This window comes from Rana temporaria, chromosome 8 (genome assembly GCF_905171775.1).
Source record: "Rana temporaria chromosome 8, aRanTem1.1, whole genome shotgun sequence".
Taxonomy (NCBI): Eukaryota; Metazoa; Chordata; class Amphibia; order Anura; family Ranidae; genus Rana; species Rana temporaria.
This window is the reverse complement of record NC_053496.1, coordinates 158,813,622-158,954,590: the sequence shown is the minus strand read 5'-3', so window position 1 is coordinate 158,954,590 and position 140,969 is coordinate 158,813,622. Positions and strand designations below refer to the sequence as shown.

The window sequence follows — 140,969 nt, the reverse complement described above, 5'->3', positions numbered from 1 at the left end:
AAGGTTCATTGTTATAGTTACACTTGCTGTTTAGATCCGGTCTGGTAGTCCGGTCTGGTAGCTTGTAGCGGAGGCTGTTGGTGGATCCGCTGTGCCAGAAAGCTCATGAAGCTTTACTCAGCATGGAGGCAGCAGCAGGAGTATTAAAATATAATATAACTAGACAATGCATTTCCTGAGGAAAATGCGAGTGGGAATGCTGAATAGCTTAATTGGTGAGCCCCTTGCCAAAGACATTCACCATAACCACTACACTATCTTTAGGACACACAGCTTCTTTCTCTATCTGCAAAGTATAGAGTATGCTGACTTCCTGGTCGCCCCTCCCCCCTCAATAGGTTTCCCCTCCCCCCCAGGTCAGTGAGGAGGAATATTGCACTGAGGTCAGGAAAGTTATTTATGGAAAGAAATAACATTACAAACGCTTTTAATTCACAGATCTAATACATGATTTAAGCCTCCAAACAAAGCTTAATAAATCCTCAAACGTACATGCAATTGATACAACGACTACACCGTTTGAAATACACGGCCCTTGTAAACGCATCGATATGAAATTTATGTAGATAAACTTAAAAATGTGTCCATTTCTGCGATTTAGAAAAGAGCGTCTTTGTGAGTTCTGCAGCAACATTTTTTAGATAATTTCACATGAGAGTCTATGAGACATAATTTCTGGCTGTTGCTCCAATAATTAAAACTAAAATACGTATCGCAGAATTGGTCACATTGCCATAAACCAGACAAGCATAGCTACGTTTTGATCTAAAAATTGTGTATGAAAAGTAGATCTTGTGGGCGTGAGACCAATTTGTTTCCCCTTTTTGTAAAGATATTTTTAATTACAAAGATCTCCAATGTTAAGGTCACCTGACAGACTCTAAATCCCCTCCATAGGATTACATTATAACCTATTGCATTTTTGTGAAAAATTCGCAAAACGTAAATTGCGTTTTCACCAAAAAATTGTAAACGATAACGATTTGAAAAGTCATAGCCGGATAGCTAAATATTTTGTGACCGCTTTAAAGTTTTTTCAGTGTCTGTAAGTGAAAGTATGAAGTAGCTGAAACTTTTGGCATGGCATGTGAATTCAAAGGGGAAAAGGATGTTCTCATTGACTTCAATGTTTAAAAAAAGGGTCTAAAAGCTTAAAATTTATAAAAGTGTAAAAAGTAGAAAAAAACTTGAAGAAGTCCCATCATTAGCTGAACGAGACGAACATTTTTACAGTTGAATGGTCTCAATAGTTGAAAGTATGCCGAAGTTACGCAGAACCAAAAAACTTAAGGAATAATAAGATTACTAAATTTACGGATATCAATACTGGAAATGTTTATTAAAGCATTCACACTAATTAAGATTAATACATTTACGGGTATCCATACTAGGAATGCTTATTAAAGCATTCCCACTAAGTATCACACAGGCATGATTTACAAGCAGTAGTGGTAATAGTAATACATAGCATAAAAACACTTGGGGAATACTTTACAGCATCAGTAGTGGTCATAGTAGTCAATAGTGTACCAAAAAATTGGGACACAGGTGTCTTGACTGAGCTGTAATAGTAGTAGTAGACATTGACAATACAGTGTCAAATCACTCGGGCAAGAGGTGCCATGATGAACAGCAGTCTTAATAAGAGTATATAGGGTGTGAAATAACTGCTGACATAGGTGTCTTGACTGGGCAGCAGAAGCAGCAGTAGTAGTATTAACAGTAGTAGTTGATACAGAGTCATATCACATGGGCAGGAGGTGCCATCATGAACAGCAGTAGGAATAGGAGTATATAGAGTGTCAAATAACTGCTGACATAGGTGTATTGACTGGGCAGCAGCAGCAGAAGCAGCAGTAGTATTAACAGTAGTAGTTGATACAGAGTCATATCACATGGGCAGGAGGTGCCATGATGAACAGCAGTAGGAATAGGAGTATATAGAGTGTCAAATAACTGCTGACATAGGTGTCTTGACTGGGCAGCAGCAGCAGAAGCAGCAGTAGTATTAACAGTAGTAGTTGATACAGAGTCATATCACATGGGCAGGAGGTGCCATCATGAACAGCAGTAGGAATAGGAGTATATAGAGTGTCAAATAACTGCTGACATAGGTGTATTGACTGGGCAGCAGCAGCAGAAGCAGCAGTAGTATTAACAGTAGTAGTTGATACAGAGTCATATCACATGGGCAGGAGGTGCCATGATGAACAGCAGTAGGAATAGGAGTATATAGAGTGTCAAATAACTGCTGACATAGGTGTCTTGACTGGGCAGCAGCAGCAGAAGCAGCAGTAGTATTAACAGTAGTAGTTGATACAGAGTCATATCACATGGGCAGGAGGTGCCATCATGAACAGCAGTAGGAATAGGAGTATATAGAGTGTCAAATAACTGCTGACATAGGTGTATTGACTGGGCAGCAGCAGCAGAAGCAGCAGTAGTATTAACAGTAGTAGTTGATACAGAGTCATATCACATGGGCAGGAGGTGCCATCATGAACAGCAGTAGGAATAGGAGTATATAGAGTGTCAAATAACTGCTGACATAGGTGTCTTGACTGGGCAGCAGCAGCAGCAGAAGCAGCAGCAGTAGTATTAACAGTAGTAGTTGATACAGAGTCATATCACATGGGCAGGAGGTGCCATGATGAACAGCAGTAGGAATAGGAGTATATAGAGTGTCAAATAACTGCTGACATAGGTGTCTTGACTGGGCAGCAGCAGCAGCAGAAGCAGCAGCAGTAGTATTAACAGTAGTAGTTGATACAGAGTCATATCACATGGGCAGGAGGTGCCATGATGAACAGCAGTAGGAATAGGAGTATATAGAGTGTCAAATAACTGCTGACATAGGTGTCTTGACTGGGCAGCAGCAGCAGAAGCAGCAGTAGTATTAACAGTAGTAGTTGATACAGAGTCATATCACATGGGCAGGAGGTGCCATCATGAACAGCAGTAGGAATAGGAGTATATAGAGTGTCAAATAACTGCTGACATAGGTGTATTGACTGGGCAGCAGCAGCAGAAGCAGCAGTAGTATTAACAGTAGTAGTTGATACAGAGTCATATCACATGGGCAGGAGGTGCCATGATGAACAGCAGTAGGAATAGGAGTATATAGAGTGTCAAATAACTGCTGACATAGGTGTCTTGACTGGGCAGCAGCAGCAGAAGCAGCAGTAGTATTAACAGTAGTAGTTGATACAGAGTCATATCACATGGGCAGGAGGTGCCATCATGAACAGCAGTAGGAATAGGAGTATATAGAGTGTCAAATAACTGCTGACATAGGTGTATTGACTGGGCAGAAGCAGCAGTAGTATTAACAGTAGTAGTTGATACAGAGTCATATCACATGGGCAGGAGGTGCCATCATGAACAGCAGTAGGAATAGGAGTATATAGAGTGTCAAATAACTGCTGACATAGGTGTCTTGACTGGGCAGCAGCAGCAGAAGCAGCAGTAGTATTAACAGTAGTAGTTGATACAGAGTCATATCACATGGGCAGGAGGTGCCATCATGAACAGCAGTAGGAATAGGAGTATATAGAGTGTCAAATAACTGCTGACATAGGTGTCTTGACTGGGCAGCAGCGGCAGCAGAAGCAGCAGCAGTAGTATTAACAGTAGTAGTTGATACAGAGTCATATCACATGGGCAGGAGGTGCCATGATGAACAGCAGTAGGAATAGGAGTATATAGAGTGTCAAATAACTGCTGACATAGGTGTCTTGACTGGGCAGCAGCAGCAGAAGCAGCAGTAGTATTAACAGTAGTAGTTGATACAGAGTCATATCACATGGGCAGGAGGTGCCATGATGAACAGCAGTAGGAATAGGAGTATATAGAGTGTCAAATAACTGCTGACATAGGTGTCTTGACTGGGCAGCAGCAGCAGCAGAAGCAGCAGCAGTAGTATTAACAGTAGTAGTTGATACAGAGTCATATCACATGGGCAGGAGGTGCCATGATGAACAGCAGTAGGAATAGGAGTATATAGAGTGTCAAATAACTGCTGACATAGGTGTCTTGACTGGGCAGCAGCAGCAGAAGCAGCAGTAGTATTAACAGTAGTAGTTGATACAGAGTCATATCACATGGGCAGGAGGTGCCATCATGAACAGCAGTAGGAATAGGAGTATATAGAGTGTCAAATAACTGCTGACATAGGTGTATTGACTGGGCAGCAGCAGCAGAAGCAGCAGTAGTATTAACAGTAGTAGTTGATACAGAGTCATATCACATGGGCAGGAGGTGCCATGATGAACAGCAGTAGGAATAGGAGTATATAGAGTGTCAAATAACTGCTGACATAGGTGTCTTGACTGGGCAGCAGCAGCAGAAGCAGCAGTAGTATTAACAGTAGTAGTTGATACAGAGTCATATCACATGGGCAGGAGGTGCCATCATGAACAGCAGTAGGAATAGGAGTATATAGAGTGTCAAATAACTGCTGACATAGGTGTATTGACTGGGCAGCAGCAGCAGAAGCAGCAGTAGTATTAACAGTAGTAGTTGATACAGAGTCATATCACATGGGCAGGAGGTGCCATGATGAACAGCAGTAGGAATAGGAGTATATAGAGTGTCAAATAACTGCTGACATAGGTGTCTTGACTGGGCAGCAGCAGCAGAAGCAGCAGTAGTATTAACAGTAGTAGTTGATACAGAGTCATATCACATGGGCAGGAGGTGCCATCATGAACAGCAGTAGGAATAGGAGTATATAGAGTGTCAAATAACTGCTGACATAGGTGTCTTGACTGGGCAGCAGCGGCAGCAGAAGCAGCAGCAGTAGTATTAACAGTAGTAGTTGATACAGAGTCATATCACATGGGCAGGAGGTGCCATGATGAACAGCAGTAGGAATAGGAGTATATAGAGTGTCAAATAACTGCTGACATAGGTGTCTTGACTGGGCAGCAGCAGCAGCAGAAGCAGCAGCAGTAGTATTAACAGTAGTAGTTGATACAGAGTCATATCACATGGGCAGGAGGTGCCATGATGAACAGCAGTAGGAATAGGAGTATATAGAGTGTCAAATAACTGCTGACATAGGTGTCTTGACTGGGCAGCAGCAGCAGAAGCAGCAGTAGTATTAACAGTAGTAGTTGATACAGAGTCATATCACATGGGCAGGAGGTGCCATCATGAACAGCAGTAGGAATAGGAGTATATAGAGTGTCACATAACTGCTGACATAGGTGTCTTGACTGGGCAGCAGCAGCAGAAGCAGCAGTAGTATTAACAGTAGTAGTTGATACAGAGTCATATCACATGGGCAGGAGGTGCCATGATGAACAGCAGTAGGAATAGGAGTATATAGAGTGTCAAATAACTGCTGACATAGGTGTCTTGACTGGGCAGCAGCAGCAGAAGCAGCAGTAGTATTAACAGTAGTAGTTGATACAGAGTCATATCACATGGGCAGGAGGTGCCATCATGAACAGCAGTAGGAATAGGAGTATATAGAGTGTCAAATAACTGCTGACATAGGTGTATTGACTGGGCAGCAGCAGCAGAAGCAGCAGTAGTATTAACAGTAGTAGTTGATACAGAGTCATATCACATGGGCAGGAGGTGCCATGATGAACAGCAGTAGGAATAGGAGTATATAGAGTGTCAAATAACTGCTGACATAGGTGTCTTGACTGGGCAGCAGCAGCAGAAGCAGCAGTAGTATTAACAGTAGTAGTTGATACAGAGTCATATCACATGGGCAGGAGGTGCCATCATGAACAGCAGTAGGAATAGGAGTATATAGAGTGTCAAATAACTGCTGACATAGGTGTCTTGACTGGGCAGCAGCGGCAGCAGAAGCAGCAGCAGTAGTATTAACAGTAGTAGTTGATACAGAGTCATATCACATGGGCAGGAGGTGCCATGATGAACAGCAGTAGGAATAGGAGTATATAGAGTGTCAAATAACTGCTGACATAGGTGTCTTGACTGGGCAGCAGCAGCAGCAGAAGCAGCAGCAGTAGTATTAACAGTAGTAGTTGATACAGAGTCATATCACATGGGCAGGAGGTGCCATGATGAACAGCAGTAGGAATAGGAGTATATAGAGTGTCAAATAACTGCTGACATAGGTGTCTTGACTGGGCAGCAGCAGCAGAAGCAGCAGTAGTATTAACAGTAGTAGTTGATACAGAGTCATATCACATGGGCAGGAGGTGCCATCATGAACAGCAGTAGGAATAGGAGTATATAGAGTGTCAAATAACTGCTGACATAGGTGTCTTGACTGGGCAGCAGCAGCAGAAGCAGCAGTAGTATTAACAGTAGTAGTTGATACAGAGTCATATCACATGGGCAGGAGGTGCCATCATGAACAGCAGTAGGAATAGGAGTATATAGAGTGTCAAATAACTGCTGACATAGGTGTATTGACTGGGCAGCAGCAGCAGAAGCAGCAGTAGTATTAACAGTAGTAGTTGATACAGAGTCATATCACATGGGCAGGAGGTGCCATGATGAACAGCAGTAGGAATAGGAGTATATAGAGTGTGAAATAACTGCTGACATAGGTGTCTTGACTGGGCAGCAGCAGCAGCAGAAGCAGCAGTAGTAGTATTAACAGTAGTAGTTGATACAGAGTCATATCACATGGGCAGGAGTTGCCATGATGTACAGCAGTCTTAATAAGAGTATATAGGGTGTGAAATAACTGCTGACATAATTGTCTTGACTGATCCAAAGGAGTCATGGGAGAAAATCATGTGGTCAGATGAGACTATAATATAATTTTTTGATCATAATTTCACTAACCGTGTTCGGAGGAAGAATAATGATGAGTACCATGCCAAGAACGCCATCCCTAATGTGAAGCATGGGGGTGGTAGCATCATGCTTTGGTGGTGTTTTTCTGCACATGGGACAGGGTGACTGCACTGTATTAAGGAGAGGATGACCGGGGCCATGTATTGCAAGATTTTGGGCAACAACCTCCTTCCCTGAGTTAGAGCTTTGAAGATGGGTCGAGGCTGGGTCTTCCAACATGAGAATGACCCAAAGCACACAGCCAGGATAACCAAGGATTGGCTCTGTAAGGAGCATATCAAGGTTCTGGCGTGGCCTAGCCAGTCTCCAGACCTAAACCCAATAGAGAATCTTTGGAGGGAGCTCAAACTCCGTGTTTCTCAGCGATAGCCCAGAAACATGACTGATGTAGAGAAGATCTGTGTGGAGGAGTGGGCCAAAATCCCTCCTCCAGTGTGTGCAAAGCTGGTGTAAAACTACAAGAAATTTTTGACCGCTGTAATTGCAAAGAAAGCCTACTGTACCAAATATTAACATTGATTTTCTCTGATGTTGAAATAGTTATATTCAGCACTGTAAATACATCAGGTCCGGGGCTTCATCAGGGAATGCATGGCAAGGGACCCTTCAGCGCCCTGAACCGACGACGGGTGCCAGAAAGTCACCGCCGATCCAGGACTCATTCATCTTTATGAATGTGAGTCTGTCCACGGACTCTGTGGACAGACGGGTCCTCTTGTCCGTGACCACCCCACCTGCCGCGCTGAATGTCCGCTCAGATAGTACGCTGGAGGGGGGGCAAGACAATAACTCCAGCGCATACTGAGCGAGCTCGCGGCAGGTGTCCAATCTGGCAACCCAGTACTCCATGGGGTCGTCGGTGCTCATACTGTCAGAAGCACCGACGGACGCCATGTAGTCTGCCACCATGTGGGCCAGCCGCTGGTGGTGACTGCTGCTGCTGCTGCTGGTGGTGGTACTGGGTCGCTCGGTTTGGAAGAACATCCTCATCTCTTCCATTAGGTCCCCTGCTCGGCTGCAGCTGGGTGCAGCCACCTGCTGGGTGAGATGAGGGGGGACAACTGGAGGCCGGGGAGTTGCCTGCTCCAACCGTCTGACAATGGCTGCCTGCAGTTCCTCCATCCGGTGCTGCCTCCGGCTGGCTGGGATGAACTGCTCCAGTTTCCCCTTGCACCTGGGATCCAAAAGGGTGGCCATCCAGAAATCATCCCTCGTCTTGATGGTCTTAACCCGGGGGTCCCTCCTGAGGCATCTGAGCATGTGGGCAGCCATGGGGAAGAGCACAGCCCGCTGTGACTCCTCAATGCTGGCCAGGTGAATGAGGTGCGACTCTTCTTCCCTGAGGCGCTGCTGGTCAAACTCAGACATGCCCAACCCCCGGACTATCGGTGCCCCCAACACCGGCTCTCCCTCCTGACCAGGCCCTGACTCCGGGACGACACCAGCAACCACCTCCTCCTCCTCTTCATCATCATCCTCCTCCTCCTCCTCCTCCTCCTGGTCCTGGCCCTGGTCTCGGTGGAGCATTGCTGACTCCTCCTGCTCCACCAAGGCACTCTCCCCAGCCTCGAGCAGGCGATCTAGTGTCCTCTCCAGCATGAACAGTATTGGCAGCACGCTATTGAGGCCAATTTGCTCACTGCTGACCATCTTGGTCGCCTGCTCGAAGGAGGACAACACTTGGCAGACCTGGTTTATCTGCCCCCACTGCGCACAGGCGATGAAAGGGAGTTGTGGTGAAGCCCTCTGAGTGCCTAGTTCCATCAGGTACTCCCTCACCGCCCTTTGCTGCTCCCACAACCTCTTCAGCATGTGGAGGGTGGAGTTCCACCGCGTCACACTGTCCACAATCAGCCTGTGAAGGGGCAGATTGTACTTCCGCTGCAATTTGGACAGGGACGCGGTAGCGGTTGGGGAGCGCCTGAAGTGGCTGGCAATCCTACGCGCCTTTGCCACAATGTCACTCAACCCTGGATAAGTGCGCAGGAACTTCTGCACCACCAGGTTGAGGACATGTGCCAGACAGGGCACGTGCGTCAGACTGCCAGCATGGAGGGCGGCGAGTAGGTTGCTGCCGTTATCGCAGACAACCATACCTGGCTGGAGCCTTCGGGGTGTCAGCCACTTCTGGACCTGAGCTTGAAGTGCTTTCAGCACTTCTTCTGCAGTGTGTCTCCGGTCCCCTAAACTAACAAGCTGGAGCACGGCCTGACAGCGCACGTGCCCCACACTTGAGTAGCTACGGGGGCGCTTGCTGGGAGGCTCAGCAGCTGCGGAGACAGTGGCTTGAGGGAGACCAGCAGTTCTCCCCTGGACACCCCGGGGCGGCACCACAAGATCGGTTGCCGACGATCCCTCACCGACGCCTCGGAGGGAAACCCAATGGGCCGTGAAGCTGATGTAGCGTCCCTGCCCATGCCTGCTGGTCCAGCCATCCATTGTCAGATGAACCCTGTCGCTGACAGCGTGATCCAGCGACAGGGTTACATTCTGAACAATGTGCTGGTGTAGGGCAGGGACACCAGTCCTGGCAAAGAAATGGCGGCTGGGGACACGCCATTGGGGTTGGGCCTGCTCCAACATCTGCCTGAAGGGGTTGCTGTCAACTATGTTGAAGGGCAGCAGATGTTGGGCAATAACCCTTGCCAGGAGCCCATTGAGGGAACGCACACGTCGGTCTCCAGGGGGGAAGGGAGTGGTGCGGTCAAAGGCGTCTGAAATCGACGCCTGGCGCCGGACGGCAGTGCGGGACACAGACGTGGAGGGTGCTGTGGAAGTAGAGGTCTGGCTGCCGGTACCAGTACCTCTACTAGAGGGAGCGGGGGGGCATGACCTGCTGGAAACAGATGAAGATGTGGCAGGGGCTGCTGTACCCTGCTCACTTGTGGTGGTGGCGCTGCTACCACCACCACGCTTCATCTCCTCATACAACGCCCAGTGGTTTATCCTGAGGTGCTGGTTCAGGGCTGTGGTACCCACCCGAGCCAAACACTTCCCTCTCTTCACCCTCACTTTACAAATCCGGCAGATGGCCACGGTAGGGTTGTCTGCCACCAGGGTAAAGAAATTCCAGACAGGTGACTTCAGCACCGCCCTCCTGTCAGATGGGGTGACGCTTACTTGCACCTGCTGGGATTCGGTGCGCACAGGTGGAGCTGCCTGCTGCTGCTGCTGCTGCTGCTGCTCCTCCTCCTGACACCTCCTGCTGCCATCACCAGTGGAGACCCTGACGATGGTCTCCCTGGTGGTGACCTGGCGCACCGTTTCACCAGGGTGCCTACCTTCCCCGTCGTCACTGACGTAGTGAGCCGACGCGTCAGATGGCAACCATGATGGGTCACCCTCTTCGCCCCCAGAGATGTCAGACCAAGGGCTGAGATGTGTTGGTCTGAGGGAACCACGTGACATGGAGCCTCTAGCCTGGCTCCGCTGTCCCCTCACCCACGCCTGGGTCTGACTAGGTGCTGCTGTTTCCTGCACCAAAACAGCAGCACCAGTTTGAAGGGATGTCTCTGGGATACTGCCAGCAGGTATCCCATCCTCCTCATCCATCCCTTCAAAAAGGTCCTGACCATCAGGACAGAGCTGGAGGTCTGCCTGATGCATGGCCTCCCCCAAGAGATCCCTATCACTGTCGCTGTCGAACAGTAAGATGCTGGACTCTTGGGGGCTGGGGGGGGGTAGTACAGGCAACGGTGTAATGGTGGTACTACTGTGAGTCGGGACCGACGACTCAGTGGCACTGCTGTGCCCCATGTAGTCCACCACTACTTGAGCCTGAGATGGCAATATCGGGCGGCTGCCCGATGGGAAGAACTCCCGGATCAGGCGTACTCCCCTTGCACCCGATCCTCTACCACTAGTAGGGGCACGAGAGGTACCCCGTGCTGGCAGCGATCCAGCACTGGGAGTAACTCCCCTACCCCTACTGCCACGGCCACGGATGCCGCTCATAATTGCTGATATGTGTGTGGGGGGGTTAAACTTTATTGGGGGGGAAAATGTGAACAAAATGTGTTTTTGTGTTTTTTTTACAAGACAGGCACGCAGACAAAGACGTACACAGACAGCTACTAAACTATAAGAAAAGTAGTACACCAGACAAGGACTAAAAAATTAAAGAAAAAAAAAAAAAGCACTAAACAAACACTAACTTTTTTTTTTTTTTTTTTTTTAAACACAAAACACAGACACTAAACACACACTAAGCTAAGCTAGATGAAATAAATGTACACTAACAGTGTGTACACTTACTACACAAAATTTAACTAAACTGAACACAAAACTTAGCTTTTATAAAAGCTCTTTAGGGAAAACTAAACAAAATTTGAACTGAGATGCCTATCAAATATCACTGAACAGTGAACCTGCAAGATCTGACAGTAACACAAGATGAACAAAACTTAGCTTTTAGAAAAGCTCTTTTATAAAGCTCAGATCAATATGTGTTCTGAAATCTCTTGCAAATATAACTGAACAGGGAGGATTGCAGGATCAAACAGTAACACAAATGAAAAAAACAGCACAAAACAGCACAAAACGTAGCTTTGAAAAAAGCTCTTGGGTCTATTGCTTTGAAAAAAGCAGTTGATATACTGGAAAAGATCCACTGGAATCACTAAATAGCAATGCTGGTGATGATCTAAATCAATCAAGAACAAAGACACAGGAAACCAGGAACACAGAAACAGCCTCCACACTCTATAGCCAGCTTCTGAATCTGCAATGAAATGGTGCTGGGAGTGAGCTTATATAATGTCCATGCAGGCAGGTTCCTATTGGTTGCTAACCTGTGACGAGTGTGGAAGGAGAACTCTGATTGGCTCTGATGCAAAAGGGCGGAGCAAATAATCGCGCAATATTCCTATTGCCGAATATTCGCATTGCGAATATTCGGCAATATAAAATGATCGCTTCAGCTACTCGGCCCAATGGCTCTAATCATACCAGCAATGCTTTCAGACGTCTATGGAGATCACTAGGATGTGATCTGTTTTAAAAATGAAACTGTAAAAATCGCTCTGATGCGGAAGATCGGGGCGAGGAAAATAATCGCGCGATATTGCGTTTGCCGAATAATCGCATTGCGATCTTTCTGGAAAATTCAATGAACGCTTCAGCTACTCGGCCCAGGGTCTCTAATGATACCAGCAATGCTTTTAGACGTCGATGGAGATATCTAGGATGTGATCTGATTCAAAAAAAAAATTGTAAAAAATCGAATATTCGGAATTGCGAATATTCACCGCGAATTTCGAAATATAGCGCGATTTCTCGAATATGCTATATTCGAGTCGAATATTCGCAATGCGAATATTCGTGAGCAACACTAGTACCCATATAGTATTTGGATTAACCACTTCATTACCATGTTGTAGCTGAAAGATGGCTACAGTGCGGCTTGGTCCTGTGGGAGGATGTCCATTAACGTTCTCCCGGAACCATGCCCCTGCACGCTCTGTGATCATTGTGTTCTTTGGACACAGCTGAGCACAGATCATGGTAAAGGGACAATCACAGCAGCCCTTTACCATGTGATCAATTGTGTCCAATCACAGCTAATCACAATGTAAACAGACTTGCCGGTTATCGCCTATACTTTCTGTGCGGAGAGGAGAGCCAGTAACCGCAAAGTGTGACAGGGGGCATGCACACAGATAATCAGGGCACTGCTCATCAGTGCAGCCCCATCAGTGCCGCCTCATCTGTGCCCAACAGTGCAGCCTATCAGTGCCGCCTCATCTGTGCCCAACAGTGCAGCCTATCAGTGCCCATCAGTGCCGCCTCATCTGTGCCCAACAGTGCAGCCTATCCGTGCCACCTCATCTGTGCCCATCAGTGCAGCCTCATCAGCACACACCAGTGAAAGAAAAAATTTACTTTTCTCTTACCCATTGACCGACACAGCGTTCACAAGTCTTGACATATGGGTTATGTTCCTGTTCATAGGAGAGGACTAGGCAGAACATGTTAGATATTAAAATACATGTTACTTTAACAGAGTTGAACATCCCCGTCCAGGGGGCGGTCCCTCCGGACATAACCCTCCTCCCTGCAGCATGCAACCTCCGTTTTTTTCTGCCTAGCAGAGGATAAGGACATTGGCTCCCTTTGGGCCCAGCGCCCTGAAGAATTTTTTTATTTTATTTTATTTTGTTTTAAGGTTCTTCTATCAACACTGCGAGGGAGGATACACACGGCCAGGATTCCCGGCCAAAGCTCTCCCCGCAGTTTTCAAGACGGGAAAACCTCTTGTGTGTACACGGGGAAAGTTACCGAGCAGGTTCTCGGTTTTCCCGGCGGACTTTTGCTTGGTGCTTCGTGGGGCTTCGATGAGCCTTTGGTGGGGCTTCGATGAGCCTTTGGTGGGGCTTCGATGAGCCTTTAGTGGGGCTTCGATGAGCCTTTAGTGGGGCTTCGATGAGCCTTTAGTGGGGCTTCGATGAGCCTTTAGTGGGGCTTCGATGAGCCTTAGGTGGGGCTTCGATAAACCTTCAGTGGGGCTTCAAGCGAACTTTGTCATAGACTTCTATGGAGGCTTTAAAGACGCTTTGAAGCACCACCAAATCTACATGGGGTATCATTTTTGAAGCAAAGCAATGCAAAAGCAAAGCAATGCAAAATATAGGTGTAAACAGGACTGTAAGCTAATCATTTTATTTAGTGACAGGAGCTTTGACTGGTTTTCAGAGAGCTTTAACAAAGCCTGTCCGAAGCCTTGTTTTGAAGCAAGTGTAAACTAGCCGTTAATGTGTGTTGAAGTTGAAGCAAGTGTAAAAGAGCCCTAACAGGTAGGAATCTCTTATTAAACTCCTTGGAGTTTTCCAGTCAGGCTTTATGAGGAACGTAAACAGCCTACACAGCAGGAGTCCGGTGCGTCTCCATTCACTGTTTCAGGTCTGACTTCAGCCTGAATTGGGACCTGAAACCGACCAAAAGACAGACAGGACCTCTGTGTACCTCCATAGAGAGCCGGTCACAATCTTCTGCTATGCAAATTGGATGCGGCCAAGTCACACTGCAATGTCTGTTGAATCGCAGAGCAGCCGGAGCCATCCAGTGCTCCAGCCGCTCTGCGTTGCCAGCTGGCTAGCGGATACTGTGGTGCTAGGGTTGCCACCTGTCTGGGATTCACCTGGACAGTCTGTCAGGTGGACTGAAACCCAGACACATTATTCAGACTGGGCTGTGGCTTCCCAAGCAACCAAGATAATCACACACAAATCTGTTGCCAACTGGGAACTGTAGGCGACTGTCTAGGGGTACGTTTGGCAATTTGTTCACGCCCACTGTTTACTCTCCTTGGGGGCACCCAAAGGCATTCCAGGCGCTAAAGTGTTCGGGTTTGGCTTGAAGAAAAGGTGGCAACCCTATGTGGTTTATGATTTAATGCATGCACAGTCTCTTTTTTTTTGATTGTGCCAGCTTTATTTGAAGTGTACAAACTTACATTTTATTCAATGCAATGTCGGGTGGCACGGTGCACTGCCCGACATTGCAGTGCGATTTTAGCTGGTGCGCTTTTGTTCCCAGCATGCTGACATGGAAAAATAGTTTGTATGCAGAGCACAAAGCCATTTTGCCTTCATCTTCATGCAATAATGCTTCTTAACCACTTAAGACCCGGACCAAAATGCAGCTAAAGGACCCGGCCAGGTTTTGCGATTCGGCACTGTCACTTTAACAGACAATTGCGTGGTCGTGCGACGTGGCTCCCAAACAAAATTGGCGTCCTTTTTTTCCCACAAATAGAGCTTTCTTTTGGTGGTATTTGATCACCTCTGCTGTTTTTATTTTTTGTGCTATAAACAAAAATAGAGCGACAATTTTGAAAATTTGAAAAATTCAATATTTTTTACTTTTTGCTATAATAAATATCCCCCAAAAATATATAAAAAAAAATAGTTTTCCTCATTTTAGGCCGATACGTATTCTTCTACCTATTTTTGGTAAAAAAAATCGCAATAAGCGTTTATCATTTGGTTTGCGCAAAATTTATAGCGTTTACAAAATAGGGGATAGTTTTATTGCATTTTTATAAAAAATATTTTTTTACTACTTATGGCGGCGATCATCGATTTTTTTCGTGACTGCGACATTACGGCGGACACTTCGGACAATTTTGACACATTTTTGGGACCATTGTAATTTTCACAGCATTGTTTATTGTGAAAATGACTGTTGCAGTTTGGGAGTTAACCACAGGGGGCGCTGATGGGGTTATGTGTGTTTACAACTGTAGGGGGGGTGTGGCTGTAGCTGTGACGTCATCGATTGTGTCCCCCTATAAAAGGGATGACACGATCGATGACAGCGCCACAGTGAAGAACGGGGAAGCTGTGTTTACACACGGCTCTCCCCGTTCTTCAGCTCCGGGGACCGATCGCGGGTCCAGCAGCTTCGGACCGGGTCGCGGGAGCACGCCCGCGACCCACGGCTGGGTACTAGTACAGGACGTACCTGTACGTACATGTGCCCAGCCGTGCCATTCTGCTGACATATATGTGCAGGAGGCGGTCCCTAAGTGGTTAAGCTAAAATTTCACTTACCTTCCATTCGATTCCCATTCATTCAAGCATCACCACACTGCTATGTTCTCATCTCAGCATCCCAGCATCCTTTTTATTATATTGAAAGATCTCACCAACAGGAGGTGATTGGCTGCAGCAGATAATCACCTCCCCCATGGGAGTGGTCATAACAGGCTGTCCTCACACAGGAAATGTCCATATAAGGGCATCACTCTAACAGGATGTCCAATACAATACATGAATGCAATACAATGATGGATAAAGTCTTAGGCTGCATTCACACCTCGGCGTACAAAATCGCGGCTTTTTGTCCTGCGAATTGCGGCGACAAATAGCGGCGTTTTGTATCGCGATTTGCGGCGACAAAACGCCGCAATTGTGAATGCAGCCTTCACCCCCTCTATGGAGATGGTTCACATCTCCTATGCCGAACGCCAAAAGCCGCCTGAAAAAAAGGTCCGGGACTTTTTTTCAGGTGGCAGGCGTACGGCGTTCGGTGTGGAGATGTGAACCATCTCCATAGAGGTGCATGTTAAATCATCCCTCTGGCGTCTCGGGGCTGCAGCGGCGTCGCACTACAGGCGTATATACGCCTAGGTGTGAACGGGGGCTAATGGGCATGTCTGGGCAGGGAAAGCATGCATGCTCCTAGCAAACGAAGCAGTATTGCTTTAAAACATGGACGCCTTCCCTAACTCTGAAAACGCTCATAAGCTCTCATATTACCGCTGATAGGAATCCTTATTTTGCGCTATTCCATAGAAAAACGCATATTCAGATTATACTATTATTGCTTGTGGAAGGGAGGCTATCTGCAGGCGTGCGCTACGAATCCCGACCATGCTGATCAGACACAGCAGAGACGAGCGCACATCCGCCTATAACCACTAATGTCCTTGCGGAGCGAGCATATCCCCTCCTCAACGATCGTCTGTGCTAATGCACAGAGGGCCCCTCGTTGGCGGACATACCCCCACGCTGCAAACATCACACTCCAACCTCTAGACGTTTTCCACTACCAGACGAGATTCAACCAGCCTCAGACTGCCCCAGTGAGCTCTTTAGAGCGGGTTGTGAAAGTACTAACACTGGGTGACACTATTAGGTAGATTCAGGTACCTATGCCTAACTTTGCGGCGGTGTAGCTTAAGGCATTTAAGCTACGCCGCCGTAAGTTAGCTAGGCAAGTACATGATTCACAATCGGCGGGCGTAAGGGTGCCTAATTCAAATGTGTTTGAGGGGGGCGTGTTGTATGTTAATGGGGCTTGACCTTACGTTTTTTGCGAACTGCGCATGCGCTGGGCGCCTACATTTTCCAGTGTGCATTGCGGCTAAGTACGCCGCACGGGCCTATTGATTTTGACGTGGACGTAAACTACGTAAATCCCGATTCACGGAAGACTTACGCAAACGACGTAAAAAATTTGATTTTCGACGCGGGAACGGCGGCCATACTTGACATTACTATTCCAATATGCTTAAACATAAGTCGGCATAGATTCTGAGTTAGGTCGGCTTATCTACTGATAAGCCGGCCTAACTCTTACTGAATCTACCTATATGACAATACATATTAACCACTTCATTACTGGGCACTTAAACCCCCTTCCTGCCCAGACCAATTTTCAGCTTTCAGCGCTGACGCATTTTGAATGACAATTGCGCGGTCATACAACACTGTACCCAAATTATATTTTTATCATTTTTTTCCCCACAAATAGAGCTTTCTTTTGGAGGTATTTGCTCATCTCTGCGTTTTTTATTTTTTGCGCTATAAACAAAAAAGACAGAAAATTTCGAAAAAAAAACACAATATTTTTTACTTTTTGTTATAATAATATCCCAATTTTTTTTTTTTTTAAATATTTTTTTCCTCAGTTTAGGCCGATTCTGGGCCGTATTCTTCTACATATTTTTGGTAAAAAAAAAAAATAATCGCAATAAGCGTTTATTGATTGGTTTGCACAAAAGTTATAGCGCCTACAAAATAAGGGATAGATTTATGATGATTTTTTTACTTTTTTCTAGTAATGGTGGTGATCTGCAATTTTTGTCAGGCCAGCGATATTGCGGCGGACACATGAGACACTTTTGACACAATTTTGGGACCCTTCACATTTAGTGCTATAAAAATGCATTGATTACTGTATAAATGTGACTGGTAGGGAAGGGGTTAACACTAGGGTAGGGTGACCATACATCCCCGGTTTCAGGGGACAGTCCCTGGATTGAGGACACTGTCCCCGGACCAAGTCTGTCCCCGGATTGGATTTGAAAAGGGGCTGGGGCAATTTCAAAGACAGCCAGTCTCAGAATACATTTTTTTTTAATTACACCCCCGCTCCTACTAGCTTAGGGGGGTGTATGTTTTTCCATTATCTGTGCCCCTGATGATCATGTGCTGGTCTATGGGAATATTTTTTCAGTTTCGGATGCATGCCCATTCAACTCCACTCGCATGTTCTTCTGTCTTGGCTCAAGTCCCAGTCAGCTGACTGCCTGTTTATCTCCTTGCCTTCCCTGGCAGAGTGATCTTCCTCCGCTCCCCACCCAGTAGTAGCCGGGACCCGGAGAGTACAGTAAGTCTTGACAGGCTGTGAGGTGGGCGGCAGCGACGTCGCTGATTGCCGCCATTATTAGTAAAAAAAAAAATGTCCCCGGATTTCATTTAAAAAATCTGGTCACTTTACACTAGGGGGTGAGGAAGGGGTTAAATGTATTCCCTGGGAGTGATTCTTACTGTGTGTGGAGGGGGACTGACTGGGGGAGGTGAACGATGCTTAGGGTGACCACATTTCCAAACTGCCATTCAGGGACACACCCCCTCTCTCACCTTCCCCCCCAAAAAATGAGGGGGGGCGGGGGAAATGTAGTCTCGGGGGATTGATGGGGAATTTGGCAGCGGGTTATTTGTCAGGTGAATGTTCCACTTGCCACCAGATGCAGTGCTGCTGTCACTCCCTCTTCATGAGCCTAGGGTTGCCACCTCATCCCTTTAAACCCGAACACATATGAATTACACAGGTTATGAGGCTAATTTAATGCAGGAAAGGCACCAAGTGAGTTTAATTACCTCCTTAATCAGCCACAGAACCTGTGTAATTAATACGTGTTTGGGTTTAAAGGGATGAGGTGGCAACCCTACATGAGCCGCGTGCGTAGAAGGAAAGGAGTGGCGTCACTATCTGGAGAGTGAGGATCACACCAGTCCCTGCGGCTTTCCGCTGGGTGCCAGGGATGGAGGAGGTGCCGAGGTGGGTGGGGACAGCAGTGCTGCACTAGGCGCAGGCCTCGCTCCCAGTCTCACTGACAGAGTAAATTGTCACTGATTGCAAGACGCCAGGCAGCGCCGGCCCTAGCAACCAGTTACGGAAATTTAGTTATTAGTTAGTAGGGGGTGGCTGTGTCCTCTATTTCATTCTGGGACATTGTATTGTCCCAGAATGAAGCTGCCCGGGACCAGGGACAGACATGTCTATTGCGGGACAGTCCCGGGCAATCCGGGACACGTGGGCACCCTACCGATGCTGTGTCCCTATGTACAAGGGACACAGCATCTGTCTCCTCTCTCCCTGACAGGACGTGGAGCTCTGTGTTTACACACAGAGCTCCACGTTCCTGCCGATCACGGGTACCCGGCGGACAACACGGCCGCCAGGCACTCGCATCGCGATGCCCTGGGCACAGTTTTTTTCCCACTGCGCGCCCCCCAGCGGCGCGCGCGGGGAATGCAAAGCAAAGGACATCCACCCGGCAGTTGAGAGCCGCGCTGTGGACGTCTTTCGTCTACAGCGCAGGTCTCAAGTGTATAAATACATCTTCATAACATTTTCACAACAATGCTGCAGGAGAGCGCTGGGCTAAGGTGACCAGATTTATAATATGAAATCCGGGGACATATTTTTTTTTTTTTACTAGTAATGGCGGCAATCAGTGACTCTCTGCCTGTCGCCGCCACAGCCCGCCTCAGAGCCTCTCAAGTCTTACTCTCCGGGCCCCAGCTACTACTCGTGGGGAGCAGAGGAAGATCACTCTGCCAGGGAAGGCAAGGAGATAAGCAGGCAGGTGACTGGCCAGGATTTGAGCCAAGGCAGAAGAACATGCGAGCGAAGCTGAATGGGCATGCACCCGAAACAGAAGAATATTCCCTCCGCTCCGACCAGCACATGATCTTCAGAAAGGGGCTCAGATAATGAAAAAAAAAAATAGACCCCCCTAAGCTAGTAGGAGCGGCAGAGCGGGGGGTGTAATTCAGATTTTTTTTATTAATTGTGCACTGACTGTCTTTGAAATTGCCCCAGCCCCTGTTCAAATCCAATCTGGGGACAGACTTGGTCCGGGGACAGTGTCCTCAATCCAGGGACTGTCCCCTGAAGTCGGGGATGTCTGGTCACCCTAGCTTATCGGAATCTGGAACTATATAATGGACTTTAGTTTTATAGACAACTGCTTAGAATAAGGTGACCAGATTTTTAAAATAAAATCCTGGGACATATTTTTTCTTTACTAGTAATGGCAACAATCAGTGACTCTCTACCCGTCACCGCCCGCCTCACAGCCTCTCAAGTCTTACTCTCCGGGCCCCGGCTACTACTGGATTGGGAGCAGAGGAAGATCACTCGGCCAGGGAAGGCAAGGAGACAGGCAGGTGGCTGGCCAGGATTTGAGCCAAGGCAGAAGAACATGCGAGTGAAGCTAAATGGGCATGCACCCGAAACTAAAGAAATATTCCCTCCGCTCCGACCAGCACATGATTATCAGAAAGGGGCACAGATAATGGGAAAAATACAACCCCCCCTATGCTAGTAGGCACGGCGGAGCCCGCGGGGGGGTGTAATTCTAATTTTTTTATTTTATTTTGCACTGATTGTCTTTGAAATTGCCCCTGCCCCTATTAAATCCAATCTGGGGACAAAACCAGGGACAGACTTGGTCCGGGGACAGTGTCCTCAATCAGGGGATTGTCCCCTTAAAATCGGGGATGTCTGGTCACCCTACGTTGGGCTAAGTTGCAGTGTGAATGGGATACATAGGAAACAATTGTTTCCTGTATATCCCTGCAGTGACAGACATTTTATCATACAGTAAAATATCTGTCACCACAAATAGAGTAAACTGGTCCTTATGGAAGGATAGCAATAAAGGAAACTGCCCTAAAATAAAGAAATCAATGCTTAGGCTGAGCTAATGCACAGGGATAACCAATAGCACAGCTATTTTCCCTGTATGCCCCCCTTGCCTCCTTTATGTGCTACTCAAACTCAGGCTCAATACAGCCTTGTAGGCCCAGGTTGCCTTGACGACGCCAGTCGCCGCACGTGACCGGTGACGCGCCGACAGGACGCAGGCAGGCGCTATGGGCGTGTACACCGACTTCCGGTTACGTCACAAGATTCTCCTCCAGGACCGGGGCGCACCGGGGGTAGCGGAATGAACCGAAGAGAAAGGCCGAGGGAGGCGGGGAGCCGCGAGTGATTGGGGAACGACAGCGAACCGGGCTTAGCAGCAGCTTAACGGACGGCGGGGGGAGGAGCCGGACAGAGAGAAGAGGGGGGAGCCGCCCTGCCGGGTGCTGGAGACAGGTGAGAGGGGGAGGGGCGCTGACACACAATGAGGGGGGATGGGGGGGACCCCTATGTATGTGTATTGTGTGCTGGCCTGATGACTGTATACAGCCCTGTCCTTCTATATACAATGGCTGCCTGTTTACATGACTGTCATCTATGGCAGGATCACTCCACACCTTCATGGCCTCTGTGTGTGTATAATGGGAATGACTACAATTGGTCACACAAGATCCACCTATCATCAAATGTTTAGAATAATCTAATTATATCTAATCCATTATCCTTTCTTTGTTGTTGAAATCACAACCCATCAGACAGAAAATAGAAATCCTATAATTGGGGGCGCATGGATAGATCGCGATTGAAAAGATCCGATCGCGTTTCGAAGATTTTTTTTCTTTCGGTACGACAAATTGAGGTGCCAATTTAATGCCCAATTTTGACTTCTAAGCGACCAAATTCTGGGGGGTTGATCAGACTTGTGGCGATCGCTTCATTCCCGACAATCGCATCTGGGGGGGTTCCTGGAGGATGGAAGGTATTTGGAATGGCCTATAAATTGGTGCGTGTATCTGGTATAGAATAACCTGTATACACTAGAGGTAGACCCATATGGGTTTTTCTCTGGCCGATGGCGATATTTAGAAATCGGGGCGGCCGATATATGTTGCCGATATTTTGGGCCGATTTTTTTTTTTCCTTTCATCCCAGAAAATCTAGGGTGGAGAGGTGGGGTGCAGCCTATTAGTGCCCACCAGCGCCGTTCGTCAGTGCCCACCAGTATCGTTCGTCAGTGCCCACCAGTGTCGTTCGTCAGTGCCCACCAGCGTCGTTCGTCAGTGGCCACCAGCGCCGTTCGTCAGTGGCCACCAGCGCCGTTCGTCAGTGGCCACCAGCGCCGTTCGTCAGTGGCCACCAGCGCCGTTCGTCAGTGGCCACCAGCGCCGTTCGTCAGTGGCCACCTGCGCCGTTCGTCAGTGGCCACCTGCGCCGTTCGTCAGTGGCCACCTGCGCCGTTCGTCAGTGGCCACCTGCGCCGTTCGTCAGTGGCCACCAGCGCCGTTCGTCAGTGGCCACCAGCGCCGTTCGTCAGTGGCCACCAGCGCCGTTCGTCAGTGGCCACCAGCGCCGTTCGTCAGTGGCCACCTGCGCCGTTCGTCAGTGGCCACCTGCGCCGTTCGTCAGTGGCCACCTGCGCCGTTCGTCAGTGGCCACCTGCGCCGTTCGTCAGTGGCCACCTGCGCCGTTTGTCAGCGCCCACCAGTACAGCTCTTAAAGCGGAGTTTCACCTAAAAATGGAACTTCCGCTTAACCCACTTCTCGCCCCCTTACATGCCACATTTGGCATGTAATTTTTTTTGGGGGGGGGGGAGTGGGGGCTTCAAGAGAAGGGGACTTCCTGTCCCACTTCCTCCTTCCGCCGAGGGGCTGGAAAGGCGATTAGCTTAAAGTGGCGTTCCACCCATAAATATAACATTACATCAGTAGTTTTAAAAAAAAATTCATTAGTCCTTTACGAATTTTTTTTATTTTTTTTAGATGGCTTCAAAGTGTTGTTGCTAGGCAGAATAGTTAATCTTCCCACTTCCTGCACCTAGGTGCTTAAAGGGGAGGTTCACCCGAAAAACGACTTTTTCTTATTACACTGGCCCCCCACATTACAATACGATTATGCCTGTTTTTTTTTTTTTTTGATGCAGTACATTGATGCAGCATATTCACCCGTGGCTTCTGGGTTGCGAGTCCCGCGGGAGTGGGCGTTCCTATCATGCTGGTGATTGACATTTTGACAAAAAATGAAAGGAGCCGAACGGCGAGTCGGCGCTATACTGCGCATCGCCGTTCGGCTCCTTTCGGCAATCGTGACGCGGCTTACGCGACGGGGGGAGCTCGTTTTTTTGACAAAACGTCAATCACCAGCATGATAGGAACGCCCACTCCCGCGGGACTCGCAACCCGGAAGCCACGGGTGAATATGCTGTATCAAGGTATGTACAGCATCAAAAAAACAAAACAGGCATAATCGTATTGTTATGTGGGGGGCAAGTGTAATAAGGGAAAGTCGTTTTTAGGGTGAACCTCCCCTTTAATGCTTCCTAACCTACACCGCACAGACTCCTGGGAATGTAGTGGGTGTAACTTTCCAGGAGTCTGTGCACTCCCCAGTCTCTAAGAATCATGTGATACAGGTGCTGAAACCTGATCTGACACTGCTTGTGCAGCACTGAGCATGTGCGAGATCTGCAAGGCTGAAATCCAGGAAGTCATACAGTCTGGCTTCATGATGCCCACACTTAAGATGGCCCCAGTCAATTTCTATTTTATAAAGTGTCTAAATGCTGTAACAACCTAACAAAACGGACCTTGGTTTACAGACTAACTTTACTAGAATACATTAAGCTTGTGTATTACAGGGGTATTTATATTTAAAAAGTGAAATTGTGGCCGGAACTCCGCTTTAATCGCCTTTTCACAGCCCCTCCCTGTAGGCGAGCGCCTGTCCAATCGGACGGCGCCGCTCGCGCATGCGCAGTGGGTGCCCGGCAATGAAGCCGAAAGCTGTCACTGCCGGGTGCCCACACTAAGAATGAAGATGCCGGCCAGGGAGGGGGGGCAAGGAGCGGAGCCCCGGCCGGCGCGTCGCTGGAGCCGTGAAGCAGGTAAGTGTCTGTTTAATAAAAGCCAGCAGCTACACTTTTTGTAGCTGCTGACTTTTAATAAACTTAAAAAAATAAGGTGGAAAACCCCTTTAATGCAATTAACTGCCACCTCATCAGCTCCCACCAGCGGAGCGCTCCCGGCTCCGTTCCCTCGCCTGGCCAAAGGCAGCTCCATTCGTCCCCTGCCTCTGCCGCAAGACTACAAACCCCAGAATGCAGCGCGGACAGTAACAACCAATCGGCGGCCGCCGCTGCCGACTTCCTCCACTGGGGGGAAAAAGAAAAAGTCAGCAGGCAGCGGCTGTTTAGAATAGACGGTGGGCGGCCGGGGGGAGGGGGATTTCCGCCCAGCACGCCCCTGCCTCAGATCCCTTTTCTATTGGCCTTTTTTACATAATTATCGGCCGATGCCGATTTCTTAAAGGCAAAATATTGGCCTGTATATCGGCCGGCCGAAATATCGGCCGACCTCTAGTATACACACTGCTTTCATGTCCACGGTTCTTATCTGTATAGGGTAGTCAGAAGACTGATGTGGGCATCTTCCATGTGATGGGCAGCATAAAACAAATGTTTTTTGTTTTTGTGCAGTATAAGAGTAGGAAAGCACCCTGAGTGCCGCACACCATCAGGATCCAACAGAAACTATAGTAGAAGCAGCCATAGCCCAGCTCCGTCCAGGCCATGTCGCTGACGCGATTCGCCATCCATGACTAAGCCCTACGGCTGAGGTAATACACAGGGGGCGTGGCCTGGACAAAACTTGACTGAGGCTGCTTCTACTATATTGTCTGTTGGGTCCTGATGGTGTGCGGCACTCGAAGGTTGTTTTCTTCCCTTATACTGCAGAAATCGAGCCAGGATGAGCTCTGCCCAGCCTGCACCCTCAGTGTGCGACAGACTGGGGAGACACAGGAACCTCGAGCGGCACCCCTAGTTTTTTCATTTATGTTTATTTGTGGCTTCTGTTGTTCTCCTAGCTCTCATTCATAGTCCCAGCACACGTGTAGGGGTGAATTGTAAAGGCACATTCTATGCATGAGGGTAAACAGCATTCTCTGTGCAACAGCCCCTGAGCCTTTTCTTGATCCAGCAATGTCCACAAGAGCCTTGGCTCTCCAGGGACTTGGTCTCCTGATTTGACAGAAGTAGGATCCATTGGCTCTCGCTGCTGTCAATCACAGCCAGTGAGCCAATCAGCAGATGGAGGGGAGGAGCCAAGCCGCATGCTCTACATGTAAATTATAAAAAAAGCAGTGCAAACAAAAATTAACAATACTAAAAATAACACTAGAAAAAAGATGATCGGAATCAATCCACAATCTCTACGTGTGAATGAACACGCACAGCCAGGGCTCGGCAGCGTGCCTGCTTGGGTGCCCCCCACAGCAAGCTGCTTGCTGTAGGGGCACCTTGCAGGGGGGAGGGACCAGTAGCACCGGCAAGGGACTCGAGAAGAGGAGGATCCAGGCTGCTCTGTGGAAAACCAACTGCACAGAGCAGGTAAGCATGACAAAAAAAAAGACTAATTTAAAGTGGAGCTCCATCCAAAAGGGCAAACTCGGCTCCCTACTGCCACATTTGGGTACCTGCTTGGTAAGCCCCCTTGGTGGGCCATTCACAAAGCACAGCGCACTTGGCGCATGCACAGTAGGGAAATGGCTGTGAAGTGGCAAGGCTTCACCTACAAGGAATAGCGGCAGCAGGAGCTGCCGAGAGCCGATTAAAAAAATATTGGCCCAGATTCAGGTAGGGGCGCACACTGGTACGGCGGCGCAGCGTCCCGTTTTTACGATATGCCTCCGTAAATTACTGGAGCTACGCTTCATTCACGAAGCATTTGCTCCATAATTTGCGGCGGCGTTTCGTAAAAGGGGCCGGCGTAAGCACGCGTAATTTAAATGATCCCGTAGGGGGCGTGGATCATTTAAATTAGGCACGTTCCCGCGCCGAACGTAGTGCGCATGCTCCGTCGGGAAACTTTCCCGACGTGCATTGCGGTAAATGACGTCGCAAGGACGTCATTTGCTTCTACGTGAACGTAAATGGCGTCCAGCGCCATTCACGATTCACTTACGCAAACGACGTAAATTTAAAAAATCGCAACGCGGGAATGACGTCTATACTTGGCTGCGCCTCTTAATAGCAGGAGCAGCCTTACGACGGAAGCGACGTACGCAAACGATGTAAAACTTGAACGCTGGCCGCGCGTACGTACGTTTGTGAATCGGCGTTAGTATGTAATTTGCATACTCTACGCTGACCACTACGGGAACGCCACCTAGCGGCCAGCTTCAGAATGCAGCCTAAGATACGACGGCATAAGAGCCTTATGCCAGTCATATCTTAGGCTGCAGTCGGCGTATCGAGCTTTCTGAATACAGTAGTCGATGCGCCGGCGCTACTTAGCAATTACGCTGCGTATCTATGGATACGCAGGCGTAATTGCTACCTGAATCTACCCCATTGTCTTGGGTGCTGGCATTGCGGGATCCATGGACAGGTAAGTGTCCTAATATTACAAATACTGTATCTGCTGACTTTTCATTTTTTATGGTGGGGGGGCTGGATCTCCGCTTTAACATCACACAGAATCTGGTGTAGCTGTGTGCGTGGGAACCAATCAGCTTATTTAATTTAGCTTTGAAAATAAGCTCTGGCTCTCACCAGTGCCGCTTTGAAATCTTGCTACTTCAGTGTGATTTCAAAGCTGACCGATTAGTGCGATTTTTTTTTTTTTTTTTTTTTTTTTTGATGTGTGACTGCATTTAACCAAAGTCAATGCAAGTCACAATGAAATGGAAACGATTTGAATGGTTCCATTGCTGGCAATGAGGTGCAACTTGTCATGCGATTTTCAAACTCAAATTGCATGGCAAATTGCAGGGTAGGCAACCTCGGCCCTCCAGCTGTGGTGAAACTACAATTCCCATGAGACATTGCAAGACCCTGACAATCACAGGCATGACTACTAGAGGCTGAGGCATGATGGGATTTGTAGTTTCACCACAGCTGGGGGGGGGGGGGGCAAGGTTGCCTACCCCTGCACTAGTGAACTAGGGCTGGAAGCTGATGCACTCATTTTACTAAATCTCCCCCCATAGTGTTTAGGTGGCCTCTGCCATATATGCTAATCCCTGTATGTCTATCTACAATGGAGAAAGCTTGTCACCCTATTGTTGGCCTGGCTTTCTGCATGAATGGCAACTAATACAATGTTGGGCTTATTCAATATACCTTAAAGTGATTGCAAACCTTCATTTCTTTTAAAAATGTTTTTAACCACTTCCCGACCGCCTCATGTAGATATACGTCGGCAGAATGGCACGGACAGGCACATCAACGTGCCTGCCTAGACGTGGATCGGGGGTCCGATCGGGACCCCCCCCCCCCCCGCTACATGCGGCGGTCGGATCCCCTCGGGGAGCGATCCGGGACGACGGCGCGGCTATTCATTTATAGCCGCTCCGTCGCGATCGCTCCCCGGAGCTGAAGAACGGGGAGAGCCGTATGTAAACACGGCTTCCCCGTGCTTCACTGTGGCGGCGTATCGATTGAGTGATCCCCTTTATAGGGAGACTCGATCGATGATGTCAGACCTACAGCCACACCCCCCTACAGGTGTAAACACACACTAGGTGAACCCTAACTCCTACAGCGCCCCCTGTGGTTAACTCCCAAACTGCAACTGTCATTTTCACAATAAACAATGCAATTTAAATGCATTTTTGCTGTGAAAATGACAATGGTCCCAAAAATGTGTCAAAATTGTCCGAAGTGTCCGCCATAATGTCGCAGTCACGGAAAAAAATCGCTGATCGCCGCCATTAGTAGTAAAAAAAAAAAAATTAATAAAAATGCAATAAAACTATCCCCTATTTTGTAAACGCTATAAATTTTGCGCAAACCAATCGATAAACGCTTATTGCGATTTTTTTTTTTTTTTACCAAAAATAGGTTAAACGAATACGTATCGGTCTAAACTGAGATATGTTTTTGGGGGATATTTATTATAGCAAAAAGTAAAAAATATTGCATTTTTTTCAAAATTGTCGCTCTATTTTTGTTTATAGCGCAAAAAATAAAAACCGCAGAGGTGATCAAATACCACCAAAAGAAAGCTCTATTTGTGGGGGAAAAAAGGACGCCAATTTTGTTTGGGAGCCACGTCGCACGACCGCGCAATTGTCTGTTAAAGCGACGCAGTGCCGAATTGTAAAAACCCCTTGGGTCATTTAGCTGCATATTGGTCCGGTCCTTAAGTGGTTAAAGTGGAGTTCCACCCAGGAAAAAAACATTTGCCCAAAAATCATAAAAAAAAATGTGAAAAAAAAATTTATACTCGCCCGAAATACCTGTTGCTATGCGGAAGTTCGTAATCTGCCTCTTCCGTAGCCGCGGTCCGTCTTCTTCTTCTCCTAGTGAATGGGGTGCGCTGCTTTCTGGGAACTGTGTGTGTTCTCAGAAAGCAGCCGCCCATTCGCAAGTCGGCGCGAGACTCGCGCATGCGCAGTAGGAAATGGGCAGTGAAGCCGTAAGGCTTTACTGCCTGTTTCCCCTAGTGTGAATGGCGGCGCGGGACCTGCATCGATCGTGGGATCGGCATTGGGGGGGCCATCAGCGCGGGCAAGTAGGACAGGTAAGTGTCCTTATTAAAAGTCAGCAGCTACAAAAAAAAATTTGCGGGTGGAATCCCGCTTTAATAAAAAACATGCTATAGTAAAGTTACTTGCTCTGTGAAATAGTTTTGCTCAGAGAAGCCCCAATCCTCCTCTTCTAGGGCTCTCCCGCCATGTTCCCTTCATGAGGGCACTTGTGTAGGGTCGATCCCGAGCCAGGCTTCCTGTGTCTATAGACTGCGAGCAGGAAGTCTATTATCACAGAAGGTTCCATTGATGAAGTGCTTATCCCTTGCTGGCCTCTGTCATTTTGTCCCTGGCTATTTGTTGTTGCCAAGTTTTCAGGCTATTGATTGGCCGGTGGCAGAAAAAGTCACCCAGCACATGCGCCCGGGAGTCTGTTATTTCAGCAAAGCCCAAGTGCCTTGGGAATGGATGATGAGCTGCGAAGGTGCAGCTCAGCATGCATTCAATAGAAGATTGCGTGCAGGCAGGTAAGTACTTTTTCTGCAATAAAGACTTACCTGTTTTTCAGTATTTAACTTTAGTTTTGTTTTAAAGACCCCTTGATTTAAGTTTCCCTAAACATTTACGGTCAAGACATACCATGGTACCCCCCACCCGCTACATGCGGCGGTCGGGTTCGCTCGGGGAGCGATCCAGGACCACGGCGCGGCTATTTGTTTATAGCCGCTCTGTCGCGATCGCTTCCCGGAGCTGAAGAACGGGGAGAGCCGTATGTAAACACGGCTTCCCCGTGCTTCACTGTGGCGGCTGCATCGATCGAGTGATCCCTTTTATAGGGAGACTCGATCGATGACGTCAGTCCTACAGCCACACCCCCCTACAGTTGTAAACACACACTAGGTGAACCCTAACTCCTACAGCGCCCCTTGTGGTTCACTCCCAAACTGCAACTGTCATTTTCACAATAAAGAATGCAATTTAAATGCATTTTTTGCTGTGAAAATGACAATGGTCCCAAAAATGTGTCAAAATTGGCAAGGACGTACATTAACGCCCATGTGCCTGTACGTGCCATATTGTGGACGTGCATTTACATGCGGAGGTCGGGAAGTGGTTAAAAACAAAACAAAAAACAGCTCTGGCTGCAATTCTCCCCTCCCCTCTGGAGCTGTCCCCTGCAGTACCTCTTCTCTGTCACAAGACATTCTCAGTCTTCCAGTCTGAATTATGGTACTACCTAGGCCAGGGCTCGACAAATCCTGGGCGCCAGGTGGCCATGGCGACTAGAAATGGTGTCCTGGCGACTTGGCTTGGAAGGTGGGCAAAAAAAAAATATATATATTTTTTTTGTGAATGGCGCCATCTGGTGGTGAGCCGTTGGTATTACAAGTTATTACCACCAGATGTGTGAGCTGGCGCAATCTGGTGGTGGCTGTTGGTATTACAAGTTAAACAGCAATTCTAATGTCATTTTTCACTATTTTCACTGCCATCTTCTTCCCTCTAATTAGAACCCCCAAACATTATATATATTTTTTTATCCTAACACCCTAGAGAATAAAATGGCGATCGTTGCAATACTTTCTGTCACTCCGTATTTGCGCAGCGGTCTTACAAGCGCACTTTTTTGGGGGAAAATTACACTTTTTTTAATAAAAAAATAAGACAACAGTAAAGTTATCCCCATTTATTTTTAATAATATGAAAGATAATGTTACGCTGAGTAAATTCATACCCAACATGTCACGCTTCAAAATTGTGTCCGCTCGTGGAATGCCGACAAACTTTTACCCTTTAAAATCTTCATAGGCGACGTTTAAAAAAAAATCTACAGGTTGCATGTTTTGAGTTAAAGAGGAGGTCTAGGGCTAGAATTATTGCTCTCGCTCTACCAATCGCAGCGATACCTCACGTGTGTGGTTTGAACACCGTTTACATATGCAGGCGCTGCTCACGTATGTGTTGGCTTCTGCGCGCAAGCTCGTCGGGACGGGGTGCGTTTTCTGGCTCCTAACTTTTTTAGCTGGCTCCTAGATTCCAAGCAAATTTATCAACCCCTGTCCTAGGCCACATTTTATACTTGTGGCCACGGGATGGTAAAAAGGGTGGTTGATCCACGTTTATAAGCACCCCCCCCCCCCCCCCATCCTCTTGAAGCCTAACTCTATCTTTACATAAAATGTTGCATTTTTGAGGGGGCAAATCTAGCCTAAACAAATGATTGTCTTGACTAACAACCGCTGTCAGCGCTGAGCATCAGCTACATACAATATACAGCATTGTGGTCTGGGGACTTCCCACTGGAACTGCATGTAATGTAGGTGGGTGCAGTGCTGTCCTGTGGCCTTTCAAGGGTTAAAGCAGAAATCCCAGAAGTTACATGTCGCCTGCCTCTGAAAAGGATTCACTGCAGATTGCTTCGCAGGGGAGCGTCAGTCACAAGTGTAAAAAAAAAGTCCTTAAAGATGAACCCCCCCCCCCCCCCCCCACACACACAATTCACACACTCGCCCACCCGGAGACCTCTGTGCATGGGATCCCACACCGAGTTATTCATTTCTGGCATCATTGGGAGCCGACTCTCTCTCTCGCCAGCTGCCTAATGATACGCCACTCCTGCCACCCTCCTTTCCACCCTTCTGCAGCCTGAAGCATCCTGGGAAATGTGATGTTCTTTTCTCAGAGAGGAAGAGATGTCATTCTCTCTTGGGACGAATGGCAGCTTGGACTGTAAATAAGAAGAAAAAGGGGGGGAGTGGTGAGTGCATCGTTGCTTAACCACTTGCTTACAGGGCACATATACCCCCCTCCTGCCCAGGTGAAATTTCAGCTTCCGGCACTGCGTCGCTTTAACTGACAATTGCGCGGTCGTGTGACATGGCTCCCAAACAAAATTGACGTCCTTTTTTTCACCACAAGTAGAGCTTTCTTTCGGTGGTATTTGATCGCCTGTGCGGTTTTTATTTTTTGCGCTATGAACAAAAAAGTGCGACAATTTTGAAAAAAAATACAATATTTTTTACTTGTTGCTATAATAAATAGCCTAATAAAAAAAAAAAAAAATTCTCAGTTTAGGCCGATACGTATTATTCTACATATTTTTGGTCAAAAAAAAAAAAAAAAAAATCACAATAAGCGACTGGTTTGCGCAAAAGTTATAGCGCCTACAAAATAGGGGACAGAATTGTTTTATTTTTTATTTTTATTTTTTTACTAGTAATGGCGGCGATCTGCGATTTTGATTGTGACGGCGTCATTTTGGCGGACACATCGGACACATTTTTGGCGCTATTCACATTTATACTGCGATCAGTGCTATAAATATGCACTAATTACTGTATAAATGTGACTGGCATTGAAGGGGTTAACACTAGGGGGTGAGGAAGGGGTTAAATATGTTTCATATAAAGTGTTCTATCTGTAGGTGGAGGGGGGGTGACTGGGGGGGTGACCGATCTGTGTCTCTATGTACAAGGGACACAGATCGGTCTCCTCTCCAGAGACAGGACGCTGTCTCTGTGTGAGCCGGCAATGAGAGATGATCTCATATATTTACATATGAGATCATCTCTCATTGGCCGCACAGATCGCATGGCAAACGGCCACTCTGATTGGGACACGGCCAATACAGTGTTTCCCCGCTGCGCGCTCGGGAGAGCCAAAAGGGGCGGACGTCAATTGACGTCCACTTGGATTTTCAGGTCCACGCTGTAGGTGTCATTTGGCTATAGCGTGGGCCCCAGGTGGTTAATGTATTTAGTGAGTGAAGGTCTGCTATAAAATGTTATTGACCCAATTGATAACAGTTGGGGGGGTCAATGGTGGGGAAGGTTTGGGGGGTTCTGGTAGATCATAGACGTAGTGTTACTAAACCCAGGACTCTGCAATCACTAAATCTGCTCTCCCACAGTACACAGAACATGGAAATGCAATCATTTTAGTGAATATAAACTGATAAATACCTTTTTCATCAGCAGCTAGAGCAGTCATGTGACCTCTTCGATAAGTGCCGGTTCACACTACTGCGACTTGTCGCGCGACATGAGAAATTCCATTGAAGTGAATGAGAGCCGTCTAAGACCCCTTTCACACTGGGGCTGTTTTCAGGCGCTATTGCGCTAAAAATAGCGCCTACAAACCGACCCTAAACAGTGGCTGCTGGGGCTTTCATACTGGAGCCGTGCGCTAGCAGGACTGCTCCAAAAGTCCTGCTAGCAGCATCTTCGGCACGGTGTGTTTACCGCTCATTCCCATTAAAAGCAAAGCTCCACCGCTCATTCCCATTCCCACCCCAGTGTGAAAGGGGCCTTAATGTACACTACTGAAGTCGCTCCGACTTCAAAAAAGGTTCCTGTACTACTTCAAGGCGACTTCTGGACAACTTGTACCCATTGATTTCAATGGAAGTCGCCTCCGAAGTCGGATCACTATCTTAACTGACGCAACTTTACAGGAAAAGAAAAGTTTACTCAGGCAAACCCCTCCCTCCCACAGCTGATTATTCTGTGATTGGCCACAGCCAAAGTCGTCTGTCCTGGAGGCAACTTTAACCACTTAACAACCAAGGACGTCATGTGACGTCCTCGACTTTGTGCGGTGATATCTGAATGATGGGTGCAGCTACAGACATCATTCAGATATCACCGTCTTCAGCCGCCAATTCTGTGCACGATAAGAACGATCAACTCGGCACTTCCGCTGCTTGATCGTTCTTATAGGCAGCGGGAGGGGATGTCCCGCCCCCCCCCCCCTCCCGCCGCCATCCGATGCTTCTCCGGGGCTCTCCCGTGCCATCAGGGGTCCGGAGAGCGAATCGGTCGACGCTGGCTGGGAAGCATAGAGATGACTGGTGACCAGATATTCACATCTCTATGACCGTCGGAGGCCCGGGCGCAACATTATGATGTCACACCCGGTACCTCAAAGTAAACAAAGGCGCAATCGCGGCTGTCGGCATGAGATTGGTTAATTTTTTTTTCACGATTTCATGCTTCTAAGCCTGGAGGAGAGATGTGGGGTCTTATTGACACCACATCTCTCCATAAAGAGGACCTGTCACACTGATTCCTATTACAAGGGATGTTTACATTCCTTGTAATAGGAATAAAAGTGATTTAAAAAAAATTTGTAAAAATCAAATAAAAAAAAATGTTTTTTTTTTTTTTTTTTTTAAACGCCCCTGTCCCCGGTAGCTCTGCGCAGAAGCGAACACGCATGCAAGTCCCGCCCACATATGTAAACGCCGTTCAAACCCCACATGTGAGGTATCGTCGCGTGCGTTAGAGCATGTGCAACAATTCTAGACCTCCTCTGTAACTCAAATAGTAACCTGTAAAAAACTTAAAAGCGTCGCCTATGGAGATTTTTAACCACTTCCATACCGGGCCTATTTTGGCACTTCTCTCCTACATGCAAAAATCATAATTTTTTTGCTAGAAAATTACTCGGAACCCCCAAACATTATATATATATTTTTAGCAGACACCCTAGGGAATAAAATGGCGGTCATCTCGCACGGTATTTGCGCAATAATTTTTCAAACGCCTTTTTTGGGGGGGGAAACGGTTTCATTAATTAAAAAATAACAAAACAGTAAAGTTAGCCCAATTTTTTTGTTTAATTTGAAATATGAAGTTAAGCCGAGTAAATAGATACCTAACATGTCACGCTTTAAAATTGCGCACACTCCTGGAATGGCGCCAAACTTCAGTACTTAAAAATCTCCATAGGCGTCGCCTATTTTTTTTAAAAAAGTTACCAATTTTAGAGTTACAGAGGAGGTCTAGTGCTAGAATTATTGCTGGCACTCTAATGCACGCTGCGATACCTCGCATTGGTGGTTTGAACGGCGTTTACATATGTGGGCGGGACTTGCGCGTGTGTTCGATTCTGAGCGCGAGCTACCGGGGATAGGGGCGTTGGGGGGGGGGGGGGGAAACATTTTTTTTTTTTTTACACTTTTTTTATTTATTTTTTTGATCACTTTTATTCCTATTACAAGAATGTAAACATCCCTTGTAATAGGAATGGTTTGTGACAGGTCCTCTTTATGGAGAGATGCGGGGTCAATAAGACCTCCCCCTCCCCCCACATCTCTCCTCCAGGCTGGAAAGCATGAGATCGTGAAAAAAAAATCATTCCCTGTTCTGGGGACATTTGTATGAGAGGGGAAATCCTCCCACTTACTGGTGTGTCTTGGAGACCGGAAGTAAAGGGAAATCTCCCTAGCTGGGCACAAATGTAAAAAAATAAACAGAGGGTTTTGGACACTTGCCCACACTGGCCCAGATTCAGTAAGATTTGCGCATATATTACGGAGGCACAGGGCAACGATTTTGCCCTGCGCCCCCGCAAATTTGCGCCGCTGCCCTCGATTCAAATTGCGAGGGCGCGCCGTCAAAATTGCCCGGCGTAAGCGCGCGCAATTTAAATGATCCTGCAGGGGGCAGGAATCATTTAAATTAGTCGCGTTCCCGCGCCGATCGTAAAGCGCATGTGCCGTCGGGAAACTTTCCCGACGTGCATTGCGGCAAATGACGTCGCAAGGACGTCATTTGCTTCAAAGTGAACGTGAATGGCGTCCAGCGCCATTCACGAATCACTTACGCAAACAACGTGAAATTCAAATTTCGCAACGCGGGAACGACGGGTATACTTTAGCATTGGCTGCCCCTACTATTAGAAGTGTCAGCCTTACGCTAAACACGCCGTATGGAAACGACGTAACTTGCGTACGCAGGGCTCGCGCAACATTGTGAATCGGTGTTAGTATGCAATTTGCATACTATACACTGAGCACAATGGGAGCGCCCCCTAGTGGTCATCGCAAGAATGCAGCCTAAAATCTGCATTGCATAAGAGCCTTATGCCACGCAGATTTTAGGCTGCAGTTGGCGTTACGATGTTCCTGAATCGGGAGCATTCGTAACGCCGGCGCAAGCAAGCAATTGCGCTGCGTAACTATGGTTACGCAGGCACAATTGCTCTCTGAATCCGGGCCACTGTCCACAACCAAAAAGAGAGAATTTGGCTATACTTACACTATAATAACTAGAATGGGCATCCTGACTTCTGAAAGTAGAATGTCAGCCAAAATGTATTTTCAGGGATAGCACCTATTTGATGGATCGCGCACAGGCTAGGAAATAAAAATTCCATCTTTTTTTTTTTTTTTTTTCCTCCTTAATGGGGAAACAACAGAACAGAAGCTAGACAAATATTGTAACCTTTCCTCACCCTAACCCAGGGCTTGACAAATTTGCTTGGAATCTAGAAGCCAGGAACGTGCCCCGTCCCGCCGAGCTTGCGTGCAGAAACGAACGCATACGTGAGCAGCGCCCGCATATGAAAGCGGTGTTCAAACAACACATGTTGGGTATCACCGCGATTGGTAGAGCAAGAGCAATAATTCTAGCCCTAGACCTCCTCTGTAACTCAAAACATGCAACCTGTAGAATTTTTTTAAACGTTGCCTATGGAGATTTTAAAGGGTAAAAATTTGACGCCATTCCACAAGCGGACGCAGTTTTGAAGCGTGACATGTTGGGTATCAATTTACTTGGCGTAACATTATCTTTCACAATATAAAAAAATATGGGCTAACATTACTGTTGTCTTATTTTTTATTTTTTTTTAAAGTGTGTTTTTTCCAAAAAAAGTGCGCTTGTAAGACCGCTGCGCAAATATTGTGTGACATAAAGTATTACAATGACCGCCATTTTTTTCTATTGGGTGTTAGAAAAGAAATAATGTTTGGGGGTTCTAAGTAAATTTTTTTTTTTTTTTTGTGCTAGAAAATTATTACTTAAAAATTACTTAGTTAAATAAAAATAAAAGCTATTCCAAAAAAAAAAAAGGCTATATGAAGCTATTTAAACCAGCCACCCCGCACACACCATTGGGCAAAAGGCGCCAGATGATGGCTGCAAACACATCCTTCTCTTCTCCACTTTGGGAAGGAGATGGGCGGGCAGTAAAACAGGCAGGAAGCCTCATTAGCATTGCTGGTTTTCTTCTTGTCATACCAACGGCCACCACAAGATGGCACCAGATCACAGAAGGAAGCATAGGCCTGCAGAAGGCCGCAAAGCTGCGGCCTCAATTACCAGCCGGCCCGACGGGATCGCGCAGTGGGGGGCACACCGAGACACAGGATACCCCAGGCGCCAGTTCACTAATTCTCGTCGCAATTGCGACTGGCGTCCAGGGTTTGTCGAACCCTGCAGTTACCATGGGTACATTTTCAAAGAACTAAAAATTTCAACTTGAGAGCCCATCTAGACTGTTACTAGATTTACCTCAATGTGCAGTTCTATATGTGGTGTGTTGCAGTGCCATTCTTTTTGAATGTTCTCCCAACAGGATGTGCAATATAACTGTAGCACATAACATAACACACAAACTGCGTATAAAAAAAAAATTATCCTCTGTTTGGGTCCCCCGCTTGGCTCCTTTCCCCCTGCGGAGTGCCCCCCAAATGCAAGCCTCTTAATATGGGGCCACTCAAGCAAGCTTGCCCTCAGTTCACATCTCTCTTGCCCCCCCTCCCCTCATTGGCTCACTGGCTGTGAATGACAGCGGTAGGAGCCAGTGGCTCCAACTGCTGTGATGTCACAATGTACAGTATAAGGCTTAATTTCCATGGACGTTTTTGGACGTTTTTACAGCCACTTTTCTGAGCTTTTTTTGCAGCTTAAAAACGGCTCTTCATGTTAGTCTATGGCCTCATGCCCACCATGACGTTTTTGAGCTGTAGATGGCTGAGCCGTTTTTAAGCGGGAAAAAAAAAACAGGACCAGTGCGTTCTGAAGCTCTAGCCTTAGAGCTGTAAAAACGCCAGACGTTAAACGCGCAAAAACGCTACCGCTGCGTTTTTGAGCTCCAGCTCAAAAAAAAAAACATGGACAGGCGTTTTTAAGCTGTAAAAAAGGCTAAAAAAAGTGGCTGTAAAAACGTCCATGGAAATTAAGCCTTAGGCTCCATGCACACTGAAGCTGATAAAGGCTATAAAAAACCGCCAGTAGCTTTGCAGGGAGCCTTTCAACGTTTTTTATCGTTTTTGCAATAGCTTTAATCAGCGTTTTTCAGTGTAGCTTTTTTTTTTTTTTTTTCACTTTTTTTTTTTTTTTTCACTTTTTTTTTTTCAATGGATTAAAAAAAGCTGGCACCGGTGTTTTTCAGCGTTTTTTTTCCCGCCAAAAAACGGCACTTTGAACGCAGATTTCGGGCGTTCAGAAAAAAGCCAATCAACTCCAAAGCTCATTAACACTAAAAAACGCCCAGGTGTGCACGGGCACATAGGCTAACATAGAGTTCAGTTTATGGGCTTTAAAAAAAAAAAAAAGCCAAAACGCCAATAAACTTCAGTTTATCAGCTTCAGCCCTGGTTCACACTGGGTACGATTTGAGATGCGATTTGACATGTCAAATCGGCGGCAATTGTCGGCAATGGCACTGTCCTAATCGGTGCGACGCCGCATCTGCGGCGCTGCACCAATTTCAAAAAGTAGTTCCTGTACTACTTTTTGCGATTTCGGGCCGCAATTTACATTGAACCCTGCACAGATGTCTCTTAAATCGCGGCCGAAATCGTGGCAAAATCGTGGCCGCGATTTTGAATTCGCAGCAGTGTGAACCTAGCCTCAGTGATTGGATGTTGGTGATCATAGCAGAACTCAGTGTAAGGAATACACAAGAGAAAATGCATGTTGACAAGGGGAGTGTAGAGGTGGGCGGGGAGTTTACTGACATCACGACTCCACCCACAGAGCTCCATACAACAGACCCACCCACAGAATCTGCAGTTTTTTTGTTCTTATAACAGACAGAGGGGAGACATTTGACAGGTAAGGATACATACAGGAGGCATCTATATCCTTCTAGATCAGCACTATGGCAGTAGTTTAGAAAGGATGAGAGTGGCTTTACATCCACTTTAATGCATTAAGTGAATGAAGAGGAGTGCCATGGTACCATCCAGATCAGCAGCAGGGATGCTACTGGAGAAGGGAGCACACTGAGAGGTAAGTATGCCGTAAAGGCAGGGCAGAGCTGTGGGAGGCTCCCAGCAGGCTCCACCTACTACAGGCTGCCTGTAGCAAATGGGAGGGGTCGGATACAAGAGCAGTCACCCTGCACATGGAGAGAGCAGCAGTGACCAAGTCTGTTACAGCAAGCTCCTGCAGTTTTATGCTTAATTGCTGCACAGATGTAGACGGAGAAACAAAGCACAACAAGAGTCAAATAGGAATACAAATTCCTCTTGTATTTAGACAATATTTACTTATCACAGGGTGTGCGACTTTGTTGAGGTGCGATTTTGTTAAAGTTTATGAAAATCGCAGCTGAACCATGTGACCTTTTTTATTTTCCTCACCTGTGACCTTTTTCTTTGGCAGATTTCGACTATAAAAGCTTTGGGGTTTGGATGAAGCCACTGGGGAAGACGCTCGTGCAATCATGAGCCGAGGAAAACGAGACAACAACTTCTCCGTCTTTGAAATTGGAGATTCCACTTTCACCGTTCTGAAGCGCTACCAAAACCTGAAACCCATTGGATCGGGAGCCCAGGGGATAGTATGGTAAGGAACTTAATAACTCTTATTTATTTTCTTATTCCTTTTCACAATATCCGTTTTGCATTTAATGTTTATGTTGTGTCATTCTTCCCCCCCTCAGCGCTGCATATGATGCTGTTCTAGAAAGACATGTTGCTATCAAAAAGCTGAGTCGACCGTTCCAGAATCAAACCCATGCCAAGAGGGCGTACCGGGAGCTTGTGCTCATGAAATGTGTCAATCACAAGAATGTAAGTTCTGCAGAAAACGATCCCCTCTGGGTGATTATATGAACTAGAAGGATTTTATTGTAGATTCCTACTTTTTTCTGTTCTGAACAACTCTTTGGCAATACTGATGGAGGGAGTGAAAGAATATGTTTGCCTTGTCCCCACCTGAACACTCTGTCATAATAGGAAACATATGAAAGCTTAGAACAGTGGTTGGCAACTTAGGTGTGCTGTAGGGGGCCTCGGTTGTGGCCCCTGATGTCACCAAGGGGGCTGCATAGAATATTCAAAATAATGAATACTACAGAAGACTGCTAGAGACTACAGAGTTACTAAAGCAAACGTTCAGAGACTGGAAACATGATACACATTTGGTTGGATACTAGGGGTACAGAGGTGACTCTAGGCTTTGTGAGGCCTTAGGCAAAATTTAGACACAAGGCCCCACTCCTCCTATCCAGGCACACAGGAGGGTGGCACAGCCGGGCACTCACTTTCTCTCTGGGCGGTCGGCCAGGCTGCAGCAGGTGCCAGGATGGGATCCATCCACCGGAGCTCCTCCTTCCCCTTCACAAATAGGGCAGCTGGATAGTTTCCGACTCCTGAGCCGAAAAGGGCAGCTGGCCAGACGCAGAGAGACCAGGTGAGCTGCGCGGTCTGTAGGAGCCAACATGGACTTGCGGCCCGCCTTGTGTGCCTTTTACAGATGGCCCCTGGAGCCAGTTGGTTAGTCCGCAGTAATGATCGAGCACAGGCAAATTAGGCGGCCGCCTCTGTAGGGGCATGCTGTAGGAGACAGAGACTGACAACATGTTACATGAGACTGCTGCAGGTGCCCATTGGTAGCCATGGGTCCAGAATCCATTGCTGTAGGACATCTCAGAAGCCACAGAAAGCCAAATGCCAGCAGTACACATAGATTTATTTTGGAAAAGTTGACACTGAGGCCTGCCCCAACTCAATCCTTGGGACTGGGACCTCAACAGCACCTTGCACTGCATTGCAGGAGAGGAGTGCAGAGGTTATGTGAAGTCATTTCATGCAGAAGAGGAGTGCAAAAGGTATGCCAGTAGTCACTGTGTAGGAGAGGTTTGCCAAGGGGTGTAACAGCACTTACCCGGAAGAAAAACGCCATAAAAAAGGTATTTGCTGGTTTAGTTTTAGAAAGAGTAATATATATTATGCATTGCAATGAGCTAGTGCAACTTAAAGGAGTTCTCTGACCTAAAACTTTTAACCCCCGCTGTGCCCGGGCTGTAAAACTATACAAAATAAACTGTCACTTACCTGCCTACGATCCCCCGTTGTGCCGATATCGCCGTCCCGTTCTCCGGTCCCGGGCCCCTTCCGCTTCCTGTGTGTCGGTGACTCATAGTGCGCTCAGCCTATCAGCGGCCGCAGCAATGTCCCGTCGCGGCCGCTGATAGGCTGAGCGCACTATGAGTCACCGACACGCAGGAAGCGGAAGAGACCGGAGAACGGGACGGCGATATCGGAACAACGGGGTATCGTAGGCAGGTAAGTGACAGTTTATTTTGTATAGTTTTACAGCCCGGGCACAGCGGGGGTTAAAAGTTTTAGGTCAGAGAACTCCTTTAAGAATTGAAAAACAGAAAAAAATCAGGGTTTACTTCCTCTTTAAAATCTATGTGGAGGATTGGTCAATTTTTTTTTTTTTTTTTAATGAACTCTTGTTTCCTTTTGAGAGCCTCATTATATAACAGTGTGTAATGACACCCTGTGTATGAAAGGAATTAAAGTCGCTTAAAATAACCCATACGAATGATTCTCCCCCAAATACGAGACAAAGCTTCGTATTGAGGGTCAAACAGGAATATCAATCTTTATTGAAAGACTACAGGCTTATATACAGTAAAAGAGGAGGTGCATACATATCCTGCTCATATTACTCTGAAAATACACTTGTGACCAGACCTAATTAACATGAGCTAATTAAGTAATCCCTTTAAGCATTCAAGATGACTTGCCGTCTTGTAGCTCAGAAGACTCAATCAACATTATCACCAATCAACACAGAACTCCTTCGCACAATTACAGGGTCAATTGGCACAAGCCACAATCAAAGACCCTTAGAAGTTATCCTAGACTCATTTACATTATAACAGACAGGTGGCTGGAGGTGCTAACATTAGCATCTCCTTACAGTATATGTCCCAACAGTATGAATGAGTCACTCTTTCTAATATGGCATATATCCTGGGAGATATTGTGGAATACTGTCCCATTTTAAGTAATCCAAGATTTATTCTTAATGTCCATTATTTTCTTGCTCACCCTGTGTCCCTAATATAAACAGGGTGATTTAGACACGAGGTGCAGGGAGAGCTGAAGCAAGGGTATCCCATACTTTCCAAGGGGTTCTGGGTTCCATGGGCCCTCCCGTTACACAGTGTATCTGCACTTGGGTGTTAAGTGCCTTATGGTATATATGTTGAAACTGAGATTTACAATGTTTTGCTAGATTTGATTCACGTTTACTCCCTAGAATATAGAGTGGCTTTATTTCTCTTTACTTATAGTTCTGAAATTGTTCTTTGGGTCAGTTTGGCAAATTTAACATGGAAATCGACTTTACTAGGGCTGTGAATAGCCGTTTGCTATGAGAGACTGGTTGGGGCTGATCACTCAGTTCAAGGCTCTGTAGTATACAGAATAGCACAAGATCTTACTTTTTTATATATGTAAGATAAGATGTGTACTGTATCAGCTTTTTCATTTTTGCTTTTGTGTGTTTCAGATAATTGGGCTCCTAAATGTCTTTACACCACAGAAGTCTCTGGAAGAATTCCAGGACTTGTAAGTATTATCAGCAATCAATGGAGCCATTCCATCTGTTGCAAGCCTTTCTGTCCTTTGATGGATACACTTTCAAGTTTTTACTGCTTCCTTCAGACGGTTTGGACGCTGGCTTTAAAAAAAAAAAACTCCTCCTACCAGCATACCTTAGTTTTCTTTTTCTTGTGCCCTAACTCCGCTGGAAAAAGTCTAACCACATTTTTACTAGCTTTTTTTTTCTGCAATAAAGATTCCTCACCACATTGCTGCTTTGTCTGGTCTCTACATACCAGCTATGCATATTGGCCTTTCTGCAGCTTAGCTTTAGAGTGCCATACCCAGACCTCCTCAGACTGGACGTGGGGGGGGCTAGCCTGGAGTCTGACCTTGGGACACTGTGTTCCATTTGTATTGTTTCCAACCCCTTTCTGATTAAATTGTAAAGGCAAAACATTTGTTCATTTTGGATAGATTAATGAGGGTTATAAACCCTGGAATGTGGGAGTTGGCGACCTCCTGTAAGGACGTTATTCTACTACATAGCTTGGTGTCATCTGCAAACACTGAAATGGTACTTGTAATCCCAGATCATTTTATCACTAGGGTAAAAAGTAAGGGTCCCAACACCGAACCTTGGGGTACACCACTAATAACCTTAGACCACTCATGAATGATAAATTATCTGAATAAGGTCTTTTTTCCAATTTTCGATCTGAATTTTCTAAGCATTTAGACTTCAGCCTACACATTAGCTGTGTGTGGGTAACTGTCAAACGCACGCACACACTGATGCACCTTTTGTCATTCCTAGGTACATCGTGATGGAGCTTATGGATGCTAATTTGTGTCAGGTGATACAGATGGAGCTGGATCATGAGCGTATGTCCTACTTGCTTTACCAGATGTTGTGTGGAATAAAGCACCTACATTCTGCAGGGATCATCCATCGGGTGAGTCATACCAGTGCACTTATTAACCAATTCAATATAGGGCACTTTCACCCCCTTCCTTCCCAGGCCAATTTTCAGCGCTCACACTTTCAATGACAATTGCGCGGTCATGCTACACTAATTCCGTGTTTCCCCGAAAATAAGCCCGGGTCTTATATTAATTTTGACAACAAAAGACACAGTAGGGCTGATTTTCAGCATATGTCTTATGATGCCATGTGCTGTGTCTCTCCCTACCTGCCTGTCATGAATCCCCTGTGTAAAAGTGCTTGTAGAATGTTGGTATCGCACAATGCAAAACTGCTGCATGCCGAGATGTAGTGCCACGTGTCGCCTGCGACACGCCGGAGGTCTGCAGAGGAAGGGGGGGGCCTGAGATCGACCGCTGACATCTTGGAGAGGAAGAGATTGGCTGAGTGCAGCTCGCCACTTGCTGTGCCCGCCGGAGCTCTGCACAGGGAGGAGGGCCGAGATCCCCCGCTGACATCTCGGAGATTGGAAGATGAGCTGAGTGCAGTTCCTAGCCTGCCTCTCCTCCCTGCTCTGAGCACTGTAGGGGGTGTAAAATCCCCAGATGACAGCTGGAAAGAAGCGGGAGATCAGCTGATCGCAGAGCGGCTGTATTCTGAAGGTACTTGGCACAATTGACACACACAGTCTACATTATACACTACTACAACGGAGTAGTGTATACACTATATACACACAAGCACTCTACACTAGGGCTTATTTTCGGGGTAGGGCTTATATTGCAGCCCTTCCCGGAAATCGGGGTAGGTCTTATTTTTGGGGAAACACGGTAGAGCTTTCTTTTGGTGGTATTTATTCACGACTCAGTTTTTTATCTTTTGCGATATAAGCAAAAAAAGAGCGAAAATTTTGAAAAAAATAAATATTTTCTACTTTCCATTTTAAAAGAAATCCAATAAAATCTAATGTCATAAATTTGCCAAAATGTATTCTGCTACATGTCTTTGGTTAAAAAAAAAAAATCCCGTTAAGTGTATAGTAATTGGTTTGTGTGATCACGGACATATGTGTGCAGATAATCCATTGGGACATATGATTTTACTGGGACATATGTTGGGGACAGGTGGTTTTTTTTTCTGTGCGGGGACACTATTTTGGGGACACAGGGCTGGTGATCAGCTCTCCTCTCCTCACTGACAACTTCCGTGTGAGGAGAGCCGATCGCCTAGCAACCGGCTCTCTATTTACATTACATGACGGCTGTGATTGGACACTGCCATCATGTGATTAGGAGGGCCAATCACAGAGCCCTCCTGCCAATCACAGATGCGCCGTGTCCGGGTGACACGAGCGCATCTGGATCGCACCGCTGTGTGGTAGCGCATGCGCGAACACCGTCCTTCTGAGAGACGTTCCTGACCATCCACTCGGAAGAAGGAAGCACCCACCCGGCTGTATGTGTGTGTGTGCGCGTGTGTGCGCGTGTGTGTGTGTGTGTGTGTGTGTTTTTTTGTACATCACAAAGTAACTGAATTTGGATCTCTCTAGACTGTCACACAGGAGCCTTTACATGTACCTAGTGGCTTCACATATATATATTTGATTCTAGCTTTCTCAGCATGGCCCAGAGAAATTCTGAATGTCTTCAGTTAATAATTTATTTTCTGTACTTCACAGGATTTAAAGCCAAGCAACATTGTAGTGAAGTCTGATTGCACCCTAAAAATTCTCGACTTTGGCCTTGCCCGGACAGCAGGGACAAGCTTCATGATGACGCCATATGTTGTGACCCGTTACTACAGAGCTCCGGAAGTGATCTTGGGCATGGGATACAAAGAAAACGGTCAGTCTTTCTACTCGTGTTCACATATGCACTCATGTATTGGAGCTCATTGGCGTAAGCAGGTTGTTTCCTCCTTGGGAGACTTTTCTTTAAATCTAACACCTAGATTTACTTTATGTATATATCCCATGAGGTTTTAGATCATTGTCCTGTTATATGCAGGCAATTAAGGTCCATAGTGTGCAATATGGTACTTAATAAGCATCTGTAATATATGGTAATCATTTTTGATTAAAGAGGAGATGCAGTCTATGGGTTTGAGTAGTGGACGTTGAGCCAAGTTTAGTATAGGAATATAACTTGAATGTGTGCCCCCAATTATCTGCTTTAAAGTAGAATTATGGTTCAGCTTTAAAGCCCAACTCTGGATTCCAAACTTGTTTCCCCTAGAGGTCCCCCTCCTCAGCAGTATGTTTTTTTGTTTTCGTCTCCTGGCTGGTCATGTTACATGCAGGGTCCCCTTCAGTCGTCTCTCTGTGGAGGGTGGTCATGCCCGATGCAGAGTGCAGTGCTGACTAAGGATGAGCTCCGGCGTGTTCGCATTGAACACGTGCAGAGCCCGCCAGGAAGTCGGCACCAGCCAGGCAGACATTTCCCGATCTCTGCAGCCGAGCATCGGACAATGTCTGCCTGGCTGTGATTTAGCGCAGCGCGGGTGCCGACTTCCTGGCGGGCTCTGCACGTGTTCTATGTGAGCACGCCGGAGCTCGTCCGTAGTGCTGACATGAAAACCTCAGCAGTGCTCTCAGCATTAATTCATATCCTACAAATGTGAGTGCGGGGGGCCAAGACTATGATGCCCTGCACTTATCTTCTGTTGTGTCATTTATCCTAGAAAACTGAGGACATTTTGAGGCCGCGCAGACGCACTGGGGGAAATTAATAGACATTTCCCCTAATCGTCTTTCAGGACAGCCACCTGAGAGACCTTGGCTCCTCCCCTCTGTTGGAAACACCGCGCCAGCCCATAAATTTCCTCCTCCCCTGCTGGTCCACAGTTATTTGTGTTTCCTCCAGAGGGGAGACACCATAGGAACAAGCCAGGAGAGCCAAGGGAGGCTCAGGCAAGACGGTCCTGAAAGGGAGCAGGGGCTCTCTGGACAAAAGAGACAGGTACTAACCTGAAAGACAGCCACCCTCACATCCCTGAGCGCAGGTGTAAGTCGGGGGGGCTCCGGTTTTTGTATGCACCGAGTGCGGTGTGAGGAGGTACAGCCAGCGTCCTAGACCAGCGTGTGTGGCTGCCGGAGGAATGGGGATTCCAGACGCGCAAGCCACGCTGTGTACTAGGACCGCTCGGAGCCGATGGCGGGTGACGTCATTCAGGCACGGGGGCGGGTACTTCCGGGTTCGCGGCTTCCGGTTCCGGGCGCGAAACTCAAAAACGGAGCCAGGCAATGGCTGGAGGGAGCTGCATAGACGCTGTAGAGACAGCACACGCGGCGCTGGTGACACAGACATGTCGGAAGCAGAGGGGAAAGATGTTGCTCCAGCAGAGACCAGCTCCAGCCACAGCAAGGTAAGGGGAACCTAGGGTGGATTTCCCCTCTCCTAAAAAATAGCCTACCATCCCTCTACACCCCCCAGGGTAATAGGGAGGGGGAGGTGGGTTAACCCCTCAGTGTCAGAGGGTGATTCATAGGGCCCCTAGTGTGGTAAGCCCATATGAAGACACTGCGCACCTGCCGTGAGCAGGGGGAAGGCTACGGTACTAATCATGGGGTATATATTTTCGCTTGTGTCTTTCAGAAAACTGACAAAGACAAGAATACCCACAGTACAAAGAAAAGATGTCCATCCTGTAAAGTCACACTTAGGGAGTCATGGAAAAAGGCTATTTGTAGCGACTGTATTGATAAGTTAGTACAGGAGCACACTGCGGAACAAAGTGATTTGGCATCATCAGTGAAAGAACTTTCTAATACCTTTGGGTCATTCAAAACATTTTTTGAAAACTTCCAGATCCCGCAGCTTCAGTCAGCTCCTCCTGTACAGGCAACAACATTAGTCCCAGGAGTAAGACCTTCCACTAGTGCAGGCCCTTCAAGAGTTCCTAGTGAGGAGCTAGAAGAGGAACCTGACAGCGCAGTGTCCGGTTCACAGGAATCAGAGGAGGAGGCTCGGGAAGGTGATTCCAGGAAGCCCTCCCGCTACAAGCTCTCCTTGGAGGATGTAGACCACTTATTGGAAGCTATTTATGCCACTCTGGGTATTCAAACAGAGAAAAAACCATTATCATTGCATGACCAAATGTATGAGGGTTTAGGCGACCAGGAAAGTAAAAATTTCCCAGTCCATGATGTCTTGATCGAAGCAATTAAAAAAGAATGGCAGGAACCAGAAAGGAAACCATTCTTTTCCAAAGCTTTGAAAAGACGATTCCCATTTTCGGATGACCCATCCTCAATTTGGAATAAGACACCAAAGCTGGATGCTGCCTTTTCTCAAGTTTCAAGGCACACAGACCTAGCTTTTGAGGACATGGGCATTCTATCCGAACCAATGGATAAGAAAATGGATTCATTACTAAAAAAGTCCTGGGACTCCACGCTGGGTAGTTTAAAACCAGCAATGGCAGTCACCGTGGTAGCCAGGAACATGGAATTTTGGCTGAACCAGATTCAGGAGCACATTGAGGAGGAGACGGCAAAAGACCAAATCCTAGCCTCATTTCCCACATTGTTGAGAGGCATAGCTTATATTGCAGACGCTTCAGCTGAACTGGTACGGATGGCAGCTAGATCGTCTGCATTAGCTAACTCAACCAGGAGGGCCTTATGGTTAAAGACGTGGCAGGGGGACTGCGCGTCTAAAACCAAATTATGCGGCATCCCATTCACAGGGGACCTGCTCTTTGGGCCGGGATTAGAAAAAGTGCTGGACCGTACAGCGGACAAGAAAAAAGCGTTTCCGCTGAAACGCAAAGCACCCTGGAGTCAGCCACAGCAGACCAAAAAGAAACAGAACAAATTTAATTGGGTACCTAAGGGCCCCCGCTTCACACCCAAGGTAGACAATCAGAAAAGACCCTGGGCCCAGAGAGGGAAAGGCAAAGCAGGAGCTATTTTTCGTGCTCCTGAACAAGCCTATGATAAGAAATGACAGATTGCTCACAGTGGGAGGAAGACTGGGGGACTTCCTCCCTCAGTGGGAAAAGGTGACTTCCAATCGATTCATATTGAGGATCATAAAGGAAGGTTATCATCGAGAATTCTCCAGAACACCCCCAAAAAAGTTTTATTTAACAAAACTTCCGAAGGACAGAAGAAAGGCCGAAGGGTTAATGAGAGCCCTGGAGGATCTCAAGAAACAAGAGGTAGTAGTGGAGGTCCCCAAAAAAGAGAGGGGACTTGGGTTCTACTCCCACATTTTTGGAGTACTAAAACCCACGGGGAAGGTCAGACCAATCTTAAACCTAAAACCCCTCAACCTATCCATAACCTACAAGAGGTTCAGAATGGACTCAATTTACTCAGTGAAAGCCCTACTACCTCCAAACTGTTTCCTGGTCTCCTTAGATCTAAAGGACGCCTACTTACACGTTCCAATACACAGGGACCACCAACAGTTCCTGAGATTGGCGATAGAGACGGGAAACAGAACCTTACATTTACAATTCCAGGCCTTACCCTTCGGCCTCTCTTCCTCACCCAGAATCTTCACCAAGATTCTGGCGGAAGCCCTGGCACCCTTGCGAGTCCAAGGCATTTCCATCATTGCATATCTGGACGAGCTGCTGCTGTTCGCAGAAACCCCAGAGAGGTTGCAAAAGAACCTCGAGACCACACAGATCTTTTTGAAAGATCTAGGGTGGTTAATAAATGTGGAAAAATCAAATCTAAAGCCCACACAACAGATAACATACTTGGGGTACGTGATAGACTCTGTACAGCAAAGGATTTTTCTACCCAAAGAAAAGATAGAAAAGATCCAAAAAGAAACAAAGGCAATTCAGGTGAATTCACCATGTACCATCAGACAGATCATGTCAACACTGGGGCTGCTAACATCGGCAATCCCAGCTGTTCAATGGGCAGCCTTACATTTCCGACCACTGCAAATGTTCCTTCTAGAGGTTTGGGACCACAGGCAGGAGTCCTTAGACACCCAGGTTCGAATACCGACACAGGTAAAAAGAACCCTTTGGTGGTGGAGGACGGTGGAAAACTTGACCATAGGTCGGCTGTGGACACTTCCCATTTCCCAAATCCTTACCACGGACGCAAGTGGGATAGGATGGGGAGCACATCTAGGCTCCCAAGTAACACAAGGGATTTGGAAAGGGGAAGAGAGGAGGAGATCCTCCAATTGGAAAGAGTTGAAGGCAGTGGGGCTTGCACTTCAATTCTTCCAGGGACAACTGAAGGGACATCATGTTCAAATAAGATCCGACAACGCTTCAGTTATTGCCTATGTAAACAAGCAGGGTGGAACAAGGAGCGGAACCCTGTGGGCATTAGCGAAAGAAGTCCTGACATGGGGAGAAAGGAATATTCTCTCGCTATCAGCAATCCACCTAAAAGGGGATTTAAACACAGTAGCGGATTTCCTCAGCAGAACTCAGCTGAAGGAAAGCGACTGGGAACTAAATCAGGAGGTGTTCAGGCAGATCACACTAAAATGGGGAACACCTCAAGTGGATTTATTCGCATCCAAGAAGAACAAAAAGGTCAAGACCTTCTTCTCACTAAACAGAGAGGACGGAGCAATAGGAGTGGATGCTTTAGCACAAAGGTGGACTTTCAGGACATGTTATGCCTTTCCTCCACCCGTATTAATTCCACAAGTGTTACGAAAACTGCGTGCAGAGAACACCAACCTGATTCTCATAGCACCTCACTGGCCCAGGAGACCATGGTTCTCTTTACTGAAAGAGCTAGCTATAGAACCCCCCTGGTTGTTGCCAGTCCAGGAGGATCTACTCTCCCAAGGCCCAGTATACTGCCCCCAAGTGGAAAAGTGGAACTTGGCCGCGTGGTTTCTGAGGAGCAACTGCTGAAAGCAAAGGGTTTCTCAAACCACTTAATTGCGACTCTACTGAAAAGTAGAAAGTTAGAGACACGCAAAATTTATGAAAAGGTATGGAAGTGCTTTGGCAAATGGTGCACAGAAAACTCCTTTAATACACAGAGTTCAGTGGCCGTCCTAGAGTTTTTACAAAAGGGAGTAGAAAAAGGACTAAGCCTTAGTACGCTAAAAGGTCAAGTATCCGCACTGTCAGTGTTCCTAGAGGAAAGGCTAGCATCTGACCCATGGATAGTCAGATTCTTCAGATCCTTGAGCCGACAGAGACCTATTCAAACCTCGGTCTTCCCGAAATGGGACCTGTCCTTGGTACTACAAGCTTTGACAGCCAAACCTTTTGAGCCTTTGGAAGATTGCAATCTAAAGACGCTGACACTAAAAGCAGTCTTTTTGGTGGCAATCACCACTGCAAGACGGGTCTGTGAGTTAGAGGCCCTATCGATCAGACCCCCCTTTTTTCAGATCTTCGCAGATCGTATAATTTTTAGATTGGATCCGGGATTCCTGCCTAAAGTAATCTCAAGGTTCCATAGAGAACAAGAAATTATATTACCTTCATTTTGTCCGAACCCTTCCAGAGAACAGGAAGTGAAATTCCATAGCTTAGACGTCAGGAGATGCGTCTTGCATTATTTAGAAGTGACTAAAACTTTAAGGAAAACGGACTCTTTATTTATTTTGCATTCTGGAGCTAGACAAGGACATAGAGCTACCAGACGCACTATAGCTAGATGGTTAAAAGAAGCCATTGAAAAAGCTTACAGTTTAGGAGGCATACCGATCCCAGAGGGTATCAAAGCGCACTCCACAAGGTCTATGGCAGCCTCACAGGCAGAAAGAGCTGGAGCAACGCCGGAGCAGATCTGTAAAGCGGCGACATGGTCCAGTTTTGCCACCTTCGTAAGACACTATAGGGTGGATCTTTGGTCAGCTAAGGATCAGACCTTTGGACGTAAGGTCTTACAAGCTGTGGTCCCGCCCTAGGGTAAGTGCTCGGTTATCCTCTCAGGTGGCTGTCCTGAAAGACGATTAGGGGAAAAACGAAGTTACTTACTGGTAACGTTCTTTCCCGTAGTCTTTCAGGACAGCCGGGTAACCCACCCAAAGGTATGTATAAGATTTCCTTACAGGAATTGTGATATGGTTAACGATGTGTATCATGTTTTCTTGTGTCTCCCCAGCAACTGGAGGTGCTCTAAAAGAACTGAGGACCAGCAGGGGAGGAGGAAATTTATGGGCTGGCGCGGTGTTTCCAACAGAGGGGAGGAGCCAAGGTCTCTCAGGTGGCTGTCCTGAAAGACTACGGGAAAGAACGTTACCAGTAAGTAACTTCGTTTTTTGTGTTTGTGACAGCTTCACATGCCTGTTGGAAATGGGTACATAAGTCTGTCTTAGAAGGGTGCAACACTGAGGTCAGCATAGCCATACCAGATACTCTGTGCCATTTCTGAGCTCCCTTCTCAGCTACTGTGCCCATCACACAGACATAAGTTGGGCCTGATGGGGAACGGAGTTCCCCATAGGGCCCACTTTGCATTTGATTGACAATGCTGCGGCCATAGAATTATGTAGGTGGAGCCTGACTGGTAACTTTGAAACTAGGTCTCTATCTGGTCCGCATCCCATGTGACTCATTGTCCAGATTTGAGCGATTCCATGTTTGGGTAATGTCAGCCAATATCCCTGACCCCTTTCACACTGAGGAGTTTTTCAGGCGGCTTAGCGCTAAAAAATGGCGCCTATATACCGCCAGAAAAACTCCTGCCCTGCAGTCTCAATGTGAAAGCCCGAGTGCTTTCACACTGAGGCGATGTGCTGGCGGGACCGCTCCAAAAGTCCTGCTAGCAGCATCTTTGGAGCGGTGAGAGGAGCGGTGTGTTTACCGCTCCTTCCTATTGAAAACAATGGGACACCGCGGTAATACGCAGAGGCGCATTGCCGGCGGTATTGACCCTTTTCCGGCCGCTAGCGGGGGTTAAAACTGCACCGATAGTGGCGGAATACCGCCGCAAATCTGACGGTAAAGCAGCGCTAAAAATAGCTGCGCTATACCGCCACCGCACCTCCCACCCCAGTGTGAAAGGGGCCTTATTACATTCAGCTTTTGCCCAGGTAGTCTTCTGGCCGACTGCTAAATCCAGGCTGGCAATAGAGCACTTTATGGAAGCTGTCACATTCATGACACCTTTCCATCACTGAGTGCCCCACTCCCTTTCATAATCTGCAAACTGGCAAAAATAACACTTTAAAGCGGTATTAAACTCAAAACCAAAAATGTAATGCATTGCAGCTTACCAATCATTGGATAAGGTGGCTGTATTAGTTTTTTCTTTTTTCAGCTTTAGGCACCTTCAAAATAATGCACACTGCCTACAGCTCTGTTGCCTGCACTTCTCTATAGGCTGTCCTTTTCAGAGCTGTTATACTTGCCTGCTCTCTGCAATTGCTTTTACATACAGCAGCCCCAATCCTCCTTTTCTCGGGTCCCTCTTAGTTTTCTCCTGGCCCCCTCCCTCCTGTTGAGTGCTTCCACAGCAAGCCCCTTGCTATGGGGGCACTCGAGCCAAACTGCAGCTCCCTCTGTCCATTCAGACACGGAGCTGTGGTTTGGCCCCACCCCCTTTCTCTACCGATTGGCTAACTGACTTTTATTGACGGCAGTGGGAGCCAGTGGCACGGTCAATCCGAAGGAGAGTCCCTGACGGCTAAGACGCTCGTGGACAGAGATGGGGCTCGGGTAAGTATTAGGGGGGCTGCTGCACACAGAAAGCTTTTTACCTTAATGCAGAGAATGCGTCAGGATAAAAAAACCTTCTGACTTTACAATCCGTTTAGGTGAAATCTTCTCCCAGTGCCTTCTGCTTGGTATATTTTATCCTCAAAGGGACGTCTTCATAGGATGCAGACAGAGAGCCAGTAGTGTTCATACCAGAATGCCAAGAGCCTAGTTACTAAATTGTAACTTTCTAAGTAATGGCTTTCTGTTGAGAGTTGCACCTATAAGTTAAGAGACAAGTGGGGGGGGGGGGGTGACATGGAGCTAAACAGGTGTAAGGTGTACAGATCTTAAGAGCTAGAGTACAAGAAAGGACACATGCTGGGGTAAGCTCACACCCTCCTGTCAGAAAAGCAGTTGAAGGAACAAATTGCTTTATTGCCCTCACTAAGCCAACGCTGTCAAGTATTAGAGATCTGATTGGGTGCACCAGGCAACACAGACAAGACCTATTTTAATATACTTGCATACATGAGATCTGTTGGCTGGGGGACTCATTAAAGCGGGGGTTCACCCCAAAAAAATTTTTTTAACATTACATCTAGCATACTAAGGACATTTACTTTCGGAAGGTCATGTTTTTGTTTTTTGTTTTTTCTCTGTACATACCTTTTTATATTCTGATTTTGTCCAGGGCTTCCGCGTTCCGATGACCGCGGGACTGGGCGTTCCTATCCTTCGGTTCGATGATTGATGGATTGTGAAACAGTTCCCCTGTCGCACAACGCGCGTCACCAGATTTCCGGAAATAGCCGAGCTGCAAATCGGCACTATACGGCGCCCGCCCAGTCAGCTCTACACGGCGGGCGCAGGCGTCGTATAGTGCCGACTCGCAGCTCGACTATATCCGGAAATCTGGTGACGCGCGTTGTGCGACAGGGGACCTGTTTCACAAGCCGTCAATCATCGAACCGAAGGATAGAGTGACGAGTGCTTATGCGCTAATATGGAACCCTCAATGTGAAATAACCAGAAAAAAATAAATACAGTGCAGCAAAACCTAATCGTGTTTACAATACACAAATACAGAGATAAATAATAAATGGGATTCTGCCCAACGTATCACACAGACATGGTAAGTGTAAACATAGACAAAAGGAATCTAAATAAAATATATAATATAATATATAAATTCCAAGTGATCAGTGAATAATAATGATGTGTAAATAAAGAAAAATAATCATAAATTATGATAATGATAATCAGAGAGCTCACAAGCTCAATATATAAAGTTGCACAAGTACATAAAATAAGCAATGCAGTGCAAAAAAGTCCCATAAACGAGTAAAGTGATGCAGTGCAAAAATCTTAAAAATCAATAGATAGGCTGCCAGATGGAAATGCTGGTATTGCTGAATATCCACTTAACCAGGTAACAGTAATTGACAGATGAATATCATATCCCACACTGGGCTCACAGGACTCTTACCTCCAGGCCAGTGATAAAGTGCATCTGATATAATCCTTACTGGCAGTGCTCTTATGAATGATCTCGGTCAATCCTTCCTTTACACTGATGGAACGTCTCCTCGGCCAATCCAAAAGGTAATAGAGCCCGGGTGGAAAGAGAGAGAGCAAAAGAAGGGGGCTCCAATCGTGAAATACAGTAAGACTCGGGGGTCATTTATTGCAGAAAAACCTGTGCTTACATCAAATCAAACTAAATCGTGCAGTGATAAAAACAAACGAGCGGCGTCCTCAGCGCGGGCTTACGTCACTCCAGGTGTACGTCCGTCCAATCCCTACGCGTTACGACACGGGATCACGTGTCTTCGTCTGGGAACCGAAGGATGGGAACGCCCAGTCCCGCAGTCATCGGAACCCTGAGGCAGGGATAGGAACGCCCAGTCCCGCAGTCATCGGAACCCTGAGGCAGGGATAGGAACGCCCAGTCCCGCAGTCATCGGAACCCTGAGGCAGGGATAGGAACGCCCAGTCCCGCAGTCATCGGAACCCTGAGGCAGGGATAGGAACGCCCAGTCCCGCAGTCATCGGAACCCTGAGGCAGGGATAGGAACGCCCAGTCCCGCAGTCATCGGAACCCTGAGGCAGGGATAGGAACGCCCAGTCCCGCAGTCATCGGAACCCTGAGGCAGGGATAGGAACGCCCAGTCCCGCAGTCATCGGAACCCTGAGGCAGGGATAGGAACGCCCAGTCCCGCAGTCATCGGAACCCTGAGGCAGGGATAGAAACGCCCAGTCCCGCAGTCATCAGAACGCAGAAGCCCTGGACAAAATCAGAATATAAAGGTATGTACGGAGAAAAAAAAAAAGACATGCCGAAAGTAAATGTCCTTCGTATGCTGGCTCTAATATTGGAAATTAGATTTTAGGGTGAACCCCCGCTTTAAGCGCAGTTCTGTAGCCAGGTCGTTTAGTGCCAGCTTTTTTCTTCAGTAATCAATGTTTATTAGCTTTCTTTGCCTAAATTTGCCTTTTTGAGGGCACCATGCAGCCTTTCAAAAGTGTATGTACAGCGGAGACTGTATATAATTATTTGTTTGCTGTCTGCATTACTTTTGAGGAGTTTTTTTGTCATTTCTGTTCTGGAAAAGCCACAAGAAGTGAATGAAATCTCTACAATGTGAGGGCATTACTCTCATAGACTGTTGTCATTGAAACCAGTGATCCCATTAGATGATTTCCCTTTACCTTCTGCTCTGGTGACTTTACAACATTGGATTTCCCGTTGTCTGGGTTAAAATGGTCATCTGAACCGATAATGTGGACGAATCTCCTCTGCAGCGATAAAAACCCAACACAAGTTCTAACACATCTGGGATCCATCCAAAACGACGTCTTTTGGTTGTACATACACTTTACGAAACGTCATGAAATGGCATACGTGTCTGCAATGTGTTTTTGACAGAGCTGTATTTCTAGCCCTCAAAGGACCTAATTGGCCACCCAAAGCTCCTATTTCAGATTTAGGTGGACATTGGTGGGCTGAGTTGCCCACGGGGCTTCTTCCATTTACACAGGTAGAGAGTTCTCGCTACTAGAGTTTCTTGGTCTGCACATTCTAATGGGGATCTAATTGTAGGTGTGGGAAGCTCCTTTATCATATCTGAGATTACATTGGGAGAGTTAAGTACCCAAATGTTAGGTAGGTGGTAATCCACCAATGTCCACCCAAAAGTGAGGCATGAGATTTGGGTGGAATTGGCCTTGAAATGCTGTGCGATGCCAGCAGCATTGGGACTGATTTACCCTTTTAACCCTTTACCTGCCAGCAGAAATGGCAGTACTTTCGTTGGCATTGCAATCGTGTTAAAGTGCACCTGTAGTTTTGTAGCAAGCAGTGTGTTACAATGTAGGAGTGTGTTTGTGTGTTATGCCTCATTCACTCCTGCACTTATGTGCATTTAAAGAACATCTTTAAAGGATGAGCCCCCCGCCCCATATGTTGTCATGGAGTAGAGGGGTGAGCTGCTGGAGTATGTTATCCTGCATACGGGTGGAACATGTAACCTGTTCCTAAAGATGAACTTATGAGTAATATAAATACTGCTGTCACCATTTTATTCCACACAGATGATTTAGTTGACAACACATGTCAAATGTTGCAAACATACATATACATGAAATCTTAACTTCAGTGACTAAGTGTGATCCGTGAAAAAAAAATTGTACCAAATAAATCGTAACGAAGCAGTCCTCTATTGTGACCAAACACAAATAACAGTCCAAAAGTGTAGAAAAAACTGCAAGGTTGAAATGAAGAATTCCACATGGATACGACCCACTTGGTGGTGGTGTCTCTATCCTTTCACAGATTTATAGAGGAGGCTTACCAGATGGTGTTGACTTGGTGAGGTATATACCACCCAAGTCAAAACAGGCTTATATAATCGGTCAGCAAGATGTATCCAGCTGTTTCCGAATCCACATATCCGTTGGCACCGCAAATTCCAATAAACACCAGGAAGTGTAAAATACATGTAAGAGGGAGCTGCGGTGGCTCAACGCGATTGGCACTGCGCTGACAAGCCATTCACCTTTGCGGTCTTGGCTACATGTGAATTGAGTTTGGTGGTCTCAGCCCGGCTCCCGGTGGGGTGTGCTATGCGAGGTAAGCCTGCGCTTAGTACGCCCACCCCCCTCCCACAAAAACCACCACACTTACACGCACTCGAAATTGGGTTAACATGCACGCACTTTGACCACGCGGTCTCTAAAAAGAGAGGCGAAGGACTAACGGGGCTGGTTGAGCAGGCTAGAGCCTCTCACTCCCTTATAGGGAGTCCCTCTGCCCCGTTGGGCTTCAAAGCGGAGCAGGTAGGGCGGGCTGTGTGGAAGGACCCCCTCACGCACCCGCCATTGCCACCCGGAGCATGGAGAAAGGTGGCAGATTGCCTCTGGGGGAGGCCTGCCTACTCCCAACTCCTGCAGTCCGGCTCCTCTCTCGAGTACACGCACAAAATACACAAAAAAAAAGAAAGAAAAAATACATGTACATTTTTTGTTGGAGCCAGAGATACGGTAACCACATAACATGCGTAAATGGAGGGAAACAACTCATAGTGTGATACTGTACAACAGGGGTGTCAAACTCTATTTCATTGTGGGCCGCATCAGCATTATGATTGCCCTCAAAAGGGCCGGTTGCATTTGTAAAATTAGATGTCCAGTGCATCCCCTTCCCTTTACATTGGATGTCAAGAGCCACCCCACCATCAGAAGTTGAGTCCCCCACCCTGCCTTACATCACAGTGCACCCCCTTTCCTTATGCTGCTGCTGGAAAGAAGTTGGATGCATTGCTTGAAAGCAGAAAGTAAGGGTCTAGAGGAGGACCATGGGAGGGCTTGAGCTCTCCTACATCTGCAGGGCCACATGAAATGGCCTGGAGGGCCGGATTCGGCCCGCGGGCCTTGTGTTTGACACCTGTGCCATACAAGGTAGTATTTTATTAAAAATGAACACTCACATTTGAAAGATTGTCATGGGTATATCACAAAGTGTGTATGTGTGTGTGTGAATGGGTCCACCCGATTATATAAGCCTGTTTTGACTTGGGTGGCATACACCTCACCAAGTCAACACCATCTGGTAAGCCTGCTCCATATATCGATGGTGGTATCTCTATCCTTTCACAAAGTGGGTCATACCCATGTGGAATTCTTAATTTTAACCTTGCAGTTTTTTCTACACTTTTGGACTGTTATTTGTGTTTGGTCACAATAGAGGACTGCTTCGTTCCGATTTATTTGTTACAACATTTTTTTTTGATGGATCACTCACTTGGTGTCACTGAAATTAAGATTTCATGTGTATGTATGTTTGCAACGTTTGACATGTATTGTCAACTGACTTGTGCACAAAAATGAGCGCTACACTTTTTTCATATTAACGTACTAGTTTTTGCTGTGTCGGCAGCTCATTTTTGTGTTCACTTAATGTACAGCACAGTATATTCCATATATCATTTTTTGCACACAGATGATTTAGCTTAAGTAGTCACCAGATTTATTAGGGCTTCTCCATGTTCTCTTAATCTTAAAGTGCATCTAAACCCAAAAGCAAAAATGTTAATCTATTGCAGCTTTACAGTCCAGAGTTGTGCTCTCTGCGTTCTGTTCCATTTTAAACACTTTATTTTTCATTCATTTTTCACCGTCTTCTCTGTATGTAACATTCTTGTTTCTCGTTGGCTGCTTCCACTCCCTGTACTGCATCTAGAGAGTGGGCAATGGCTGATTTTAAACATGCCTGGTCCATTTCTCTTCCGTTCATAGACGGACACAGCCTTCTTTGACATTCGGGTTATGCTTCTTCCTACCAAGCATAACCCTAATGTCAATGAAGGCTGTGTCCGTCTATGAACTCAGAGAAATGGATTTTACGGTGAGTACAAAAATCCTATTTTCTCTTCCGTTCATAGACGGACACAGCCTTCATTGACATTAGGGTTATGCTTGGTAGGAAGAAGCATAACCCTAATGTCAAAGAAGGCTGTGTCCGTCTATGAACTCGGAGAAATGGATTTTACGGTGAGTACAAAAATCCTATTTTTTCTTACATAGGGGATGATGTGATTAATACTGTTTTTTCTGGCGTATAAGACTACCTTTTACACTTAAAAAAACTGGCCAAAAAGCAGGGGTCGTCTTATACGCCGGGTCAGCTGCTCGGATGCCTGCTGGATGTGCAGTAATACTGTATGTAGCTTCGGCTACATACAGTATATACCGCTTAGCCAATCCCAGTGGGTGATGTATTCAAATGAATACAGATCCTGCTTGGATTGGAGTAACAACCTCTGCCAATCGGAGCAGGCTACATACAGTAGCCTGCTCGGATTGGTTTTGAGAGTCAGAGAGGCGTGGGCTGATGATGTTACAGCCTCTGCCAATCCAAGCAGGCTTTGTATTCATTAATAGAATACATTGCTTGCCGTGATTGGCTCCAGCAAGAAGGAAGAAGAATATGGCACCAGAAGGAAGAAATATGAAGCGTCGGAAGGGGAGTCATCTTATACGGTGAGTACAGGCAAAAAATCTTTAAAGCGGTTCTCCACCCTAAAGTGAAGTCGCGCTGATCGGCACCCTCCCCCCCTCCGGTGTCACATTTGACACCTTTCAGGGGGAGGGGGGTGCAGATACCTGTCTAAAGACAGGTATTTGCACCCACTTCCGGCCCGGCATTCACGGGCAAAAGACGGGCATTCCGTCGCCCCCCCCCCCCCCCCCCGTTGTGTGCTGGGAACACTCGGCTCCCAGCACACAGCGGGAGCCAATCGGCGGGCGCAGGGAACCAGGCAGTGAAGCCGGAGCGCTTCACTTCCTGGTTCCCTCAGCGTGGATGGAGGGGGGAGCAGCAGGGTGACGAGCGATAGCTCTTCCTCTGCTGCGGACGGCGCTGGACTCCAGGACAGGTAAGTGTCCTAATATTAAAAGTCAGCAGCTGCAGTATTTGTAGCTGCTGGCTTTTAATAATTTTTTTTGGCGGAACATCCGCTTTAAAAAAACTGTAAAATTAGGGGGTCGTCTTATACACCAGCAAATACGGTAGTTTATGTAAAGAAGATAATATTGTTTCATATTCTGTTTACAGGTAGTGACAAGGACATTGCATTTTAAGCAAGATCAACAGGTATTTTCTGTACTTGCTGAAATGTTCCTAGCCTAAAGTAATAAAATGAATGTAGCTGCCACATCTAAGGACCGGTAAGCTGGACTATATGACATTTTTGTTCTTGGGTTTAGTTCTGTATTGAAGTATAGCCAAAGCATTTTTGGTGGTTCAGGTGACTGGCCTGGTAGCTGGCTCAGCCTCAGTGAGCTGCTAGGAGCCTGAGCCCACCGCTCACAGCCCCCCAGCTTTCTGCTTACTGAAGGCTGAAAACCGAATGATCAGCTGTTATTGATCACTCCGTTCTCAGAAGTGGCAGGGGACAGATGCAGCATTGGATCATTGCTGTATTCACCTAGTTGAGAAATGTTTTTTTTCTTTTTCTTTTTTTAAGCCCCAGCTTCTCTTTTTTAACAGCAGTACACACTATTATTTACTTGAAATGTGTATTTTTTTTAAAACTGTTTTATAATGCTGAGAATAATAAAGGTATAAATGTTTGAGTTTATTTTTAGAGGTTTCTAATACTAAGTAATAGGGAACAAAACAGCGATTCACCTTTCTATTAGGTTTACTACTGAAAGACAGGTGCACTTTAATGATCACTTAACCACTCTGCACTGCCCTGGGCTCCTCTTGTCTTTTTTTTTTCATGCTGACCTCTCACCTTTTCCAGGTTCTGCCTGCACTTGGCTGTTCACTCGTATTCACTGACACCTCTTTCTCTCTCGCTTCTGCTTTTTTTTCTCCTACCACCATCTTTTTCCCCCCCCTCCCCTTCACCTTGTGCTGTCACACTGATAGTGGACTTGTGGTCCGTGGGGTGCATTATGGGAGAAATGATATGTCACAAGATCCTCTTCCCAGGAAGGGACTGTATCCTTGCGCTCTTAAATATGAAATGTTTTAATGGCTTGGAGAGCAAGTTAATTGTATTGCTGCATGCAAGAAGTTCAGTCCAATCTACAGGCAGCAATACGGATCTTACTGAGTTTCTGTCTTTAAATTGCGAACAGGTTATTAAAAGCAACTCGCATCATGTATGAGGCATATGTATAAATCATTCGTCTGTGAAGGTTAAAACCACCTTCAGTGAATGTCACAGTCACTGCTTTATAAATGTGTACCCAAGTACCATAAACACCAGTAAACCTAAATTTTAAAAGACAATTGGGTCTCTGTTTTATATACTGGCTATAAAAAAAAAGTATTTTACCAGTTTGTTAAAGATATATCGTCACCTTAAAGCCCAACTCCGGGCAAAAACACTTTTTTCCTATGTAGTGGGGCTGTACCGACACTGCACGGGTGAACAGCTTATTTTGTCTAGAGGGGAGTAGAAAGTGTGTGTATGTGTGTGTGTGTGTGTGTATGTGTGTGTATATATATATATATATATATATATATATATATATATATATATATATATATATATATATAATGTATGTATTTATTACACATATATATATATATATATATATATATATATATATATATATATATATATCTATATATCACATACATACATACATACATACATACATACATACATACATACATACATACATACATACATACATACATACACGCAAACGCACACACAGTACAGACCAAAAGTTTGGACACACCTTCTCATTCAAAGAGTTTTCATGACTATGAAAATTGTAGATTCACACTGAAGGCATCAAAACTATGAATGAACACATGTGGAATTCTACATAACAAAAAAGTGTGAAACAACTGAAAATATATTTCATATTCTAGGTTCTTCAAAGTAGCCACCTTTTGCTTTGATTACTGCTTGGCACACTCTTGACATTCTCTTGATGAGCTTCAAGAGGTAGTCACCTGGCGCAGCACCCCATCACTCTCCTTCTTGGTCATATAGCCCTTACACAGCCTGGAGGTGTGTTTGGGGTCATTGTCCTGTTGAAAAATAAATGATGGTCCAACTAAACGCAAACTGGATGGAATAGCATGCCGCTGAAAGATGCTGTGGTAGCCATGCTGGTTCAGTATGCCTTCAATTTTGATTAAATCCCCAACAGTGTCACCAGCAAAGCACCCCCACACCATCACACCTCCTCCTCCATGCTTCACAGTGGGAACCAGGCATGTAGAGTCCATCCGTTCACCTTTTCTGCGTCGCACAAAGACACGGGGGTTGGAACCAAAGATCTCAAGTTTGGACTCATCAGACTAAAGCACAGATTTCCACTGGTCTAATGTCCATCCCTTGTGTTCTTTAGCCTAAACAAGTCTCTTCTGCTTGTTTCCTTTCTTTAGCAGTGGTTTCCTAGCAGATATTCTACCATGAAGGCCTGATTCACACAGTCTCCTCTTACCAGTTCTAGAGATGTGTCTGCTGCAAATGGTGGCTACTTTGAAGAACCTAGAATATGAAATATATTTTCAGTTGTTTCACACTTTTTTGTTATGTATAATTCCACATGTGTTAATTCATAGTTTTGATGCCTTCAGTGTGAATCTACAACACACACACCCATGATCCAGTGGTGGACTGTTCCTTACATCTTCACATTCAGAGCAGGACTGTGGGATAGATGATATCGAGAACAGTCCACCACACATAACCACCAGACCATTGGGAAGGTGGGGCTAGGAGCCATAGGGACTTCTCGGAGGAATAAATAAGTATATGTCCGTTATCCAATCCCCTAGACCAGTGGTCTCGCAACTGCCAGATGCGACCCTTTGCTTGCCTTTATCTGGTTCTTGGGGCGCTATTTAACCAATTGACTCCAATGATGGGACACCATCAATCGGCACTAATCTTCCATTGATGCCAACAATGGGGTACTATTTTTTTTGTTAAAGCCAGTGATGGAGTACTGATGTTGGAGCATTTTTTCTACTCCCACTGGCCACAGTCTGCCCCCCCCCCCCCTAAAACCTGAATGACAGTAAACTGGCACTTTGCTTGGAAAATTTGTAGACCCCCCTGCCCTAGACAAAAAATAGCAGATGACCCGTGTAGTGTAGGCACAGCCCCACTGCATGGGGAAACTTTTTTTTCTCTTATTGTCCATGGACGGACACAGCCTTCTCAAGTCTTGACAAGTGGGTTATGTTCCTGTTCATCCTCTCCTATGAATAGGAACATAACCCACTTGTCAAGACGTGAGAAGGCTGTGTCCGTCCATGGACAACAGAGAAAAGGATTTACAGTGAGTACACAAAATCCTATTTTTTGCCCGGAGTTTGGTCTTTAACTATTTAGAACAGAGTGTCTGTGTAAAATGCCCCCCCCCCCCACTTGCCAAGGTGAGTATCAGTGGGGTGGGAATTTACCCAGACACTATCATTTTCACAAGGTGGCACTATGTCTTTAAGTATACTGGAACTTCCCAAACCTGATCAACTGAGAGTGGTGATGTAAAAAGCAATATGGGTTAATGAACAGATTTCTTCCTGTTCAGTAGTTCCCTAGAAGAATATTGGCAGCTAACAGAGAAAAAGGCTGCAGAGGGGGGGAAAAAAAAGTATATGCAATGTCTTATTAATATGGTTAATTTTGCATATGTTAGTAGAATATCAGAGACGTGTTTTTTTTTAATTTATTTTTTGTTAATTGTTCATTGTGTGATTGTTTAATCATTTTTATTCTGTGTAGCAGCAAGCCTTTTCTCATATACACACTAAATAATTTTTATATATTATATAATATTATACACATTAGTATGGTGATAAGGAATTGGGCAGGACCTTTGCATGCATGATGTGTTCAGATGATTAAAAAAGTGTATTTTTGAAATGTGTCTAATGCAGCCTTTCTCAACCAGGGTTCCCTGGAACCTTAGGATGCCTCCAGAGTTTTCTTGGGGTTCCCTGCGCTGTGGCTGATTGATTGACTACCCATTTGATGGTGCTTGCATAATTCTGGAGCCTATGCCAATTGGCAGAGCAAACTGCATTACACTTATATAGCCAGATTCACGTACGTCGGCTTAACTTTGTGCGGGCGTATCGTTTGTCATTTACGTTACACCGCCGCAAGTTAGAGAGGCAAGTGCCGTATTCACAAAGCACTTGCTCCGTAAGTTGCGGCGGCGTAGCGTAAAAGTGCTGGCGTAAGCGTGTCTAATTCAAATTGTGAAGAGGTGGGCGTGTTTTATGTAAATAAAGTATGACCCCATGTAAATTACGTTTTTAACGAACGGCGCATGCGCCGTCGGACGTAACCCAGTGCGCATGCTCCAAATTACGCCGCAAAGACTCATTGCTTTCGACGTGTACGTAAATTACGGCCAGCCCCATTCACGGACGACTTACGCAAACGACGTAAAAATTTAAAAATTCTACGTGCTTCCGACGTCCATACTTAACATTGGCTGTGCCATCTTTTTGGTGGTTTATCTTTACGCCTGAAAACGCCTTACGTAAACGGCGTATCTTTACTGCGTTCGTGAATAGGCGTATCTCGCTGATTTACACATTCTAGGCATAAATCAGCGTACACGCCCCTAGCGGCCATCGTAAATAGACAGCTAAGATACGACGGCGCAGGCGGTCGTATCTTGGCAACATTTAAGCGTATCTCAATTTGAGAATACGCTTAAATATACGACGGCGCAGATTCGGAGTTACGACGGCGTATCCACTGATACGCCGGCGTAACTCTACCTGAATCTGGCTAATAGTCTTTTTAGTGGTCTAAAAGGGAGGCGCTATGACCACCATGGCAAAAGGGTAATTTGTCCCACTGATCTCCATCAAATTGGTTTTAGAAGGGGTTCCCCAAGCCCTGAAGTTTACTTCAAGGGTTCCTCTTGGTTCAAAAGGTTGAGAAAGGCTAGTCTAATGCTTTAAAGTGGACCTGAACTCAAAAAGTTTTTTTTTTTGCATTTTTATACATCTAGAAATGTTAATTGTGCCTAAGTAGTACACCAAAATATCTACCCTTTGGTCCAGTATTCCTCCTGAAAAATAGCAGTGCAGTTCCAGGTATGCAAGGGGGTCTAGACTCTCCTGTGTCTATAGCCTTGTAGGTTTTTATCCACCATGTAAGATATAAGGCACTGCTGCATCCGCTCAGATGATTTAGAGTGAGGTTTGAGGATGTGACTACTGTTCCCCTTGCTGGAGTCTCTGACATGAAGCAAAGCCTGTAGCTAGATGGCCACCTTCACACAGAGTGCAGGGGGCAAGGCGTTGTAAGTCAGTAATGGGGGGAAGATCAGCTGCAGGGAGACCATAGGACAGTACTCTGTACTTTTCATTTTTGTTATTAAGCTTGCCTTTTCTTGGCACAGATTCTAGAGTTCAGTTCCTCTTTAGGTGATTTAAATCAAAAAAAATTGGAATATGAAATTATATATATATATATATATATATATATATATATATATATATATATATATATATATATATATATATATATATATATATATATATATATATATATATATATATATATATATATATATATATATATATATATATTATTTAGAGTAAAACTCCAACCAAAGCATTTTTTATCTTGAGGTTAGAGCCTGTTTTGGGCTTTTAATCCGTCTCCCCACTGGAAGACTTTAGGAAGTGTGGTGGTAGAATTTTGGATCTCCCGTCACTTTCTGTTGTGGTCAGAGTGGTGAAGACTAATCTCTCCAAATGAAATGGACAGCAATAAGCAGCTGACACAGGTTCTAGATCTTCCCGTCCAAAACTGGACGAAACATATTGGCTGGAGTTCTACCCTAACTTTAGAAGCATTTGCCCTGCTTTCTTCTGCTTTAAACTACTCTTTGTATCTGAAGTGGACTGTCTTTGGATTTGCACTGGGTGAGCTGCATCATTTGTACATGTACTTGCATTGGACAACTGAACGGTAAAATAGCTGCTGCACAGGGAGCTAATATAAAAACAGATTTGGATAGGTAAGCGGTATTAAAAAATACATTCAGCATTTTTAGTAAATACCTTGCTGGATTAAAGTTTATTATCTAACTAGAATTCTGCTTTAAGTGGTTGTAAGCCATTTACAACCACTTTATGCTAATGTAAGGCTTACCTGTAGCCACCCAGGATATCTCCTAAACCTGCACGGTTTAGGAGATCTCCCCTGTCCCCTGCATGTGCCTATGTCATCGCACCTATGTGCCATTGCTTCAGTCCGTGTGGCGTTATAGGCGGTTCCCATGCGCAGGAGTGACATCATTGCGGCTCTGGCCAATCACAGTGCCGGAGCCGCGATACCCAGAAGTAACCCCCAGGAGAGATGTTACCGCCGGAGCGGGGCAGGAGGAGGACCGCTGCGGGGGCTTCGATCTAAGGTAAGTAATTCATAATGATTTAGTATGCCACGCATACTAGCTCATTATGCCTTTTGTCTTGCAGGGTTATTTTTTTTATTTATTTTTTTATTGGGTTTACAACCACTTTAAATTGGATCTAAAGTCTTCCATTCAAAATAAATGAGGTACTAGCAATTAAATGCTGAAGCACATCTGCATTTATACATTTCTCCCTTCAAACGTTGACCCTCCTAGTGAAGTCCACCTCATGCAGCTTCCTATAATGGTGTGGCAACAACGCTGCACCGCTTTAAGCCCTGGTTCACACTTGTGCGACTTGTCTTGGGACTTAACAGTTCAAAGTCACACCCCATTTGTGGCAATGGAACCGTTCAAACTGCTGCGACTCTGAAAAGGGTTTCTGCACAATTTCCGTGCGACTTGCAGTGACATCTGTTTTTAATTAAGTAGCTCAGATATCGACGAGTTGCAAGACTTCAAAACGGCACTGCTAATTTCAGAGCAGCGTTTTTACCCTCATGCAGGCTGTTTCTGCGTTTACTACGTTGAAGTGGGAAGATGTTGCAGTCTGTGTGTCTGCAATGGCACTGTTGTCGGCCTGCCATGCACATTCCTTCGGTTGGCATTTTGTTCACATTGTAGCTTGTGCTTCACGTGGTATTTGAATTTTTGATACTTGTTTAGACTATTGTATAGAATCCTTTTTTATTTGTACTTTTTACGTTTTTATGAGCAGAAAACCTTTATGTCTGGCATCATATACAGATTTTTTTTTTTTTTTTAAACAAATAATGTTTTGATCTGTAAGAGTCGGTTCACACTGCGGCAGCACGACTTTGGGGGAGACTCGGCAAGGCGTCCTGAAGACGACTTCAGAGGCGAATTGCAAAATGACTTCTGTATAGAAGTCAATGCAAGTCGCCCCCGAAGTCGTACAAGAACCTTTTTCTAAGTCGGAGCGACTTGCGTCACTCCTATTAGAACGGTTCTATTGAATACAATGGGACGCGACTTGTCAGACGGCTGAGTCGCCCCAGTGTGAACCGGCTCTTAACGTTTTTACCTGGAGATCTTACCAGTAACAGTATTTCTGTTGTATGGCGACAATGTGAAGCCAATGGCTTGCAATTGGCAGCTGTATTGTCGGCCTGCCATGCAAACTTCTTCATTTGGCTGTCGGGCTGCCTATCTGACAGACCTGATCTTCCCAACAATTAATGATTAGAATCTTCTAGTAAGAAGTTTTTTGCATTGGAGTCACAAAATATTTGCTTAAGAAAACGGTATAGAGCTATTTGATATTGCACAGAAAAGATTTTTTTTCCGACAGTCCACTGCTGTCAGTTTCCCCCTCCAGGTACCACCTCAAACGAGCCAAGTGCTAAGGAGGCACCCATGCATGTGTGCTTCCAAGCTGGGCTGTGTGCGCCCATAGACACATGCAGAGTGCCAGTAAGAAATGCCATTGGTCCATCCTCAAAGTAGTTGAACTTATGGCAGCAGGCTCCCCCAAGCCCTCAGTTTCTCCTGTGGTAGCAAGAAGTGGAGGGGGTGAGTGGTGCTGGGGCCAGACGTAGAGCCAGGTAAGTGCTTAGGGAAGAAGAGGGTAGGACAGTTAATATGCATTTTTTACCTTTAAGGCCAAGAATACATTAAGGTAAAAAAATATATTTTTTATTACAGGTACTTGTATAGCACCATTGATGTATGCATAATATTGTACATTCGCATCAGTCCTTGCCCTCAAGGAGCTTACAATCTAAGGGCCCTAACTCACATTAATACTTACACATACACAGGCCAATTTTTAAAAGGAGCCAATTTTGCCTACCAGCATGTCTTTTGGAGTCTGGGAGGAACCCAGAGTACCTGGAGGAAACCCCCCTGCAGGCACAGGGATAACATACAATCTCCAGGCATATAGTGCTGTGGTTGGGCTTGGAACGGACAATAGTGCTGCTAGGCGGAATTGCTAACCACTTAGATTTCAGAAACTCTTTAAAGTAGAAGCTCAGCCTACAACTAACTCTAAATCTACTGGCAGTCACATTCTAAAACTAATCTATCTAACCCTGTAAAGCAAAAATCACTATACATACCTTTTCTGCAGTCTATCGGTCCGGTCTCAATCGGCTGATGCTGTGTGGAAGAGACAGCCGACAACGGTTGTGAAATGCCAGGGAAGTGACGTCACCCATATACTTGCTATGGGGCCTCTGTTGTTGGCTGCCTCTCCTGCACCCGCCTACACAGAGAAACCGTCACTGACGGCTCGGTGAGAGTTCGGACCGGAGCAGCTGCAAAGCAGTTATGTATAGCTAGTTTTGCTTTATAGGGTTAGCAGGTTAGTCTTAGAATTTTGTCGGTGTTATAAGGAACATAGTTTAAACCAAACATTTTTATTTTTTATTATTTGGTGGTTCAAAACTGTAGAATAGTAGTTTTGTGGATATGAGCTCCCAAACACGCTGACACAGAATGAACAGGGTGCATGTAACATGATCCAGCTCGCTCCAGGCTACCTTCTGCTTGATTCTTCTCTATTCATGGACTGTGATGTCTTGCTTCAGCCTCCCCCTTCTCTGCATGTGTTTTATATATCATTATCATGCATAGAGAACAGTATGCTTTCATGTAGTACTGTGCACACATCACTCCCCAGAAAAGTTAGTGACTCTGCTATACTGACATTTCTCTGCACTCCATTCCATTTCATTAAGGTGCACGTCTACAGAAAATACTTTAAATAGAGATGCATTTCATTCTGTTTTTTAAACTACAGACAGAGAGCAAAAAATATATATCTTTTAGAGTGGAACCAAACAGAACTTTTTTTTTTTCTAGGTTTGTTTAGAATGGGGAAGGCTAGAACCTCTGTCTTGTCTTTACTGTTTTTGTGTGTGTTCCCATTTGGGAGATTTTCAGACATTTGCTGTCCTGGAGACGAAAGGAAAATCTCAAAATAAGAGGAAGGCCTTCCTTGGACAACTGTCTAACTGCAGGCCTTCTCCAAATTAATCGATTAATCGATGGGACCGTCGTACTGCCAAACGCAGTTTATGGCAGTTGCGGTGCACTAGTGAATTATAAAATCCCCATTGGGATGGAAAAAAATCCCCCATGGGATACAAATATTAAAGAAAAGGAAAAAAAAAGGATTACTGGTTTTCCATTAGGACCGTTCGTCAAACCATCAACCGAACGGTTGGCTTCATCAACACAGGCGTTCCCATTGGAAGGTTCCCCTCCCCTGCTGTTCAGGTAATAACTGTCACTTTTTTAGATTTACTTTCACTGCCCTCGATGGTAACCCCAGATTGAAAATGAGCTTTAATCTCCCACGCAAGGGACATGGCGACAGTAAAAAAAAAACTGAGGTTCAAGTCTATCTCGGTCTACCAAAAACTAGAAAAAGGTTTGTGTGGAGTTCTACATTCAGCATTTCGATATATATATTTAGACAAGCAGCATAATTTATATCTTTTTATTTTTATCTTGTGGCTGGTGAAAGCTCATGCTCATGTTTTGTATATTTCTGGTGTTTAGTATGAGGCCATTCTGTGTTAATTGCCTTGCGTTCTGTTTTCAGTTGACATTTGGTCAGTGGGTTGCATCTTGGGAGAGATGATCAAAGGGGGTGTGTTATTCCCCGGCACAGACCGTATCCTTCCCATTGGTTCTTACCAGCCACCGCTCACCTCCCAGACATGAGGGGTAGACCGTTCTCCTTTCTTTGTTTCTTTGTTTTCCATTACACATAGACATTGTATTATCCTTTTATTTGTGTAGTACCATCATATTCTTTATAGCTTTACAGCAGGGTAAGTTGTAGAGGTAGTTTGTTTTGCTAACAATGAGTGTGATCAGAAGCTATGTTTGAGGGGCCCAGGTTGTTACCGGTTGTCAAAGGGGAAACGTATATTAACAGTTGACATGCATTTTGTAGCCAAGAAGGTTAATCTCCATGCAGTATTAAAAGGTATGTGCTCTTACCCTTACCTCTTACCCTTAAAGCGGTGGTTCACCCTCAATAACAACATTCTAGCATTAAATTAAGCATAGTAGCGCGAGCCCCGTACTCACTGTTTAATCCTATAGTGAAGATTCAGACTCCCCGCGGGGAATGGGCGTTCCTATCCAGAGGGAAGATGATTGACGGCCGGCTATGGCGCGTCATGCTCCCCGAAGATAGCCGGAGTAGGTCTCGGCTCTTCACGGTGCCTGCGCACAGACTAGGCGGAGGCGACGTGAAGAGCCAAGTCCTATTTCGGCTATTTCCGGAGAAGCGTGACGCGCCATAGCCGGCCGTCAATCGTCTTCCCTCTGGATAGGAACGCCCATTCCCCGCGGGGAGTCTGAATCTTCACTATAGGATTAAACAGTGAGTACGGGGCAAAAAATAAAGGCATACTGTAGCTCGCGCTACTATGCTTAATTTATTGCTAGGAAAAAAAAAAATATTTATAGGGTGAACCCCCTCTTTAAGCTGGCAATACACTAGTAGATTTTTGAATGAACATTCGCATGAAATTTCTAAGTACAACCGATGGAAAAAAAAAAGGGAAAAAACTGCGCTAAACCAAATACAATCAATTGAATAAATGAAAAGCAGCTAGCACACAAAGTATAAAGCAAATGTGAAACATAAAGTGCAGCGCTAGAATGTGATGGCCAATGAACAAACGTGACCAATAGTGAAAAATTGAAGTCCAAAACTGAATCTTCAAATAGATTGATGGATCGCTCCAGCAAGTGAGTGGTACACAGTTCAAATCAATAAGTGGTGGGTGGATATTATCTCTGAAGTCATCATCCAAAAACATCAAAGAAATAAATGGGTACTCTTACCGACAGGTGTGGACTCACATGTTAGTATTAACAGTAAGTCTAGAAGGCGTGATGGTCTCAACAGACCTGGAAATCTGCAATGATGGTCACTCCGGGAGGTGATGGCTGTATCAATCCTGTAGAACCAATACCTCCAAACCAGGAACCAGACGGGTGTAATTGAATAATGCAGATCAGATTGCCAGCCTCAATGAATAGGCAGGGCATTCATGAACATGGAAATAAAAAGAGAGTGCTCCAGATGGTGCAGATCAAACTAAACCTGGGAAGGTTTTATTTGAAAAAATAATGGTACACGTGAAAGTAAATTAAAAGCAGTATGGGGCGCTAACCTAGAAGTACCCAATGCGTTTCGGTTAACAAAGCCGTCGACAGGGGCAACCGATGACTTGAGGAATTGGAGTACTTCAATACTTTTAGTAGTTGATTTCGGTATGAATGATCCTTTTCATCCGGCTCATTTTGAGTTTTCTTGTCGCTGCGGTCAAAAACAAATGCATATTTGACCCCACTAAATTTTGGAGAATAAAACAGACGTTTTTAAAACAAAAGAATTCAAACAAAATTCTACTAATGTGTGGCCAGCTTTAATATGTGCCAATAATCCCCTTTAGATGCCCTATCAAGGCATATGCTCTCCTGTCCCCGCGCCACTGAGATCATGCCCTTTTGTAGCCCTTATGTATTCCACTTTGACAGGGCAGGCAGGACTCCACTGGGAACATTTTGATGAAACGGCTGTGTGGCACAAGGTAGGTCACGTAGTAAATATATCGGTGAAGAAGGGGCAGTTATGTATAACACTTGGTTGTGCTGCTGGGGGGAGGGCATCAGGGCCCATATTAAGTGCACTTGCCCTTTGGCTCCTAAAGCCCTAGACCTCGGGACATAGTCATATTTGGGCTTATGTTATTATTTTTTTAATCCAATCTTCAGTTATAATAATATACCATATCAAACCGTTTATATCGGACCTTGTTACCTTGACTAACCAGGGCAAAATCACAGGGTCTGTTTAAAGCCTCCCTCCAACTACGTTATACTTGCACATTGCTTCTCCATCGCTCCTCCTTCCATTGGCTCTGCAAAACACCTGGTGCTTGGGGCTTGGATATAGCAATAGTGTTCCTTCCATCATGTTCACTGCAACATGGGAGAAAGTCCACATGCTCTCCTTTATTGGAAGCACTGGGTGTTTTGCACTGGCAGGTATGAAAGATTGAGGTATTGTGCTGGGGTACAAATGGCTGGGTGGTAGTCTTTCTCCAAGCAGGCAATGTGACCGTGACTCTTTAAATGGCATGTTGCTGCTTGGAATATGCATCCCATGAATGTGCAGTCATGTACTCTATTTGTAAGTATTGAGATTTGACCGACAATTTAGATCAGGGATCTTCAAACTATGGCCCTCCAGTTGTTCAGGAACTACAATTCCCATCATGCCTAGTCATGTCTGTGAATGTCAGATTTATACAATGCCTCATGGGAAGTGTAGTTTCACCACAGCTGGCAGGGCCGTAGTTTGAAGATCCCTGATTTTAGATCTTTTCCTTAAATGCATTCTCCTAGCAACTCGACCTGTGATTTGACCAGTGCTGGTGGACACAATTTGGTGTATGACAGATATTGGCATTTTATGTCTATAATGTATATGTAGGGGTGCCAGTTGTACACATGAAACCTTATTATAGTGCTTTCTATTAATTTCAGTGGCAAAATGATTTAAATTGTTGAAAATTTGACTTGCATACATGTTTATGGATTGGTAGAAAACCCCTTGTACTTATAAAAAAAATGGAATATCTCAATCGTACGGTACAAGACACAGGATGAAGTATTCCGAAGTCAATTGATTACACCAGGGATCCTCAAACTATGGCACTCCAGCTGTTGCAGAACTACACATACCATGAGGCATTGTAACACACTGACATTCAGACATGACTAGGCATGATGGGAATTGTAGTTCCTGAACTGGAGGGCCGTAGTTTGAAGACCCATGGATTACACTGTTACCTTTAGTAGCATTGGATACTTGCATAGCTGTAAGGACAGCACAGTGTAAAACCCCATTCCCTCCCAGCATTACTCAGAAGAATAACCCTTTGCCCCAGAAATCTCTGGTGGCTTAAAGCCCCTGTTCCTGAAACTAAACGGAGCCCCTATTGTTTAAGACTTCTAAGCCCAAGCCTGGAACCCAGTTCCTCCATAAGATCTGGATCCCCAAATTCAATGACAAGCCCACCTCACAATGAAGAGTACCCCCACTTGTAAAATTAGAGGGACATATTTTTTTGCCTTCACAGGTCATCTGATCCTAGGACATTTGAGATGCTTGCTTTGCGAAGACATATTATATTATGGCCCCCACTTCCCTGCTTCACAATGTCAAATTTTGCAGATTTTTTGTAAAGATTGGTGGACCGCCATGCTGTTTCTCTCTCAAGGGATCATAACCGTGGTGCCAGAGGTTTCAGGGATCTACTCCAAGCTGTTCACCATTCCCAAAGCAAAGGAAGGCACATGCCCTACACTGGAGCTAAAGATTCTCAACTTATTTGTTTGTGTTCAGAAAGTCCCTGGTTAGTCATTGTTTCCCTCCACTGGGGGGATTTTCTAACCTCTGGGAACATCATGGATGTGTACTTGCATACCCCCATCTTCCCCTTTTGCTATCTGCACATTTCTGTGAACACAAAATTACCACTTGGGCTTGTCCTCTGCACATCTGTTCTTCACCAAGGTGCTAGCCACTGTACTCTCTGATGGCATTCCCATTGTCGGACATCTGGATAACCACCTTCTTATAAGCCATTGTTTCTCAATTCCAGTCCTCAGGCCCCCCCAACAGGTCAGGTTTTCAGGATTTCCCTCAGATGAAAAGGCTGTGGTGATTACTAAGGCAGTGAAACTGATCAAATCACCTGTGCAAAATAATGGAAATCCTGAAAACCTGACCTGTTGGGGGGGCTTGAGGACTGGAATTGAGAAACACTGTTATAAGCAGACTATCAGCCTTCAGACTGCCCAGACCCTACAGAGGTTCACTTCAAGTAGATCCTAAATCCCCTGAAATCGGAAACTGTCTCATCACTTGAAGAATCCGGACCCGGTCCTGGATACAGCCCTATCCAAGGTTTTCCTTCCACAGAAAAAACAGACTCTCCCCCTGTGCTTCGATTCTATGAAACCTTTTCTTTTGTGTGAGGGTTTTGGGCCTGATGGTAGCATTCTTTAAGGCAGTCCAAATCCCTAATATCATTCCAGACCATTGCAATTTTATAATCTGGCTGTGAGGGGCAGGCATGTTCCGTCCTTGGACTGCCGCATCTTCCCAACTCTCAAAACAAAGTTTGACTTGGCCAGGTGGATGAATCTGGTGCTGAAATTAGGGAAATCTTTCCTCCTGATGATCTGGGATGTTCTCATTACAGACATCAGATTGTCAGGCTTGGAACTAGTCTTCAACACTCTTGGTCGCTTAAGGGACTTGGTCGCTTAATTGTCCGAGTAAGCTTGTCTCCCAGTCGGTGTTCTGAAGCTAAGAGCAGTTTAGTTGACCTTTTCGATGCTGAGATTCTTGAGTCTGGGGTCATGCAACCAGGATTCGATCAGATAACATCATGGTGGCTTACATCAACCACCGGGAAGGAACCACAAGTCTTGTGCAGCAAATTGTTGGTCTCTGTCCTGTCCGACACATGCATCCCTGGTGAGGAAAATTGCAGACTTCCAATGTCCACATCTGGAGGTCTCTCTAGACCTCTGAGCAGGTCCCCCCCCACCCACATTTGTCAGGTGGCACTGGTAGGCTTTTTTGAGCTGCCCTTATTAAAACGGTTGGCATGATTCTTCTGGACTTGTTAGCCCTTAATTTTTATTTATTTTTGTTGCCTACCCCTGCTTTTGGACGTCCCATTAGTTCCAGAATACTTCACCCTGTAATGTATAAATTAGATCATTTTATAGCTGTAAAATCTTCTTGGAGTAGGTTACAGGATACGTGCCCTTGTTCTTATGATTTGTTCTTATAGCTTGCTACTAAACTAAGGCATGCTGGCAGCTGTAGGGTTACACTGGGTTGTCCTTAGAGCTTTGTTTGCTAGTAACCAGTTCTCATGAAGGTGGCAGCATAACCCAATGGTTTCGAGAATGCTTCATCCTGTAATGTGCGGCAAGAGAGGTGTAAAATTCTATTATTTGTCCCCTTATTTAACATTGCAGCCTTTTTCAGCTTGAGAGTCAAGGGTTTCAGGTCAGCTGATATCCTTCCACCGCACAGATTTCACAGCTGCCAAAAAAACTGGTAGACTTATTAAAAAGCAATCATTAAAACCGTTTCTATAAGCCTTTAACTTTTTTTATTTTTAGATCACCATGAGACTTGTAGTTTTGAGTTTAAAGAGAATCATTCATTACTCTGCAAACCTAACAGCGTAGCTATAGCAATAATCAGAAATGATATAAAGTATGTGATGCATTCTGTCACTAGAAAGTAGCTGCAACCCCTAACACTGTCCTTTCGGACCTTTCTTTCTACTAATCTTCAATTTGAGTCCTCCTTTTTAAATTCATGCAGCGTCCAAACATTGATGGAGGAGCGTCGTAGTAGTTTCATTAGTTTCATTAGTTTCACTAGTTTCATTAGTAGTTTCCAGCTTCACCTTAATATGTACACTTTTTTTTTATTTTTTTTCATTTTGGATAGAGCAATAGAGGTTTGTAACCCCAGTCAGATTTGTGTTGCCATCTGTGTCCCATTGCAGAGATTTCCCAGCACTTCCTGTCCCATAGCCAAATGGGAAGTGAGTGGAAATTTCTGCAAATTAAGGCAATCGGGGTCATCAGAACAAGTGTTCCCATTGGAAGATTTAACATCTATTACTTTTCCGGGGGCAACCCAAAATTTGGGATTTTCTTTTACTTTCACTTTTTAACATTAAACAAGACAAATGGGGCAAAACAGGTGCACAGTGTAATGGAAAAATAGGTTGTATGCAGAGCCATTTTGCCTGTGCTAACGAGCACAGATTTCGACTTGATGTAATAATGCTTCTTAAGCTAAAATTCACTCACCTTTCATTCGATTCCCATTCATTCAAGTCGAGACATCACCATCCTACATTCTTAGCATGGCCAGCATCACTGAACGCCGAGAGCCACGCGGCTCCATTTTATTAAAATCCCCCCAGAAAGTGATGTCGCCATCACAAGAAGAAGTTAACGAGAAATGATGTAAAAGCAATGTCAGCTCCACCTAGGAAGATGACTTTTACAGCAAAATTCCCATACAAGGATATCCCTTCCAACAGGGTTACTTTAAATGCATACGATACATGAATACAATCCAATGATGGCTAAAGTCTTAGGCTTCATTTCCATGGACGTTTTTACAGCCACTTTTCTGAGCGTTTTTTGCAGCTTAAAAACAGCTCTCCGTTAGTCTATGGCCTCATGCCCACCATGACGTTTTTGAGCTGTAGATGGCTGAGCCGTTTTTAAACTGCAAAAAAAAAAACAGGACCAGTGCGTTCTGAAGCTCCAGCGTTAGAGCTGTAAAAACGCCAGACGTTAAACGCTGCCGCAGCGTTTTTGAGCTCCAGCTCAAAAAAATAAAAAATAGAATAAAAAAAAAACATGGACAGGCGTTTTTAAGCTGTAAAAAAGGCTAAAAAATGTGGCTGTAAAAACGTCCATGGAAATGAAGCCTTATGGGCATGTCCGGGCAGGGAAAGCATGTATGCTCTTAGCAAACAGCCGTATTGCTTTAAATCATGGACACCTTCCCAGACTCTGAAAACGCTCATAAGCTCTCATATTACCGCTGATAGGAATCCTCTTTTTGCGCTATTCCATAGAACAGCGCATATTCAGATTATACTATTATTGCTTTTGGAAGGGAGGCTATCTGCAGGCGTGCGCTACGAATCCCGACCATGCTGATCAGACACAGCAGAGACAAGAGCGCACATCCACCTATAACCACTAATGTTCTTGCGGAGCTTGCATATCCCCCTCAACGATCGTCCGCGCTATTGTACAGAGGGGCCCTCGTTGGCGGACATATCCCCATGCAAACATCACACTCCAACCTCAAGAAGTTTTCCACTACCAGACGAGATTCAACCAGCCTCAGTCAGCTCTTTAGAGCGGGTTGCGGAAGTACTAACACTGGGTGACACTATGACAATACATATTAAATACATCTTGAAATTTCCACGACAAAAGACGGCAATAAAAACTGACAGGCGTTCTAATCCCTTTCTACGCTATGCAAAACTAAAAAAAGAGAAAAAAAAAGTTCTGCCTTTTAGTTATACTTTGAAGCAAGCCATAGAAAATGCTAATTTCTTTCCTTCAGTCGTAAGTTGAAGGAAAGAAAATCATTTGATTTTTTCCCCATTAGCACAGTCAGTGTCGATGGGGGAATCCCTCCCACTGCACTATTGTGTTCTGACAGTGGGAGCTTTCCCCACTATCAGAATACAATAATCACTGCTGATGGCCAGCCGAATTTTGATCCATTCATTCTGGCTTTGGAGGTCTGAGAGACACTAGGAGAAAGGAGGGAACAATATTCCTGGGTAATTTGAAAGTCATGACAATACAACCACATGTTCCGAAAGAACTCCTCTTTGGATCTCCATGATCCTCTAAAACCTTCCACGTTTGATATCGTTAACCTCCATACTGTAAAAAGGAGGGTCTTAATATGAACGGTTTAACATTTTTGGACTCTTTGATAAATGGTGTGGCACTCCTTAGGCTATATCTCACCTTTTTGGATCATCATTAATTTAGCCGTTTTTGTTTTCTGAGTCACCTGTAACAGTTTTATTACCTGTTAATCTGTTATTGATGCCGCCTGTTGTGTAGTAACACAGTATTGGAGCTTTGTCAACCGGTAGGCTTAAAAAGGCATATACTTAAATAGATGTTAAAGTATAACTAAAGGCAAAACATTTTTTTCCTTGTTTCTGTTTCGAACAAAGTGGAGAGGGATTGGTGGAACACTGTTCTTATCAAACATTAAAGTAAAAGAAAATGCCACATTTTGAGTTGACACTAAAACCATAAATAGAAGGGAAATCTTCCAATGGGGACACTGGTTCTAGTGACCCTGGTGACAACCAGAGATTCCCTCAGTTTGGAGGGATTTCCTCTTGCTTCCTTTTTTGGCTATGGGACAGCAAGTAAAAAAGGAAGTCTCCGTAATAGCACACAAATTGCAAAAAAAAAATTCTAACCCTCCTTTATGCTATCCAAAATAAAAAAATGTATTGCCTTTTTTAGTTCTACCTTTAACGTGTTAATAAACCCATAACAAATTCAGTCATTATATGCAGTAAAGCATGCTTGTTATACTCACTGTGGAATCAAAGGGGTTAATCCTCTGCTTTGTATAAAAAGACTGTTTAATCCTGTATGCACAGATGCGCCTCTTCTTGCATTGTCTCCAAAACCAGTCTGGATAAAAAAGTTACTGGAGTCAGGCTGCAAATGCTCAGTTTGGTGTGTATTGCCAGAGAGTTTTTATTTTATTTTTTTCTTTGGGGCGAGTGCATGTGGCACTGTCCAGACAGAGGTTCAGGGGTCCTGCATCTTGATAGGACAACCAGTGCATGAAAACTCCTCTTACAAGCTTGAACCAGACACTGATAGAAGTCAAGACTGCTATATACTGCTGATAAGGGGTATTTAGCAGGTTATATTTCCTAAAATAATTGCATTTCCATGTTCTGTGTACTGTGGGAGACCAGATATGATTGCAGAGTCCTGGGTTTAGTAACACTTATGGGACAAACTAATTAAAGTTTATATCTAGCTAACACTTTTTTAAGCAATTATAGCTACTAATTTTTTCTTTTGGAAAATGTATGAAGCCATGGTAATGAAAGCTGACCTTGTTGGTGGAAAAATAAAATATTTACTTGCAAGGATCAAGGGGTGATATGTACAACACTATTAGGGTCCATTCAGACATGCGGATCCGGTTGGGATCCGTTTCTTTTCATATCCGCTTGCTCAGTGGGGATCGCTCCGTTGATCCCTGATGAGCCGGGAGATGACAGGGCGGTCTCCGCACACTGTGCAGGGACCGCCCTGTCAGATCTATGCTCTCCCCTATGGGGGGATCGGATGAACAAGGATCGTCTGTCCGTGGTCACCCGATCCGCTCTGCAGACGGGTGGAAAAATAGGATTTTCCTCCGTCCCACAGAATCGGAGCATTGCGGAGACCGATGAGATTGTGTGTGGTGTCAGTGGATATTCACCTGCTGACACCCGCTATCTCATAGGGATAAGGGATACATGTATGTCCCTTTTTTCATCCGTAAATGGATGAAAAAGCGGACATAATGTCCGCATGTGTGAAAGGGGCCTTATGAGGGGACTCAGAAGAACAAAAAGCTCTTTTAATGTTGTTGACAGACATACAGTATATAGTTTTGTGTAGTCTGAACCCTTCTGAAGGTAAGGGATGGAGGAGAAAATAGGCTAGAGTAGACCACGAGAGATCTGATTGCTTTTTCTTGAATGTAATTTTATTTGTGATGTACTGTGGTGTTCAGAATAAGAAGGCAACATGCAGGCACCTGATTATCCCCATACTAGGATGACCATGTGTCCTGGATTGCCCAAGATAGTCCCTTGTTTTGCAGGTCTGTCCCAGGCACCGTCTTTCCAGGACAGTACCGTGTCCTGGAATGAAACTGACACACCCACAGCCGATCTGATGCTTCCCAAAAAGCCGCCACATTGCCGATTTTCTCACTGACAGTACTTGACCTTGCCGGGAATGTCTGGAGAGGCACAATACCAGCCCCCTGCTTGTCATTGGAGAAATCATAAATCCCACCTCTTGTGTCTAATCACTAGAGGGCAGTGTAGAGCCAGCATTGGAACAAGTACTGTCAATGAGTAAAGTGGCGATAAGGTGGTATTTTTTGGGGAAGTGATCAGTGCTTCTGGGTAGAGCATGCACCCGTGACCCTGGCGGTGCTAAAATCCAGTTACAATTCGAATTACTAAAATACGACTAAAACTAAAATGGCATTTTAGTCAAAAGACGGACTAAAATTAAATCAAAATTTACTCTGCTGTATTGTTCTCCTTCCTTTTGAAGGTGTGTAACTATAGACTATTACTTCAGCTAAGTGACCTACACATTTGATTGGGAAACGCTTTTGTATTTGGACCAGCTTGAAGGGTGCAATTGGTTTCCCTTTTTGCTAGAAACATCAAAAAATTGCCATTTGCATGTGAACATGTTGTGTTTTTTTTTTTTTTTGCAGCTTTATTTTCTAGTTTTAAACTTTTTAGATATGGTTTTCTGAATCGGGGGCCCAACTAGCTTAGTTGGCATTTTGTTTCTACTTTTCTGCTCTGACTCGCACAAATTCACCAGAAATCTTGAGCACTCTTTGGTCAGTTTGACAAAAGTAACTTTCAGCTCTGGAACATGTGGGCCATCCAGTTTGGTTTTACTCGTAATTGCTCAACAGATTTTTTTTTTTTTTACCAAGAACATGTACGCAAGGTCGTTTAAACAAACAATAGATACAATTAGTCTTAATAGGTCTTATGCAAAAAAAAAAAAAGGCAGCCAACACCCCGCTTTAAAGGAAGGCTCACTCCTACTGCTGCATACTAATATAAAGGAGTCGTGGGGAAACCAAAAGCAAAGTTGAGGATCCCCAAGGATGGCATGGTAGACAGAGCTGAGAACTTGGGTACAAAGAGCTTTTCATTGGGGGTCTTCAGGAAATGTAAACTGGATGACTTGGAGCTCTGCTTCCTAAATCTTCTCAAGTTCATCCAACAGTGCTTTCTTTGTAGGCAGGTGGAATACTTAGTCTCCTGGTAATGTGATTTGTGTAGATGGCTGCAAAAAGTAAACTGAGACCATATTTTGGAATTGGGGATAATTACACAAGCAATACTTAAACCTTAAGTGATTATGTAGTGACAGTTCTTGGTTACTTTTGGATCAGGAAGTGGTTAAATTCAGGTTTAATTTTTGCCCCACTAGGGATATTTTCATCTGCTTTCTGTTCCAGAGATACAACAGAAAGTAAGACTCTTGACAGCCAAAGATACCCAAAGGCAGAGGCATGATGAGACTTTAGTTCCACAGCCACTGGAGGGCTGAAGTCCGCCAATCCCTGCTTTTTGATCATTGTGATCAGAACAGATTTCCCCATTTGGAAATGTTATCCTCACTTCTTGTTTTGGAGATAATGCCAAAATGTTGGATTCCCCATTTTTTTAAAAAATAATTTGTTTCCGTAAAGAAAAGATAGAAAGGGTGGATCTACCTACAAGGGGAACAGGCCATATTAGAAACATGACGGTGGTTCTATGAGTAAACACTGAAGTTAGTGTGAAACGCGTCAGCTGTCCTAGGTTCCGTTGCTGTTTTCATTTTTTTTACATTAAAGTTACGTTGGATTGGAGTGTGGCTGCCCTGATCATCTTTTGTTCATATTAAAAACATGACGGTTCTAACACATCTCTGGATTTGACTAAATATACTCTTGAAAACCTAACTCGCTGCATAGTAAAAAGAAAATAAAAAGTTTTAACACTAATAATGGCTTGCCTTATTGCGCCCTCCTGCACGTGTGTTCTGGTAGTGATCCCACAAAGCCTTCCCTTTCTGCCAGTCGCCGATGTAGTCCTCTACAGTGCATGCCACTATTGGTCCTGCATTGTATGGGATGATATCCAAGTGCCGGCCCATATTTTGGAAAGAAGCACAAAGGATCCGAGCCCCGACTCCTACAGGACAATGGTGAAAGATGGGCTTCTCACTTTTAGATGTCTGCCTAGACGCGTTCTCTTCTGTATAAGCTAGGGCAGGGGTGTTCAAACTCAATTTCATTGTGGGCCGCATCAGCATTATGATTGCCCTCCAAAAGTGCCGGTTGTATCTGTAAGATTAGATGTCCAGCGCATTCCCTCCCCTTTACATTAGATGTCGAGAGCCACCCCACAATCAGAAGTTGAGTTCCCCACTCTCCCCTACATCACAGTGTACCCCCTTTCCTTATGCTGCTGCAGGGAAGAAGCTGGATGTATTGCTTGAATGAAAAAAGTAAGGGTCTGAAGGAGGACCAAAGGAGGGCTGGAGCTCTCCTGCAGTTGTAGGAGAGGTGTGAGGGCCACATGAAATGGCCTGGAGGGCCGGATTTGGCCCACGGACCTTGTGTTTGACACCTGTGAGCTAGGGGATAGGAGGGCATATTTAGAATTCGGCTTTAATTACATGAGAATTACCTTCTTTTTTCCAATATGTATACTACTTGCTTACAGTGATTACAATTCTGTTAAATTTTGCCTATATGGAACAAGGGCTAAACTAAACGGAGCACTGCCCCTTTCGGATATAATGGTGAACTGCTGCTGTACATAATATTGATGGCTCACTCTGTATGCACATTTCAAAGCTGTCATTGGCTACTTGCATGGTATTTTGTTGTACTATTGTACTCTGCCTGTTCTCCAATTTTCCTGAGCTCCAGTCTCAGATATTGACCAGTGGAACAAAGTCATTGAGCAACTGGGGACTCCCTGCCCGGAGTTCATGAAGAAACTTCAGCCTACTGTGAGGACATATGTGGAGAACAGACCCAAATACGCAGGCTACAGCTTTGAGAAACTCTTTCCAGATGTCCTTTTTCCTGCAGACTCCGAGCACAACAAGTTAAAGGGTGAGCATGATTTCTGTTTTTCTTTAAGTTCCTAATGCTGGGTCAAATTTTTGTTGCTTTTTACTTAACCACTTAAGCCCCGGACCATTTTGCTGGCCAAAGACCAGGCCACTTTTTGTGATTCTGCACCGTGTTGTTTTAACCACTTAACGACAGCCCACTGTATATATACGTCCTATTTTTAAAGCTGAATATCTCGGTAGCGGCAGCAGCTGCTGCCAGAACCGGGATATCCACCTTTACAGTGGGCTGCCGTGTAAACGATAACTGCGGTCTCCATGGCGGATTCGCCGCGAGATCGCCGTTATCGGTGGCGGGAGAGGGCCCCGCCGCTTTTCTGCGCCCTCCGCCGCTTACCGGAGCCGTCGGTAGCGGCGGAGGAGATCGGATGTTGCCGCCTGGAGAGTGAGGACTGTAGTGAGGGCAAGATGGCCCCCACCCGTCCCCATAGCTCTGCTGGGCGGAAGTGACGTCAAAACGTCAGTCCCGCCCAGCCTCTTAAAGAGACAATTTTTTTGCATTGAAGCCTAAATATGAGATGTGAGGTCTTTTTGACCCCAGATCTCATATTTAAGAGGACCTGTCATGCTTTTTTCTATTACAAGGGATGTTTACATTCCTTGTAATAGGAATAAAAGTGATAATTTTTTTTTTTTTTTTATTTCAGTGTAAAAAATAATAAAATTAATAAAAAATAAATAAGAAAACCAAAAAAAAACATTTTTTTAAAGCGCCCCGTCGAGCTCGCGCGCAGAAGCGAACGCATACGCGAGTAGCGCCGCCATATGAAAACGGTATTCAAACCACACAAGTGAGGTATCGCCGCGATCGTTAGAACGAGAGCAATAATTATAGCCCTAGAGCTACTCTGTAGCTCAAAAAATGCAACCTATAGAATTTTTTAAACGTCGCCTATCAAGATTTTTAAGGGTAAAAGTTTGACGCCATGCCACGAGCGGGCGCAATTTTAAAGCGTGACATGTTGGGTATCATTTTACTCGGCGTAACATTATCTTTCACAATATATAAAAAAATTGGGCCAAATTTATTGTTTTATTTTTTAATTAAAAAAAGTTAATTTTTTCCAAAAAAAGTGCGCTTGTAAGACCGCTGCGAAAATACGGTGTGACAAAAAGTATTGCGATGACCGCCATTTTATTCTCTAGGGTGTTAGAAAAAAATATATATAATTTTTGGAGGTTTTAAGTAATTTTCTAGCAAAAAAAACTGTTTTAGTCTTGTAAATCCCGAATCTGAAAAACAGGCTCGGGGCTTAAGTGGTTAATTGACAATTGTGCGGTCGTGCGACATGGCTCCCAAACAAAATTGGCGTCCTTTTTTTTTTTTTCCCACATTTTTGATCACCTCTGCGGTTTTTTTTTGCGCTTTTTTTTTGCGCTATCAAAAAAAGAGCATAAATGTAAAAAAAAAAAAAAATTCTTTACCTTTTGCTATAATAACTAATAAAAATATATATTTTTTTCCTCTGTTTAGGCCGATACGTATTTTTCTACATATTTTTGGTAAATCGCAATAAGCGTATATTGATTGGTTTGCGCAAAAGTCACAGCATCTACAAAATATTGGATGGAATTATGGCTTTTTTTTTTACTAGTAATTGCGGCGATCTGCGTTTTTTATTTATTTTTTCCCTTCTTCGTGACTGCGACATTATGGCGGACACTTTTTGACACATTTTTGGAAACCATTGTCATTTTTGCAGCGATCAGTGCTATAAAAATTCACTGATTACTATGAAAATGACACTGGCAGTGAAGGGTTTAACCACTAGATGTCACGCTTCAAAATTGCGCCCGCTCGTGGAATGGCGTCAAACTTTTACCCTTAAATCTCCATAGGTGACGTTTAAAAAATTCTACAGGTTGCATGTTTTGAGTTACAGAGGAGGTCTAGGGCTAGAATTATTGCACTCGCTCTACTGATCGCAGCGATACCTCACATGTGTGGTTTAAACACTGTTTTCATATGCGGGCGCTACTCGCACATGCGTTCGCTTCTGCACGCGAGCTCGTCAGGACGGGGCGCTTTTAAAAATAAAAAATTGGGGGTTTTCCTTATTTATTTAACTTTTTTATTTTACTGGTTTTAAAACTGTTTAAAAAAAAGTGGGTCACTTTTATTTCTATTACAAGGAATGTAAACATCCGTTTGTAATAGAAAAAAGAATGACGGGTCCTTTTAAATATGAGATCTGGGGTTAAAAAGACCTCGGTTCTCATATTTGGACTTAAACAGGTGGGGGCCATCTTCCCCTTACTCGCCTCTAGGCCACTGACAGAGATGGAACCGATTGCCTCCGCCGCTACCGACGGCTCCGGTAAGCGGCGCAGGGCACCGGGGGAGCCTCTCCTGCCACTGATGAAAGTGATCTTGCGACGAATCCGCCGCAGAGACCACTTTTATCTTGTAGCGGACCACCCCCGCTGGAGAAGAGGATACCGGGGTTATGGTAGCTATCTGCTACCATAGCAACGGTATTCCTATTCAAAGTGCCGACGTAAAACTGCGGCGGGCGGTCCGTAAGTGGTTAATGATGGTGGTGTAATGGTCGGGCATCGTCGGCTGTAGATTTAACCCACACAACACTATAGTGAACTGGTGACGGTGCCCGTTCCATATTTCAATCTTCCATTGACAATTAACCTTTCCTTACGTAATGGTGGTGTGGTACTGATATGAAAAACAAGATTTGAAATGTCTGTTTTATTTTTGCCTTGTAAATGATATGTCGGTGATCAGACTACATTCCCCTGTTTATACATCTTGCAGCCAGCCAAGCCAGAGATCTGCTCTCAAAGATGTTGGTTATTGATGCTGCCAAGAGGATTTCCGTTGACGACGCTTTGCAGCACCCTTATATCAATGTTTGGTACGATGCTTTAGAGGCTGAAGCAGTAAGTGTTTTTCTTTTTTTTGCCACCAATTTCTTTAAAGCAAACCTAAAGTAACCCAAGTAGAGCTGACAAAGGAACATTCGAGACCCTGTCAACTTGTCTTTGCAGGACAAAGCAACAATATCTCCAATCCCCCTACTCCCATATACTCGCCTTACGTGCGCTGCCTCCCAGAACACAGATCATTTTTATGCATTATGGGGATGTCCGGCCCCTAATGTTTGAAAAGCTGCCAGCAGCAGGGCTAGATAGGAAACTTGTTTGTTTTGCTTGCCAGGGCCCATGCATGCACCCCAGCCCCACCTGATACCAATCTCGATCCAGCACTGTGCATGCGGGAAGAGGCTTTCTCCGCTATCTCCCTCCTCATTGGCTCAAAGACACCAGCGGGAGCTAATGGCACCTGCTGCTTTGAATCGCAACCAGTGACAAGGGAGCGGGGGTCAAGGGCGAGCTACAGTCTGTACATCTATGGACACACAGCCGTCTCAGGATTAACACGAGCGCCCCCATCTGTCTCAGGATTAAAACTGCACGAGCGGCCCCATCCGTTTTAGGATTAAAACTGCACGAGCGGCCCCATCCGTCTCAGGATTAAAACTGCACGAGCGCCCCCATCCGTCTCAGGATTAAAACTGCACGAGCGCCCCCATCCGTCTCAGGATTAAAACTGCACGAGCGCCCCCATCCGTCTCAGGATTAAAACTGCACGAGCACCCCAATCCGTCTCAGGATTAAAACTGCACGAGCGCCCCCATCCGTCTCAGGATTAAAACTGCATGAGCGCCCCCATCCGTTTTAGGATTAAATCTGCACGAGCGCCCCCATAGCGAGCGGCTTGCTATGGTGGGCATTTGGCATAGAGGAGGAGCCTGGAGCTCCAGCGGGAAACCCAGAGGAGAAGGATTGGGCTTCTTTGTGCAAAACTATTGCACAGATGAGGTAAGTATAGCATGTTTGTTTCAGAAGGATGGAGCCATCTTTGTTCAGGCATCATTCAGAGAGAGCAGTGTCTACTTCTTTAAATGAGATGATGGTGTCGGGGGCATGACATTACGATCCCCACCTCGTTCAGAGAATCTTTGTATTCATTGAAAAAATCTGCAAAGGTTCTGAGACTGGTGCCAGCCTGGAGCAAGCGACCCCTAGTGGTTACTTTGCAGAAGGGCAGCCGCTAAGCTCTACACCCAGAAGACTTTTGCTATCGCTGTAGTAGTTCTGATTGCCACAGTGATGTGCATCATCCACAGGAATTGTTCTAAGTATACTTTGGTTTGAGCTGGACCAATAGAACTATGCAATAAAATTCATACTAAACTCCTAGCTTTACTGGTCGATTTTAAAATATCAAAGAATGTATTTACTGCAGTTGAGACACGAATACGTGTAGTTGTGCCTTCTATATTTGTAGCTTGTTTAATAAAGTACTTTTGTTTCACATGAGCATTCTAAATGTTTTTTATTTGTGTTGTCTCTCATTTTCTCCAGCCACCTCCAAAGATTCCAGACAAGCAGCTGGATGAGCGAGAACACACAATAGATGAATGGAAAGGTATTGCATTTAACAGTCCTAAGGCTACATTCACATTGTAACGCCGCGTATTTTGCCACGGTTTGTTTCCTTTTTTTTTTTTTTTTTTTTACAAAGAATTTCCATTGATGCCTATGCCCGAACGCCAATGCCGCCTGAAAAAAAGGGTCCGGGACTTGTTTTCAGGAGTTCGGCGTGAGATGTGAACCATCTCATAGACATCAATGGAAATTCGCCCCTCCAGCGGCACGAGCGTCGCGCTTCAGGCGTTTTGTCGCCTAGGTGTGAATGCAGCCTAAGTGTAACTAGGAGTCATTTCTTTTGCATACATTCCTGTCAACCCTTGGAGTAAAATGATCACAGAATTAGACCTACAGCATCTTAGCCGGTATTTTAACATCTGTGTATTGATAAAACAGGATTTTTGCATTTACCGTAAAATTTGATTCTTGTAGTTCATGAATTTCAATACAGGGCACTTCCCAGACCAATTTTCAGCTCTCTAGCACTTTCAATGACAATTGCGCAGTCACGCTACGCTGTGCGGTCACGCTACGCTGTACCCAAATAACATTTTTATCATTTTGTTCACACAAATAGAGCTTTCTTTTGGTGGTATTTATTCACGACTCCGTTTTTTATTTTTTGCGATTATAAGCAGAAATATAGCGAAAATTTGGGGGGAAAAAAAGTTATTTTTTTTTTTCATATTATAAAAGAAATCCAATAAAATCAAATTTTGTCATAAATTTAAGCCAAAATGTATTCCGCTACATGTCTTTGGTAAAAAAAAAAAATCCAGTTTAAATGTGTGGTTTGTGTGATCACGGACATATGTACGCAGATGATCATGTACAGATGTGCGCAGGTGATCACGGACATGTGTGCAGATGATCATTGGGACATATGTGGGGGACAGGTGTTTTTACTGTGTGGGGACATGTGTTTTGGCTACTTTGTGTGATTACATTTGTGTGGGGACACTAGGCTGGTGATCGGTGTGTAAAAAGCAGGAAAATACAGCGAAAACTCGCTGATCACCGGCCGGCTGCAGAGATCCGCTCTCCTCACTGACCACTTCCGTATGAGGAGAGCTGATCGCCTAGCAACCGCCTTCCTTTTTACATCACATGACGGCTGTGATTGGACACAACCGTCATGTGATCAGGAGGGCTGGTCATAGAGCCCTCCTGACGATCGGCGATGCGCCGTGTCCGGGTGACACGAGCTCATTGGGATTGCGCCGCTGCGTGGGCACGCGCGATCTTCCTCCTTCTGAGGGATGTTCCTGAACATCCACTTAGAGGAAGGAAGCGCCCATCCGGCCGTATATATGTGCAGTGGGAAGTGGTTAAGGGACACCCCGTGCATTTTCACCCACACAACTAAAACATGCTGGGAGTTGGAGGGGAATACATGACTGGCCAATAGCTTTTTTTGTTTGCTAATCTCCAGTTTCTCCTGAAGGTGGCATAATACCCTAACTGTAATAGAATAACGACTGATCCTGTGTCACTTTTCCACTTTCTCCCACCTGTATGCCCTCTGTGTGTGTCCATTGGCACATGCAGTGCCTCTCGGCCCCCGCCTCACTCACTGGCTGTGATTGACAGCTGCTGCCTCTGAGCCAGTGATGAGTGCAGCAATGCTGCTGTGGTGCACAGTGCTGGATTGAGATCGGGCTTGGGTAAGTATAAGGGGGGGGGGGGTTCCTGGACACAAGGTTTTTGCCTTAATACGCGCCCCCCCCCCCACGTCGGCTATTGTCAGATTGCCTGCCACGCTATCGTAGTCCCACTAAAAGTCGCTGATCACCGCCATTACTAGTATAAAAAAAATACAGTGGGGTAGATTCAGATAGATCAGCGGATCGTTAGATCCGCGTAATCTATCTTATTTACGAGCGCACGTTTTTGAGGCAAGTGCTGTATTCAGAAAGCACTTGCCTCTAAAGTTGCGCCGGCGGATCGTAAATCCCCCGGCGGAATTCAAATTTCGCGACTAGGGGGAGTTTACTATTTGAATCAGGTGCGTCCCCACGCCGATCGTACTGCGCATGCGCCGCCGGCTAAATTTCCCAGTGTGCATTGCTCCAAATGACGTCGCTAGGACGTCATTGGTTTCGACGTGTACCTAAATTACGTCCATCCGTATTCGCGACCGACTTGCGCAAACGACGTAAAAAATTCAAAACTTGGCGCGGGAACGACGGCCATACTTGACATAGGATACGCCGCATATAGCAGGGGTAACTATCCGCCGGAAAAAGCAGACGTTAAAAAAAAAAAAAAAGCGGCGGGCGTTCGTTTCTGAATCGGCGGAAATGCTCATTTGCAAATTCGTCGCGTGTAAAAAACGAAACGCCACCTAGCGGCCAGCGGGAGAATGCAGCCTAAGATCCGACGGTGTAAGTCACTTACACCTGTCGGATCTTAGGGAGATCTATGCGGAACCTGATTCTATGCATAGATCCGACCGATGGACTCAGAGATACGTATCTCTATCTGAATCCGGGCCAGTGTCTATACCAGTAATGGGGAACCTTGGCACCCCAGATGTTTTGGAACTACATTTTCCATGATGCTCAACAATACTGCAGAGTGCATGAGCATCATGGGAAATGTAGTTCCAAAACATCTGGGGTGCCAAGGTTCGCCATCACTGGTCTATACCATAGTTTGTAGACGCTATAACTTTGACGCAAGCCAAACGATATACACTTTGGTATTTTTACTAAATGCATGTAACAGAATACATTTTGGCTAAAATATTATGTAGAAATTTTGATTATTTTTGTTAACTTTTTTTTTTTTTTTTATTATATGTTTTATAACCAGAATGTGACATTTGGGGCTGTTTTTTTTTTTTCATTTTTATATTGCAAAAAATAAGTAGTGATAAAATATCACCAAACAAAAGCTCTCTTTCTGTGGAAAAATGTGTTTGGGTACAGTGTTGCATGACCGCGCAATTACCAGTTAAATTAGCGCAGTGCTAAGTAGCAAAAAAATGGCCTGGTCATGAAGGGGGTAAAATCTTCTGGAGCTTAAGTGTTTAAAAACTAGCAAGACAAGTTCTAAAGCACTGTGTGTTAACAGTTGTGTGTTGTTTTACAGAGTTAATATACAAAGAAGTCCATGATTGGGAAGAAAGAGCTCGGAATGGTGTGATTCGTGGGCAGCCACCCCCTTTAGGTTGGTATCATTTGCACAGTGACCAGGTCCTAAATAGTAGCTTAATACAGTAAAACCTCGGATTGCGAGTAATACGGTTTAAGACTGTTTGGCAATACGAGCTGCTTTAAAAATAAAATAAAAAATCCTGACACAATGTGCAAGCGTTGTCTCACAAGACCAGCAAGATTCAGGCTTCTGGGGTCTGCAGTACCGCATGTGGCCAGAGGTGCGGGAGTGCGAGCGTCTTCAAACGTCTCTGAGCGTTTCCGAGTGTCTCGGGCACCCCCCACCTCTGGCCACATGCGGTACTGCATACACTAGCAGTGACGCTTGAACAAATTATCTTAGTTTCCATTGATTCCTATGGGGAAACTCGCTTTGATATACAAGTGTTTTGGATTACAAGCATGCTTCTGGAATGGATTATGCTCGTAATCCAAGGTACTACTGTACTCTTAAAGGCACCTGCAAATGCCTTTTGATTTATGTGCCCCACTGGAAACCTCGTATTCTGGGAGCTCAATAGAGCCTCTTAGACTGGGATCTAAAGCCTCGTACACACAATCAGATTTTCGGACGACTGAACATACGTTTTTTTTGTTGCATGTTGGTCTCGTGTCAAAAGTGAAGAGGTTACTCACTATACGAAAATTCTCATACGATAGGATACAACTTCAGAAGTCACTAGTTTTGTATGTATTTGGTTTCTTACTCTTACGATTTTTTTATACAAAAACCGTACTGATTAAACGAAAATCAGACGTTTAGTTCACGTACAACAAAAACTTTATAGTCTGCAGATCCAGCTTTTGTCTGACCAAAGACATCGGCTGTGGAAATCACTGTACCAACGATCCGAAAATCGGCAGATTGTTTGTCTAAAAAATATCGGCCGATTTTCATATAGTGGGTACGGGCCTTTCGTTTCCATTTACACGTCCATTATGAGGAACTGTGCTTTCTGTTGTGACTCTGTCATTGGTTTTTGAATGTTAATGGGAATCAAGGTGGAAACTGAGGCTTTGTACCTCAATGGTACCTTTTATCTAGGATTGCATAGAAACCTAACGTATTAGAACATCTAAGACCCCCATACACACTATTAGATTTTCTGCAGATTTATTTTTTCAGATTTACCAAAACCATATAATACAAGGTTAAAAGAGGGGGTTCACCCTAATACATTTTTTTTTTTTCTAGCATTAAATTAGGCATAGTAGCGCGAGCTACAGTATGCCTGTATTTATTTTTTTAGCCCGGTACTCACTGTGCAATCGTATAGATAAGATTCCGACTCCCCGCGGGGAATGGGCGTTCCTATCCAGGAAGAAGATGATTGACGGCCGGCTATGGCGCGTCACGCTTCTCCTCAAATAGCCGAAATAGGACTTGGCTCTTCACGGCGCCTGCGCATAGTCTGTGCGCCGGCGCCGTGAAGAGCCGAGACCTACTCCGGCTGTCTTCGGGGAGCGTGACGTGCCATAGCCGGCCATCAATCATCCTCCCTCTGGATAGGAACGCCCATTTCCCCCTGGGAGTCGGAATCTTATCTATACGATTGCACAGTGAGTACGGGGCTAAAAAAATAAATACAGGAATACTGTAGCTCGCGCTACTATGCCTAATTTAATGCTAAAATGTTGGTAATGAGGGTGAACCACCGCTTTAAGAGTTTTAATTTGTATACAATCAGGCAGGCCCTTGCACTACATAGTTGAAGGTAAATCTAAAGAAAATTAAATAAGAAAATTGTATGGCGTATGGCCAGCCTAAAGGGGTTCTAATGGTACAATTTTTTTTTTTTTTTTTTTTTTTCCCTAAATGGCTTCCTTTGCCTTAGTGCAGTCCTCCTTCACTTACCTCATCCTTCCATTTTGCTTTTAAGTGTCCTTATTTCTTCTGAGAAATCCTCACTTCCTGTTCTTCTGTCTGTAACTCCACACCGTAATGCCAGGCTTTCTCCCTAGTGTGCAGTGTCGTGCTCGCCCCCTCCCTTGGACTACCGGAGAGTCAAGACGCCCACTAACACACAGCTTCTTTCTCTATCTGCAACGTAGAGAGCGTCCGGACTCTCCTGTAGTCCAAGGGAGGGGGCGAGCACGACACTCCACACCAGGGAGAAAGCCTTGCATTACTGTGTGGAGTTAAAGACAGAAGAACAGGAAGTGAGGATTTCTCAGAAGAAATAAGGACATTTAAAAGCAAAATGGAAGGATGAGGTAAGTGAAGGAGGACTGCACTAAGGTAAAGGAAGCTATTTAGGGAAAAAATTGTACCTTTACAACCCCTTTAACCAGGCTTCTATTTTATTTTCTTTTGAAAAAAGCCACATTTTATGTAGCAGAGCATATGTCTTTTGCCAGCATGCTGCATATGACACTTAGGCCGAGTACTCACGAGCAGACATGTCCGATGAAACCGGTCCGCGGACCGTTTTCATCGGACATGTCTGCCCCGGGGACTTCTGTTCGATGGCCGTACACACCATCGAACAGAGGTCCCCGCGTAAACAATACGCGGGGCGTGTCCGTGGTGTCGCCGCGTCGATGACGCGGCGACGTGGGCGGCCTGCCTTTAAAAGTCTTCCACGCATGCGTCGAAGTCATTCGACGCATGCGAGGGATGGCGGGCGGCCGGACATGTACGGTAGGTCTGTACAGACGACCGTACATGTCGGGGGGACAGGTTTCCAGCGGACTATTTTAAAGCAAGTCCAGGAAACAGTTGTCCGCTGGAAACCTGTCCGATCCGCCCGAAAATGGTCCGCTCGGGCCTACACACGGCCAAACATGTCTGCTGAAACTGGTCCGCGGACCAGTTTCAGCAGACATGTTTGGTCGTGAGTACGGGGCCTAACTCTTTGTATGGAAGCAATGGTCTCTCTGTATAGGACACTTACTCTTTGTATGAAAGCAATGGTCTCTCTGCATAGGACACTTACTCTTTTTGTATGGAAGCAATGGTCTCTCTGCATAGGACACTTACTCTTTTTGTATGGAAGCAATGGTCTCTCTGCATAGGACACTTACTCTTTGTATGGAAGCAATGGTCTCTCTGCATAGGACACTTACTCTTTTTGTATGGAAGCAATGGTCTCTCTGCATAGGACACTTACTCTTTGTATGGAAGCAATGGTCTCTCTGCATAGGACACTTACTCTTTGTATGGAAGCAATGGTCTCTCTGCATAGGACACTTACTCTTTGTATGGAAGCAATGGTCTCTCTGCATAGGACACTTACTCTTTGTATAGAAGCAATGGTCTCTCTGCATAGGACACTTACTCTTTGTATGGAAGCAATGGTCTCTCTGCATAGGACACTTACTCTTTGTATGGAAGCAATGGTCTCTCTGCATAGGACACTTACTCTTTGTATGGAAGCAATGGTCTCTCTGCAAAGGACACTTACTCTTTGTATGGAAGCCATGGTCTCTCTGCATATGACACTTGCTCTTTGTATGGAAGCAATGGTCTCTCTGTATAGGACACTTACTCTTTGTATGAAAGCAATGGTCTCTCTGCATAGGACACTTACTCTTTGTATGGAAGCAATGGTCTCTCTGCATAGGACACTTACTCTTTGTATGGAAGCAATGGTCTCTCTGCATAGGACACTTACTCTTTGTATGGAAGCAATGGTCTCTCTGCATAGGACACTTGCTCTTTGTATGGAAGCAATGGTCTCTCTGCATATGACACTTGCTCTTTGTATGGAAGCAATGGTCTCTCTGTATAGGACACTTACTCTTTGTATGAAAGCAATGGTCTCTCTGCATAGGACACTTACTCTTTGTATGGAAGCAATGGTCTCTCTGCATAGGACACTTACTCTTTGTATGGAAGCAATGGTCTCTCTGCATAGGACACTTACTCTTTGTATGGAAGCAATGGTCTCTCTGCATAGGACACTTGCTCTTTGTATGGAAGCAATGGTCTCTCTGCATATGACACTTACTCTTTGTATGGAAGCAATGGTCTCTCTGCATATGACACTTGCTCTTTGTATGGAAGCAATGGTCTCTCTGCATAGGACACTTACTCTTTGTATGGAAGCAATGGTCTCTCTGCATAGGACACTTACTCTTTGTATGGAAGCAATGGTCTCTCTGCATAGGACACTTACTCTTTGTATGGAAGCAATGGTCTCTCTGCAAAGGACACTTACTCTTTGTATGGAAGCCATGGTCTCTCTGCATATGACACTTGCTCTTTGTATGGAAGCAATGGTCTCTCTGCAAAGGCTAAGGGGCGAAGTCAAAGGAACTGTAGGACTTTGCACACCTTTGTCTTGATGCACATGGAATGTATTTAGCCAATTTAAACGAAAATTTCAGTTATGCCTCCGTTATTTTTTCTATACATATAAAGGTGTTGATAGTGAGTAAAGTCCTTCTGCGATTGGTTCCATGTTTCAGTGAACTGTTACTGCAGCTAAGCCCTCTCTCTGCTTTCTCATAGCACAGGTGCAGCAGTGACTGACGGCTCCCAGCCTCAAACCTCCTCTTCATCAGCTGACGCTTCCTCCATGTCCACCGATCCAACGCTGCCCTCGGACACAGACAGCAGCCTGGAAACCTCTGCAGGGGCACTGGGCTGCTGTCGATGATTCAATGGCGGGGAGGGATGGGGAATACACACAGATGGCAGGGAGGGTGGAGGTGCAGAGGGGTCCGGTAGCACAAGATGGCGGCAGGAAGATGCCACTTGTATTATTGAAAGAGTACATATTATTAACCCCTTAGCTGCCACAGAACCTTCCTGATTGCCCTACAGTTGTGGGAGGGGGGGGGGAGGGGGAGCAAGGCCTAGGAAAAAAAAAAAGTTGGCTTAAGACCTCTGTATGCGCCAGAGAGAATCCACAACGCACTCCCTGCCAGGACTAAGTTCAAGAGGTGTAGGTTCATTTTTATTTTTTTATTTTATTTTATTTTTCTGTGCTGTAATTTGAACACTTAAGTGCTGGAGGGTTTGGAAAGCTGCCATAAAATATGTATTGTATTTTTATTTCCATTGTGTGAGGGAGGGTGGGGGGTGGGGCAGGGTTGATGGGAGGAGCTTAGCGCTCCAACAAAGAGAAAAGGTCACTTTGGTCCTGATTGTCTTGAAATTTTTACTTTGCATTCGATTTTATGTTTTTTTTTTTTTTTTTTTTTTTCGTTTCTCCGCTGGTGCTGCTCATATTTTATTTCTTTGATCTTCTTTGAATTATTTTACAGATCTGTTCCATATTTTAATTATTTAAAATTTTAAGTGCTTCTTTTTTTTTTTTTTTTATTATTACTGTACAAATTTTATCCTCACACATGTATATGCCTGTAGTGCCAGTAAACCAAAGGGAGGCGCTGTTGCTGCCTACGTTTTATTGCATAATGACGCCTTTACTTTTGAGGTGCTGGTGCATCCAGTCTTGGAAAGTGTGAAAATTTGCAATGTTTGTTGTTTTTTTTTTTTTTTTTTTTTATGAGCCGTTTGGAACTTTTAGTTGAAATTTGCTAAATACATTTTAGGTGTATCAAAAGAAAATGTGTAAAAGCTTAAATATTTTTTTTCCAGCAGTCACATCCAAAGTAGAAAAGCGTTTTTGCGGCCAGTCTGCTGCAGGCAAGGGCCCATGCCGTGTGTGGATGCAGCAGTCTCTCTGCACACGTCGTGACGCCCCCTGCTCCCTGCTGATTTGCAGAGCTATCGCTCTGTCTTAGCGGGAGGTGTGTTGGACCTCTTCTTGGAGACCACTGCTTCCACAGGGACAACAATGGTTCTTTTCTGCAGCATGCTGGCTGATGACAGGCTTTTCTATTCAGGCTCTTGCTGCTTTCTAAAGAAAAAAAAAATGTTAAGACTTTGCTGATCTTTTTGATGCATCAGGACTATATGTAGCTGATTTAAACTAAAAATTCATTTGTGCATTAAGAGGAGCTCCACTAAAATATATGACCCCCCCCCCCCCTATCTGGCTGGAGTGCTGCAGTGTTTAATATCCTTGACGGGTCTTCATGGCTATCTCTATACCTCTGTATGGCTGTGACCAGCCAGACTGCTTTAAATTTTGCTGAGATGCTCGGAGGTGAAGGGCAGATATTCTGCATTCTTTGCCCTTTAGTGGGGAATATTAAATGCTTGCTTTGGCTGGTGACGGCAGTAGCTTGGCTCAAAGTCCGTTAGCCTGTTTCAGCAAGTGTGGAAGGAGTTCTTCGCTGTGTGGGTTTGAACCTTGCCCACTCCACCAAACTAGTTTTTTCTTTTAAGTGGGCCTTGCATTAAGAGCTAGGCCTTTTCCGATCAGGGGCCACTCCTCCATACTCAATCACCACATTAAAAGACTGTGCACATACCTTCATCCCAGCTTTGGCACTGATGAGAGGGACAACACGGCCCTTCTGGCAAGATTAGGGGAACACGCGAGTTTAGTAAATCTCTCACAGAAATTCCAGCAAAGTAGTGCAGTCAGTGGTCATCAACCCTGTCCTCAGGGCCCACTAAAGGGCCAGGTTTTATGTATTACCTTTAATGTGGCATTTTGGTACAGAGGATGGACCACTAATGTACCGTATATATACTCAAGTATAAGCCAAGTTTTTATGCACATTTTTATACTCGAGTCACCTTTTTGCGCCTGGGACCCGGTACCAGCTGGCCGTAGGTCCATTGGACCCCAAACTTGGCACACTCTTCCTCTACAAGTGTGCAAAGTTTGGCCGGGGAGCACCGTTTTTTTTCAAAGCCGGGCACCCCTTCAATAGGCTCCCATGTTAAAAGGTCATTTATCTGGTGACTTTGGGGACCCGGTACCGGCCGGTCGTAGGTCCCTTGGACCCGAAACTTGGCACACATGTAGCCCAATTTATCCTCTACAAGTGTGCAAAGTTTGTTGTCTGAGGGATCTATGGCTGGGGAGCACCGATTTTTCAAAGCCGGGGCACCCCTTCAATAGGCTCCCATGTTAAAAGGTCATTTATCTGGTGACTTTGGGGACCCGGTACCGGCCGGTTGTAGGTCCCTTAGGACCCTGAACTTGGCACACATGTAGCTCAATTTATCCTCTACAAGTGTGCAAAGTTTGTTGTCTGAGGGATCTATGGTTGGGGAGCACCGATTTTTCAAAGCCGGGCACCCCTTCAATAGGCTCCCATGTTAAAAGGTCATTTATCTGGTGACTTTGGGGACCCTGTACCGGCCGGTCGTAGGTCCCTTGGACCCGAAATTTGGCACACATGTAGCCCAATTTCTTCTCTACAAGTGTGCAAAGTTTGTTGTCTAAGGGACTTACGGCTGGGGAGCACCGATTTTTCAAAGCCGGGCACCCCTTCCATAGACTCCCACGTTAAACGTCAGTCTAGTCATGGGCACAGTGAGGCATACAGATGGGCACCCTAGGCTTATACTCGAGTCAATAAGTTTTCCCAGTTTTTTTTGTGGTTAAATTGGGTGCCTCGGCTTATATTTGGGTTGGCTTATACCCGAGTTTATACGGTAATAACTTTGTTTTTTTAGTGCAAGGTCCACTTTAAGGTTTTATTAAAGTTAACCTGTCACTAACATGCGAAATGCAAATGGAGCTTATGATTAAAACACAAACAATGAGCAGAGATCCTAATCTGTGAAAAGCACACTTCAAAACAATAAGTAGATCCAGAAGGCAGTGGGCTGCTTACGTTTTTATAGCCTGCCCTTCCACTCCCCCTATTGGTTACTGAGATTGCCCATCGCTAGTGTGTAAATGTAATCTTGAGAGGCAGGAAGGGATCAGGCCCAAGCTATGCTTTTGATGAAGAGGTTTTTCTACAACCTTAACGCTGTCTATTTGAATCAAAAAGGGCTGGCAACTCGTATGCTCTTGAATAAAAGTACTTAATTGGTTACATGGGTACAGGCTATATGCTGACGCGTTTCGGCTAAGAAGCCTTCATCAAAGCATACATGCTTGCTTTAAAAACTGATATTTATAACAAAGTAAGCACTCCAAATGGGGTGGATGCATCCTGATCAGAAGCAGTTAAAACTGTGTCTATACCTTGGGTCTACATGCCAATCATTCTAAATTGTGGTTTTCACTGAAGATAATGGTAACAAATACGTTTTTAGAAGTGAAGTTTATGGTTCTTTAAAGTGCACCTGTTTTGTAGTACACTGCATACTGTGAAGGCAGAAAGTATGGTGGATGGGAAGGTCTTTTTTTTCCCAATAGATGTCCCTTACAGTATTGCTTTTCACTACAAGATGTCCTCAGACTTTGGGATTAATGACACCCAGTATCATTCAACTTGGATGACTGAGGGTATACTTGTATATACAGGGTGTTATTGCCTTCCTCTCTTAGGGGGAAGTCTCCATAGTGTGCCCTTCATTTATAGTTTATTTAAGCAGAGACCATTTCTGACATCAGTGCCACTCTCTGCATCTCCATGGTCTGCCCAATGCTGGAGAAGATCGGGAGCAGAAGTCATGTGGTGTGCCTGGGGGGGGGGGGGGGGTTCCAATAGGCTTTAAACCCCAGAAAGAAATTGATCACTTGCAACAAGCCTCAGCAGAGCTTCGAGAGTGCATTCAAGTGGCACTGTAGCCATTGGTTTGGCTTGTACTCACAAAGTGTAATGCCGCGTATACACGACCGTTTGTCATGAAGAGAAAAATGCAATTTTTTAAATTGGTCATTAAAAACGATCGTGTTTGGGCTCCAGAGCATTTTTCTTGATGAGAAAAATGCCCATTAAAAATTTAGAACCTGCTCTATTTTTTTCTCGATTTTCACATCATCGTTTTTCTCGTCGTGAAAAATGGTCGTGTGTAGGCTTTAACGACGGGGAAAAAAATGTGCATGCTCAGAAGCAACTTATGAGAAGGGACATTTGCATAATCAAGCCCAAAGGGTGGCGCCATTCGAATGGAACGTCCCCTTTTATAGTACCGGGTGGGGAGCACTGATTTTTCAAAGCCGTGCACCCCTTCCATAGACTCCCACGTTAAACGTCAGTCTAGTCATGGGCACAGTGAGGCATACACCTGGGCACCCTAGGCTTATACTCGAATCAATACGTTTTCCCAGTTTTTTGTGGTTTAATTGGGTGCCTTGGCTTATATTTGCATGCTCAGAAGCAACTTATGAGAAGGGAAATTTGCATAATCAAGCCCAAAGGGTGGTGCCATTCGAATGGAACGTCCCCTTTTATAGTACCGTCGTACGTGTTGTACGTCACCGCGCTTTGCCCGAGCATTTTTTATCGCAATCGTGTGTATGCAAGGCAGGCTTGCGAGGAATCATATCGAGAAAAACATTGTGTTTTTTTTCCCCATGACATGAAAAACAGTCGTGTGTACGCGGCTTAACGCTCTAAAAGAGTAAATAAAAATGCCAAATTTTTAGTGTATTTTAGACCGCTTTCATGGTATCTTGTGTGCTGCTAAACAAACGGGTGCACTTGAGAATAAAGCCGTTAGGACAGAAGTCGTATGGCAGGCGTTCTTGTAGGTTTGAATCTTCAGTATGTATTTACTTAGGTTTTTTAGATCCATTGCACACTCATTTGTTAAGGGAAGAGGATCTTTTTAAATGATCCCTTTACTCGCTAATAAAAGAACAAAATGGCGCTCAGAATTCTGCTAGGCTCAATTGATTGTGTAGGACCCATCAATGTTTTGGCTTTGAGTATTAGGCGCTTGGAAAACGCATTTTCCTTCGAATCTGGAGGTGTTTCCTTGAGCAATCAGATTTTTGCTTTTTTATTTTTTTGTAGTCCAGGTTTACGAAATAAATTGGAACCTGATTAGTTGCTTTAGGCAACGGCTTTTTTTTTTTTTTTGGTTTTTAATCGGTCCCATTGTTTTAAGGTGAATGTCCTTTATAAAGTGTCCACTTTTCCCAATTTACAGAAATGCCATCCTAAATCTTAATGGCTTTGTATATTAACTGTTTAACTCTTCAAGCCAGTAGATGGTGGCTCGGATATTGAATAACTGGGACTGTAGATGCTACTGTAAGAGGGCCATAGAGGCCGTGTTTGCAGTTCCCGACATGGCTTCTGTGTGCTGAAAATGGATGACTACATCCACTGCAGATTTTGCCACACGCATGTGTTTTTTGGGCTCCAGTTCCTACATTTGGGCAGCTTAAAGCCCACCTAATCTTTCCCAATTAAATTGCCTAAATACATTCCAGCTGCATCAAAACAAAATCTGTGCAAAAGCCTTATAGTTTGTTGTCTTTAAAAACAGCCACAGACATTCTGGAAAAATCCTCTGCCAGCATTTTGTAGAAAAGGATGCTCCATTACTGTATGGAAGCAGTAGTCTCTTTACAGAGGTCCAACATGCTCTCTGCAAAAAGCAAAGCTTATGCTGCCTGCTGATTGGAGGGCTCTAGCTCTGACTCTGCAGGGGAGGAGTCAAACCTCTGCAGAGAAACTACTGCTTCTTCACAGAAAGCAGGGGTCCTACTTTGCAGCATGCTGACGGGACAGACTTTACTACTCTGGTTGTGGCTACTTTCTAATGAAAAGGAACAGTAACACAATGCATATCTTTTTATGTTTTGATGCACCTGGAATGTGTTTAGCAAATTTAAAGTGGATGTAAACCCCAAAAAAAGTTTTTTTTTTATGTCACAATGTAGAGGATACAATTTCCTATCATCTGTGCCCAGTCTTGCCACACAGAGTTAATCCAGCGCTGAGCAATCCCCTTTTTATTTTTCTCGTGCACTAGCTTGCAGACATGCACATCTTCTTGTCTATTCTGATGGCTGTTTACACGGAACTGTGCATCACCCCATATTTTGAAAACATTTAATCAAAACACAGGAAAGACAGCCAATCCTGGGAGATCTGGATGGGAGAGGAGGAGAGGGGCGGGGGGAAGTGAATTGTGCACTTCACAGAAGCTGTGCATGTCTGCAAGCTAGTGCACGAGATATGTAAATAACTTGTCACTCAAGCAAGGACTTTGGTCTTTATCTGGCAGTCTGTTTTATTTCGCTGAACAATAAAGAGGATTGCTCAGCGCTGGATTAACTCTGTCGCCAGCATTTTTAGCGTTTTTTATCCATTGAAAAAAAAAAAAAAGAAAGGAAAATATGAAAATAAAAAACGCTAATAAACGCTGTTGCAAGAACGTTGAAAGACTCTCTGCAAAGCTACTGGCGGTTTTATAACATTATTATAGCGTCCAGTGTGCATGGAGCCTTAGACTTGTATCACTATGAATGTTGGCTTCCATTTGATTAAATCCCATCTGTGTAGCCAGCGCAGAAATGATAAGCTTGCTTGATTTGGATAAAACAGACTTGTTTTCTTCCGGACACATTTATAAATGGCTTCTTGCCTGTACTTTTTTTTTTCTTAAAAGTGCATCCAATCAAATTTCAGTTTTCCATGGTCAATTTTCTGATTGGTTGGTACGGGTTTCTAAACTTTACAAACGGTGATTTGCTGTTTGCATTGTTTTATTCACGACGCATGTTTGTTAGCAAAAGGTTCAGGTTAGGTTGATTTTGAAGAAATAAGTGTATATATTTTTATTACTCTCATGTAGCAGAGAAGGTAGTCGGAACGACAGTCATCTTTTGTATGGTTATGCAAGTGATTTGTTATTACGAAGGGTTGGGGAAAGGTGAAATGTTAGTGTTAGGGCAGAAAAGTAGTCAAGGAATCATGAGATTGAATGCACCAGCGAGGCCTCTCATGTCGCACCTCCCATCATCCATAGGATGAACGTTCTCACATTTCCTGTGACTGGCCTGCAGCAGAGGCTCAATATTCACATTGCTAGTCATTTTCTGAATCTAGGCGCACCGCATCACTGCTTGTTGATTCCTCGTCTGTTTATGTTAGCAGTGCAGATTTGTCTTGCAGAGAGCCAAGTGTGTGCTACCAATGCTGGTAACAGCGGAGGAAACCCACCAGCGTGCCGAGCAGCACGACCATTTATATGATCACTGACTCGTAATAAAGATCAATGTTGGGGACAATATGTGCGTGTGTGTTTTTTCCTTTCTTTATTTTATTTTTTTTAAATATACCTTGTATAGGTGAATAGGAAAAGAAGCTTAAAGTGTTATGGAACACACAACTATAAAATCTGTCTGTATATGCGGTAAAGCATGCATGTTATACTCAATGTGGAACCTAAGGGGTTAATCCTTTGCATTGTGTCTCTCTAATCCTCCTCTTTTACTGTCTCCAAAAAGCTGGGGGGCGAGCTGCACATGCTCAGTTAAATGTGTGTTGCCAAAGAGGTTTTTTATTTTTGTTTTCTTCTTGGAGGGGTGTATGTGCTTGGCACAGGGCCAAACAACAATGTCCAGACAGAGGGTCAGGGGAGAATGAAAACTCCTACAAGCTTTACTAGGAACTGATAGAAGTCTCAGGGGTGCTATATAATGCTGATAAGGGAAGGTATTTATCAGTTTATATTTACGAACATAATTGCATTTCTCTTGTCTGTGTACTAGATATAGACCAGATATAGTGAATGCGGAGTCCTGGGTTTAGTAACACTTTAACTACTAGTCGACCGCGCACCGTCATTTTACGGAGGCAGGTCGGCTCTCCTGGGCGAGAGCACGTAGTATAACGTCTGCTCTTTGAGCTCGCCCCCGACTCCCGTGCGTGTGCCCGGCGGGCTCGTTCGCCCCGGGCACCCGCAATTGCTCGTTACAGAGCGGGGATCGAGAGCCGTGTGTGTAAACACACAGCTCCCGGTCCTGTCAGGGGGGGAATGCTGATCTTCTGTTCATACAATGTATGAACAGAGGATCAGTGTTTGCCCTAGTGAGGCCACCCCCCCCCCCCACAATAAGAACACACCCAGGGACATACTGAACCCCTTCCCTGCCCCCTAGTGTTAACCCCTTCACTGCCAGTGGCATTTTTATAGTAATCCAATGCATTTTTATAGCACTGATCGCTATAAAAATTCCAATGGTCCCAAAAATGAGTCAAAAGTGTCCTCCATAATGTCGCAGTACCGAAAAAAATCGCTGATCGCCGCCATTACTAGTAAAAAAAATACCCCCTATTTTGTAAACGCTATAACTTTTGCGCAAACCAATCAATAAACGCTTATTGCGATTTATTTTTTACGAAAAATATGTAGAAGAAAACGTGTCGTCCTAAACTGAGGGGAAAAATAACGTTTTTTTATATAATTTTGGGTGATATTTATTATGGCAAAAAGTAAAAAATATTCATTTTTTTTTCAAAATTGTCGCTCTATTTTTGTTTATAGCGCAAAAAAAAAAAAAAAACGCAGAGGTGATCAAATACCACCAAAAGAAAGCTATTTGTGGGAAAAAAAGGACGCCAATTTTGTTTGGGAGCCATGTCGCACGACCGCGCAATTGTCAGTTAAAGCGGCGCAGTCACGAATCGCAAAAAGTCCTCTGGTCTTTGGGCAGCAATATGGTCTGGGGGTTAAGTGGTTAAAGTAGAACTAAAGGTTCAAATCGGGTTTTAAAATGTTGTCTCTTTCCCCTGCCTATGTACATTACATGCTCCATACTGTTGGTAAAAAAAAATCAAAAAGAGTGAGCAGAAACCAGCAAAAGAATCCTAAAAAATGGCACCTTCCCCTGTAATTTGAAAATGATATAGGTACAGGATATGGGATTTTAATGGTGCAATAAAAGTTTACTCAAGGACAGAGTAAGAAAATGGGGAAAAATATTTATTAATACACAAATCTAAAAGTAATGAGTACAGTTGGTTAAAAGTCATAGGCGTACACCTATGTTGGTAAAAACAAGTTTGTCCCCTGGGGAGCAATTGCGACCTGCGAATGACATCACAGCTATGGAATTTACCCTCAGCTGCTCATTGACAAAGGGGAACTAGAGCTGTGCGTTTGTGTGACCACTCCAAAGTATAGATGGGGGGGGGGGTAATCTATTTTACACTGGGATTCCTTACAAACGGAAGAGGCAATATTTGAAACCTTGGTAATTTTAGCGGTTTATTTTACCCTAGAGGGGAAATGTTACCATAATGCTTAAATTCTTATGGAATCCCTCATGGGACCAAATTCATGGCATACTTGTCCCTGTTCTGACCTGTGAACCCTTTGTGTAGTAAAAGGACATCTTTGTGCTGGCTGTCGGCTCCTCCCCAGACAAAAGCCCAATTTGTGGTCATTCCCAGGGGGAGTTACAGCACAACACTGTATCCACACCCATCTTTTCCTTTTCATTAAAGCGGAGGTTCACCCTCATAATAAACTGCAGCTCATTCAGACCAACAGTCTGCTATGCAACATTTTTAAAATCATTTCAATACCTTTAATTGGATCAGCTGCAGTGCTTTGTGAGCTTGTGCTGATAACACTGCCCATGCGCAGGATAGAATCCCGGAAGTATTTGCTTGTGGGCTTCACAGTGCTCACAAGCAAGATGGAACATGACAGGACAAATTTTTTATAAATATTTCTTCACGGCCGAATGTGCATGCGGATGGCTCTAAAATTCAGAGACGCAAGTACACTTACAACTATGTTAAAGGCAGTAGATGTGCCTGAAAAAAAAAATGTTAACCCCCGATTTAAGCTGGATCTTGTATAAACCTTCTTCCCCCAAGCCTTCCCAGCAGCAGCCTGTAACTTGTATGTTGATCCTGCAGAGTAGCCCCTCCCCCCCACTTTTTTTTTTTGTCTTAAACAGAGCTGCCTTGTTGGCCGGTATCTTTTCTAGCAAAACTTTACCATATTTCAGCCCTTGGCCAACCAACTAAGCCTAGACCTGTCTGCTGTTCAGGGGCGACACTAGAGTAATAGGTGGTGATGTTAGTAGGCCCCCTCTTTTCTGTGTGCATCTATAGCAGGGATATGCAATTAGTGGACCTCCAGCTGTTGCAAAACTACAAGTCCCATCATGCCTCTGCCTCTGTGTGTCATGCTTGTGGCTTTCCTAGTCTTGCTATGCCTAATGGGACTTGTAGTTCTGCAACAGCTGGAGGTCCACTAATTGCAGATTCCTGATCTATAGTTTATATAGAGGAAGGCAAGAGAACACCTATAAAACATGGACTGGATTTGAAAAAAAAAAAAAACGGAATAGATAAAAAAAAAAAAACCCCCGGACTGGCTTTGAAAAAAAAAGACTGGAGTTGAAAAAGAAGCATTAACTGGATTTAAAAGAAAACGGACTGGAGTTTAAAAAAAACCTGGACTGGATTTTCAAGAAAAGAAAGACTGGAGTTGGAAAAAAAAACTGGACTGGAATTGAAAAAAAACCCGAACTGAATTTACAAAAAAAAACGGACAGGTGTTGGAATTTTTTTTTATATTTATTAAACCAACAAATAGTGTTTTTTTTTTTTTTTCTAAATTGTCACTTTTTTTTTGTGATCAAATACCACAAAAAATGGACGAGTTTTAAAAAACCTGGACTGTAATAAAAAAAACTGAAGTTGGAAAACAAAAAACCTTTTTTTTTATATTTATTAAACCCAAAAAAAAATAGGATTTTATACTCACCGTAAAAAAACTTTTTCTCTGAGTTCATGGACAGACACAGCCTTAATCTTGACAACGTGGGTATTAGTTCCTTTAGGAGTGACTAGGCAAAAAGTTTTAACAACTTCAAAGCTGAACAGCCCCGCCCAGGGGGCGGTCCTACTGGCTATATCCCCTCAGCCTGCACCAAGCAGCTCAGTTCATAACAAGCAGTACAACCTTAAAAAAAAGAAGGGTGGGCCATATTCTCAAACAAGTTACACCGGCGTATATGGAGATGCGCGGCGTACGTGTAAAGATGCGCCGTCCTATCTATGCGCCATAGTCACAGAACCAGATCCGCCAGAAATCAGGCTACTCCTGTCCGTCTTAACTAGTTTAAGTTTACGCAGCGTAGGCGCATATTTCAGCTGATGGCATCCTAGGCTGCCATAGAATTAGTATTCAAATATGCAAATGATGTAGATGCGCTGATTCCCGAACCTACGCGCGATCGGCTTAGGCTACGCGCTGTGCGCGTAAGACGATTGTCCGGCTGAAAGTTACCCCTTATAAAGCTCGGTTAACTTTGCTCCAGACCTGAGTAAGTTAGCTTGAAAAAAGCAAATACAGCAGCACCATCCCGGACGAGCTGAGCAACCAAATTTTGCGGACAACACATTCGTATGCCAACATGCCAGGGGCAGGCGTGGTCTTAGCACTGCTAGTGTGTGAGGAGGAAGAGGCACTTAGAAGGAGGAGGGCACGGAGGAGGGCACGTGAGAGGATCTACCCACAGCGCATTAGCCTCTTTGGCATGGCTGATGTGGAGGTGTATCACCGTTATAGATTCAGCCCTGATGCCATCCTTGAAATTACCAGAGCCCTGAAGAATGACATCAGCAGCCCAACACAACGATCCCATGCAGTGCAGCCACTGGTGAAGGTCCTGGCAACATTGCATTTTCTTGCCACAGGCTCTTTTCAAAGAACCAGTGGAGACGTGGTTGGGATATCCCAAACCAGCATGAGTAGATGCGTGCACCAAGTTGTCCCCGCAATACTCCGACGCATGTCGCACCACATAATCAGACCCACCCAGGAGGACATGCGGCTGAAGGCAATGACAGATTTCTGCCTAATTGATGGTTTCCCACGCACTGTGGGTGCAATTGATTGTACCCATGTGGCAATACAGCCCCCCCACGAGACCGAACACATATACCGCAACAGAAAACATTGGCATTCTATCAATGTCCAAGTGATCGTGGATGCACATGGCCTCATATGGCACGTCCGTGCAAAACACCCCGGATCCAGCCATGACAGCTTTATATTCAGGCAAAGTGACATCCCAAGACAATTTGAGCAGAATGTGTATGGGGACAGTTGGCTGGTTGGTGAGTGACATGGGTGTCAGGTATGACTGTCCCCCCCCATGATGCAGACATCACGAGGGGCACATGCATTACTAACATCCTCCTGTCTTTTCCCTTCCAGGTGACTCTGCATATGCCCTGGGACCTCATCTCATGACTCCATTCCGCAATCCGCAAACACCAGGAGAGAGAAGATATAACGAAGCACACGCACGCACCCGTGCAGTGGTTGAGCGAACATTTGGCCTCCTTAAGTCACGATTTCGATGCCTGGATAAGACTGGGGGTACCCTGCTGTATTCCCCCAACTTCGTGTGCCAAATCATCGCTGCATGTTGCGTGCTGCACAACTTCGCAGTGAGAAAGGGCCTGCAGATTGACCTACGTGATGACCTGACCCCCCAACCACCATGTCCCCCCCTAACCGAGGCTACCCCGTCTGCTGATGGTACAGCAGTCAGGAAATGTCTCGTGGAGCGAATCTTTGAACGTTAAACACAAACATTAAACATGGCACACAGAAAATGCACGCATGCACACCACTGTGGTCCCTAACACACACCCCACATGCACAGAACATTGGATTAGACCGAAGTACAAAGCACGGTACTAAGGAGCAGCAACGCCGCGTCAAGGCCCCAATGATGTTGCTGTCCATTCATACGTCATTCATACGGACCTGGGGAGAACTTATCACCAGCGCCCGAGGGTGACACCCCTTACTGGCAGGAATGTCACCACCCCACATTCACACACCATTCACACTGTACTCTGCAACACTGCCTGTGTGCAGCACCCAAAATTAAAAAAAAAGCTCTTAACCAGAGCAAATAATAAAATAAGCTCTTAACCAGAGCAAATAATAAAATAAGCTCTTAACCAGAGCAAATGAAGAATAAATAATCACTTGCCCCGGCGCGGGCTACGCCTGGTGCCCAGGTTCCTGGCCCTCACTTGCCTGGGGGGAGCTGGGGCATCAGGTGGAGGAACATCTCCAGGTGGAGGAACATTCCCAGGTGCCTCCCTGCCTGCCTGTCTGCCCTCCAAAGCTAGTGCTATGCGGGTGAGCAATGACTCCTGGGTAGCTGTCTGGGCCTGAACAGCCCTTTGCAGGCACCTGACCTCCCCCACAAGTTCGGCAGTTGTAGTCTGCAGCTCACCCAGGCTGGTGATTGTGGCTGCGCAGTTTCCAGCCACATCTTGGAGAGCATCTGGTACTGCTCCCCGAGGAGGCCAAGCTGTCGGACAGGCGCCTCAACTCCACCAAGATTTCCCCCATATGACGGGTTTGCTGGTCCTGCTGCCTGGCCAGATTCTCATGCAGCATTTCTGCCGCACCCCTTGTCCTGTGGGTAGCCCTCCTGGGGACAGGAGTGGCTGGGCCCCTTGCATAGAGTGAGGACCTGGAGGGGCTGGAGATGAGGGGGATGGGACGGGAGGGACTGGAGAGGGTGTTGGAGGGGCTGGAGATGCGGGGGCTTTGTGATGGTCCTGCCACCACATGCGACTCCTCCAAAAAAATGAAGACCTCCTGCTCGCTGTGGACCACCTCTTCCTGGACCACCTCTTCCTGGACCTCCTCTTCATGGACCTCCTCTTCATGGACCTCCTCCTCAACAACCTCCTGCGCGGAGGACTGACCACTCCCCTCCACCAAGGCCTGTTGGCTTCCCAGGAGGTCAGTCACAGAAGCAGACTGCTCAGTGGATGATGGTCTGTGACGGCCACTGGCAGCATTGGATGGCCCCGCTTCATCCTGCTCACCTGTGGATGACACAAAACATTCACATGTTGGTGGACCCACACACTTGTCACATAACCCACCACCCCCACCACACATGCAACACACCAGAAGATAAAACACACTTACCTGTCCTCATGGGTGGCTCACTTGAGTCATGGCCCTCCAGGCCCTCCACCTGCTCCCTCCGAAGGCAGTGGGCAATCACTTCCTCGTCTTGAGTGAGCCGGGTAGAACAGGGTGGCCCCCCTCCTGTGCCCCTGGCATGCTTTGCAATGATGGCCATCTTGTTCCTGACCACACCACGCAGGTCATTCATTTTTTTCAGAATTTCCTGGGGGGTCCTTGCCTCATGGCCTAAGGCATTGACCTGGGCAGTCACTTTCCTAAGGATCTCCTCCTTTTTGGTTTTACTTGTGCTGCCACTGTCAGCACCATGGAGTCTTGAATCGTATCTCTCCATGGCAGAGACTACGATGGCCCTCTCATCTTGGCTGAAATTTTTTTTTCTCCTTTCCTTCCTGGGTCCAGGCATTGCAAAGCTAAAGAGCAAAATCTCACGGACACCACCAACAGAATAAATGGAGTCACTTTGCACTCGTTGGGCGCATGTGGTGACGCTTTTATGCACTGGGCCGGCCCAACTCAGCAGGGATTTACGCCTACTGTTGTTTTGCGCATGCGCAGAGGGCGGGGCACGTCCGGCGCATGCTCCGTTCGGTCTGGACATCATTTGCATGGGGTCACGGTTCATTAGCATTCTTCACGCCCACATCCCTCCTACCGTCACTTGCGCCTACTTACGCCGACACATTTCAGCTCCGCGAGCGCAACGTAGGACGCATGTGGTACGGGAATATGGGAGAGCTCTCTCCAAGTTAAGCCGGCGTAGCGCAACTATGATGCGCTACACCTGAGTAAATATGCGCAGATCTACGAGAATATGGCCCGGTGACACTAGGATTGTACCAGAATGTGCCCTTTATGTGACAATATGTTATTGTACTCTGTATTTTGATCTTCAATAAAAAATTTGAAAAGAAAAAAAAAGAAGGGTGGGTGCTATGTCCGTCAATGAACTCGGAGAAAGGATTTTATGGTGAGTATAAAATCCTATTTTCTCTTTCATTCATGGACGGACACAGCCTTAATCTTGACAAAGTGGGACATCCCAAAGCAGTGTCAAAATGAGGGGTGGGAACAGCAAAAATTAAACTTCACCCCAAAACAGAGCTCCTCAACTGAGGAGTTGTAACTCTAAACAGCCGCCTGCAAAACTTTGCGGCCGAAGAAGCATCTGAAGATGCACTCACATCAACTTGTAAAGTTTAGTGAAAGTGTGACCAGGTCGCCGCCTTACACACCTGGGAAACAGACGCTTGATGTCAGAAAGCCCAAGAGGTACCTAATGCCCTGGTTGAATGCATCGTGACAGGGAGTCACCCGACACTTTATGGCGTAAGCCTGATCACGATCTGTCAGATCCACCTTGAAATGGTGGCCGATGAGACCGCCAGGCCCTTCTTGGAACCAGCCACCGAAACAAACAGTGAGTCTGAACTCCGGAATGGAGCAGTAACAGACAAGTATACTCGGAGCTCAGACAACGTCCAAGGAATGCCACATCGTCTCCTTAGGATTTGACGGATGAGGACAGAAGGCTGGCGTACAATGTCTTCCTTAAAAATGGAAGGTCGAAATGACCTTAGGAAGAAAAGAAGGCTGCGGACACAGCACCACCTTTTCCTTGTGGAAGATCAGATAGGGAGCCTTTCGTGACAAGGCTGCCAGATCAGAACTTGTCTTAACTGACCTAACAGCCACCAAAATTACCACTTTCTGAGAAAGTGTCAACAAGGGAACTTCCCTAATTTTCTCAAACTGTGGTTTCTGAGGCACCTAGAGACCATGCCGTTAAGGCCATTGACTGTAAAGCAGGATGACGTATGGGAACTTGCGACAGCAGGTATTCTCGTAGTGATAGACGCCAAGGGACGTCTGCAATCCAAACCCTCACAGAGGTAGTGGAGGAGGGGCCGCATGCCAAACCCCCTGTACAAACGTTCTTACTAGAGAGTGAGCCGCCAGGGGTCGTTGAAAAAAGGCAGCCAGGGCAGATATCTTACCCCTATTTGTGATGTATATGGAGACCTCTAAGGAAGAAAGTATAACATGAAATTAAAGTACCATCATCCTAACGTAAATTTGAATAGAGATAGGGTTTATTGGGACCCCAGAGGCCCAAAAAAAAGCCAAGGAGGTAAATAGGGGCAGGTGGACTATATCGGTACTAGGTAAGTAAGACTGTGATACGACCTGGTTGTATAATCTATCTGTTTTACATTACTACTGATGTCATTTTAAAAATTGTGTATTCCCTATTTCTTTCATGTTACTTTTAATAAATTGAACTTTTTTACCTTTACTATACTCTCCTGTTTAACTTACTTACCTAGTACCGTTATAGTCCACCTGCCCCTATTTACCTCCTTGGCTTTTTTTTCTCTATTCAAATGCCCCCTAATTGTACTTTAAGCAAATTTTTGGTCCGCCCCACGTTGTAAGAACAGCAGGACTCTGGGAACCAAATAGGCACGCGGATGTCACCTAATTTCCTCACATATGGATATGCAGGTCTTCCAAGTGCGATGGTAAATCTTCCTGGAGGACGATTTCCGAGCACTCCTCATGGTAGAGATCACAGAGTCTGACAGGCCCCTGTCTCTTAGCACCTGGCTCTCAATAGCCCTGCCGTTTAAGCCAGCCACTGTAAAACAGGATGGCGTATGGAACCTTGAGACAGCAGGTCTTTCCTATCGGTAGACGCCAAGGGACATCTGCTACTAGACACGCTAGGTCGGCATACCAAGGAATCCAAGGCCAATCCGGAGCAGATGCGTTAGTGGCACTGTGGCGTCAGTACCGGCTAACCAATGTCTTCCCTCCTCTAAAGCTCCTTCCTCATCTGCTTCGCAGAGTGGAGACAGAGGGATTCCAATGATCCTAATCCGAGTGCTCGGATCATTGGAATCCCCTCTGTCTCCACTCTGCGAAGCAGATGAGGAAGGAGCTTTAGAGGAGGGAAGGCATCGGTTAGCCGGGACTGACTCCACAGTGCCACTAACGCATCTGTCGCGTCTGCCCATGGGTCTCTTGACCTGGCCACAAACCTCAATACCTTCCAAATGAGTCGAGATGCCAGGAGATCTATGTCTGGCATGCCTCATCTTGGGCTAAGGAGCTGAAACACATCCGGGTGACCATTCTCCTTGGTCCAGCATCTGGTGAATCAGGTAGTCCGCCTGCCAGTTTTCCACGCCCGGCATGTATATGGCCAACAGGGCCGATACGCTCCTTTATGCCCACCTTAGGGTGTGGGCGACCTCTGACGCTGCAGCCAAGCTTATTGTTACTCCTTGATGGAAGACATATACCACTGCCGTGGCGTTGTCCGACTGGATCCTGACTGGACGCCCTTGTAGCCTCTGAGACCATATGGAGAGGCACAGCCTGATCCACCGAAGTTCCAGGACATTGGCAAGTGGGAATCCTCCGGAGACCAGCGACCCTGGGTTTACTGAATCCCCCCCAACCGGTAAGGCTGGCATCTGTCGTGATGACTATCCAGTGAAAAGGAACGACTTCTCGGACAGAAGTGCCGGTGAGGTCAGCAACCAAACAAGGGAGGTCCTGACCAGGTGGCTCACCCGGATTTGATAATCCAGGGATTATGGGCGCTTGTGCCATCTGGACAGAATTTCCTTCTGTAGCACTCGCGTGTGAGATTGCGCATATGGTACCGCCTCGAAGGAGGCCACCATGAGGCCAAGGACTTGCATGTAAAAGTGGAGTGACGACCATTTCTGGGATGTTAACTGCCGTACCGCAGCCCGAAGGGTCTGCAACTTTTCCACAGGGAAGAAAACCTTTGCCTCTGAGGTGTCCAGAATCAACCCCAGATATACTAGGCGTTGAGTCGGTACCATTACCGACTTCTGAATGTTCAGTACCCAAACAAAGTGTTGGAGGGTTTGACAGTTTATAGAAACGCTCACCTCTAATTCTGAGGCTGAAGTGGCCCCCAGAAGCAGGTCGTCCAAGTAGCCCACGATAGCGATGCCACGTTGTCTTAGTAGGGCGAGAATTGGGGGCAAGCACCTTGGTGCCGATGCCAGGCCAAAGGGGAGAGCCAAATTGATTATGTTATTCCCCGACCACAAAACGCAGATATCTCTGATGCTTTGTGCATAGGGGGACATGTAAATAGGCATCCCTAATGTCCAAGGATGCCAGAAAGTCCCCCCCCCCCTGGAGGGCAGCGACGACAGAGCGAACCTATTCCATCTGGAATCTTTGTACCTTCTCAAAGCAATTGAGGTCCAGATTTGAGTAAAACCATTGAAACTGTTCCTATACTGGGACAGGAATAACCACACCACGTTTCAGCAGGTCTTGAACTGCCCCAAATAGGGCTTCCTGACGAGTCGGTTGAAGCTGGAGGTTGGAGGGAAAAAATCTGTTTGGTGGGCAAGACAGAAATTCTATCTTGTATCCTGAAGACACTACTTCGCAAACCCACCGGTCGGGGACCTGAGATGTCCACCGGGTCGCGAATACGCCCCCCCCCACCCGAGAGATGGGTGGGGGCAAACCTTCATGCGGACGTAGTTTTGTCGGCAGGTTTGTTGGGTTTGCGAAACCAGGGACGTCTCTGTCCCTGAGCAGGCGCTTTATCGGCCTGAGGTCTTTTACCTGCCGCACTGGGTGGATGAAAAAAACGCCTTTGTGCGGTGAAGAAGGGCCCTTGCCTACGGCGTGGCTCCTTACCCTTTTTGGACTGTGGGAGCAGTGTGCTCTTACCTCCTGTGGCATCTTTAATTATGTCATCCAGGGAGGCTACAAAAAGTCTGTCGCTCTTAAAGGGCAAGTCCATCAGGGCCTTCTTGGAAGATTGGTCGGCGGACCAAATCTTTAACCAAAGTAGACGGCGTAAAACCACCGCCTGACTTGAAGCCCTGGCCCGCAGAGGAATAGTGTCCAAGGCTGATTCGCAAACAAATTTTAGGCCTTGTACTAGTTGGTCAGCTAGGGCTACCTCGTTCGGGGATGCCTGATGTGCTTGTAACCCATTAAGCAGCATCTTTGCTCATTCCGTAAGTGTCTGAGACTATGGTTGGGCGTACCGGCGAACCCACTACCATGTACAGGTTGCGGGTGATTGCCTCAGCCTTCTTGTCCACAGGGTCTTTGAAGGCGGGAGCCCCCTCCACCGGTATGGTAGTTAGCTTGTTTAATCTGGACACGGAAGGGTCCACTATTGGGGCGAGGTCCATTTTTTTCAAGAAACTCTTTTCAAGAGGGTAGTGCACCACCAGATTTTTAGGGACTGAAAAAAACATCTGTGGTTTATCCCACTCCTTGTATCAAAGTTTGTCTAAATAAGACACACAAGTAAAAAAACTTTAGCAGTGCCGGTTGCCTTACGGAACCCAAAGGGTACCGGCGCGTCTGCTGCTTCTGCAGACCCCTCTATCTTTTGAGTATCTCGCACTGCGGTGATAAGGTCACTTACTAGAGTCCGAAGTCGTCCTCACTGTCTGGGCTATCTTGGTCCGCCTCCTCAGATATCTCAGAGCCAGGGTCATGAGCACTAGCTGGACCCAGCTCCGCATCGGAGTTGTCCCCAGAAGATGGCAGGGGGAGGGGGCATTCTCCCACGCGCTGCTTCCACCTTGGCAACAAAGGCATCTAGGATCGCCGACATGCCGTCCACCGGTACAACGGGTGCAGGGGCATCAATTGCCAGCTCAGTTGTCTCGGGGGGGAAAAACGTCTGCTTCTGACACCATACTGTCCACACACCTGACACAGGGGACTCCCTCCTAGCTGCAGCAGAGACGAGGGGTTCCCCCCCCCCAGAGGACTCACCACCCAGGAACAGTAGTAAGATGGTTTGCTAGCAGAGCTGCTTCCTCTAGCAGAGTGTGTCTGTCGATCTGTGCTGATTTAAAGCTATGATCGAAGGCTGTTTGTGGGGCTGCAACTTTTGTCAGTTTTTTCAGACTGATCAGTCAGCAGCATGTATCTGTTCGTCTGGCCATTTTTAAATGGTCTGATCGATGGTAAAATGGTCGCCTGATCTGACACTAGAGGCCAACAGCACATAGGCTACAAAAGCATTGCCGCCAGCATAGATGAGTCTACAGGAAAATGGCCACCGAGCAGCCACAGCAAACAAAGAACGTTTAGAGCGCGCCGTATCTGGGAGCCTAGAGCAAACATACGGAGGCCGCCGAGCGGCGCTTAGCAGAAAACCACAGTGCAGCAGAGTAAATACAGCAGTCAGTACACATCAGCAGGAATAACCAAAAACATGGCTGCCGAGCGTCGCTAGAGGCCAATACAATGCGGCCACAAGAACATGGCCGCCACTGCAAGTAAAGGAACACAGCAAAAATGGCCGCCAACAGCATGGAGCAGGACACACAGGTAAGCAGAATCTCTTATGCAGCTTTATACACTGATTATACACTTTATACACTTATGGCTCCCCAGTTGGGATGAGCCGAACACCCCCCTGTTCGGTTCGCATCAGAACTTGCGAACACACCAAATATTCGTGTGAACTTTAGAGCCTTATTAAAGTCTATGGGACTCGAACATTTGAAATCTAAAGTGCTAATTTTAAAGGATAATATGCAAGTTATTGTCCTAAAAAGTGTTTGGGGACCTGGGTCCTGTCCAAGGGGACATGTATCAATGCAAAAAAAAGTTATAAAAAAGGCAGTTTTTTCAGGAGCAGTGAATTTAATAATGCTAAAAGTAAAACAATAAAAGTGAAATATTACTTTAAATTTCGTACCTAGGGGGGGTGTAAAGTTAAAGTTAGCATGTGAAATATCGCATGTTTCTAGTACATAGAACTGTCCCTGCACAAAGTGTCATTTCTGAAAGGAAAAAAAGTATTTTAAAACCGGACTTGCGACTATAATGAATTGTCGGCTCTGGCAATTCAGAGAGAATTCATTCATAAAAAATAGCGTGGGGGTCCCCCCAAATTCCATTACCAGGCCCTTCAGGTCTGGAATGGATATTAAGGGGAACCCCATCGTTTAACAAAGGGGACCCCCAGATCTTGCCCCCCCCTATGTGAATTGGTAATGGGGTACATTGTACCCCTACCATTTCACAAAGGAAGTATAAATAGTTGGAAAAAACACACACACACCATAGAAAAAAGTCCTTTATTAATAAAAAAATAAAACAAAAATCCAGCGGTGGTAATCTACTCGGTCCCAGCTCCCTGCTCCAACGTTGTCTGGATCCAGCGACGGGTGATCTCCAGTCCAGCGATGAGAAGATCCATCCATCCAGAGCGCAGCCACGCCGACCTCCTCTCTCCGCTGGACACAGCCCAGCGAATGACGCGGCTGAAGCTGTGACATTTCTTATATAGAGGAGGCTACGTCACTGGGAAAGCCCAGTCTTCCCCCCTTGCGTCAGAGGGGGCGGGGTCACGTGATGGGTGGCCCCGCCTCCCCTTTATAAGAAATGTCACAGCTTCAGCCGTGTCATTCGCTGGGCTGTGTCCAGCGGAGAGAGGAGGTCGGCGTGGCTGCGCTCTGGATGGATGGATCTTCTCATCGCTGGACCGGAGATCACCCGTCGCTGGATACAGACAACGTTGGAGCAGGGAGCTGGGACCGAGTAGATTACAACCGCTGGATTTTTATTTTTTATTTTTTTTATTAATAAAGGACTTTTTTCTACGGTGTGTGTGTGTGTTTTTTTTCCAACTATTTACACTTTGTGAAATGGTAGGGGTACCCCATTACCAATTCACATAGGGGGGGGGCAGGATCTGGGGGTCCCCTTTGTTAAAGGGGTCTTGCAGATTCTGATAAGCCCCCCGCCCGCAGACCCCCACAACCACCGGGCAAGGGTTGTGGGGATGAGGCCCTTGTCCCCATCAACATGGGGACATCCTCCCCATATTGAGGGCATGTGGCCTGGTACGGTTCAGGAGAGGGGGGGCCACACTCTGTCCCCCCCTCTTTTCTGCGGCCGGCCAGGTTAACGTGCTCGGATAAGGGTCTGGTGTGGATTTTTGGGGGAACTCCACGCCATTTTCTTTTTTAAATTTGGGGTGGAGTTTCCCTTAAAATCCACACTAGACCTGAAGGGTCTGGAATGGATATTTGGGGGGAACCCCACGTCATTTTTTTTTTAATTGACGGCGGGGTTCCCCTTAATATCCATTCCAGACCTGAAGGGCCTGGTAATGGAATTTGGGGGGACCCCCACGCTTTTTTTTTTTTTTTTTTAGGAATAAATTCTCTCTGAATTGCCAGAGCCGACAATTCATTATAGTCGCAAGTCCGGTTTTAAATGTCTTTTTTTCTTGCAGAAATTATACTTTGTGCAGAGACAGTTCTATGTACTGGAAACATTCGATATTTCACATGCTTACTTTACACCCCCCCTAGGTACGAAATTTAAAGTAATGTTTCACTTTTAGCATTATTAAATTTACTGCTCCCGAAAAAACGGCCGTTTTTAAAACTTTTTTTGCATTAATACATGTCCCCTGGGGCAGGACCCAGGTCCCCAAACACTTTTTAGGACAATAAATTGCATATTAGCCTTTAAAATTAGCACTTTAGATTTCTCCCATAGACTTTAACAGGGTGTTCCGCGGCTTTTCGAATTTGCCGCGAACACCCCTAATTGTTCGTTAACTCATCCCTACTCCCCAGAGGAACCTCTGCCCAGCAGCTAGCTCAGAGAGTCTAAGTAGAAGGGAGGGAGGGGAGAAGGGGGATAGGGCCCTTCACTCACCTCTCCAGGGATGTCCAGCTCTGTCTTCCTGCTGAAGCAGGGGATTACTACTTATCCTTCCTGAGGGTTGTGCTGGAAGCATCCTAGACAGATCATCTCCCGCATGGGGATGGAGGAGACTGTCGGCCCGGCTGCTGCGACTCGGCCCTATAGACCGATCATATGCGTTCCCTGGAGCGTCTAGCTCACCGGCCACCCGTAGAGCGACAGGCATGTCGTGGACGACCCAGTGCGTAACTATGGTCGGCACACGCTCGATGGCCAAAACTGGGGAAAAAAATAAATTTAAAAATAAAACCAAAAATCTAAAGTAGATTTGAAATAAAGCCTCCAGGCCTATGGGCCCGAAGGGAGCCATGTCTTCTCCTTAACTAGGCAGAAAAAAACTAAGCTGCTTGGTGCAGGCTGAGGGAATAGAGAGAGTAGGACCGCTCCCTGGGCGGGGCTATTCTGCTTTGAAGTTGTTAACACTTTCTGCCAAGTCACTCCTAAAGGAAGGCTAATACCCACTTTGTCAAGATTAAGGCTGTGTCCCGTCCATGAACGAAAGAGAAATATTGTGTTTTTTTCAAAATTCTCACTCTTTTGTTTGTAGCGCAAAAAAACGCAGAGGTGATCAAATACCAAAAAAAACGGACTGGAGATGAAAAGACTGAAGATGAAAAAACTGCCGGCCCTTGTAACCTGAAAATTGCCCTTTTTAGCCTGAACATGGTCCAAAATCGCACTGCCGGCCCTTTTAACTCCAAAATGTGCCAGATTTACACTGCCAGCCCTTTTAGCCTGAAAATTGCTGGCCCCTTTAGCCCGAAAATGGTCCAAAATTGCACTGCCGGCCCTTTTAACCCATAATGGTCCAAAATCGCACTGCCAGCCCTTTTAGCCTGAAAATGGTCCTAAATTGCACCCCCAGGTCTTTTTTACCCGACAATGGTCCAAAATCGCACTGCCGGACATTTTTAGCCTGAAAATGGTCCAAAATGACTAAAATTGCACCCCGTCCCTTTTAACCCCAAAATCGCACTGGCGGTCCTTTTAACCTGAAAATGGTTCAAAATGAACAAAATTGCACCCCCAGCCCTTTTAACCTGAAAATGGGCCAAAATCGCACTGCCGGCCCTTTTAACCTGAAAATTGTCAAAAATCACCCCGGCCGGCCCTTTTAGCCCGAAAATGGTCCAAAATGACCAAAATTGCACTGCCGTCTCTTTTTACCCCAAAATGGGCCAAAATCACACTGCCGGCCCTTTTAGCCTGAATATGGTCCAAAATCGCACTACTGGCCCTTTTAGCCCGAAAATGGTCCTAAATGACTAAAATTGCATCCCCTGGACATTTTGACCTGAAAATGGTCCAAAATCGCACACCGGTCCTTTTAACCCGACAATGGTCCAAAATTGCACTGCCGGGTCCTTTAGCCGGAAAATGGTCAAAATCGCACTGCCGGAAAATTGTCCAAAATTGCCAGAAAAAAAGCCCAAAAATTGCCAATTTTTTTTCCAAAATGACCAAAATTGCACTCCCGGCCCTTTAAACCCAACAATGGTCCAAAAACGCACTTCCGGCCCTTTAGCAAGAAATTGTCCAAAATGACCAAAATTGCACCCCTGGCCCTTTAAACCCGATAATGGTCCAAAATCGCACTTCCGGCCCTTTTAGCCCGAAAATGATCCAAAATCGCACTGCCGTCCCTTGTAACCTGAAAATGGTCCAAAATCGCCTTTATCCTGAAAATGGTCCAAAATCGCACTGCCGGCCCTTTTAGACTGAAAATGGTCCAGAAGGACCAAAATTGCATCCCCGGACCTTTTAACCTGAAAATGGTGCAAAATCGCACTACCAGCACTTTTAGCCTGAAAGTGGTCCAAGATGAACAAATTGCACCCCCGGCCCTTTTAACCACTTCAATACAGTGCACTTAAACCCCCTTCTTACCCAGACCAATTTTCAGCTTTCGATGCTCTCACACTTTGAATGACAATTACTCAGTCATGCAACACTGTACGCATATGAATTTTGTCCTTTTTTTCACACAAATAGAGCTTTCTTTTGGTGGTATTTAATCACTCGTGGGTTTTTTATTTTTTGCGCTATAAATAAAAAAAAAAACGTAAATTTTGTGAGAAATTGCCTTTTTCTTTGTTTCTGTCATAAAATTTAGCAAACTAGTAATTTTTCTTCATAAATTTTGGCCAAAATTTATACTGCTACATATCTTTGGTAAAAATAACCCAAATTTGGTCTTTGTGAAAGTTATAGAGTCTACAAACTATGGTGCCAATCTCTGAAAATTGATCAATCTGATAACACTTGAAGTACTGACGGCCTATCTAATTTCTTGAGATAATAACAAGTCAGAAAAGTACAAATACCCCCCAAATGACCCCTTTTTAGAAAGTAGACATTACAAGGTAATAAATAAGTAGCATGGCGATTTTTTTTAAGTTGTAATTTTTTTCCACAATTCTTTGCAAAATAGAGATTTTTTTTTTTTTTTTTTTTACAAAATTGTCATATTAACTGGTTATTTCTCTTACAGAGCACATGCATAAAACAAATTACAAATCCAAAATACATTCTGCTGCTCCTCCTGAGTATGGGGATACCAAATGTGTTGGACTTTTACACAGCCTGGCTGCATACAAAGGCCCAACATTGAAGTAGCACCATCAGGCGATCTACGGGCATAAATTACACATCTAATCTCTCAACCACCTATTACACTTTTGAAGGCCCTGGAGCACCAGGACAATGGAATTGCCCACAAAATGACCCCATTTTGGAAAGCAAACACCCAAACGTATAATCTATGAGGCATAATGAGTCTTTTGAGCGGTTATTTTTTTTCCAGAAGTTTTTGTAAAATGTGGAAAAAAAAATGAAAACGCATTTTATTTACACAAAGTTGTCCATTTATAAGATATTTCCAACACATAGCATGTACATAGCAAAAATGACACCCTAAAATACATTCTGCTACTCCTTCTGAGTATGGGGATACCACATGTGTGAGACTTTTACACAGCTTGGCCACATACAGATGCCCAACATACAAGTAGCACCATCGGGCGTTCTAGGAGCATACATTACATATATAATTTCCTGGCAACCTATCATTTTTGAAGGCTCTTCTGATTTCTAACACATAGCATGTACATACCAAGAATTACAATCCAAAATAAATTCTATTGCGGAAAGGGTAAAAAAAAGTATTACCTGTGCTTTTAGTAGTGTCCACAGAAGAGAGCACTGGTCCAGGCAGCAGTCAGGGATGTGCTTAGCGACAGCAATAGTAATTCTCCAGGCAGCATATTTGCATAGTCCAGGTAGCAGTGGTGTGGCTCGTTCATGCGGCAGGCAAAGATGATGGCAGGCATGATAGCAGTAAGTCAGCAGCAGGCTGAGGGCTGCAATCGGGTAAGACCTGTGCACAGGGGTAGAAGCTTCGACCCACCCAAATCTCTATGAAGCCTCCGGACTCCAGACCCTAATCCAGAAATTATGAAACCCGGAGAAAACAAAAAAATAGTTTTCTCCATCCGAAAAAACTATTCTGGAGCCCCTCACATATGTGAGACCCCTGTGTACTACAATAGCAGGGCAACAGATCAGTCCAAGCGGTAGTCAAAAGCATAGTCCATAAAACAGGCCAGGGTCAGTTCACGTGGCAGCAGTCCAAACGGTAGGCAGAGGCATAGTCAAAAAACAGGCCAGGGTCAGTTCACGTGGAAGCAGTCCAAACGGTAGGCAGAGGCATAGTCAAAAAATAGGCCAGGGTCAGTTTACGTGGAAGGCAGTAGCATGAAAATAGTCAGATGGGGGAAATGGTTAAAAATATGGGCTAATATTTTAGGGATGTATGATAAGATTCGAAGCATTCTCCAATGCAAAGGCCAGGTTGGGAGGGACACCGAGGACAATGGTAGCTGGTATCTTTTCGACATCATCCTTTGCTGCACACGCAACATCTTTTTTGCTGTCTTCGGCCTCCTTCGGATTGTGGGATGTTGTACTGGAAGTGGCGTTCATGAAGTCGGCTAACGGCATCAGAGCGAAGGGTTGCTGAGGGGGGTCTTCGTGGATAGATGAGGGTCGTGACTATTTCTTCTGTGAATTGTAGGAAGGGGGCAGGGTTTTCAGTAGATTTGGAGTAGACTACCTAGGAATTATAAATGGCCAAATGGATAAGATAAATTGCTACCTTCTTGTACCAGAATCGGGACCTCCTTATTGATAAATAGGGCTGAATCATTTGGTCATTGAAATCCACCCCCCCATGTACAGATTGTAATCTTGGACACATGTCGGCTTTTCAATGGGACCTCGTCTTCGCTGAACTACAACTGCAGTGTCGTTGTGAATGGTGGACATCATGTGCACGTCTCTGTTATCCTTCCACCTCAAGGCCAGCACTTCGTTGCACCTCACTGTTGCTCTTTCCCCCCTTCGCAGCTTTTTGTTCACAATGGATTGTGGGAAGCCCTTCCTATTTTTTCTGGAGGTTCCGCAGGCCAGGGTTTTTTCAATATATAAGTGTGGGAAAAGGGGCAGGCTGGTGTAAAAGTTATCAAGGTAAAGATGATATCCTTTTTTCAGGAGTGGGTAAGCCAGGTCCCATACAATCTTTCCAGCTGTGCCCATGTAGGCCGGGTACTCAGGGGGCTGGAGCTGGGAATCTCTTCCTTCATATATGCGGAACGCATAAAGATATCCCATGGCTCTCTCACACAGCTTGTAAAATTTGACTCCATATTTGGTCTTTTTGCTAGGAATGTATTGCTTTATTCCTAGACGGCCTGAAAAGGGTACCAGGGACTCATCCACACATATATGTTTCTCTGGGACATAGAGTTCTGCAAATCGATTGGAAAGCAAATTTATCAGGGGGCGAATCTTGTACAGCTTATCGGAATCTGGATGATTACGGGGAGGGCACTGGGTGTTGTCATTAAAATGAGAGAATCTCATTATCATCTCATATCGGGACCTGGGCATTGTGGCAGAATAAATGGGCTGGTGGTAGATGGGTTTGGTGGACCAATAGGAATGTCCTTGATTTTTTTTGTTAAGCCCCATGTTTAGGGTGAGGCCAATAAACAATTTGAACTCCTCCAAATTTAGATCTCTCCACTCAAATGGACGGGCATAAGATGATTGGGGGTTGTTGGCAATATACTGCTGGGCATACAAATTTGTCCGGTCGATAATGAACTGCAGAAAAGTGCCGGGCAAAAAGAGATGAAGGTAATCAATTTCTGAGAAATTTGGAGTGTTGGCCTGCACACCTGGCTGTGCTGTGAAAGGGGGAATAATTGGTGATCCCGAGCCGGAAGGCAGGCAGCCATGTTGGGTTGGCAAGACCATCTGGCATGAATGTAGTGGCCCTGGCTCCTGGGGGATGTGACACTCCAGTAGTTGGGGGGGGGGGGTTGAATTTCTTGTGCTGGTACTTAGGTGTGATGTGGCAGCGCTGGTACTGGGCCTTTGTTCCCGGGGGCCTATTGCTGGCGGCAGCACTGGTACTGGGCCTATTTCTGGTGGCAGCGCTGGTACTGGGCCTATTTCTGGTGGCAGCGCTGGTACTGGGCCTATTTCTGGTGGCAGCGCTGGTACTGGGCCTAGGAATATAATCCTGGTTGCTGGCGGCTGCCTGGATTTCAGAGTGCCATGCTCTTTTAGGAGGGACCCATTCCTTATCCGAATCGTTGCTATAGTCAATCGGTTCAAATTCCGAATTTGATTCGGAATCAGAAATGGAATCTGATGAGAACTTCCCGGTGCTCTTATTGGTCATTGAGAGGATCTGGAACGCCTCCTCACTAGTATATAATTTTTTGGACATTTTGGCTGTGTGGCGGGTAGCTGTATACGATGGGTGGCAGGTGACAGTCAATGATGGGTTGTGCGATGGGTGGCAGGTGACATTCACTGATGGGTGATGGTGTGACGGGAGATGGTCACTGATGGGTGATAGGCCACAGACTGACGGTTGATGGTCACAGATGGGCGACAGGCCACAGACAGTAACGGTCACTGATGGGTGCACCGCTGATGGTCACTGATGGGGGACAGGGCAGGTCACTGATGGGTGCACCGCTGATGGTCACTGATGGGCGACGGGTGAACCGCTGATGGTCACAGATGGGTGACGGGTGTACCGCTGATGGTCACAGATGGGCGACGGGTGAACCGCTGATGGTCACAGATGGGCGATGGGTGAACCGCTGATGGTCACAGATGGGTGAACCGCTGATGGTCACAGACGGGTGACAGGGCACCGTCACATATATATATATATATACTCGCCAGCACACCAGGAATCATAACGTCCAAAGATTTAATGCATATCTATTATGTCAAAAAGAGCAACGTTTCGAGGCCACGCAGGACCTCTTCGTCAGGCAAAAAGATACAAATACAATAAAGCAAACAAATATATAAGAAGCTGTCACCAATGAAAATCTTTGAAAAATAAAACCCACCCACCCCAAACACCTCCTCCCTCTACCCACCCATCCAATCAGGAGTCTACATTAGGTATGTTATGCAAGCACCTATTAGTGATCAGTTAATCACAAACAGGCATGAGCAAAGAGTCACATGGGGTACATACCCCCAGCTGTGTTCACGATCAAAACAGTGATCGCATAGCTGCTCAGTTGTACATTGCCAGAAAAAATGTATAAATCCCCTACCTGCAGAAGGAGCTGTCCATGTACCCCTCCGCTGTGTCATCGATCATAATCCCGATCGCACAGCTGATACCACGTGTGCTGTCCTGTGGTATCCCTCAGCCAGTGTCAGTCTGCAAAATTGTGGTCAGCGTCGTTGTGCGGCCGCCGTCGCCATAGAAACAATGACGTCGGCGCATCATACGTCGGCTCAGCCAATCAGCTTCGACCAATGTGACAGTGAGGCTTGGAAAGCAAGCCTACGTCACATGTTACAAGGGGCCAACGAGAGCGCAGTTTAACAGTTCAGGTCTATGTGACAGCGAGGCTTGAAAAGCAAGTCCCTGTCGCATGGTTGCAGGGGTCAAGGAGAGCGCAGCCTGACAATTCAGGCTAATGTGACAGCGCGACTTGTAAAACAAGCCGCTGTGATATGGTTCAATGGGAGGTACTAGAGAGGAAGCGTGCTATATTCACCCAGGATAAGATAATAAGTGAAGAAAAGAAGAAACTTTTTTTAAAAAAGGTAAAATGACTAATAATAAGCACCAATACAGAACCAAACACCTACATAGATAGACAAAAAAGAAGAAAAAAAGGAGAAAAAGAATAAAGAAAAAAAGTAAAATTAAACAATAATAAACAACTAGAAAAAATGTAAGAAATAAAGAATATAAATAAAAATAAAAATAGATGTAAATTAACATAAATAAACATAAATAGAAAAAAATAAAAATAAATATAAATAAATATAAATAAAAATAAAAATAAATATAAAAAATGAAAATAAATATAAAAAATAAAAATAAATAAATAAAAAAAATAAAATAAAAATAAATATAAAAATAAAAATAAATAAATGCAAATAAAAATAAAAATAAAAATAGAAAAATACAAATAAAAATAAAGATAAATAAAAATAAATATAAAACAAAAATAAAACAAAACAAGGCAGAAATCAAAAAACAAAACAAAGTGAAATTACTAAAACAGAAGAAAAGAAAAAGCAAAAGAAAATACCAAAAAACAAAAAGGTAAGAAAGCACCAGGGTGAACAGACTATTAAAAAAGTGTAAGATATGACATGTAGACACAATACAGAGGGCTAACGGTCCGGGTGAGAACACCAACAGACAAATGGTCACTCAAAAACGAGCCATATCGATGTACATCCTATATCAAACCTGCCTAAAGGTCTAAGTTGATAGGGTCATCGTCCATACATAGTCAAATGTAAAAATGTCTACAATGTCAACCATGAAAAAAGAAAACAAAATACAGTTAAAAGAAGCCCACGGGGGCTTGAAAAAAAAACCGATGGTATAAAAAATACCATATGGGATGTCATTTCTAATATACAATGGCAAGATAAGATCAGAGAATAACTTTAAATAAATACGATGGCGCAAGAATAATATGCGATTGAAGAAGAACACTAGATAGATAAGCCCAATCAAAGGCCATAAGGCATTGCATAGGGGAGCTTAATGGAAGTCACAGCGATCAATCAGCGATCATCTATAAAGCACATCAGTGACAAATTCGCGTTCAACCCACCAGGTTGCACTGTCCCTAATGTGTGTATCCAATAGGCCTCGCGGCAAAGTAGTGCTCGATTCCGATCACCACCCCTATAGGGTGCTTTAACGTGTTCAATAACCATACCCCGGAGTTCGTGGATCTGGTGTTTGACTGTCACGAAATGTAAAGCCACAGGTTTGTTGAAGTCTACCTGTTCCCCCTTGGCGGTCTTAGTTAGGGCTACCCTAATGTCGCTCCTATGTTTTTGGAAACGCTTCTTAAATGGGCCTATAGTCTTTCCAACATATACCAATGTACAGGGACATTTTAGAATATAGACACAGAAGTCGGTGTTGCAGTTTAAATATTCGCGTATAGGATAGCGACCTCCCATATGTGGAGGGCACCGTCACAGACGGGTGACAGGGCACCGTCACTGATGGGATGGGTGACAGGGCACCGTCACTGATGGGATGGGTGACGGTTGCACCTCTGATGGCAGTCTCCTTATGTGACAGGTGCTTTTAAACACACTTTATGGGTGACTGTTGGGTGACGGGTGACAATTGGGGGGGGGGGGGGGGTCGATGAGACAGGTGTTGTATGGTTGCAGACACTACAGAAACACAGATCTGTAACTGCTTCTAGCTCTTCTCTCCTCACACTGGAAACGATGTGTGAGGAGAGAAGAGCTGGTAACAGTTAGTTACAGCTCTTTGTTTACACTTGTGATCAGGCTGTGAATGGACACGCCGCCACCGACAGTACAGGGATGCGAGCAGGGGATCGCGCGCATTCCCTATTTAAATGACAGGACGTCATATGACATCCTGTCAGAACAATGGAGTCTTCCGCCCGCCGTCATTTGACGGCGTGCGGTGGACAAGTGGTTAAACAAGAAAATGGTCCAAAATTGCACCCCCGGCCTTTTTAACCCCAAAATGGTCCAAAATTGCAGTGCCGGGCCTTTTAGCCTGTAAATGGTCCAAAATTGCCAAAATTCCACCCCCGGCCCTTTTAACCCCAAAATGATTCAAAATCGCACTGCCGAGCCTTTTAGACTGAAATTGGTCCATAATTACCAAAATCGCACTGCTGGCCCTTTTAGTCTGAAAATGGTCCAAAATGTTTTCGCACATATTTTTTCAGCAACACACCCTATCTTTATTATTATTATTTTTTAATAAAAAATAAAAACCCGGACTGGAGTTGGGGAAAAAAAAAAAAAAAAAACGGACTGGAGTTTGAAAAAACCTGGACTTTTAAATATATATTTTTTAATAAAAACCCAGACATGTTGTACACTTATTTTGTAGCAACACAATAAAAAAAAAATTATAATTTTTTTATAATAAAAACCCGGACTGGAGTTAAAAAAAACCCCAGATGTCAAATACTCTCTGAAAAGCGATCTAAATGCAGTACCCACTTACGATGTTATTTTTTAGCAGCAACACACCCCATCTTTATTAATATACACTATATATATATTTCCACAGCCCTATATATATATATATATATATATATATATATATATATATAGGGCTGTGGAAATGAACTATTAATTCCTCGATTAATCGTTTATTTTTTTGATCGGTTCTCACCTTTCCCCCGGCTTCCGGGTCTTCGGTGAGCTCTGTCGGAGATCCAGTAATGTAACGGACACCGGCGGGGCTTGCCGTGTCCATCTGAACAGCTCCTTTGCTGTGCCTTCATATCTGCATGCCGGCGGGAACTTGATATCTGCCACACGCAAGAGCTGTTACACTTCCCTCTATCAACCTGGGATTCTATAGCCATCCACTGGAAGTTGTTATAGTTCCCTTCACGGGACATCTACATGCCGACGGACTAATGTTAACCCCTCCTCATCTGGATTCAGCAGTGGTATCGTTGTACACATTTTTATACCAGTATCATATTTGGCTACATGTTTTTATGACTGCTTTTGCTACCGTTTGGTATTACTCGCACCATTTTTACAGTTTATGTAGCTACATCGATTTTATCTCCAGTGCAATATTTATTTTGTTACCTATTTGAAGACTATAAAAGTTTTAAATGCTATTCCCATCGAGCGCTGCCTTTGTGTGTTTTTTGTATCCTGCTATCCATTTTTCCAGTGGTTGGTAGCTGCACTGGGAATCAGCCTGCAAGGAGATCAGCTAAAAGTAGTTGGATCTGTATGTGCGTTATAATTAATCGAAATTAGTTGATTAATAGATAATAAATAAAAATCAATTAATCGAACACGAAAATTTTAATCAGTAACAGCCCTAATATATATATTAGGGCCGAAACAACTAATTGATTAATTTTATAATCGATTAGTTGTCGATTTAATCGATTACAATTTTCATAATCGATTAATCGGCCAGTAACATAATGGGGTTAAACTAAAATAGCCCTTTAGTACAAAAAAGCAAAATCGCTACTGTAGATATTACTTTCACTGTCCCGCAGTAAAAAAATCAACCCCTTATTTGCTCTTTTTGTACTTATTTTTGTTTTTTTAACCCCATTATGTTACTAAACATCTCAGGCCGGGGTCACACCTCTGTTTTTTTGGTGCTTTTTGCAGAAACACACTACAGTTCATTTACATGTTTTCCTATGGGAGACGTTCACATCCAGGATTTTTTTTTCAGCTGCTGCGTATTTTTTTTTACAGTACTTCAATGGAGAAGCTGCAGAAAAAGCATGTAATGTGTTTTTGTGGCAATTTGTGTTTTGTAATCTGCCCAACAACAAATTGGGCCAATTTTTTTTTTTTTTAAGGCTATTATTCGATTAATTGAAACAATAAATCGGCCAACTAATCGATTTTGAAAATAATCGTTAGTTGCAGCCATAATATTTGTGTGTATATATATATATATATATATATATATATATATATATATATATATATATATATAATTTATATATATACACACACACACATACATATATTTTTATAATTATTATAATTTTTTTTTTTTTAAAACACGGACATTTTTTAGCAACACAAATTATATATATATTTTTTTTTATAAAAAAAAAAATTTGTAATAAAAACCTGGACTGGAGTTGAAAAAAAACCCGGATGTCAAAAGTATTTGTTTTGCAATGGTTTTAATAAAAAAAAAAAAGAATTGTAGCACAATTCCATGTTTTAGAGAAGGCACACTGCTGATTGAGATAGCATTATTATATTTGCAGTCCACAAAAAAAAAGTTAACATTTGCACAACAGAACATGATTTCTAGCAGCAAAAATACATTTAAAAATGCAATGTACAATTTGCATGTAAAACGTCTTCAAAGTATGACAAAAGGTTCACGAAAAACAAAGTTACGCAATATCCTCCTGTGCGAGTTGTAACAGGCTTGTCTAGCAAGGCAATGCGACATGTAAAGTGCAGTGCATAGCAACCAATCAAATCTAAGCTTACTGGAGCCACATCAAAGAGGCATTCTTACTGGTTACTTTTGGCGTTTTGCTCTTCATATGTATTCACTTGCTATCCAACATTTGTTGGCGAAAAATCAGACAATTGTCTGATGGAGCGTACAAACGGTCGGATTTTCCGACAACAGCCTGTCATCACAGGATTCCCGTCGGAAAATCCGATCGTGTGTACGGGCCTTAACGGAGAAAACCAGGAAGGAAGGAAATCACTTTATTCCTGCGCCAACATTCCATAAATCATATAAATACAAAAACATTCTACATACGGTGGCCCTCAAAACCAGCTTTGGAGGAACCTTTGAAATGTCTTTTTGGTTTCAGGGAACCCCCTACTAGAAATTACTATATCTACAACTCATGATACATTAGTGTGATGGTCATTGGGAAGAATTACCCCCTTACATATACCGTGTTTCCCCGAAAATAAGCCCGGGTCTTATATTAATTTTGGCAATCAAAAACACAGTAGGGCTTATTTTCGGGGTAGGGCTTACCATTTCACGTGCTGTCTTCTTGCCCCCTCTCCCTGCCTGCCTGGCAGGAATCCCCAGTGTGAAGTGAATCAAACACGGTTGTAAACTCCAAGAATCCTTTCTATTACAGTAGAATATCATGAAAAAGGTGTGTGTTTCTGTGTCACATACCTTCTTACAGCGCCACTCAGCGCTTTCATAGACGGCTGGAGCTCTCTCCCACGATCCAAGCATTGCAGAGGGAGGGGGGGCAGACATCCCCCACCGACAGGCAGGAAAATAAAACATCAGCTAAGCGCCCCTCGGCGCCTTCCATAGCCCGCTGCGATCCAGATTTGCAGAGGGAGGGGGGCCCCGAGATCCCTGCTAACAAGCAGGAGAAGAAAACATCATCTGAGTGCCCCTCGGCGCTTCCATAGCCCGCCGCGAACCAGCATTGCAGAGAGAAGGGGGCGGAGATCCCCCCCCCCCCCCCGCTGACAAGCAGGAGAAGGAGATCAGCTGAGTGCTCCTCTGCACTTTCATAGCCTGCGGCGATCCGAGCATTGCAGAGGGAAGGAAGGGCGAGATCCCCTGCTGACAGGAAGGAGAAGAGGAGGAGATAAGCTGAACGCCGAGTGTCACTGTATACCGAAGGCATTTGACCACAGATAAGATTACAGAAACACACACGCTAGGGCTTATTTTTGGGGTAGGGCTTATATTGCAGCCCTCCTTGAAAATTGGGGTAGGTCTTATTTTCGGGGTAGGTCTTACTTTCGGGGAAACACGGTACTTAAAAAGATCAATGGTGTCAGTGGAAACATCCAAGAGACAGAAATTGCTCAATGATTAACCACTTCCATACCGGGCCTAGTCTGGCGCTCCTCTCCTACATGTAAAAATCATAATTTGTTTGCTAGAAAATTACTAGAACCCCCAAACATTATATATATGTTTTTTTTCAGCAGACACCATAGGGAATAAAATGGCGGTCATTGCAACTTTTTCTCTCGCGCGGTATTTGCACAATAAATTTTTCGAAAAAAATCAGAAAAAGGCTCTGGAACGTAGTAATTCCGAACTGTGCCATTCGGCTCCGGCCCCATCCCCTACCTCAGGCCAAATGCGGTACTGCACACCACTTTGGCCTGAATTCTGCTCGTGTTGCGAGACAACACTCGCAAACCGAGTTAGGATTTTTCAAAATACAGTGCTCGTATTGCGAAACGCTCGTTAACCGCGTTACTCGCAATCCGAGGTTTCACTGTACTTTGACCACCTAATGCGAAGAGGGGACTTATTGGAAAGGACCCTGATGCTGGAAAACATGGAAGGAAAAAGCAGAAGAGGAAGACAGAAAACAAGATGGATAGATAGCATCATCGAAACAATGAACATGAAGTTAAGCGCGCTCCGGGAGGCAGTGGACAGAAAAGCCTGGCGCGATATGGTCCATGAGGTCACGAAGAGGCGGACACGACGCGACTAAACAATATACAAAATATTTTCGAATCTAATTCATATGAGATAATAAAATATGATGATCTTCTATAAAATTTTCGTGATGGAATCTTTTCCTTGGTGGTCTGGCCTCACTATGTAGAATGTTTTTGTATTTAACTCCTTGATGCCGGTGCATATATGTAGCTAAGGCTCACCCGCCGAGGTGGCCCTGTTAAACTTACCGCGCTGAGAGCATGCTCCCAGTACAGTAGCCGGTGGGTACCGGAAAACTCCTGATGCATACTAGCGATTGGGAGCTTTCTGATCATGTGACCACTGTGACAGCCAATCACATGGTCCTAATGCCCTCCTACCGGCTTTTAGAACTCTTGAAGGGCCGGTGCATTGTCATGAAATGCGATTTGCCATGGAATGAGATGGTCCGCCTCCATCTCATCCTATTGGCTCACTCATGTCACGTGACAAAACTTCAGTCACAGCTAGGCTATCATAGGGAGAGGATCTCCTCTCCCTGTGATAGCCCGATAGCACTGTCAGCAGCGTGCCTCCCGCTCCCCGATTAAGTACACCCCGCGCCCGCTCTACTCCCCGTCCCCCGCACTCTACTCCCCGTCCCCCGTTAAGGCTCAGGGAACGGGGCGAGTCTACGCTATTACCATAGACCTAGCGTTGGATACGTTAGTAGCGTACACCTGTGCATGCGTAGTATTTACAACACCAGCCCAGTAGACCTAGCGTAGGCTACGTTAGTAGCGTAAACCTGCGTATGAGGTTTACGCTACTAACGTATCCAACGCTAGGTCTACGGTAATAGCGTAGACTCGCCCCGTTCCCTGAGCCTTAACGGGGGGCGGGGGACGGGGAGTAGAGCGGGCGCGGGGTGTACTTAATCGGGGAGCGGGAGGCACGCTGCTGACAGTGCCATCGGGCCATCACAGGGAGAGGAGATCCTCTCCCTATGATAGCCTAGCTGTGACTGATGTTTTGTCACGTGACATGAGTGAGCCAATAGGATGAGATGGAGGCGGACCATCTCATTCCATGGCAAATCTCATTTCATGGCAATGCACCGGGAGGTGGTCGGCGCGTAGATGTTAACAGAGATAAGCACAGATAAGGTCATTAGACTGCTGCTTCTCCTTCATCTGTCCCACCACAGTGTTGGGGGAGGGAACAAGACCTACAAATGGTACTGAACTTAAGCAGGGAAAAAGCTAGGTCTCCTGCCCTGCCAGGCTGTGTAAAATGTCAAGACTGGATAGACAGAAAATACAAATCCCATCAGCAACCAACCCGATTTGGACTGTCCCTATTCTATTCCAATACAGGAGGCTGACATTTTGAGTCTGTTAGCTGCAGTTAGCTCATCATATCCGAAAAGTAATGCTTATACCAACATGGGTATGATGTGTGCCAGTGTGTGTGAAAGACATACCATTTGCATAATGGCCAATGTTACTATTTAAGGCTTCGATGCTGTGCCAGCCGTGCTGTTGAAGAGGTTTGGTCTTTAAAAGACTCAACTGACCCCATTTTATTTATTAAAATGAATCTTATTACAAACATGTATTTTAAAAACAACCAGAAATAAAATAAAACCAGTAAATACCATCCCTGAGTCTTTTCTTTCAAAGCTTCCGCTGTCTACTTTATGTGGTAATGGCAATGGAAAAATATTTTTCTTTTTTTTTTTACAAAAATATAAAAATATGCTCCCCCAGGTCAAATACTGCCTGCATTCCCTTTGGCCAAACCCCATGTGGAAGCCTTGAATGTCTATGATTCCTCTGGCATCTCTCCGACATTGCTCTGTCGTATGATGCGAGATTTGCGGCCTTCTTCTTCTACTTCCTGCAGGCGCTTGGATACAAGTCCTGCTTCTTCAAGCACTGCCACGGACTCGGACTTTGACGAAAGGCCCACTCGAAGGTTCTCTACTGGATTCTGAGTCTGAACTTTCTTTTTGCGTCTTGCTCTTCTACGGGCTGCTGAGGATTGAGAGGAGGGGGACGAACATGGAGAAACAAATACCTAAAAAAAAAAAAAAAAAAAAAAGAAACATTAAAAAAAAAAAAATTCAGGACTATGAAATCCATTGTGTGTTCAGCAGAGTCAGAATAGAACCAAATTTACCCAAAAGGTAGGAATAAAATTCTAAATCTGAATTCTGCTGGTTAACCACTTAACCCCTGGACCATATTGCTGGTCAAAGACCAGAGCACTTTTTGCGATTCGGCACTGCGTCGCTTTAACTGACAATTGCGCGGTCTTGCGACGTGGCTCCCAAACAAAATTGGCGTCCTTTTTTCCCCACAAATAGAGCTTTCTTTTGGTGGTATTTGATCACCTTTGCCGTTTTTAGTTCTTGCGCTATAAACAAAAATAGAGCGACAATTTTGAAAAAAAAATGAATATTTGCTATAATAAATATCCCCCAAATATATAAATATATATAAAAAAAAAAAAAAAAATATATGTTTTCCTCAGTTTAGGCTGATACGTGTTCTTCTACATATTTTTCGTAAAAAAAAAAAAAAAATATCGCAATAAGCGTTTATTGATTGGTTTGCGCAAAAGTTATAACGTTTACAAAATAGGAGATAGTTTTATGGCATTTTTATTGATTTTTCTTTTTACTAGTAATGGCGGCGATCAGCGATTTTTTTCCCGTACTGCAACATTATGGCGGACACTTTTGACACATTTTTGGCACCATTGGCATGCGCGAGAGCCAACGTATAGCTACGTGCTCTCGCGCAGGGGAGCCGACCTGCCGCCGTAAAACGACGGCGGCTGGTCGGCAACCAGTTAACCACTTCAGCCCAAGGTTTTACACCACTTCCTGACCAGGCCATTTTTTTTGCCATACGGCACTGCGTTACTTTAACTGACTATTGCACGGTCGTGTGATGCTGTTCCAAAATAAAATGAATGTCCTTTCTTTTCCCACAAAAGGAACTTTCTTTTTGTGGGATTTGATCACCTCTGCGGTTTTTATTTTTTGCGCTATAAAACCCCAAAAAAAGTTTTAAGCAATTTTGAAAAACAAACAAAAATAAAATCTAGGGAAGCAACTGTCAACACTGAGGCAATACTAAAGGAGAGTTGGGATCGTACCAGGCAGGTGCCAGACCAGAGGAGGGTGGAGATAAAGAGGGGCAGGCACCAAAGCAGAGTAGATGGGCGACAGTCAGGAAGGATAGAGGGGAAAGATTTAAGGAGGCGGGGTCTCCAGACGTCATACGTCATCAGCGGCCCCAGCCCTGGCAGCGTCGGCGTTGCCTAGCTACTGCAGGCAGCAGAGCGTGTGCGGGGACAGCAATAGCTGTTTTAATTGGATCCGACCTGCTTCCTAGCAACCACGGATCCCTGCACAGCACTCATGCTGTTCAGTGTCTCCGGCTTCTCCCAGCCCTGCTCTGATGATAAATGACATTGGGCAGGAGAGCCTGGAGACTAGAGGAGACACAGGCACAGCCGCATAGAGGGAGGTAAGCGGTGACCGCGGCCTGTGTTAACCCTCTCCAGGCCGCGGTCCCCGCTTACCTCCCGCTGTGCGGCCCGGTCATAAACAAATATCAGACTGCGGGCCCCCCCGAACCTCACTCAGCTGCGGGCCCCATAGCGCCCGCGTGGGTCGCTATGGCGGTAGTTCCGCCACGGCCATCCACTACAATGCTATTTCTAGCGATCCGCCCGGGGGCCGGATTAAAAGGTCCGCCGGGCCGTATACGGCCCGCGGGCCGTAGTTTGCCCACCTCTGTTCTAGAGGGTAGTATTGGGGGCATTAGTGGTAGGTCGACTAAAGCACCTAAACCGGAAGTCCTATTTGCAACCCCACAGCACCCAATTAGGAAACAGCATGTACTGGTCAATTCGTTTTAGTATAAATCATACAAAATAGGAAATATAAGAAGAATAAAAAAATAAAATAAAAAAAAGACACTGAATTTCAAAAGAGCCAACTTCCCTAAACTACGATCCTTGCTAGAAGATAATTGGGATAAAATCTTGGGAACAAAGAACACTTTGTTGGGTATGCTTTAACCACTTCCCGACCGCCTCATGTACATTTACGTCGGCAGAATGGCACGGACAGGCACATCAACGTACCTGTACGTGCCTGCCTAGACGTGGGTCCGATCGGGACCCCCCCGGTACTTGCGGCGGTCGGGTCCCCTCGGGGAGCGATTCGGGACGACGGCGCGGCTATTCGTGTATAGCCGCTCCGTCGCGATCGCTCCCCGGAGCTGAAGAACGGGGAGAGCCGTATGTAAACACGGCTTCCCCGTGCTTCACTGTGGCGGCGTATCGATCGAGTGATCCCTTTTATAGGGGAGACTCGATCGATGACGTCAGTCCTACAGCCACACCCCCCTACAGTTGTAAACACACACTAGGTGAACCCTAACTCCTACAGCGCCCCCTTTGGTTAACTCCCAAACTGCAACTGTCATTTTCACAATAAACCATGCAATTTAAATGCATTTTTTGCTGTGAAAATGACAATGGTCCCAAAAATGTGTCAAAATTGTCCGAAGTGTCCGCCATAATGTCGCAGTCACGAACAAAATCGCTGATCGCCGCCATTAGTAGTAAAAAAAAAAAATTTATAAAAATGCAATAAAACTATCCCCTATTTTGTAAACGCTATAAATTTTCCGCAAACCAATCGACAAACGCCTATTGCGATTTTTTTTACCAAAAATAGGTAGAAGAATACGTATCGGCCTAAACTGAGGGAAAAAAAATTGTTATATATATTTTTGGGGGATATTTAGTAAAAAAAGTTAAAAATATTGCATTTTTTTCAAAATTGTCGCTCTATTTTTGTTTATAGCGCAAAAAATAAAAACCGCAGAGGTGATCAAACACCACCAAAATAAAGCTCTATTTGTGGGGAAAAAAGGACGCCAATTTTGTTTGGGAGCCACGTCGCACGACCGCGCAATTGTCTGTTAAAGCGACGCAGTGCCGAATTGTAAAAACCCCTTGGGTCATTTAGCAGCATATTGGTCCGGTTCTTAAGTGGTTAAGAGCATATTAAAATAAGGGCATTAGCCAGTGCATTCCAATGGTAAAAAATATAAAAAGGAGCTAATAAAAGTCCTGGGTGGCTTAACTCGAACGTAAAAATGCATATAAAAGCAAAAGGAGAAGGCCTTCAATAACGGCTGGGATCCAACTTTACAAAGAACGCACATAGAAATGTAAGGGTGAAATCAGGGCGGCTAAGATAGAACACGAAAGGCACATAGTGGAGGAGAGTCCCATAAAGAATGATGAATCAACTAAGGATGGAGAGATGGCAAAAGCATTGAATTTATGGGGGAATCGGGGGGCTTCAGTGACCAAAACTGCAATGTTTATCCTCATGACACATCTCAGGAACCACCCTCATGGCTAACAGAGGACAGAATTAGAAATAGACTTGAAAAACATAACATTAATAAGTCACCGGAACCAGATGGCTTGCACTGAGGGTCTTTAAGGAACTCAGTCAAGTGATTGCCAGACCATTGTTCCTAATTTTTACGAACAGTTTACTGACTGGAATGGTACCAGCTGAATGAATGAATGACTTGTATAGCTCTACTCATGCGAACTGAATCGCCTGATTGGAGAAAAGCCAATGTAGCATTAATATTTAAAAAAAGGGCCAAGATACATCCCTGGGAATTACAGACCAGTTAGCCTAACATCAGTAGTATGCAAAGCTCTTGGAGGGGATAAGGGACTATATACAAGATTTTAGTAATGACAACTGTATCATTAGCAGTAATCAGCATGGATTCATGAAGAATCGTTTTTGCCAAACCAACCTATTAACCTTCTATGAGGAGGTGAGCTGCCATCTAGATAAAGGAAGGCCCGTAGACGTGGTGTATATGGATTTTTCAAAAGTATTTGATACAGTTCCCCATAAACGTTTACTGTACAAAGTAAGGTCAGTTGGCATGTAGTGCAAATCACATGTGATGTCCGTGCAATGCGATTTCAGCCATACAAATAGTATGGCTGATATTGCATTCGGGCCAAACTCGCAAAGGACCCTTTTTTTGGCCCGCACCAAAAATCGAATAATATGAGTGTTCACACCCATGCAATCCGATTCATGTCCGAACGGTCAGTGCGATATGCAAGCTGAAATGGGGGTGTCATTAACATCGTATTGACACTCCCAGCAGTTTGCATATGGCAGTGTGAACTGCCGTGCGAGCCGGGTGCAATGTGGGAACTCGAAAAAATTGAACCTTTTTCAAAAGGCAACTATGAATTTTATAGCTAAAGAATAAAGAAAAATGCGAGGCCCAGAGGGGAGAAGGATTTCAATTTCTCCTCCGTGCCTAGTGACTCAATTTTGGCTCCAGACCCACCACCCACCTTGTTTATGTTAGAATATATTAATAATAACAGGTAGTCTATTTTGGTTATTCTTCCACTAACCTCATCCAATGACGTACTCTCCTCGTGCATTGCAGCACATTTTGAGTTGTTCTTAGTGGAGGATTCCACCAATTCTCCATCTTGCTCATCCAGGTCAATCTTACTTGGGCTCTCGTCTTGATCCATTGAACTATCGTTTCTCTCCAGCAAGCTGTTGTCCAGTGATGGCAGACTATCCAGTTGGTTTGATATGCTATCCTCTTCAGGCACAGCGTCAAAGCTTTCCAGTTGGCTACTGTCCATGTCGGAGGCAGACCTCTCCCTTTCTATTGGCTTGCCTTTCAACTCAGGGTTGGAGTCAGTAACGTCCATCTCACTGATAGACCTCATGAGAAAACGCAGGTTCATCTTCTGTTTAGGGGCGGAGGGTAGTGTAGGTAAAGAATCCGGGGGGCTGGGGTACCTCGAAATGGCAGTTGCAGAGCTGGGGTCCCACAAATAACTGTGTCGCTGCTTACTGTAATCAGTGCCCAGGAAATGTAAAAAAATGGGATGGAATATAAAAAAAATTAAAATTAGATTACTTTTATGTATAGCCAAAATGCATAAAATATTTAATATTGTAAAAAATGCCTAAAAGTTAAAAGACCGAAATCCAAAAACAAAAACGTAATATATTACTGATTACCAGTCCTTAGATATGGTGGTTGCATTAGTTTTTCAGGCTTTTCTTTCCATTATTATTCTTTTCTGCCAGTAGTCCTTCCTGCCCTACAGTGACAATGCTCACTGACCATACTGCATCATTGGATGAACAATGTTGTCAGCCTTGGACAAAAAGTGTATTAGGACTACAGACCACCTCACCATCTCTTCTCCATAAGACATTGGGTAGGGTTCAGTAGTCCACAGGAATAGCGGAGAACAATGCAACAGATAAGCGTGCAGCACAAAAAAGGAAGCACAGGCAGTGAACTGCTTACAAAATTTTAGAAATAATTAAAAAAAAGATACCCCCCGATGACGTCATATCTGACGAAACGCATAGGAAGAAGCCGGAGGACGTGCACGTTTACTACTATTCGAAATTCTAGGAGTTGTTGTCTGAGAATTAAAAGGTATTTTGTGCACTTCTATAAAGGATTAAACACAAAACCCCTTTCACTGGTATAATAAACAGAAAAACCTTCTAAATAAATATTAAAATGTGCATCTTCTTCAGTTTGAGAAGTATTCATGTAAAACAACTACTGTGACTATAGATCAGGGTTTCTCAAACTGTGTGCTGTGGCGTGGAAAGCACACTGACCCAGGCTATAGCCCCAGGTGAGCCCCCAAAAAGGCTATATAGTGCTAATCCGGAGAGGCAGGCCGATGCTCTACTGCGGCCGTTGCACTGGTTGCTAGGATCGCCAGCTGTCTAACAAACAGTGACGTCACGACATCGCAAGGAGAGAGTGAGGCGAGACCCCAGCATTCAGTGCGGAGGAGGATTAAAATCCCTCCTCCGTGCCTAGTGACTAAATTTTGGCTCCAGGTCGGTGGAGACCCACCTTTCTCCATCTTCTCCTTTGCCACGCAGCTCAGAGCCTGAGGGAAGGGAGCATGAGCACCGCACGTCAGAGAGGAGCCTGTCCAGTGTCCATCTGCACCTGCCTAAAGGTGAGTCAGCCTCGCCAGCCTGTGTGAAGTGCTGCTGGGGAGGAAGGAGTTAACAATGCTTGTCCCAACTCTGTCCCATGATGCCAACTACTATGGAGGGGGGTCATGTCCAGGATTTGGGATAGGCTGTACAAGCTATAGATGTGCGAGATAAGATTTCAGAAAGTGCTGATGGGAATGGAATGAAATATATTTTTAGGATAGAATTGGCTGTGATTTGATTGTCAGACTATCTATATGGACAAGTACTGATCCAGGTGTCCGGGGCATTTTATTCATGGGGAGAGGGAGGGGCCCTAAGTACACCTGGATGCCAAGGTGGGAGCATACCCCATCAGTACACATAAGTAAAAATAAATAAGTTCTTCACCACAAAAAAAACGTTAAATATTTTCAGGTGAGCCGTGAATTTTTCTTGATCTTTTTGGTGAGCGGCAAGGACAAAAAAAGTTTGAGAAACACTGCTATAGATTTTTAGGTACAAAGTCTGTTTTTTTACATTTAATCATGGTATACGGGACAAATCAAACGTAAACTCAGGGAGTCAAAAGGAGAAAAAAGCAAGAAGCTAAGAGGTAGGGAGTTTAAAAAGGAAAAAACACTCATTTTTATTTAAAAAAATAAGGTAACAATGAGGATGTTTGCTCACAGCATTGAACAATTCTGGACACATTAAAAGTATATTTAAAGACAAAATAGATAATTTTCTTGAAGTCTATTTGAGGCACAGAGATTCATTAAGCAAATATTAAGTGCCAATTCACAATTGTGCGATGCGGGAACCCTGCGAATCCACTGCAGATTCCCGCATCACACCCGACTCGCACGGTAGTTTACACTGCCATATACGAACGGCTGGGAGTGCCAATAGAATGTTAATGATACCCCCATTTCAGATAGCATATCGCACTGTGAACTGACAATTCACATATGAATCAGATTGCATGGGTGTGAACACCCATACGATCTGATTCTGGTGCGGACAAAAAAAGGGTTCTGCGCAAGTTTGGTCTGAATGTGATGCGATATCAGCCATACTATCTGTATGGCTGAAATTGCATCTCACGGACATCGCATGGAAAATGTGTAGCCAAACTTAATGACAAAAAAAAAAGGAATTAAAAAATTAGAACATATCTAGAGGTTTCCTGTGGAACAGAAAATCTTCCCTTTTTGAGTCCAGGCCCACGTTAAAGTGAACCTGCCATTTCTGAAGAATCGTTCTTGCCAAACCAATCTATTAACCTTCTATGAGGAGGTGAGCTGCCATCTAGATAAAGGAAGGCCCGTAGACGTGGTGTATCTGGATTTTGCAAAAGCATTTGACACAGTTTCCCATAAACTGTTACTGTACAAAATAAGGTCCGGTGGCATGGATCATAGGGTTAGTACATTGATTGAAAACTGGCTACAGTGGTGCGTTCAGAGGGTAGTGATAAATGGGGAGTACTCAATGGTCAGGGGGGTCCCCCAGGGTTCTGTCCTAGAACCAATCCTGTTTAATCGGTTCATAAACGATCTGGAGAATGGGTTAAACAGTTTAATCTCTGAATTAGGCAGACTATACCAAGCTAAGCAGGGCAATAACTTATCTGCAGGATGTGGAAACCTTGCAAAAAGATTTGAACAAATTAATGGGGTGGGCAACTACATGGCAAATGAGGTTTAAAGTAGAAAAATGTAAACTAATGCATTTGGGTGGCAATTTATACACTGGGGGAGAACCTCTGGGGAAATCTAGGATGGAAAAGGACCTGGGGGTCCTAGTAGATAGGCTCAGCAATGGCAAGCTGCAGGTAACAAAGCAAACAGAATATTGGCATGCATTAAAAAGGGGATTAACTCCAGAGATAAAACAATAATTCTTCCGCTCTACAAGACTCTGGTCCGGCCGCACCAGGAGTATGCTGTCCAGTTCTGGGCACCAGTCGAAAGGATGTACTGGAAATGGAGCGAATACAAAGAAGGGCAACAAAGCTAATAAAGTGTCTGGAGGATATTAGTTATGAGGAAAGGTTGTGAGCGCTGAACTTATTCTCTCTGGAGAAGAGACACCTGAGAGGGGATATGATTTTAATTCACAAATACCATACTGGTTAGAAATCAACCGATATATCGGCAGGCCGAAATATCGGCCGATATTTGTCCGTTCTGGAGAAATCGTCATTGGCTGATTTTT

The 140,969-nt window shown here is 45.2% G+C and overlaps 2 protein-coding genes across 4 annotated transcripts in view; one reads left to right on the top strand and one right to left on the bottom strand.

The window, feature by feature from the left end:
• The first annotated feature begins 20,696 nt into the window (after positions 1–20,696).
• On the top strand, positions 20,697–95,178 carry MAPK8 (mitogen-activated protein kinase 8). Of its 3 annotated transcripts, none has more exons than XM_040321015.1 (12): positions 20,697–20,901; positions 38,530–38,712; positions 38,810–38,939; positions 41,677–41,735; positions 42,526–42,664; positions 44,312–44,477; positions 60,155–60,226; positions 82,004–82,186; positions 84,977–85,101; positions 86,590–86,653; positions 89,749–89,826; positions 94,272–95,178. In XM_040321015.1, exons 2-12 carry the CDS (start codon positions 38,591–38,593, stop codon positions 94,412–94,414), a joined length of 1,281 nt encoding a protein of 426 aa, XP_040176949.1. In that variant the 5' UTR covers positions 20,697–20,901; positions 38,530–38,590; the 3' UTR covers positions 94,415–95,178. The 3 variants fall into 3 exon arrangements, with proteins under 3 accessions (XP_040176949.1, XP_040176948.1, XP_040176950.1); XM_040321014.1 differs by lacking the exon at positions 60,155–60,226 and adding an exon at positions 69,215–69,286 and having other exon boundaries at positions 20,699–20,901; XM_040321016.1 differs by lacking the exon at positions 60,155–60,226 and adding an exon at positions 69,215–69,286 and having other exon boundaries at positions 20,700–20,901; positions 94,267–94,378.
• Positions 95,179–132,229: 37,051 nt separating this feature from the next.
• SSH3 (slingshot protein phosphatase 3) overlaps positions 132,230–140,969 on the bottom strand; it is a 99,146-nt gene continuing 90,406 nt past the window's right edge. Inside the window, exons 13-14 of the mRNA XM_040321013.1 lie at positions 137,189–137,645; positions 132,230–132,772 (exon numbers count right to left, since the gene is read on the bottom strand). Of these exons, the coding sequence (XP_040176947.1) occupies positions 132,518–132,772; positions 137,189–137,645 (712 nt within the window). The 3' untranslated portion in view covers positions 132,230–132,517. The remainder of the gene's footprint in view (positions 132,773–137,188; positions 137,646–140,969) is intronic.

Bases quoted from the DNA above. Each gene is read 5' to 3' on its own strand.
- MAPK8 (XM_040321015.1), top strand. From the start codon at position 38,591: ATGAGCCGAGGAAAACGAGACAACAACTTCTCCGTCTTTGAAATTGGA. The intron at 41,736-42,525 runs GTAAGTATTATC...TGTCATTCCTAG, and splicing joins CTGGAAGAATTCCAGGACTT to GTACATCGTGATGGAGCTTA. The intron at 85,102-86,589 runs GTAAGTGTTTTT...CATTTTCTCCAG, and splicing joins ATGCTTTAGAGGCTGAAGCA to CCACCTCCAAAGATTCCAGA.